The 144,179-nt window shown below is 42.1% G+C and overlaps 2 protein-coding genes and 1 long non-coding RNA gene across 3 annotated transcripts; all 3 read right to left on the reverse strand.

Moving 5' to 3' along the window:
• Nucleotides 1-11,160: 11,160 nt before the first annotated feature.
• Nucleotides 11,161-120,594, reverse strand: LOC309485404. Its single transcript, XR_014201177.1, has 3 exons — nucleotides 120,474-120,594; nucleotides 11,412-11,575; nucleotides 11,161-11,244 (listed from the first exon to the last, which is right to left on the reverse strand). It is a non-coding gene; the product is annotated as an uncharacterized lncRNA (long non-coding RNA).
• Nucleotides 30,156-38,923, reverse strand: cntd1 (cyclin N-terminal domain containing 1). Its single transcript, XM_082152177.1, has 7 exons — nucleotides 38,533-38,923; nucleotides 37,814-37,889; nucleotides 37,558-37,738; nucleotides 37,322-37,484; nucleotides 37,089-37,233; nucleotides 31,604-31,700; nucleotides 30,156-31,474 (listed from the first exon to the last, which is right to left on the reverse strand). The coding sequence occupies exons 1-7, from the start codon at nucleotides 38,756-38,758 to the stop codon at nucleotides 31,373-31,375; spliced, it is 990 nt and encodes a 329-aa protein (XP_082008303.1). The 5' UTR covers nucleotides 38,759-38,923; the 3' UTR covers nucleotides 30,156-31,372.
• A 13,128-nt stretch (nucleotides 120,595-133,722) lies between the features above and the next one.
• Nucleotides 133,723-136,685, reverse strand: LOC309485315 (uncharacterized protein). Its single transcript, XM_082152128.1, has 2 exons — nucleotides 135,247-136,685; nucleotides 133,723-134,893 (listed from the first exon to the last, which is right to left on the reverse strand). The coding sequence occupies exons 1-2, from the start codon at nucleotides 136,645-136,647 to the stop codon at nucleotides 134,369-134,371; spliced, it is 1,926 nt and encodes a 641-aa protein (XP_082008254.1). The 5' UTR covers nucleotides 136,648-136,685; the 3' UTR covers nucleotides 133,723-134,368.
• Nucleotides 136,686-144,179: the final 7,494 nt, after the last annotated feature.

The following is a 144,179-nucleotide window of genomic DNA, read 5'->3' on the forward strand; positions in this document are numbered from 1 at the left end:
GGAGAGCAACGCTCTCGTCACGGCCGTAAAAGAGAGAAGTTACATTGAAATGGAGAAACCCACCCAAATTAACTTCGGTTAAACAGGCGTATGATAATTTGGGTAAATGTGTAAGCTAGATGTATGCTTTTATAATAAATTGTCTATCTATCTATCTATCCATCCATCCATCCATCCATCCATCCATCTATCGTAATAATGTATGATTTGCAAAAATGAAAACTGCTGCTTCTGTGTAGATGAGAGAATCAAAGTGCGCGTTGTGCACACGCTACATTGATTATGGCCAAGCATGCGCCCTTAAAATAGCATATGAATAACATGCGCAACGCACCACTGACTTTAAACTATTTTTTCCTGGTTAGTGGCGCAATTGTTTTCTAAACCTGCAAAATAGCATGAAGGAACGTTTGCGCCGGAACACGCCTCCTCTTTGCGCTGAACCGCCCCCGGGAGCGCAAGTGTATTTCCTAACTTACCGACGTGCTTCTGTGGAGGGAAAAGTCCGCTTTGCGCGGGTGCAAAATAGGAATGATACATGCGTCGGTGTACAAAGTCACTTGCGCTGGGTGCAAGATAGGGCCCTAAACTTTTTTTTCCTGGTTAGTGGCGCAATTGTTTTCTAAACCATCAAAATAGCATGAAGGAACGTTTGCGCCGGAACACGCCTCCTTTTTTGCGCTGAACCGCCCCGGGAGCGCAAGTTCATTCCCTAGTTTAGTGACGTGCTTCTGCGGAGGGAAAAGTGCGCTTTGCGCGGGTGCAAAATAGGAATGATACATGCGTCGGTGTACAAAGTCAATTGCGCTGGGTGCAAGATAGGGCCCTATATGTTTTAATTAGAAAGAAAGAAAGAACCAATATTAACATTGGGTTAACGATATTAATCAGCATGAACTAACAATGAAAAAAATGCATTACTAAAATGAAACGTTGTATCTGTAATTAATAGACCCGAGCTTACATGAACTAACAATGAACAGCTGTATTTGTATTAACTGATGTTACTAAAGATTAATAAACTATGTAACAAATGTACAGCTACTTGTTAATTAATGATAGTAAACGTACTAATATTAATTAATGAGACCTTTTTGTACGCTTTTTGTTCCTTTGCCGCTTAAACATACATAATCGATTTAAATAAATAAAAACACTTTTTAGTAATTTTGTTTCTTGTCCATAATTAAAGTAAATAATATGCCTAAATTCATCAGTACATTCCAATCAGTGTTATTTTAGTATTAATTATATACCATTAGTTATATTTTCATATATTTTTAATTTCAGTTTAAGTTGAAGTCCTTTTGATATGGGCTTTTTTCATTTCTATTAGTTTTTATTCATCTGCAATTTATATTTATTTCAGTTTTTAGTTCATTTTAGTACCTCAACTTAATTTTTTTATTCCATAACATTTCTAATTTTCTTTCGAGTTCAATAAAATCTACACATTTTTTTTTTTCAGCTTTATTTTAGTTAACAATTTTTTTTTATAGTTTCATTTAACAATAACAACACTAATTCCCCAATTCTTTTAAAGTTTCATATTTTGTCAAAACATCAAAAATCCATCTCTTTTTTTATAATGGATCAAATCCATGTAGTTGCACACACAACATGTTTTAATAAACTATACAAAAACAAACCAAAATATGACATTCCCTCTGCACTCCAACACACAGCAGCGTTTCACTACATTCACACATGATGCACACACTCAAACACATCTCTGTTTTACATATCCACTCTAATTTTGTTTATGCCATGTGTACAAACACAGTCGATCCTGTAATTGCACCATCACATGGACAAGCACTGTAATTTCACCATCAAAAGATGACGAGCACCTTTAAATCGGTGTCATATAACTAGATAGCAAATGTGGCGACAGCCAGTCAGCCAGTGATGATAATGACTATATTCACACATAAACTATGTATGAATCAGTCCTGCTAGCTAAGGGAGGCCTGGCTGTGCTCCACGTGTACGGTAGAGACCCCTGCGTTAGGGATGTCCCGATACCACTTTTTGCAGAACGAGTCCGATACCGATACTGTAATTTTTGGTACTCGCCGATACCGATACCGTAACCGATACCTGAATTTTCACTGCATTTGTAATTTTTAAATGTATTAGTAGATAAACCAAAAGATTATAAATCATATTAGTTGGCTTAATTTGTTCATCAAATATATATATTTCTTTCAGTTATTTTCATGCTTAATTAAGCCTGCTAAAATGCATTGTATGAGCTTCTGTAAGCCTACTGTCACTGTTCATTCTATTGCTCTATCATATTTTATCTTTCATTTAATAGCACAGCACATATTTAGAGCTGCTTCAGCAGGGCTCAGTGCTGAGGACTGGGTCAGCGGTTCAAATGTTTGTCAAAACCAGTGAAATATCAATTATTTAATCCAATTTTGATACTACAACAAAAACTAGCAGCCTAATTAATGTGAATTTAAAACAAGTAAGCAGTCACTAACAAAATAAAAACAAACAATCGAATTACAAATAGGACAAATATATACAATATAGAACAAAGAAAGGCTACAAATGAAATAAACAGTGTTTTTAGAGTTTTTCGGGTATCTAACAGTACAGAAATTTGAATAAAGTAATCAAATGTGAAAAAAGCATATTCATTACTGTATGAATTATATATAGATGGATATTTTCTAAAGTTGAAAAGGGTAGCCTATTTAGTCAAGAGCAGTGAGTATTTATTTCTCCTTTGTTTGATTAGCATTAAAACACAGAAGCAGGTTTATCAAACTGCTGCCCCTTTAAGACCGAGCGCACAGACCGCACTTGAACATGCTACGTTCATTTGAGATATAACCGACTTTGTTTACTATAGGATACTCACCAAGACGGGCGTTATTACATTGTGTGTGAATTCGTCCGTACAAGCGCAAGACGTGAAAGACAATTTAATTCAGTATTCGCGCTGAGACGCTGGTTTGTGGGGCGCGCGCTTCGGATGTTTGCGTTCATGAAACTTCTTAACCTGCACACGTCCTGTAATAACGTAGGGAACCACTCGTTATACTTCAGTCAGGTAACAGTTCATGTTTTACTTTACTTAGGCTACATATACGATTTAGTTTTCATCCAAATAACATGTGCTGAGTGAACGATCAGCAATCAAGAGCATTCAACAGAAGTGCGCTCGCTCTCTCGCTCTCTCTCTGTCTCTCTCTCTCGTCAGTTAACGTTAATAATAAGCTAAAGCTACATGCCTCGTTTAATTTCGTTGCCATTGACATCCGACTGAACAAACTTTCCACTGATGTCTCGTCTGTTTAAACTAAGGCATGTGCTCGACCAGCTCGCGCGTCTATGCCTCAGTTCACCTCGACAAAGCACTCGCGGCGGCCAGTTTCGTTTCGCAAAATGGACGTGGTATCGGTGCGTGGTATCGGCGAATTTTTATGAGTACGAGTACGAGTATTTGAGGACAGTATCGGCCCGATCCCCGATGCCAGTATCGGTATCGGGCCATCCCTACCCTGCGTATTCATTACCTCCATAAACGACATTACAGGGAGTAATTGCTGTGATGACACATATCACGGTCGCCACCGAAGAAACAGAAACCAGAGCAATCAAGGACAAAGACGGAAATCACACATATTGTACAAATAATATCAAACTGCTTGGTATTCATCATACATTTCCATTCCTTCCCACTGGCCTCAAAAGAAGATTTCGTCCATCAAGGTTGATCTATGAAAAATGGATTACTCTGTCAGATTTTATCAGCCAGTTATTAATTTTTTGTTTCGATGATTATTGTAACCTTTTATGTAAATAGTCTGTTATACAGTTATAAAGTTCTCATTGATTTACATTACAAGCTGTCAGAATTCCATCTTTCTTCTTGGTCATATAAATATCAGCATCCGCACACAATTGCATTTTTTTGCTCAGTTTGAGCCTCTGAATAAAATGTATTTTTCCTCCAAGTTTGAGCTCCATATTCTCATGTCATGAGTCATAAAAGCGTGATGTGTCAAATATGATACTCATCATAAAACACATGGGCCTACTTTGTGTTTAGGTGTTTTTTTTAGTTTTTTTTTTAAGTTCATTAAAATATGGAAGCTTGTTTCTGCCACTGACTGAATAAAAAATAAAAAAGGTAATTGTGACTTTTATATCACAATTCTGACTTCTTCTGACCAATTCTGATGGGCATTTTTGTGATTTTTTTCCTTTCCAATACCGGATAGCTCAGTAAAACGATTAATTGATTAATTGACCCTTCGCAGGGAGTTTGATTGACAGGCGATCTGACCAATCATAATCCACCATTCGCCGAATCCACCATTTTTGTCCGACAAAGCAGTCAGGAGAGTTAGTAGATTAACGTTGGAAGATTTGACTTCTTGTTCATTCATGTTTATTTGATGCTATAAATTAACTAGAAGGAAGAGATGATCGGTTCACGAGCAGCTTTAACTGAGGCTCTACAGCGATCTGTCAGACACATTAAAGAGCCACAAAACGGTATTTATTGTTTAAATTTCTTTACAAAATGACCAAATTTGAAAGGTGAGACTATTTCATATCAAAAGTAACCTGGTCAGTCCTGTCTGTCATCATTGTCAGTGTCCTCTCTGCTCCGCAATGTGTTTTCACTGCTTGAGAACATGGTGTGGCTTGTCGGACATAGCAACAGTAACTAAAGGGGGCGGGTCTTTGTGAACGGTCGATCGGGGTCCTACATATCATTTAGATGATTGAGTGATTGAGTAAATTATGACAAAATTTTCATTTTAAGTAAACTATCCCTTTAACATTAAACTATATTGTACATTACATAACTGTAATAGGCTGTATACATGGCATGGCGTGTATTCTCCACAAACGTATGTAATAGTGCACTGAATCCATTCAGAGGGTCTAAATATACACTCTTCAGCACGGACTCAAAGGGAAGCATAAGGAACATATGGAACTCTGGCAAAACTGACAAATGTTTTGCTTCTTTCTCCTTCCCACCGAATCATTTCAGTAAAAAAGTGTTTCCATTTGCACTGTGTGCCCTGAATGTCTCTTTTGCACAGTCTGCACTAGGTGTTTCTACATGCCTGTAAATCAGAGTATATGCATATGTTTAGTTAGCGTACCCTTTTCATATACAGTAGGCTGTGTATTTATTGGTAACACCATGCATGGTCCTGTGAGGCACGACATTTCGGTCCTTTATATGTCTCTACAAATAGCGGAACAACACAAAGACTTTTTTTTAAAATCCCTATGGAAGAAATAAATGGAAAACCAAGGAACCAAGGCAGGCACTTCTACAATCAATTGCCATTCATGACTATGTATTTTACTGACAATAATGGAAATTCATTCTTCCTTAGTATAAATCAATGTGAAAACATCCCTTGATTATGTTCAATAGACCTTTAAAACAACATTTCTAATATACTTGGCATTAATGGCTGTTTATTTTAAATGAACTGGGGGAAAAACAAAACATTTTGAGGCATTTCAGAGCAAATACATAAATAGTTATTTATCAATGCTGAAATAAATGGCCTTTCCTGGATGTGATCACAAACTGATGAAAAATGATTATAATAATACAGAGATGAAAAAGCAAGAGTAAACAGTTTGAGATAATCAGCAAAACTTGCTGTGAATTAATAACTGGCCAATAATAAAATCTGACAGATAGAGTAAATTAAAACTCTCAACAAATGCCACTATGAAAGTGAATTTTGATGGGAGGTTTCGGCTCCCTCAACCTTACATCAAGGGAAATATCACACTGGTTAGAATACAAATCTGACTAATGCAATGCATGAGAAAAGTAAGACTTATCATTGAAATATCAAACAACCAACCTGACCATAGAAATGATTTCGACACGCACAGGGAATTCAATTATGTGGATTTGCTATTGCAGAACAATCTCCAGTGGACAATATTACAGGATGTATTCATAATGCACAGAAAGATGAAGTATGTGCTTGAGTGTTTTTTTATGAAGAGCAGGTGTGTGTATTTTTAGACCTCCAAAGGCACTCAGGTGAAAGAGGGGCGCTGTGTCCTTGAGAACGGCAACAACCTGCCATTTATATCCACTTACATCTCATTATAAACTCTTAAAGGGATACTCCACTTTAAAATGAAAATTCTGTCATCATATACTTACCCTCATGTGGTTTCAAACCTGTATGAATTTCTTTCTTCTGCTGAACAGAAAGGAAGATATTTAGAAGAATATCAGTAACCAGACAGTTTCTGGTCCCATTGACTTCCATAGTATATTTTTTTCCTACTATGGAAGTCAATAGCCCCGTTTACATGTAGCATTGTATTCCGATTTAAACCAGTTTAAAAGTCCAATCAGAATGAAAATGCTCCATGTCAACACCTCAATCGGAATAAAAATGCTCAAACCGATTGAAATTTCAGTCGGATTGAAGGGGGTGGAATAAACCTTTTCATGAACCGATCAAACGAAAGATTACACCATGTAAACGAGCTGATCCGATTACTTTGATTGTACGTCTTTCTGCGCATGCCTGGTTTTGCGCCAGATAATTCTGTCAGCTAACATAATGTTTTGTTTGTGATCCGATGTGGATTCTGATCACCGTATAAGGTAGGAATATTTATACTCGATGCAAAAAACTATGCACGCTAACCATTACCATAGTAAACATGGTAAATATGAACGCTTGAAGAATTCAGACAAATCATATAAGTTATCATAATCCTGTTTTTATTTTATCTGTCAGTAGCCTATGTCTCGGACTATCCTCTTTTTCTTTGACTGAAAATCTGTATCCTTCTGGGAGAGAGTGCTAAAGCTCCTCAGGTCATATTTTTGGTGGCCTATTTGTAGAAATTATCATTCTTTCTAAATGTGATGTAAATATGTCCTGTAACTAGGCTACCAAATAAACAGAAACAGACGCGACTGAATAAGTTGTGTGTCCTCTTTCTTTTTGTGAACGTTCACAAACGTCATAAACTTTTCTGTGTGACTAATGTGCAGTTTTGACACAAATTAATTAATTATGATCAATGTATCGCTTTTTATTGTAAACCTGTGGTAAAACATCTATTCTTGGGTTTTAAATATTCAATTAAACAACAAAAATGCCAGCAAACGGTCGCTCTTGTTTTGCGATCACGCTGTTTCCAGTGATTTCTTTCTGATCAGTTTTCTGATAAAACTTCCATTTTGTTGGTGAAATGATGGGTTAGTGTGACGTTGTTCCAGAGAGGCGTGTTACGGGCGTGTTTTAGTGAAGCGCTGTGGAGCTTCTGGCCCGACAGTGGAAACGCAGCAGATTTTGGGCACGGTGCTAACGTTACTGGCCCGAGGCTATTAGCCTGGCACGGCCCGTTTATGGCTCGCACTGGCCCGACAGTGGAAACGCGGTTAATGCCTACAACTAACGCGACGATTAAGTGATGCACCATCTTGACAGGATTGAAAACAAGGGAAATAATGAGCTTCCAGATCCGGCAGACAAGCTGTGTGCGCATGTCACAAAATGATTTCGATTGAAAGCGTCAGCACATGTAAACACCAGATCGGTTTAGGTAACATCCCATGTAAACAGTCAACCGGAATCCGTCAATCAGAACGATCTCAATCAGAATAGCAAAAAAGTGTGCATGTAAACGGGGCTAATGAGACCAGAAACTGTCTGGTTACTGACATTCTTCTAAATATCTTCCTTTCTGTTCAGCAGAAGAAAGAAATTCATACAGGTTTGAAACCACATGAGGGCGAGTATATGATGACAGAATTTTCATTTTAAAGTGCATTTTATCCCTTTAACAAGGATTTTTTGGAAGAACCGCTAATAACATCCATGGAACCTTTTCATTGCAGAAAAAGGTCTTTATAGTGGAAAAGGGTTCTTTAGATTTTCAAAATGTTCTTCACACTCTGGTTCTTAGTCCCACAGTGGTAGAAATCAAGCTTTTAATGTTGTTTATATGTCTATGCGGTGGGGTTAGGGTTAGGGTTAATATGCTTTAAGACAAACCATGTGTAAATTCATAAGTCGACACCATTGCTGAGTAAGTTCTCCTTAAAACCGCAGTGAACCAAAGACAGTCTCAAAAACACGCTTTGAAATCGCTGGTGTTTCTGACGTCACAAACTACCTTGTAACCAATCAGATCAACGTGTGATCGTCAACGAGTGGATCTCTGAGCTGCTGTGAGTGAGCGGAGGCGGGGCTCATTTGCATTTTCATAGAACCGTGTATACTAAATGAAGCAAGGGTGTAGAGTTACATTCAAGCTATTTTAAGGCATGAAGACATATTTGTCAAGGAAAAAAACGTTTAAATTTGGTGATTAAAGTTGAGTTTTAAGTGATACAATTATTGACTACAGGGGGACTTTAAGAACAGTTCACTGAAAGGTTCTTTGGGGAACCAAAAATGGCTCTTCTATGGCATTGATGTGAAAAATCCCTTTTGGAACCTTTAGTTTTTGGTGTGTATCAGACATTCCTGATTTGAAGGCATTTAAAGTGGTTAACGTCACTTAAACATTCAAAACCATTACGTGTGTCAAAAATGTCAACATCAATTTGTGACCCTGGACCACAAAACCAGTCACATGGGTCATTTTTTTTAAATGGAGATTTTATTTTTTAAAACATTGAGAAAATCGCCTTTAAAGTTGTCCATTTATGTTCGCGATTGTGCTGCATTCACTCACAAAAAATATATTTTTATATATATTTACGGTAGGAAATTTACTAAATATCTTCATGGGACATGATCTTTACTTAATATCCTAATGATTTTTGGCATAAAAGAAAAATCGATCATTTTTACCCATTCAATGTTTTGTTGGCTATTGCCACAAATTTTCCTTGTGCGACATGTGACTGGTTTTGTGATCCAGGCAGGGTCACATTTTACAAAAAGATGAATCACACACATTGAGCTAGTCCATCACAAACACACACACATGAACATATTTACCCTTAATTATCTTCTGGGACAACAACGGCAGCTGGCTAATTGGTTAAGAAGCAGCGATGGTAGAGGTTAAGCACTGCAGGGATTTGCTCAGTACTTACTGAAGACATCCTCACAGAAACACACAAAAGCATAAAACTGAATCTGGGGGGACAAAAGAGCACACAATTCTATTCCGTAGGTCTATTCAGACAGAGCCAGTTTACCCAGAGGAGGTCAGGTACATGTGTGTTTCACAGATGTACTTTTTTGATTTAAATCCTGCCTCAATCAAACACATCTGTGTTTTTCTCACACAAGCTCTGCAAAAATTATGGAGAAAATTACCTTTTATTTTGTCAAATAACTCAGGGGTCCTCTGAGAAATTTAATCCAGTCCGAATGGAAATGTCTGTCATTTTTTTTATCATCATAATGATTCTCCTCATCTATTCTGACCTTCGTCGAACACCGTAACTAAAGTCATTACACTGCCGGGTACACCTTCATTATGGATTCTGCCTATGTTCTGGGTACGATAATGGTGCGTTCAAGAAGTCATGTCGGAAAGATCGTACTTAGCCAACAAGTTGAACACACATGAATGTCACCACAAAGTCATAATTACGAGTGGGAAACTCAGGATTTTCTTTAATCCCAGGGTTTCATAGTTAGGGGTAGTCTATACCTAAAACAATCTATGCATTAAAGTCCCCCTGTAGTCAATCATTTTATCCCTTAAAAGTCATCTTTAATAACCAAAATGACATATTTAAATGTTTTTTTCTTTAAAAAAACCCGTCATGCCTTAAAATAGCTTGAATGTACCTCGACACCCTTGCCTCATTTAGTATACATGGTTCTATGAATATGCAAATGAGCTCCGCCTCCGCTCACTCACAGCAGCTCAGAGATCTACTGGTTGAGGATCACACGTTGATCTGATTGGTTACAAGGTAGTTTGTGACGTCAGAAACACCAGCGATTTCAAACCGTGTTTTTGAAACTGTCTTTGGTTCACTGCAGTTTTAAAGAGAAAATACTCAGCAATGCTGTCGACTTAAGAATTTACACATGGTTTGTCTTAAAGCATATTAAAAACATATAAACAACATTAAAAGCTTGATTTTCACCACAGGGGGACTTTAAACATTATATGCCTAAAACAATCAGTAAAACTGGCAGAAAAGTTGCAGATGCACTGTTAACAAGTAAAATAGGACTTTGAAACTCACTCTCAATGAAGCGGATCAATTGCCGGCAGTAGGACTGGTCGTTACTAACTAGAGTCAGAGCCATAGAGAGAAAGAGTTGCGACACTCCCATAGATAGACCACCGTTGTAAATAATGGCGGCGCTATTAACCGCCTACTTCCAGGATTTGAAGATCGGATTAGTTCCAAACACTGTCATTTGGGCGTTGGACACCATTCACTTACATTGCTGTGCGTCGAGTTGTTCCAGAGGTAAGTTGCTGAAATATCGACCTCTTTTGAATTGTCAACTGTCTATATTGTATCAGAGGCCCTTTGCGATGCTTATACTGGTCTTCATTTGTATATGCACAGCGTAATTATTTATATTTTATCTTGGTTGTTTCAACCAATTTTCTAGCATTGCTAGCGCAACTTCAGCAGCTGTGGAGGTAGCATCTAATTAGTTCGGTAATGAATCGCTACCAACTCTATAGCAACTTTTTACAATATAGACAGTTGACAATTCAAAAGGGGTCGATATTTCAGAAACACGTTACCTCTGGAACAACTCGACACGCAGCATTCACAACTCAGCCAACACGTCACATAATGAAAAGTTAGTATATCCCAAAAATTCAATTAAATAAAGTGTTGCTACCCATGTGAACATGAACACTAAGCTTTTCCCTCCAAAAATATAGCCTAAAACTTAACTATGTAATATACAGTATTTCGTTGTCACCCTGCCTGCCTCTCCAAATGCAAAACTGACATTAACAAAATGCAATTATGCAATAACAGCTGAAAAAGTACTTGGGTGTGTGTTTTATTTTATATTTACCGTTCAATAATGCAGTCGCTGCTGTCTGTCCCATAGAAGAACATGACAGCCAGCGTATGTTTTGGAACTATTGGGGCTTACATGAACCACATGACAGCCATAGCGGCGACATCAAAGAGTGTCGCAACTCTTTCTCTTTATGGCTCTGACTAGAGTCAACTTAAAGGAGCCATATGTAAGATTGTGGGCAAAACTGGTACTGCAATCACTTTCAAATTACTGTAGAGCGGTGTATGCCCTCCCCCTCCCCCTGACTCAATGTTGCCAGATAGGCTGCAGGATCCAGCAGGAACGTTTGTAGCTGCAGCTGTGGTAACTAGAGCTGGCAACCCGGATGCCGAAACACTACTGACTTCGTGATTGGTAGATAGCCGGAGGGTGGAGCATCAGGCCAACACACAAGATGATAACATCAACATCAGTTGAGGGCTGCAACTTCACTTTTTAAATGACAATATCCTGGCCGGACTACTGTTGTCAGTGATATAAGTATTTGAAATGAACATGATTTCTTAATGTCTAGTGACATATCAGGGCCATTTTATGATTAATTGAAATACATTTCTTACATACAGCTCCTTTAAGTAAGCAACACTTAAAGAAATGTCCAGTGAGTGATGCTAAAAGCGTGCTCAGAAACAGATGCAAGGGAAACGTACACTGTATATTCTCTCTCTCTTTCTTACAAATTGAACATTACCACTCTCATGTGAACAATCTCATGCCTGCTGTGAAATCAGGTTTCTCATATCCCAAGGCCATGTATACTTTCCCGGCCTACAATGCTATCCTTCGGGCTTTCTGATTGGCTGTTGACAGAGTTCAATTTTCCTCATCATCCAGAGAAAATGACTCTCAGAGAAGAAGCCCAGCTCTACTTCCAGCACATTAGGACCGTTTTCTGCCCGTATAACAGCAAATGAGCCAGAATCTACGGGGAGTGAGAGCAAGCAGAACCAGGCAGAAAGACCATAATAAAGAGCCGAGCAGACGGCAAGAAAGATGTGTGTGTGAGTGAGGCGGCGTGGTCACTAGGGGTGCGAATCACAATTTGATTTCTATTCAGAGAGTAACAATACGATACCAAAACCCTTCAGCCTATTAGTTCTTGGTTATAAAACACATCTGAAGGCTGTCTGAATGGCCTGGAGACGCACCCTACACACACTGCTTCTTCAGTGTTGCAGAAAAACCTGTTGCACAATCTACCTCATGCCTTCTGTCATCTGATTTAGCATGTACAAAGCCTTTTAGTATATTGTTAAAATGTCCACCTTCAGGTCACAGTACACGTGTCTTTTCAAATCAAATATGATACATCAGGCTTCTGAGGAATGCTTATTTGTACATCTCTCAATCATCACCCTTAAAGCTACAGAGTTTGATCATAAAACATTTAAATATCATCTTGAGACATCATTTAGAGATATAGTGATAACTGAAATGTATATGCATTTTATGCAAGCAGTACTGTTATAATAATCTCATTGATTTACATTAAAAGTCTGATGTATTAAATATGATACAAAACATAAAACAATAAAAAAAACCACAAGAAATCGGACTATTGTTTCATCTGCAAGTCTTTTAAACATATCTGAAGGCTGTTTGAATAGTGCAAACACATTACTGAAGATCTATAAATGTTATGTTTACTGCTGATGTATTTAAGTTAACAGAGTTCCCTTTCGTGGTCACTCCGAGTTACGTCGGATGACGACGATTGGGGTTTCGCCTAGAAGCCTATCACCTTCGAGTATATAAAACGAGCCAATGGCAATGAAATGCCATGGGTCTGCGGAATTTGCATAGCGTAACTCCGCCCGCCGCAGGGGGTATATAAGGAAGTACGCTGGCACAATGCAGATATGTTTTCGCTTCGGAGCCGAGAACTTCTCCACTCCTGCAAGCCAAATATTCTGAGTTAGTCTTCTCTTACCTTCGAGACGAGCGAACTCTCCGGTGTTGGTGTGACGGCGTTTTCAGCGAGTGCTCACTACCCTGCTGATCTTGTCAGTGATCTGACAGATAGTGTGTTTCTCCCTGTTCGCTTCAGCATCCGCGGAGTTTTTCCTCTCACAAAAAGAGCATTGCACGTGGCACGTCTTTTTAAAGATGCCTCGCCCGTGCACTTCTGGTTGCGGTGGCGAGATATTTTTCTCTGATGGGCACGATCGCTGCTTAACGTGTTTGGGCGTTGATCACGCTAAAGCAGCGTTCGTGGATGACTCATGTTCTCACTGCGGGAACATGACCATCTCTATGCTGCGGTCGAGACTCAATGAGCTCACTAGAGCGAGAGTCCCCCTACCCACACCCCGATCTACTGGTCCCGAGAGGGCTAGTACTTCGGCTGGTGGCCGGGGTGACCTGAGGGTGACTGTGTGGGACATACCGCCGACACGTCCACGGTCCACACACCCCTCTCCAGCATCAGCACCCGCGAGTGTCCAAACTGAGACCGCTGGTCCCTCTTCGGAGCCCCAGCGCGTCTCGTTTGGAGCTCCAGAGGAAGATACTATGTCCATCGCTGCATCACAAGGTGGGCGCGAGTCCTCGGGAAGTGAGGATTCGGCTGTGTTGCCGCCCTCGGGCGTGCCAGCATTGCCCGAGTCTGATCCCGAGCTGACCGCCATGCTTTCCCGGGCAGCCGCGGCCATTGGTATTGAGTGGTCCCCGCCACCTGATCCAGTGCGCTCGCGGCTGGATGATTGGTTTTTGGGAGCGGCCGCTGACACCCGTCGCCGCCCAACCCCAATACCATTCTTCCCGGAAGTGCATGAGGAAGTCACGCGGTCCTGGAAGGCTCCCATGTCTTCCCGTGATCGTTCGACGGCTTTCTCCGCCTTTCCTCCCCTCGATAGAGCTGATGCTTGTGGGTACACTGGGATTCCCACGGTTGAACGTTCTGTCGCGATGCAGCTGTGTCCGACAAGCGCTTCATCACGTGGTGATCCTAAGCACCCGTCCAAAGCCTGTAGATTCTCGTCTACCATGGTGGCGAAATCTTACAGAGCGGCGGGACAGGCAGCTGCCTCTTTGCATGCCATGGCCATCTTACAGGTCTACCAGGCCAAGATGCTTCGTGACATGCACGAGGGTAGGACAGACCCAGGGCTCTTTGATGAGCTGCGCGCCGCCACCGACCTCGCTCTCCGGGCGACGAAGGTGACCGCGCGCTCCCTGGGTTTGGTGATGTCCACAGCTGTGGTCCAGGAGAGACATCTCTGGCTGAACCTGGCTGATATGCGTGAGCCCGAGCGGACTCGTCTGCTTGACGCTCCCATATCCCAGGCCGGCCTTTTCGGCGGTGCAGTCGAGGACTTTGCCCAACAGTTCTCGACTGCTCAGAAGCAGACTGAGGCGATTAAGCACATTCTGCCCCGACGCTCTGCTGCTCAGCCGTCGGTGCAGAATCCTCAGTCTGCTCGCCGCCGAGGGCGCCCTCCCGCGGCTCCCGCCCCTCCCGCACGGCCCCAGCAGCAGCCTTCATCTGGGCCGCGTCGTGGAGGAAGCCGTAGGAAGGCGCCACAGCCCTCTCCAGCCCCGCAGCCCGCTAAACGCCAGGCTAAGCGGCGCTCCTGAGACGGGCAGCTCAGGATTGGCTTTCTTTTCGCTACAGGAGGTGGTAGCAGGGCCACTCCTTCCCCCGGTGGAGGGCCGGGGGAGAATCTTTTGTTCTCCACTCCCCGCTGCTCGTCTCACGACGGGCAGCACCCTAATGTGGTTAAAGAAAGAATCGAAATCCCCAATCCTGAGCCTACAGACCCAGAGGGCCGCAGTGCGCGCCACCCTCGGGTCCCGCCACTGCCGCCCTCCTCTGTCCCAGAGGTCTGGGATGACAGCACGCGCCGCCCACGGGCCACGCTCCTCTCATCCCCCTCTGTCGCCAGACCCCTGCCAGAGCACGCCCCCGTGGGACGCGCGCCCTCCCCTGGCCTCCTCTGGCAGGACGCGGTTAATGACCGTGCCCCCGCACAGGGCCGCGATGCCACCCTCGCCGGTGCCGGTCATTCCGCCTCGCTGCCCCACCGACGGTACGTCTGTGGTTCGTATGACCCCGCTGGTGCACTTTCTGGAGGCCTGGCTAGAGCTTCCCAGACTGTCCCGCTGGGTCGCGAGAACCATCAGGCTCGGCTACGCGATTCAGTTCACGCGATCTCCTCCCCGCTTCAGCGGAGTCCGCTTCACTATGGTCGGTGGCAATGCCCCTGTCATGAGAGCGGAGGTCGTCACCCTGCTGGCGAAGGGTGCGATCGAGATTGTCCCTCCAGCCGAAATGAAGTCCGGCTTCTACAGCCCTTACTTCATTGTACCCAAGAAGTCCGGTGGGTTACGGCCAATCCTCGACCTGCGCGTCTTGAACCGCTCCCTTCACAGGCTGCCGTTCAAGATGCTAACGGCCAAACACATCCTCCAGTGTGTGCGGCCGCAGGATTGGTTTGCAGCGATCGACCTGAAGGACGCCTACTTCCATGTCTCCATTTTACCTCGACACAGACCGTTTCTACGGTTTGCTTTCGAGGGGCAGGCATACCAGTACGCGGTTCTCCCTTTCGGGCTAGCCCTGTCTCCTCGCGTCTTTACGAAGGTCGTCGAGGCAGCCCTTGTTCCCCTTCGGGAACACGGGGTTCGCATCCTGAACTATCTCGACGACTGGCTTATCCTAGCTCACTCCCGAGACCAGGTTTGCGAACACAGGGACCTAGTGCTCCGGCACCTAGTCCGTCTGGGCCTTCGGGTCAACTGGGAGAAGAGCAAACTCTGCCCCGTGCAGAGGATCTCTTTTCTCGGTATGGAGATCGACTCGGTCGCCATGTGCGCGCAGCTTACGAGCGAGCGCGCGCAGTCACTGCTGACTTGTCTTCGTCAGTTCGAGGACAAGAGTGCGGTTCCACTGAAACTTTTTCAGAGGCTCCTGGGGCATATGGCATCCGCAGCCGCAGTAACGCCGCTGGGATTGCTTCATATGAGACCGCTTCAGCTTTGGCTTCGCGATCGAGTCCCGAGGTGGGCATGGCAACACGGCACGCTCCGAGTCCCAGTGACTCCAGCCTGCCGTCAGACCTTCACCCCGTGGGCGAACCTCAATTTTCTACGGGCCGGAGTGCCCTTAGAACGAGTTTCCCGGCATGTTGTTGTGTCAACAGATGCCTCCAACACGGGCTGGGGCGCCATGTGCAATGGTCATGCTGCCGCGGGCTTCTGGACAGGACCCCAGCGCCTTTGGCATGTCAATTGCCTCGAGTTGCTGGCTGTACGTCTCGCCCTGCACCGCTTCCATGCGCTGCTCAGGGGCCAGCACGTACTAGTCCGATCAGACAATACCGCAACAGTAGCGTACATCAACCACCAGGGTGGTCTACGCTCCCGCCGTATGTCGCAACTCGCTCGCCACCTCCTCATATGGAGTCAGAAGCATCTGAGGTCGCTTCGAGCCATTTATATCCCGGGACACCTGAACCAGGCGGCCGACGAGCTGTCTCGAGTTCGGCCTCTCGCAGGAGAATGGCGACTCCATCCCCAGACGGCCCAGCTGATTTGGGGTCAGTTCGGCGACGCACAGGTAGACCTGTTTGCCTCCCACGACTCGTCCCATTGCGACCTGTTTTACTCCCTGACCGAGGGCACGCTCGGCACGGATGCACTGGCGCACAGCTGGCCGCGGGGCCTACGCAAGTATGCGTTTCCCCCAGTGAGCCTTCTTGCGCAGACCTTGCGCAAGATCAGGGAGGACGAGGAGCAGGTCATTTTGGTTGCCCCGTATTGGCCCAACCGGACCTGGTTCTCCGAACTAGTACTCCTCGCGACAGCACCTCCCTGGCCAATTCCTCTGAGGAAGGACCTCCTTTCTCAGGGACGGGGCACCTTATGGCACCCTCGTCCCGATCTTTGGAACCTCCACGTGTGGCTCCTGGACGGGACGAGGCAGGTTTGAGTACCCTACCACCTGCGGTGGTGGCTACCATCACTTCCGCTAGAGCATCGTCCACGAGACATGCCTATGCGTTGAAGTGGAACCTCTTCGTCAACTGGTGTTCTTCTAAACATCAAGAACCCACGAAATGCCCGATCAGTGTCGTGCTTTCCTTCCTGCAAGAAGGGTTGGAGCGAAGGCTGTCTCCCTCCACCCTGAAAGTGTATGTTGCCGCCATTGCCGCACATCACGAAGCAGTTGATGGTAAGTCTCTGGGAAGGCACGACCTGATCGTCAGGTTCCTGAGGGGAGCGAGGAGACTAAATCCTCCTCGTCCTCCCTTCGTACCCTCTTGGGACCTCTCAGTGGTTCTAACTGCCCTGCAGAGTGCTCCATTTGAGCCTTTACAGTCAGTGGAGCTTAAGTTTCTGTCTATGAAGACAGCGCTCCTGGTTGCATTGGCCTCCATCAAGAGGGTAGGGGACCTGCAGGCATTTTCGGTTGACGAAGCGTGCCTGGAATTCGGGCCGGCTAACTCTCACGTGATCCTGAGACCCCGGCTTGGATACGTGCCCAAGGTTCCTACCACACCCTTTCGAGACCAGGTAGTGAACCTGCAAGCGCTGCCCTTGGAGGAGGCAGACCCAGCCTTGGCACTGCTCTGTCCAGTACGCGCCCTCCGTGCTTACGTGGACAGAACGCGGTGTTTCAGGACCTCAGACCAGCTCTTTGTCTGTCATGGTGGGAAGCTGAAGGGAAAGGCTCTCTCAAAGCAAAGGTTATCCCACTGGATAGTGGATACCATTGCTTTGGCATACCAGCAGCAAGGTCGTCCGTGCCCCCTTGGTGTGAAAGCCCACTCCACACGTAGTGTGGCTTCCTCTTGGGCTCTAGCGCATGGCGCCTCGCTAACAGACATTTGTAGAGCTGCAGGCTGGGCGACACCCAACACATTCGCGAGATTCTATAATCTCCGAGTAGAGCCAGTTTCTTCTCATGTACTCGCTTCAACCAGCCGGTGCTAGATTCTGCTCAGGTGTCTTCGCTTGCTCGCCATTCCTCTCCACGGACGGGATACGTGCGATATTTCTCTCAGGTGAGTCTGATAAGCTCTGAGTTTCCTCCAGCACTGGTTACGTCAACGCCTGAGTTATGCCAATCTGCCATAACGCAGCTTTTGCGCTTGACTAGGTGCCTCCATGTGCATGGTTCCCCCTCTGGGCGACCCCCACATGTGTATTCCACTGTAAGTCTCCTTGTGAGCGTGTGTCTTTCCCTTGGCAAGCCACCTTGCCACCCCTGGGGTTTAAAATTCCACCTGCGGCTGGACACCCCAGTGATTTTCCATATGCAGCCCTCTGGGTCATATGTGTATTCTAAGTCCCCCCCATCAATGGCTGGGCATAACTGCATATTTCTCTCTGGAGATATGCTTCCCAGTGTACCTTGGTATCCCTGTGTTAAGTAGGACTCCTTCGTTCGTGCTAGTCTCACAACAGGGAGCTCAGACTTACGCAGGGCACTGGAAGACAGCCGAGGTGGCGTGATTAGACTGGAACCCCAATCGTCGTCATCCGACGTAACTCGGAGTGACCACGAAAGGGAACGTCTCGGTTACGGATGTAACCCTCGTTCCCTGAGTGGGAACGGAGACGTTACGTCTTCCTGCCACTTCCGCTGTACCGCTGAAAAACGCCTGGGGCTAGTCTCGGCTCCTCAGCGAAGACATATCTGCATTGTGCCAGCGTACTTCCTTATATACCCCCTGCGGCGGGCGGAGTTACGCTATGCAAATTCCGCAGACCCATGGCATTTCATTGCCATTGGCTCGTTTTATATACTCGAAGGTGATAGGCTTCTAGGCGAAACCCCAATCGTCGTCATCCGACGTAACGTCTCCGTTCCCACTCAGGGAACGAGGGTTACATCCGTAACCGAGACGTTCTTAATAATTCATGTAAAATTTCAATAAAGTTACTTTGTGGATCAATCCAGCATCGTCTGAGGTGGAATTGTGATGCATTAAACTAGTTTTACTGGTCAGGCATGATGACAGAATGAAACTGGTCCTTAAGCATCACTTTAAAATGACATCTTCTTCCATATTGTGACGTACAACCGAGTGCAATGGATTATAAAAAAAAAAAATATATATATATATATATATATATACATGGATAATATTCATTATAAATATTAATTACTTTAGGATAGGCTACATAACATGCATTTAGAAAATAGATTTCATGTAGTCATTAATATAATCATAAATAAGTTACATCTGTATCAACCATTACCAAAAAATAAGAGATAGATCGTCTCAAAAACTTATTTGAAGTGTTTTCTGCTGGAAGATGACTGTCTTGTTGAACACTTGCAGCTGTATTTAGTATGTTGCACTATTTTCACACTATAACACACAACCACATGCGACTAAAATTACTCGACAGGCATTTGATTATCTATACAACAACCACTTGGAGCAAGTGAAGATATTATGTTTTGAGCCGATGCTGATTTAGTAAGATGCAATTGCGCAAACTATTGTGTATGATATTACAAAATATCAGAAAAAAAATACCAACAGTTAACGAGTGCCGGTCCTTCCTATATGTAAAGTACCCCTTGTTCTCAATGGTTTAGGGCTTTGTTATAGTTTTGTTTTTTGATCTTGGCTTCCAACGATTATAAAAACATGATGCCGCTTTCCATTTCTTTCCTTTAAAGCGGTGCGCTGTCACCATATGTAACATCCAAATCAGTCGAATCATGTAACGTTACATGTAAAAGTGTATTGAGCTGCGAAAGAGAAGCTGTTCAGCAGTCGGCTTTCGGCCCACTCGATCCGAGATGGAGGGTAACATACCGCGACAAGTACAGACTACTTTGGGCTTCGGGCGTGCGCTTAAACGGTCAAATACACGCAAAAATGTGTCAAAAAAAATAATGTAAACGCATTCAGTTGTGTCTTCAGTGAACATAAACAGCTGGGAAAGTAATCGAATACTTTTGTATTAGGTCTGTGCATTTGGTCTTAAAGTGACAGCAGCCTAATAAACCTGATGCTGTCTGTCATTTAGGGCCAATCCCAATTCACCCCTTGGCCCTACCCCTCCGTTTTGCGTGTGCACGTGAAGGGCTGTCTCAATTCTCTTTTGGTTGGAGGGGTAGGGGTAAGGGGAAGGGCCAGATAGCCCTTGAAACGAAGATTTTTCGGGACCACACTTCAAACGAAGGGGTATGAGAAATGTACCTGCATACACCGGCTACAGAGGCAACATGACTGCCAATAATCATTTTCTTTGGCACATTCAATCTTGTGTTCATAATTACGGTCATGTTCTTCAAAGAAACGGTTGCAAAAAAATCGTTAAAGTTCGTTAACACTATGACGCGTGTAAAAAGCAAAAGTTTGAAGCGAAGTGGACGCGCGAATGAGGCGAATTCGCGTCCACCGCGCCGCACTAAACGCTTCATTCGTGCCGCAAGACCTCCAGACGCATGTAAACGCATTGAAATCACTCGCGCCAGACGCTCTATTCGCGTTTGGTGTGAACGCAGCTTTTAGGCGTTGAAGATATCGTCATCTCCGTTTTTTTTCTGCAAACTTCAGAAGAAAAATACAAAAAATAGCTGTAACTGACGCAAGACTACAGCTGACGACGGCATCTTGGAAGTTTGTGATAAACATTGGCGCATCTCCTTGGGATTATGTCAATGAAACAACAAAAGAAAATGAGAGAATCATTCACTGCACCTCACTGAATAATTTTAACTTCATTATTATAACTTTAATAAGAATCAATGTATATTTCATACATACAATGAAGACTGTGCAATTCTTTTTTTTTTTTTTTTACATTTGATTACTTTATTAATTGTCTGTACAGAAGGCTTCTAGTAGTAGGCTAAATTGTTCATTTCATGCATATCTTTTTTTTCCTGTTGTATTTGTCCTATTGTTTTATTTTTTCATTGCATTACTGAACTTTTCAACTCACTGTTGTTGATTGACAGTGGGGGTCATTGGGGTTTTGATGAACGCCTGGACAAAGTTTTGCTTAGGGCCCCAGAAGTCTAAAACCGGCACTAACCGCCCATACCGTTGGTAATTGGTATTCGCGATATTATCATAAAACATTTGTGGAAAAACCGTGTGAAATGGATCCATGTTGATCTATTGTTGCAGGCTAAAACTAACAACGACTGTAGAAACTGTGGTATTTGCATAAACTGGTTATAGCCTGGTCATTTTTTGTAAAAGCTGACAAGCAAAGGATTCGTATCAAATATCAGTCGTCACTGAGGAAATCAGTGCATGAAAGGTTTTATCCTGGATTACCGTTACCTCCTGGCAACACACGGTGATTAATGACACACACACACACACACACACACACACACACACACACACACTCCAGGCGAAGACGCAGCCTACCTTGCTTATCTTTTACTTTCCGTCCCACCTTCCTCCGCTCGCGTCCGCACTCCTCACCGGTGTATCCTGAGTGATGTCTTTCCTTCGCGTGCTTTTTCTCATGACAGCTTTCCACCAGCCACAAAATACGTTCTCCTTTCCCTTCCGCGGATACTTGTGCTGAACATTGGCTGGTTTCTCCGTTCTACAGAGCAATAACGCCAGTGAGTGTGTGCAATGGAAACGAAGCGCAGAGGACTGGTCGAGAATCAGAAGAAAGCGATGCACCACTGCAGTGTGTGTGTGTGTGTGTGTGTGTGTGTGAGAGTGAATGAATGCGATGCCAGCCTGAATGAGACACGCCACGCTGCACAGACAGACAGCAGCACAACCTCTGCCTTGACCAACTGTAATGTCATGTATTATTCATAACCATGGGAGGGACTATCGTCACAACTGCTCGTTATCATGCAAGAGGTGCTGCAAGGTCGACGTTAATCAAAAGATCGTTTCTGACCCTGAGAGGAGCTGTAGCCGAATGAGAGTCCAGTTTCAAGCCATCAAGTAGACTATATCCACAACTAAAATATAACAATGTAAATAAACTAAATAGTATGTTTTTTTTGTTTTTGAAAGAAGTCCAGACTTACCAAGGCTTCAAAATATAGTAAAAACAGTAATATTGTGACATATTATTCATATTTAAAATAACTGTTTACTGTTTGAATATATTTTAAAATGCAATTTATTCCTGTGATCAAAGCTGAATTTTCAGCATCATTACTCCAGTCTTCAGTGTCACATGATCCTTCAGAAATCATTGTATTATTCTGATTTGCTCAAGAAACATTTCTTATTATTATTAATGGTGAATACATTTGTGCTGCTTCATATTTTTTTGGGGAAACTGTGATACAATGTTTTTTAGGATTCATTGATGAATAAAAAGTTCAAAAGAACATTTTGAACTGTTTAAAACATTTTTTTTATTATTATTATTATTATTATTATTATCATTTTAAATGTCTGTCACTCTTGATCAATTGAATGCATCCTTGCTGAATGAAAGTATTTAAAAGTAGTCTAGTTGTGACTCAGGCAACAAATTTGCTCCACTGCTTGTCCTTCAAAGAAATAATAAAATATTATGCTATAAAATATGTATGCCAATGCCAACATTTGTTATTGTAACCTTTCTCTTTTTTTACATCACTAAAAATGTTCAAGATTACCTATAGAAATTGAGACTGTTCATTATAGCAAAGGAGTTTTCAAAACATATTTTATGAATTGCATTTTTATTGTAATCACATCACTGACTCTCATACATTTTTCTTCAATCTTTAGAAGAAAGTCTGCAGAGTTTGCCTTCACTGTTCTCTCTCTCTGGTCCTGATGCTTCACATTCTTTCAGAGTTCAGGAGGATAGCGCTTTAAATGGCATCAGCTGTCACAGAAATCCATTGTTGAATGAATATTATGAAATGCATTAATCATTCAGTCCATCTGTTCTCTCCGTCCCCCTTGTGGCCCAAATCATTACAACTCTCTCATTAAATACTAGTTTAATTTTCGCTCTTGTTGTCCAGGGATTCCAAATTAAATCCTCACATTGGTGGGAGCAAATAAGGTAATGAGCTAACTGTCAAAGAATAAAGCTATCAGAAAGGCTACAGAACACGATGCTAGACAGATTTTCTGGCATAATTATCATTTAATCATGTAATAAGTGTTTTCAACCAGAAACACTTTTAATAATAACATTTGATTGTGATCTGTTAGAGGTTTTCTCACAACTGACCAGTGTTGGGGACTGGGCACTTTTAAAAGTAATGCGTTACAATATTGCATCACTCCCTAAAAAATAACTAATTGCGTTATTTAGCTGTTTTTTATGGAAAGTAATGCAATTGTTAATGTTATGGTAATTTTGTGTCACTTTTTTCTCACCTGGGCTGGGCTTCCTTGTTTTTATTTAATAACAAAACAAAATTCAAATGTAAAGGCCCTTTCACACCAAAGGTGAAATGAATAACCCCCAGACTGAAAGAAATGCATATTTACGCGTGTACAATAGAGGGCGAAGCTAAAACTAACCTTCAGTTGTGCTGATATTCTGGATCGCAGGAGAATAAGACGCGGGAGAAGAAAGTTCACCAATAAAAACTCAAAAATGAAACACAAAAGTGATGTTTATCTAAAATTATTATTGTGTATTACTATGGTTGAATTGGTCAGCAGCAAAGACATCATAAAGTGAGATTACATAAAGATACATATTTGTGTTTTTGAACATATTTAATTATTGCAGGTTTGCATTTCATTTACATTTATTCATTTAGCTGACGCCTTACCAAAGGCGTCTTACAATTTATCCAAAGCGACTTACAATTGCTATATATGTCAGAGGTCGCACGCCTCTGGAGCAACTAGGGGTTAAGTGTCTTGCTCAGGGACACATTGGTGTCTCACAGTGGATTCGAACCCAGGTCTCTCACACCAAAGGCATGTGTCTTATCCATTGCGCCACCACCACCCATTTCACTGTTTTATTAGTTTTGAGGAATACTGAAAATGTTTTTGTTCAAGTGAGATGCATAGGTAAACTTCACATTTCGTGTAGAATTACAATTATCATCGCCTCTGCACTAACTCCTGTTCTCTCTCAACACGAGGATGGAGAGCTGTCAGTCGATACATGAGAAAACAAAGTAACTTGCATCACTTTTTTGAAAAAGTAAATCAGATGTTTTGTTGTTTATTTTAAGTACTTGAAAAAAGTAATCTGATTACATATCTTGCATTACTTGTAATGCGTTAAAAATGGACGAATATAAGATATTTATGACAGTGACTAAGTTTTTAATATTTTGGCGTAGGGTCTGTAGATTTAATAAGAACAGCAAATCGTTCTAAGATCAGAATAAAATGCTTTATTACTTCTATCAGGTTTTCAGGAGGTGAAATGAACAGCGCAACCTTCATCTTCAGATGCTAATGTCATCTGGCCTTAAAAAGAAGCACTTTTCCAAAACATATACAGAATTTTCATCCCCAGAGGAAAGACCAAATAATCTACTCTGCACAGAACCAATTGTCATGTGTTTATTAAAATTACTCCTCCTGGAAGCATAACGTGACTGAAACAAAGTAGAAACACAAAATCCTAACATTTGCACACATTTTAGCCTTTAGTATTTAATTTAGCAGTGCATACAAAAGAGTTTTGGGAAGTTGACTGGTCTGAGGGGCCGTCATGCACCACTGAAAAAAAAATAAAAAATTACTTAATTTGTCTTTTGCACGTTTTTTTTAAAGTAAAGTTAAGGAAAATGAACAAAGAAAATTAAGTCAATTTAACTTGGCCAATTAAAGTTTGAGTAATTTAACATTAATTTAACATGGTCATTTAAGCCAAGCTTTTAAAGTGTATGCTTTACTTAACATCTACAGTAGATATTGTGTAACATATATCTACCCGAACACAGAGATCTCAATACTTGGTACAATACACAATAGCAATAACATTCTTTGGAACATTTTCCGCCACTCAAAAAAAAAAAGTAATTGTGACTTTTTTATCTCACAATTGAGATGTTTTTTCTCTCAGAATTGTGAGAAATAAACTCACAATTGCGAGAGAAAAAGTCATAATTGCAAGAAAAAAGTCATAATTGTGAGATATAAACTCGCAATTGTGAAAAAAATGTCAGAAGAAAAAAAACTATCACAATTGTGAGTTTATATCACGCAATTCTGAGAAAGAGTCAAAATTGTGAGATAAAAAGTTGCAATTATTTTTTTGCTATTCAGTGGCGGAAATAAGCTTCCATGCTTATATATTTATATACAATTATTATTATTAATTTTTTAAAGGTCCATGGCGGAGTTGTTTTCATTAACTAAAACTAAAATCATAAAAAAATTGGTACTTAAATGAAATAAACATTAAAACTTATTTTATTTCAACTAGTTTCAACGTTTCTTTCTAAATAAAAACTATACACATTTTTTAAAAAGCTAAATGAAAAGTTAACAAAAATCAAACAAAATAACTAAAATATGAACTACATAAAAAAAAAAAAAATATATATATATATATATATATATATATATATATATATATATATATATATATATATATATATATATATCAAAATATATGAACAAAAACTACATCAATGACCCTAAAATAACACGGGTCATTTTACAGCTCATGTTTCAGCTCTGGGATATTCAGCTCTTTTGGATTATACAGAGTGTGTATAAATGATAGTGATCTTTGCCAAGAAGGTTCAGAGAGACACCTGCCTTCTTAATAAACCCAAACACTGCCTCTCAAACCCTTTCATAAAACATCACACCATCTTTAATCTTCTAAAGAGCATCTCAGAGAAAAGATCAATTTACAAAACAGTCATCTCGCAGAACAGAAGATCCCTCAGAGTTTATCAGACACACACACACAAGACTCCAGCATCACTGTTGTTCCGCCACGTCACACACGTCTCTTTACATAGTGCTGTGCTTTGCAGAACTGTCATTATTTTGACTTATTCCCTCTCCCAAGGACGTGGAAATGACTTTGACAGCGGCTCATAGATGTGAATGGTGGAATCATGTAAATCAGCGTATCACGGCACAGCTGACTGTCAGTGCAAGCCCACACAACTCCACTTTTATTTACGTCTCTATAAAAACCTCAGCTTGAATATAAGCGTTATCAAGAGAAGTTCTCCCTGACGATCAAACCATTTCTGAGTTATTTTGGGGGTGGGTGAGGAGAGACATCACAGAGAGAGTTACAGGGGGCCTGAATTCCCATAAATCCCACCACACACGCATGGCAACAGTAGCCGCATAGCAACTGGTTGCTAAAGAGACGCGAAAGGCAAGCCGCCGAAGGGTTGACTTGCTTACTTGGCAAGTGAGCCGTGCAAAAACGGAATTCCCGAGTGACTGGTAAAAGGCTCCGGTTGCTATGGTGACCTCACAGAGGGATGGAGCTCTGGCATGTGCTTCCTCCCCATGATACACTATTGCAATACACACATTTGCACTGACATGAATAAACCGGGCCAGCGAGACTCTTGAAACACTGTAACTAATTGATTAATTGATTGGCCAATAATCTGGTAGAGGATATGAGAGATGATTCCATGCACACATATATAGATACTTTTCTTTATTTTAAGGACAAGTTGGTGATCTTACTGTAAATCCTTCAATTTTCGACCATTTTGGTAGAATTTGTTTTTAATTAAATTATTAAACAAATACATAAAAGTACTTCTTAATTCTTATTTTAAAAATAAGAATTGTTTATATTCTGAAATACTTAGTAGAAAATAAATACACATATGTGACCCTGGATCACTTTATGCCAAAAATCATTAGGTTATTAAGTAAAGGTCATGTTCCATGAAGATACTTAGTAAATTTCCTACCGTAAATATATAAAAAAAATATTTTAGTGAGTGAATGCAGCACAACCGTGAACATAAATGGACAACTTTAAAGGAGATTTTCTCAATGTTTCGATTGTTTTTCACCCTCAGATTCCAGATTTTAAAATAGTTGTATCTTGGAGAAATATTGTCCCATCATAACAAACCTTTCACAAGATGTATAAGTGACTGGTTTTGTGGTCTAGGGTCACATATTTGCTATTTTAATAAATTTAAGAATTTTTATATTCTGGATTAATTCATATAAAATAAATATAAGATATTCTTAATTTCTGTTTGTTTTTTAAATAAGAATTGTTTATATTCTGGATTAAATAATACAAAAAAATAAGCACTTCTTAATTCAAAAACACTTTGCATTGTTTATATTTTATATTCCGGATTAATTCATCGAAAAATAAAAGTAAATATTTATTCTTACTTAAAAAAATAAATGAGAATAGTTTATATTCATTAATAAAAAAAATAAGAGCACTTATTAATTCCTATTTTAATAAATAAATAAGAATTGTTTATATTCTGGATAAATTAATAGAAAATAAATACATATTGTAAATAGTGTTTCACTGTAACATTTCATGTGAAGTGTGTAAGTCTCAAAAAGACTCTCCTGTGGCCAATTAGTCTTAAAGGGATACTCCACCGATTTTTCATATTAAACTATGTTATTCCCTTAACTAAGATGAGTTGATAATTACCTCTCTCGTCTCAGTGCGTGCACTCAATCGCTCTGTCTTGCGGCGAAACTTTGTTAGCACTTAGCTTAGCCCAGTTCATTCAATATGGGCCAAGCAGAGAAGCTACCAAACACCTCCACGTTTTCCCTATTTAAATACAGTTACTCGCGTAGTGTAACTCGACCTAGGACGGTGACACAAAACAAAGCGCAGTAATATCTTCACTCATGAAAAATCCTCTCACCGGCCCCCGCTCCCTCTAGTGAAGATATTACTGCGCCGAAGTCGAAGTGCTTCCAAGCACTTGCTATGGTATTCCGCCATACAATATAGTTATCCATTTTACACGCTTAGAAAAGCGCAACGTTTTGTTTTGTGTCACCGTCCTAGGTCGAGTTACACTACGCGAGTAACTGTATTTATATAGGGAAAACGTGGAGGTGTTTGGTAGCTTCTATGCTTGGCCCATATTGAATGAACTGGGCTAAGCTAAGTGCTAACAAAGTTTCGCCGCAAGACAGAGCGATTTAGTGCACGCACTGAGACGAGAGAGGTATGTATCAACTCATCTTAGTTAAGGGAATAACATAGTTTAATATGAAAAATCGGTGGAGTATCCCTTTAAAGGTTAGTCATCTTATTTACTTTTCTTTTGCTTCAAGACTTGTCATAACTTTTTAAAGTCAGTTACATAAAAAAGTAGATTGGTCTAATTAATAAAGACTGATTAGCCCTAACTAATTGCCAGTTGGTGAGACTAATGCTTATACAGTCTTAACTTCCCATTATGTTTATACAACCGGCAGTGGCGATTCTACATTGAATTACACCCTGGGCGAGAAGGGTGCAATAGCAAAAAGATACATTAATTAATATTGCCCCTTCATTCATGACATGGATACCGTAATCATACAGAGAAAACATAGTTGCATACCTTTATCTTTCACTCGTTTCTAAATTGGGCACCTGATGGCTTTGACCTTTCTTGTCCATCTCGTATTTGACACTCGACATCGACAATCAACAGATTGTATGATTTTGTAAGCCTGAGAATATGAGGGAAAATGGGTATGTTACCCTGAAGCAACACTATGCAATAGAGGGTTAAGGTACAAATCTCACATAGTGTGCTTTTAATGTATGAGACTTTCGTCATTCATTGTCCATAATAAAACTTCTTCTTGGATGACTGAAAGCTTCAATCTGAGATGTATGCACGTGTAGACCTTATGCTTTAACAAAGCATTCACGATAACAAGATAATAGCGGCATCCATGGAGAAATGCATACATGAAACAAAATAAACAGCTTTTAATGTCACCTTAGGCCCTATTGCCCAAAAGTGATGTGATATCATGGAGTCTTTAAAGCACAGCCTGGTCTCTCTAATTGATCTGGCTTATGTTGAGTATTAAAAATGTATCAAGCATATGGACTCGTGTTCTTGTTCTAATCAATATTCTCTTTGGTTACAACTGTAGTCTGTCGGAAGACCCGAACATGAAGAAAGGGGATATTTGTGGCATCTTCCCCAGCAAAGCCCTCTGTTCCCCCGCCAGACTGAAACACATCCACCAGGACTGGATCCAGACCAAAACACAGACAGCTCTGTGGAAAAGCATTTAGAAGAACTTTTTCCTTAGACATTTATCTCATTTCTAAACACCCAGGCCTGAATTATTATGTTAAATCCTCCAATAATAAAACTGCTTTAGAGCAGTCCAAAGCCTATACCCAGGAGAGTTGCAGTCATATAGAAAATATGTAAATGCAGGTCCATTATTTAGAAAATGTACAAGTTGGGAACAAAGTTTTAGTTAACATAATTAAAGTTGTGGGCAGATTTCAGCAAGAGAGTTGCTATCTTTTCTCATTAGCTTGAAACGTTACACAAGAGTAAAGTGGTGTCTCTCCAGCACCAAAGAAAGCTAAATGATAGGAGTGTTTTTTAGAGACATGATGACTCTAATACCTGCTCAAGCATGATAATTGCCACTGTTGTCTCTCTAGGTCATATTTTAAGGCGAAGTGTGGAGACACCAAACAGAAATGCAAATGATGACTGTTTTCAGACAAGTTTCAAGCACTCTTCCCCTCTGCCATTGCTCACCACAGTCAACAGTAAGTGCGTTTACATGACCTTTACAAGATGAATTTCAGACTAAAGAAATGATTTATCTTACTTCTGCATGCATACATGTGCACTATCCTATGCCGTTTTGTAGTTTAGTGTGAGTAATGCGTTCACACTGAAAATTCAAGATAGAAAAAGTACGCTTTAGTAAATAGCCAGATGATGTACTTAAGTAACCGAAAGAAAGAACTCTGCATCCGAAATCAAATACTTCCCTACTATATAGTATGCAAAAAGCAGCACGTCAAAAGAGTAGTCTGAATGCATGGTATTCGAAAAACAGGTGAAAAGTCCTCGGATGACCTTCTACTTCCCCTGAGATTCTGAAATGGCCATTCGATGGACACTTCACTATCCCATGAGGTCAACATCCAATCAAAAAACGATAGATAGAACCAAGTCCCTGTCCTACATTCTTTTCCAATAAACTGTTTCACTCGGATGTACAGTACTGTGCAAAAGTCTTATGTTAATACCCCCCCTCAGTCAGTTATTTATATATTTTGCTGTAGTGTCAGTAGGAAATATAATTTTACATTTTTAAACATTCTTTTTGCCATTAATTGTAATAATCCAGTGAGATTTGTGTATGCACAAGGAGTCTGACAACAGCCGGTATGATCTGATCTCACCATCATCGAGTCCGTCTGTGATTACATGAAGAAACTGAGACCGACTAAATCCAGAAGAACTGCGGGAACGTATCCGAGATGCTTGAAGAAACCTTCCTGCAAAGCTACAGGACTGGGAAAAGCACTGGCACTCGTGTTAAAATGCTGTAAAGTGAGAATGCTTTCAAAAATAAAATCACAAATTGAATTTATTTATGATTTAACTTCTATTAACTAATTCAAATCAATATATGGTGTAACGACCCTTTGCGTTTAAAATGGCTTTTGTCCAGGTACACTTGCGCATAGTTTTACAGGAAGCTTTGCAGGAAGGTTTCTTCAAGCATCTCGGAGACGTTCCCGCAGTTCTTCTGGATTTAGTCTGTCTCTTTTGCACAGTACTGTACTTCACAATACTTTTTATCAATACTTTCCAGTACTGAATACATTATAGTTATAATCAACATTTCTTTCGCTTCATCTTCCATCTATATTTTTTATTTTCACTGAGTTTGTATGATAAATGCTTTAAAGGATTTCCGTCTCCTTTAGGGTGATATTCAATGCTTGGCCAAATCTAGGTTTCTTTTGGGCCTCTACATCAGTTGTGTGCCTATGCTGCCTCGATGGAGTACCTCAGCTAAAATATAACATGACATTAAACCATAGTTAGTTTTAAGTCTTAAGACTTAAGCAGGAAAAAGTATGTCTCTGCCAATCTCACAATCCACACAATTTGTTTGTTTTGTTCATGGCTTATTTTACTAGATAGAAAAATATAGCTATAATAAAATAAAAATGTAATTTAGTTATAATAAAATAAAATGTTGAAAATATTATTAAATTATGATTGCTATCCATTTAAGTGTCACACTGTTAGCATCATCTGATATACAAGCCTCCTCACACATTCTTTTCTTTTAGAAATCGTTGCATAATAAAATGTGAATAACAAGTTCTTTTATTGCAATGTTCTATCTTTGCATTGTTCATTCACAACAGTTGATTCTCTTTTTTGTTGAGAGAGAGAGAAATCAAAACAGAAAGTACTATTGTTCATGTTGTGTACAGTTACCATCACTAGTCTTCTTATATCTGTACTCTTGCTCTAATCTGTTCCTCACACTTCATATTTCTGACTGCCAGTGTCACATGGATTTGGTCTTGGTGATGTGTGTCAGGGTGACATACGCGAAGTCCATGATACTCTGGCCTGAAATCCCTGTTATCCCTGTCAGCTCCTCCACTACCTGCAGTGCACATGAACCAAACACACTAGAATCCTTTAAGATTGTCAAGTTTGAAGCAAGTAACATATTTAAAAACACTTCACAGCTGACTGACTGAATCATGATGTAGATTCAGAAGCTGTTCTGTACCTTTTCCCATGTTGAGATATGATGGATGAAGGCGGCCACAGCAATGACTCCAACTCCCAGAAGCATGAAATCCTCCGTCACCGACACAAACTTGGCTCTGTTACAAACACAAAATATCCTTCATATTTCCCCAGGCCATGGCAGGTTCCACCACAAAGCGGTGCGACGTTTACCTCAGAATGAGTAATGGCCTTATTGAAGGAGAAGTGTGTAATTCATGCACCACCAAACAGCAAATATATTAACTAGATTTACATTTCACGAATGAAATGCGAGAGCAAAACACACCGGCATGAGTTGTGGGCAGTTGGCAGGGCAATGGTGTTCTTAGAGGTTTTTAGCATGTTGTTATACGGTTGCTTGGGCATTAATAGGTATATGCATTACGTTGGCTGAACCAAAAGTTGGACAGCTGAGAAATATATTGAAAGCACCAGTGTCAATAACCTGTTAAACAAAGCCAGCTGAACAAACTCTGAGTTTGAGAATAGGAGACAAAACCCTACAAATCCAACCTGGTTTAGATCACGTTCAGCTGGTTCAAAGCGCTCACTAAATTCTCACTCTTTAAAGGGTTAGTTCACCCAAAAATGAAGATTCTGTCAGTAATTACTCTCCCTCATGTTGTTCCAACCCTGGCCTGTAAGACTTTCGTTCATCTTCAGAACACAAATTAAGATATTTTTGATTAAATCTGAGAGCTGTCTCACTCCTTCATAGGCCTAATTGAAACTTGCCGGCCCAGAAAGTTAGTAAAGACAATGTTTAAAATAGTCCAAGTGACTACAGTGGCTCAACCTCCCCCTATATAGGGGGAAATCGCCCCCTATACCCTCAATCACTATTCCCTACATTACTCCACTAATATAGTCCACTTGAAGGAGTGAATGAAAACAAGTGAGTGAATTCGGACACTGAGTGCGCCGGAAGGGTTTCTGCTTTTGCATAGTTTGTGCTTGCAGTTTAATAATTAATTGAAACGTAGCAAACTGGCAGCTCCAGTAGTAATAAAAAGATTTATCTTGATCTCTGTCATGAAAACCAGCATTTAAAAAAATATATCATAATCAATTATTTATACCTGATATTACTGTTGCCACACTGGACCAGCGGTTTTTAAAATGGATGGATGGATGATTCAGATGCGGGCGCCATCATCTGGCATGGGAATTAATTTGGCGTGACCCTCACAGTGCATTATGGGTATTCTCTAGGCGTTGAGCGTACATCAGTTGTACACTCGTTATTGCGGATTATTATATTATTATTAGATATTATTATGGAATTGAATGAGTGCCCTTGATAATGTCCACTATGGTTTCGGACAGCACTACAAATGGCTGTCCCCTCATATAGTGCCCTATGACACAGTCAGGGTTTGAATCAGAGTTCAATTAAGCACATGCACCTGAAAGTGTGACATGTGCAGTGAACAGCCAATCACACGAAACATGAAGAGTGTCAGTTTGACTAACTTTTCATGAGAGAGTCGGCGCAATTCATTTCTTTGGTGAAAGAGATATTGATATGAATAACATCATGAATCTAATTTAACACATTTACAAGGCAAGAAAAAACACAACTGCTGCCACAAAAGTTTAAGGAAGATAAAATGAAGTATATAATTAAATGAATGCAAAAATCACTTCACAATAAAGTAGCAATAACATCTTGAACAGATTGAATTTAACCTTTTATTCACATTTAAAAAATCATCAATGCCCTCATTAGTTGTGGTAAATGGAAGCTCAAGGATGTTTGCTTGACGTGCGAGAACCAATGAGGTTCATTCTCGTGTTACGCAGAGCGTTTGAGCTTCAGCAAGAACCAATGAGGTTCATTCTCATGTTACGCAGAGCGTTTGAGCTTCAGCAAGAACCAATGAGGTTCATTCTCATGTTACGCAGAGCGTTTGAGCTTCTGCGAGAACCAATGAGGTTCATTCTCATGTTCCGCAGAGTGTTTGAGCTTCAGCAAGAACCAATGAGGTTCATTCTCGTGTTACGCAGAGCGTTTGAGCTTCAGCAAGAACCAATGAGGTTCATTCTCATGTTCCGCAGAGCGTTTGAGCTTCAGCAAGAACCAATGAGGTTCATTCTCATGTTCCGCAGAGTGTTTGAGCTTCAGCAAGAACCAATGAGGTTCATTCTCATGTTCCGCAGAGTGTTTGAGCTTCAGCAAGAACCAATGAGGTTCATTCTCGTGTTACGCAGAGCGTTTGAGCTTCAGCAAGAACCAATGAGGTTCATTCTCGTGTTACGCAGAGCGTTTGAGCTTCAGCAAGAACCAATGAGGTTCATTCTCGTGTTACGCAGAGCGTTTGAGCTTCAGCAAGAACCAATGAGGTTCATTCTCATGTTCCGCAGAGTGTTTGAGCTTCAGCAAGAACCAATGAGGTTCATTCTCATGTTCCGCAGAGTGTTTGAGCTTCAGCAAGAACCAATGAGGTTCATTCTCGTGTTACGCAGAGTGTTTGAGCTTCTGGGAGAACCAGTCAGGTTCATTCTCATGTTACGCAGAGCGTTTGAGCTTCAGCAAGAACCAATGAGGTTCATTCTCATGTTCCGCAGAGTGTTTGAGCTTCAGCAAGAACCAATGAGGTTCATTCTCATGTTCCGCAGAGTGTTTGAGCTTCAGCAAGAACCAATGAGGTTCATTCTCGTGTTACGCAGAGCGTTTGAGCTTCTGCGAGAACCAATGAGGTTCATTCTCATGTTCCGCAGAGTGTTTGAGCTTCAGCAAGAACCAATGAGGTTCATTCTCGTGTTACGCAGAGCGTTTGAGCTTCAGCAAGAACCAATGAGGTTCATTCTCATGTTCCGCAGAGCGTTTGAGCTTCAGCAAGAACCAATGAGGTTCATTCTCATGTTCCGCAGAGTGTTTGAGCTTCAGCAAGAACCAATGAGGTTCATTCTCATGTTCCGCAGAGTGTTTGAGCTTCAGCAAGAACCAATGAGGTTCATTCTCGTGTTACGCAGAGCGTTTGAGCTTCAGCAAGAACCAATGAGGTTCATTCTCATGTTACGCAGAGCGTTTGAGCTTCAGCAAGAACCAATGAGGTTCATTCTCGTGTTACGCAGAGCGTTTGAGCTTCAGCAAGAACCAATGAGGTTCATTCTCATGTTCCGCAGAGTGTTTGAGCTTCAGCAAGAACCAATGAGGTTCATTCTCATGTTCCGCAGAGTGTTTGAGCTTCAGCAAGAACCAATGAGGTTCATTCTCGTGTTACGCAGAGCGTTTGAGCTTCTGCGAGAACCAATGAGGTTCATTCTCATGTTCCGCAGAGTGTTTGAGCTTCAGCAAGAACCAATGAGGTTCATTCTCGTGTTACGCAGAGCGTTTGAGCTTCAGCAAGAACCAATGAGGTTCATTCTCATGTTCCGCAGAGCGTTTGAGCTTCAGCAAGAACCAATGAGGTTCATTCTCATGTTACGCAGAGCGTTTGAGCTTCTGCGAGAACCAATGAGGTTCATTCTCATGTTCCGCAGAGTGTTTGAGCTTCAGCAAGAACCAATGAGGTTCATTCTCGTGTTACGCAGAGCGTTTGAGCTTCAGCAAGAACCAATGAGGTTCATTCTCATGTTCCGCAGAGCGTTTGAGCTTCAGCAAGAACCAATGAGGTTCATTCTCATGTTCCGCAGAGTGTTTGAGCTTCAGCAAGAACCAATGAGGTTCATTCTCATGTTCCGCAGAGTGTTTGAGCTTCAGCAAGAACCAATGAGGTTCATTCTCGTGTTACGCAGAGCGTTTGAGCTTCAGCAAGAACCAATGAGGTTCATTCTCATGTTACGCAGAGCGTTTGAGCTTCAGCAAGAACCAATGAGGTTCATTCTCGTGTTACGCAGAGCGTTTGAGCTTCAGCAAGAACCAATGAGGTTCATTCTCATGTTCCGCAGAGCGTTTGAGCTTCAGCAAGAACCAATGAGGTTCATTCTCATGTTCCGCAGAGTGTTTGAGCTTCTGGGAGAACCAGTCAGGTTCATTCTCATGTTACGCAGAGTGTTTGAGCTTCAGCAAGAACCAATGAGGTTTATTCTCATGTTACGCAGAGCGTTTGAGCTTCAGCAAGAACCAATGAGGTTCATTCTCATGTTCCGCAGAGTGTTTGAGCTTCAGCAAGAACCAATGAGGTTCATTCTCATGTTACGCAGAGCGTTTGAGCTTCTGGGAGAACCAGTGAGGTTCATTCTCATGTTACGCAGAGCGTTTGAGCTTCTGCGAGAACCAATGAGGTTCATTCTCATGTTCCGCAGAGCGTTTGAGCTTCAGCAAGAACCAATGAGGTTCATTCTCGTGTTACGCAGAGTGTTTGAGCTTCAGCAAGAACCAATGAGGTTCATTCTCATGTTACACAGAGCGTTTGAGCTTCAGCAAGAACCAATGAGGTTCATTCTCGTGTTACGCAGAGCGTTTGGGCTTCAGCAAGAACCAATGAGGTTCATTCTCATGTTACGCAGAGCGTTTGAGCTTCTGCGAGAACCAATGAGGTTCATTCTCGTGTTACGCAGAGTGTTTGAGCTTCTACGAGAACCAGTGAGGTTCATTCTCATGTTACGCAGAGCGTTTGAGCTTCTGCGAGAACCAATGAGGTTCATTCTCGTGTTACGCAGAGCGTTTGAGCTTCAGCAAGAACCAATGAGGTTCATTCTCGTGTTACGCAGAGCGTTTGAGCTTCAGCAAGAACCAATGAGGTTCATTCTCATGTTCCGCAGAGTGTTTGAGCTTCAGCAAGAACCAATGAGGTTCATTCTCATGTTACGCAGAGCGTTTGAGCTTCTGCGAGAACCAGTCAGGTTCATGTGAATAAAAAACTAAATTCAATCTGTTCATCATATAAAGCAATTGAGTCTCTTCAGAATAATTGCACAAAACCGCTAAATTCATATCGATTCGTTTTATGATCTCATGTCCCCCTGAGACGAGAGATTTCTGTATTGTGTGTCTGGAAAAAAAACTCTGATGACGCAAAAATCTTTCAGCCATTTTCCGTCATCGGAGGCTTTTTTGGCCAGAGACTACAGGCTTTTCTCAGTCTAGAAGGCAACTTCTAAAATAATTTCACAATTCTACTACATAAATGACCCAATTTAAATACACATTCATCCTTCCAGCGGTGAAATATCCCTTTAATTTTGAAGAAAAACAAGATACAAGCGTGGCTTTAATTCCTCAGATTAGTGTCACTTTAGTCAAAGCTGATTGATCCAGTTTTCTTCGCGATCTCTAACCCAGAATAAAACCTGCACATGACCAGCCGCATATAGAGTAAGTTACCATAACACTGCTAAAAAATAATTAAACTGCTCAAAATAAAACTCAAACTTATATAGTCCCTGAAACTGGCTTCATGAAAAATGCTATAAAAATGGCAAATGTATAGTTTTCTCTACAAAAATCCCAACCTTTACCTTTAAGAGCATCCTTTATGAGTAGAGAGAGTCAATAGGGTGGGGAAACAGCAGAAAATTCAGGAGATAGCCTGTACCTTTGCTCATCAGAAGGACTGGGGCATCCGGTAGCAGATATGAGCAATGAGGTGTAGATTGTCTCCCTCTGCAGGTAAATGAACTGCAGTACATGCACACACAGACGATGCAGCTGTGCCACAGGGACTGATGCATCATTATGGCCTGTGTGAGAGCACAAAACACAGCGTTTTAGACTATCTGAGTTCCATTTATAGCTGCTACCTGAGAAAAACACTGGAAATAATCTTACCCAGCACTTCCAAAAGGGTCTCCACGTACGTTACAGGATTTGGGACATTCAAATTAAAGTCGAGAGTTTTTAAAATGAGAATCTCCGAGTCCAAGAGTTGCTTTTTGGAGGAAGGGTAATTGACTGCCTGCAGAAATCTCATTCCCATGTCATTATTAACTACCTAGATAAATGCAAATAGAGCAAATCACTACATAACACATGGAATATTTGTTTTGTTTATGAGCAGAACATACATTCGAGTACAGGTCCAGTTTGCTGGCTATCTGAACGCTTGAGAGGATGAAGAGAAAGAGCTTCTTCTTGAGTGTTTGGAAGATGAGATCCTCGTAGTTCTCTGGGTCCTCAGATGAAGCACCTTGCATCGGCTGACCTTTCTGGCTGTGGATTAGATCTTCAATATATTTGGCCGTGAACCTAGAGTATGACAAAGTGAAGGCGTTTTAAACATATTTATTATGAAAAATGTTCAATCGAGATTCTTTAAATTACCTCTCCAGTATTTCGATGGCCTGATATCCAACCACAGGGTTCAGTCCAAGCTCCTCACAAAGACGAAATACACACTCTGTGGACCGAATAGATGAGGGTGAACAAAAAAGTATCAATGTAATAGTACAATGTTTGGGATATGGCGTTATATTGCAATACTATAGGAACATGGCTATTAATATCTATGCTTTTATGTAAGCTCAAGTGTATTTCTTCGATTTTTCTCATAATTACTTGCAAATTAATTTATTTCTGTTAAAAACAAGGGAATAAAATAATTATTAATTTAATATTTTGCGATTTTAGACAGTCTTTAGAAATTTAGAATTTTGTAAATGTCAAAATCATTGCAGTAAATACTTTTAATTGATATCTTAAATCTGACATCTACTTTGTAAATTATTTAACTATAGCCTACTTAGAAAAACCTGCTCATATTTTTATTTATACAGAATCAATAACCCTCTTAATAAAATAGGAGTGTGTTGCTAAATGAACGCATATCTATAAAATTCCGTAACTTTGATGAGTTTCTAAGCGGCAGCAAAATAAAAGTCCCTCTTCCGCCAATAATTTGACAAGAACACTTATCAGACAATTAAAAGATAAAGGCAGATATATCGGTAGACTACTGAATCACGTTAAGAACATTGTTTATAAATATGTTAATAATTCACTAACATATTACCAGTGTGCTAGTTTGAGGCCAACACACTCACCCACTATTCTCCTTTCTTTGAGACATCCACAGAGATCTGGCACATTCTCCAAGTTGGATTTGTTTCTCTTGTTGAGGTTGGACAGAATGTCGGTTAAAATGTCTAACGACACCAATCCAAATCTCAGGTTTCTCTGCTCCTTTGTGGGCGAGGAAAACATAGGACTTGGCGCCATTTGTTCGTAATGATTTCTCTTTTTAGACACACAACACACAATAAAAAACATCGATTTCCACCAGGTGGCGCGCTTTAACTCAGAGAGCCAAATTTGTCATAATTGATATATTCATATATCCAAATATAATTATTCAAACCTATAATTCTGAGACTTTATAACAGACACAAGAATATAAATATTAGAAAGGGATTTCAATAAAATCATTGTTTGTTTGTTTGTTTTTTCGGAATTCCTTAATCAATTACCATAACGACTGTGTGATTTGTCCGTTCATAATAGCGTTGAGAAAAGTATCATGATCCACGTGACAAAGCCATCACCGTGTTGTTTTAAAAGTGGCCTGGTCAACGTTTTCTTCTGAATAAATTTCTTCCAGGGCTGTGGTTCTATAAAGGCCCAAATACAATATGCAAGAATACAATAAATGTAACAAAACTAAATTCACTAAAGTAATTAATAGGTATTATGCATCTACACCTATGATACACACGTTGCTTGTTCATGGACCATGTGGTTTACAAAAAACGGGGCTCATGGGGCTTCATGAATGAAAAAAATATTGAAATAATTGTAATTATTTACTGAAGTTATAGTAAAATACAGTGACTAAATAATAAAAATGCAACAACAAAAAAAGAAGAAGCTTAAAAAACACTGATCTACATCAAAATATGTAAACTGAACTTGCATCAAATTGTCACACAACTTTATGCAATCAAACCTGTCAGTCGAGATTTCAAAATTATTTATTTCAAACATCCAAACTTGTAGAATTTTAAACATGAGTAAACAATGTAATCTAATTTAATATTTGAATGGCCTATTGTGAAATTAAAACTAAATGTTTTTATTTGTTTTATGTTTTTTTTTCTGACCATTATTTTAAGCATTTCGTTTTAGTTAGTTCAAAAATAAAGCACAAGCAAACATCTATTTAACAATATTTATGCAATTGCATGCCTCTGAGTTGCATTAAACAAGTGAAGCTTGAAAGAAGTCAGTGGAAATACACCTGAATGCCGCCTCATGTGCAGCTTCTGTGCCTCCTCTGTAATGAGCTGCAGTTGTTCAATAAAATGTCATAAATGATTTGTGTTATTCTAAAATTCTCCTACCACTCGTCCCATCAGTCCTCACTTCATACTCTTATCCACAGACGCCTTGTTTTGGGTGCGGGACGGGGCGTTTTGACTGTTTGATAAATATGAACAGCATAACGGTTCATGTGCTTGTTATCTCCTAATCAGGACCCGAAATAGATAAATATTAAGTCTGCTCGTTAAAACAAAGAAAAGGAATATAGGAGAGTAGTATGCACAAACAAGGGGAAATTTATCCGTGCAGTATGTGCATGTCAAAAAATCTATTCTGATTTGAGGCTTGTGACATAAACACGCACATCAACCTGAGAAATATAAAATACGAAAACGCTCTCCCTCCTTTAGAGGACTTAAATATCCTAAGTACTACCAGAAGCCTTGAGTTTTGATGGACTGTAGGGCGATAGAAGATCGGTTAAATACACAGGACTAAACCTTTTAGGGCCTTGTCAGTAGCATTTTATAAATTATACAGAACTTAACAGGTAACCAGTGTAGAGACGATAAATTGGTGTTAGGCTATATGATCATATTTTCTTGACCTGGCAAGAACTCTAGCAGCTGCATTTTGGACTAATTGTAGCTTCTTTATTGAGGATGCAGGACAATCAGCTAGTAAATAATTACATCAATCTAATCTAGAGGTCATGAATGCATGAGCTAACTTTTCTGCATCTGAAACAACAATGTTTGGGCAGAGGTGTAACCAGCAGACCGTAATCCCACGGTGGAGCCAGGGTGACGTCTGACCAAGGTGGAGACGGTGGAACAAGGGAGCCGGTGGAGCTGGTGGATGACGGGCCAAGGTGGAGTCTTGCGTCCTTGTGTTCTCGTATACGTCATCATCAACCGTCAAGTACAGAGGGCGCATGAAAGTGCCTGGATGTTTTCTAGATATCGAGGATGCATCGAATGCAGACTTGAGAGAATCGAACCGTTAAAAATCCCAGAAAAGGCTGCGGGCGGTCGATGTATGGAAGCCTGTAAGCTTTAAACTTATAGTTTAAAACGCTCAAACGCTCGAATACGTGACAGCTCGTGAAAGTAAACAGTTGTCCGTCTCTTTTGCTTAATTTTAATAAACTTATAAAGACCTTCAGAAAGCGGCAGTATTTTTACTGCCATATTAAAAAGAATCTTAACATTGACAAAGCATAGGTAACACATAGGCTACTCATTTTCACAAATACACACAGTAAAATAAAAGAGATATAAACTTATATGAAAACAATGTCTATAATAATATGAAAGAAATGTTTAAAAGGTTGTGACATTTGTTTGTGATGTTATGTTGTGTTTATTGTGTGTTAATCGTTATTTGCTGAGATGGTCAATATCTCAATTCTCAAAAAAGATGAATTGTCTTTTGGTCAGTGTTTAACACTATTGTTCAGAAAAAGAAAAGCATATTATTAAAGAATATTAAATGTGGTACAAATTCTAGATGTTTTTATTGCTTTCTTATTTACAGACGTTGAAATTGTATTTAAGTACAACTTCACTTCTTGTTTGAAGATGTCAAAGTGGGGTTTACTCTTTGTATATTTAAATTTATGGATATAAAACTTTCCGATTAATAAAAGGAAGTTAATACAAAAAAACTACTCAATATCTCAATTCTCAAAAAAGATGAATTGTCTTTTGGTCAGTGTTTAACACTATTGTTCAGAAGTTTTAAACAATTTGTTTATTTGTGAAAAAAATACTATAATAGGATAGAATTACAGAATATAGGATCAATTATCCTATAATCTCCTTGTTTTGTGTATTAGTATTATAAGGCTTTAGAATTAGAATGTTTTATCCTTTTATGTATGTAATATTATGTTAAGTTTGTCAGACGCAAATTTTCTGAAAAGTTACAACCAGGCGCACTGGATACTGCAATATAAAACATGTAAATGCCAAGGTTAGTGGTTGAAGTAAAAGAAAGTTATATTCATATGTGGTAAAAGCAGGACTTGTTCCCTCTCATTTCCCCTTCTTTTCTGTCCAGGAACTCCAGATAATTGACCATATATTTCCTCAGTCCGCCGGCTGTTTCTGCATTTTCTGGATATTTGTATTATATTTACATACATATATTTGCAACTGTGTAACATCAATGAAGCCATTAAAAATAAATTAACTTTTGATATGATCAGTGGAAATCACTTAGCATGCATCCAATTTCCTAAAACTGTTAGTGAAAAGTTCTAAAAAAAATAATAATAAAAAACACACACACACACACACACACACACACATAAGAAAGAGAGGAATACAAAAACTGGAATTTACAGTCATCATGGGCAATGTAAATAAAGGCATTTATCATTAAAGATACCAATCTTTTTTCTCTTTTCATTTGTTCAGTCCTGTCAAATATTGAACGCACAATGACACAAAGGCCCTTTAAGCTTTTGTGAACTATATTTAATATAGAAGTACTGGTATTAAATGAAATATTATGTTCACTGGCAAAAGGAGATATTTTAAGTCACTTTGGAAAAAAGCACTTGCTAAATTAATACATTTAACTGATGAAAATATACATAATTAGCCATTATGACACTGTATGTTATTTCCAGTGTATCATTTAGGGATGTTTGCAAAATTGTATGTGATGTAGAAAGTCTTTACTATTAAATACTCTTCAATTTATCATGATTAGATTAGATTAGCTTTTTCTGTCAGTGCAGAGGGTGGTAAACGTGTAGCCTATATGCATGGTATGAAAGAGTGCAGTACATTTCATTTTTAAAATTGTATTTAATTTAAAAGCATTCTCCCACAAAAGAAAGTGGGTTTCTGAGGAATAGTCAGTAGATTTGCAGAAGCTTAAGGCTCATCAGTGCTTTAAAAAGCATTCAAGAGTTTTTTTAGGGCAGATATTTGAAAAGAAACACAAAATTCTCACAAATGTAAATTCCACTTTATTATCCTTTATATTGTTGAAAACTTTCTGGACATTTCTGAACAGACAAATAGAAAATCTGACCACAAAAATTACTCAGCTTTCCTCTTGTTTCTTTAGAGTTGTCTGTAACCTTTCACTGTCAAAAATTGCTGTAAAAATACAACCAATTTCCTACATTGCAGTAAAAAAGAAGAAGATCTCCCTCTCTTTGGTTCTAACCATAGACTGTAAAATAAACAGCCAGGGTAGCGCCATCGTGGACGTCAATCTGCACTGTTAGAAAAAACTGTAGAAATTACAGTATTACTGGCAGCTACTTGCCAGTAACTTACTGTAGATTTAAATTGATGTTATTTACTGGCAACAATTTGTTCAAAATTAAATGAACATTAAACATTAACAAGTCTTTATCTTTACATAATAAAACTAAAATAACAGCCTCATGCAAAGCATTCTGGGAACCAAAACCTGAAGGAAAAAAACAGAAAAAGGTTGATGAAGATTTCTGGTTCCCAGAATGCTTTGCATTAGATTGTTATTTTATAATTTTATTCTGTAAAGACAAAGACTTGTTAATGTTTAATGTTCATTTAACTTTGAACAAACTGTTGCCAGTAAATAACATAAATTTAAATCTACAGTAAGTTACTGGCAAGCAGCTGCATAACTACAGCAAATTTTTTACAGTGTGACTATTATAAAATGTGCCAACTCAATGCCAAATCCGCTTGTGTAACTGTTGTGTTTCTGCATAGTCATATGTCTTTTGTTTTCCCGCCACTCATCCGTTGCCATATCTACTATCATTAGTTCATTATCATCACATGTGTCTTGTCTATCACCTTCATCTGTGTCACCTGGTTTATGTTCATCAGTGTCTGTATTTAGTTCCCTCTGTTCAGTCAGTCTTGGTCTGTTCTTGTCTATGTAATGTCTCAACTGTGTGTGTATCCTGCCATTTTGTATCGCTTGAGTAATATTTGTACAGTAAGTAAACACTTTGTATTGGAGCCTTCTGCCTTCCTCGTCTTCTTCTGCCTGCACACACCCTGACAGCTGGCTTATAAAATGTGTAAAGAAGTCAAAACAGTGGCAGGAATTCCTCCATCACACAGAAACAAAGATCTGTGAGGAGACGCGGTTCTGATGCCTGTCCCAGACTGTGATGGGCAACATCACGACTATAATGAGAAAAAACAGGTATGCTTGAGCATTTTGTCCTTTAGAGTCACATCTTGTGACACCATGTCCTGTTTTTGGTTCGTTTACATGTCTTTGGTATGTTTCATTCGAACTGTTTTATTTAATTTGAACCGCACCAGAGTTCGTTTGGTTGCAGACTGAGACTCATCTTTTCAGCGGCCTCGGTCCGCTTGTTTGGTGGCACCAGGGTTCTGATGGCAGTGTTCATACTTATTCAAATGAACTGATTTAACAGAGCAGTCACACCAGGGTTTGTTTTAATTGAACCAAACATGGCAAGTGTGAACACACCCGTCTCACATGTTTCCCCCAAGGGAAAATTTTTAGCGGCCGCCTCTCCACCCCTATTAATGTCCCAATACTCTCGAGATATCTCTCCTCTGATACCCCTTTTGTCGATCATTTAATCACTGGCCTTTCTCAAGGGTTACGGGTGGGCATCTTTCTCCTCGGTCTACTTCTCATAGCTAAGAATCTGCAGTCAGCTTTAGCTGAACCTGAGGTGGTATCTGTCCTTCTACCAAAATAAGTAAATTAAGGATACATCATCTGCCCTTTCTGTTCTCCACCTTTTTGAGTTAATTTCCATTGCTTAGCCACATGCAAATATTCAGAGAAAAAGTTGATTTTTGACATGTCCTTTCCCCATTCTAATAGCAAGCATCAACATATGTTTTCCTTTAGTCCACTTTTCCTACGCTTCTGTCAAACGCTATTTAGTTAATCAAGTTGGCCGATGAAGGTGCTTGGCTAGCTAAAGTTGAAATCATCAACACTTTCAAAATGATACCCATCCATCCATCAGAATGGACTCTCTTCACCAGGACCTCCTCACCACCAATGCAGAGCTTGCTCAATATGTGTGCACCAGTCCTCTCTCACTGCTACTCACTCAATCCTACATTTCCCAGCATCCCACCTGGTTCTCAGCTGCCAGTACTTTACTGTTAAATTACAGCCCAGCTGTAAACTGTAAAATGTTGTCGAACCCTTAAAACTATGGTAAATGCCTGGAGCCTCTGCTGCAATTTATATGTAAATGTATTTTTGCTGTGCGTGACTGGTCCACAGAAAGATATGACTGTCCTTTTCATGACTTCCTGTATGTTTTCATACCTTTTTTTCTTTGCCTTTCAAATTGTGGTCAAGTACTCACCATAAATGACACTCTCTCTGTACTTAGATATTAATTACAATCAATGTAAAGATTGGAGAGCAGAAGAGTCCTAGCATGCGTCCTGTGCTGTGCTAACAGTGAAGTTTTCTGAGACCATCCATGTGTAGGGTTGCTTTTCATCTAAGGGAGTGGGCTCTCTCGCAGTTCTGCCCCAAAACACTGCCATGAATAAAGAATGGTATAAAACGTTCTGCAAGAGAAACTTCTCCCAATGACCCAAGAGCAATTTGGTGATGATCCATGGATTTTCCAGCATGATGGAGCACTATGTCACAAGGAAAGAGTGGTAATGAAGTGGCTTGGGGATCATTACATAACATTTTTGGATCTGTGGCCAGGCAACTCCACAGATCTTAATCCTATATGGTCAATCCTCAAAAGGCGAGTAGACAAGCAGAAGTCCATAAAATTGTCCAACTTAGAGCACCAATAAGGCAATAATGGATTACAATCAGTCAGGGTTTGGCTCAGAATCTGATATACAGCATGCAAGAGCAAACTGCAGAGATTATGAAGAAGAGTCGACACTGAAATTATTGACTCTTTGCATATTGAATGTTATTGCCAATAAAAGCCTTTAAATATCATATAAATATCTTTATTATTGTTTTGCATTATACCATAAACATGTGAAAAAATAATCTACAAATACTGAAGCAGCAAACTTTGCGAATCAACATTTGGTAACTTTTTTTAATTAATTTTTTTATAGTGTTTCAACCTTTATTTTTGACAGTATTTTGACTGTTATAAGTAACTTTCTACTTCATGTCAACTAACTCTCATAGACTGTCTGTTTAATATCTGCTAACTCCTTATTGTGATGCTCTCCTAACAGACATTCTACTGACTATAAGTAACTTTGCAAGTACATGCATGTCAACTTATTCTAACCCTCACCCTACCAGTCTACTAATACTCTACTAACACTCTAATGAGAGTTAGTAGATACAGGATGAAGGTGCAACGTTACTTACAGTTATATGTTAAAGGAACCATCAACAGGTATGACTACTATAAATGGGTAATATTTTGAATTGGTTTGGTTTTCTTTTTTAGGAACTCTTAAACTCTTATTTGTTGCAAATTTTAACAAACGTAAGATACAAAAACAGACAAACTTTCAGACAATAAACAAGTTATTTCAATAGTTAACAAGAAAAATAATATAAAGAAGCCTGATTTATCTATTGAAAATTATTTGCCAAGAGAGAAAAAGAAAAAAAAAGTAGGGGCACAAAAAAAGAAAAGCATATTATTAAAGAATATTAAATGTGGTACAAATTCTAGATGTTTTTATTGCTTTCTTATTTACAGACGTTGAAATTGTATTTAAGTACAACTTCACTTCTTGTTTGAAGATGTCAAAGTGGGGTTTACTCTTTGTATATTTAAATTTATGGATATAAAACTTTCCGATTAATAAAAGGAAGTTAATACAAAAAAACTACTTTGATCAGATTTTTGTCATTAATATAAAAACCAAAAAGAATGTGTCTATAAGATAAGGAAAAATCACAGAAGACATTTTGGACATTACTCCAGAAAGACTGAGCAAAAGGCCTCTCCACTCCACTCCACTCCAAAAACAAATGGCCTACAGTTTCAGGAGAAACTTCACAAAAAGTGCAGGATGTATTGATGTTACTTCTAAATTTCTGCAAAAAAAATAAATAAATAAATAAATAAACCTTCACAGGATCAAATCTGTAAATAATTCATAAGATATTTCTTTAATTTTATTTGTTAAGAAAAAATGGACTTGGACTCAACAGAGAAACAAATAGAACCAATCACAGTGGATTCTGGTGAACAGACAGAAATCATTGAGCCACTATTGTTGTTTCTGAAAAGCACACAAATGTCCAAATAGTCCTTGGGCCAAGACCCAAAATTTCACGTATTGGTACCATCTGGGTGGGCAAATTCTAGTTGCGATTTTTTTACATCATATGCATTCCTAGATAATGTTTTGACATGATAACCCTTGCCAACTGGCAGCTTAGTAGTGGTTATGACCGCTTGAAGTGACTGACCCCTGTAAGCGGAAAAAAGGTACCTTCCATGGAAATAATCTGGTTCATCCAGTTGATAATTCATCAAGTGGTTCATTCATCACAAATAAAGTAGGTTCCAAATTAGTGAAATAATGAGATAAAGGCAATAATTCCAAAATAAATTGCTAAAAATTGCTAAATTTGGGAGTTTTAGCATGTCAAACCGTAATACCCCAATATCATGAAATAATCTAGTAGCCAACTAGGTGAACCCGGAAATGTTGAGTACACCAAAGTTTTATTGCAGAAATGTGAAGTATGGATCCCCAGCATACAGAAACTGCCGGATGCTAATTTGCATATGTTGAGCAATTTGCATGATTAGCATAATTAGCATTATTAGCTTAATTGTCCATTTTCACCAGATATTTTGCACTGTATGGTCAATTTCTACAATATGTGAGTGGTTTTAGAGGATGCTGATTTCATTTCTGGCATTTTAAGATTTCAAAGAGCTAATTTTATGACATTTTTATTTATTTAGGCAAATTATGATTACTTTCAGGCATAATTTTAGGTTATTTTTTATGTTAAACAAAATAATTTTACATTTCACAAAAATGAGTGCTCTTGTGAATGTTGATGCATTGTTTTCAGGGTGTAGTGAGGCTGAATCCCATCCTGACACTTTTAAAAATTCAAAATTGCTTTTTGTATAAACGATGAATCTTTGTTAGGCTGAATGTTATGCATTTCTGGAGGAAAAATCAATGCGGGTATTTAACATAACTTGGATCCTGCCACTGTACGATTCATATTAATGGGGTAGGTCTTTAAGACACCCATTGAGATGACATCACCGTCCTAAACCCATCACCAGAATGCAGAATTTCAACGGCATCAACATTGATTCCATGTGATAGTATTAGATCTAGAGTATGATTACGACAATGAGTAGGTCCTGACACGTGTTGCCTAACTCCAATAGAGTTAAGAATATCTTTAAATGCCAATCCCAATGCATCTTTTTCGTTATCTACATGTATATTAAAATCACCAACAATTAGGATTTTATCTGCAGCCAGTACTAACTCTGATAGAAAGTCAGCAAATTCTTTGATAAAGTCTGTATGGTGCCCTGGTGGCCTGTATACATTAGCCAGCACAAATTCAAACATGATTTATCATTTACACTCAATGTTGTTACATTAAGCACCAACACTTCAAAAGAATTATATTTGAAACTAGACTTCTTAGTAATTTTGAAAGTATTACTATAAATTACAGCAACTCCTCCCCCTTTGCGTTTCAGACGAGGTTCATGTTTATAACAGTAATCTTGCGGGGTGGACTCATTTAAAGTAATGTAATTGTTTGATTTTAGCCAGGTTTCTGTCAAACACAGCACATCTAGGTTATAGTCTGTAATCGTATCATTAACAATAAGTGCTTTTGAAGTAAGGGATCGAATATTCAGCAAACCGAGCTTTATCGTTTGCTCAATTGTATTATATCTGTTTTTTATTTGTTGAACATCAATTAAATTTTTACCCTTAGATGGGTTTGGGAGTTTTTTGTATTTCCTAATTCGGGGAACAGACACAGTCTCTATATGATGATTTCTAGGTGAAAGAGCCTTTATGTGATGGGATTTATCTGACCTTGGTGACGTGAGACAGCTGGCAGACGGTTGGTTTAGCCGGTCTGTCTGCTTCCTGACCTGAGACCCAGATTGTCATGTTTGAGGTCTAAGACTATGTGCCATATAACTAGAGAGAAGAGCAGCACCATCCCAGGAGGGATGCATACCATCTCTTTTCAACAGGTCAGGCTTGCCCCAAAAACTTTTCCAATTGTCTATGAACTCTATATTATTTTGCGGACACCATTTAGACAACCACCCATTGAGTGAGGACAATCTACTAACTATCTCATCACTCCTGCGAACAGGAGGGGGGCCAGAGCAAATTACAGTACCTGACATCGTACTTGCGAGTTCACACACCTCTTTAATGTTAATTTTGGTGATCTCCGACTGGCGGAGTCGTACATCATTAGTGCCGACGTGAATAATTATCTTAGATAATTTACGATTAGCATTAGGCAGCACTTTTAAATTTGCTTTGATGTCAGGCGCTCTGGCTCCAGGCAAACATGTGACTATGGTGGCTGGTGTCTCTATTTTCACGTTCCGTGTAATAGATGTCCTTGTACACAAAGACAACATCTACGCTGGCTCTTCCCCCCTTCGTGCAGCTCCTTGTCCAGAGCTGAGACAGCCAACTGCGCAAAGGAACTGTCTTGGCCCTTCAGTTTCTGTAACAGGCTCATTCCATCAATGGCGGTTGTTGATGGCTCTGGGATTTCCTCAGCTGGGGACACGCTCTTCTCCAACTCTCTGGCCAAAGCTGCCTTGTTTGTCTTGCGTAGAGACCCATCCTTGTTAGCTAGGGCCAAAGGCAGAGGTCCCAGAGGATGAGCCAAGACGTCACTCATGTGTAGTTGTCGGCTCTGTGCCACCAAGATCATGTGACCAAAGAGGTTTCTTTCGGCCTACAATACTACCTGCTTGGCTTGCTCCTGGCTGTGTTGCTTCTTCTTGATCTCTGAGAATGTTTTTAAGTTTTTTCTTGGTCATCGTGTAGAAAAGTATCACTCTTGTTTCCAGATATTCTGTCTTGAAATTTTGGTAAACCTCTTCTCCAATCTTCTTGACCTCAAGTAGTTAATTTGCCACATCAGGTGGGGCTACAGTTACAATTGACAGACTGACAAACTCTTCTTGTTCTGGACTGAACGGATTCTGCCAGCAATTTTCCAGGAGATCAAAGAGGGACTGGACAATCTGCCTCATCTCTTCTGAACCTGGGCGGCTGTAGTTCTGGATGATTCAGCTGAGAATCACCCCAACCGACCATCTCTCTCAGCTTTCTTAGGTATGCGCTGCGGTCCTCTGCTGTCAGGTAGTACTTCGGGAAGCCCTTTGTTCCTCCTGCTGTCTGTGTGTTCTTGTTGATGGTCTCCTCAATGGTCTGGTTGACTGCATCCACAGGAAGAAACAACTTAACGTAGCATCACAAAATATGCAAGTGTAGGTGAAGGCCTGTCGGTGTGCAAGTTTGTGCACAAAGCTAAAATATCACAATGGATCCAATGTCCGCGACTCTTTGCCGAATGACTGCGAGCTGTCCGGTAGTTAATCTTTTAGATTGACATCGGAGCTGTTTATTTTGTGGTTAGAAAACGGCATAATATAATAGCAATGAAGGTTGTGACGAAGATAAACACCGATTTTGGAATAAAATGGGGTTTCTGGGCATATGTGTTAATATCTTCCTGAAATTCAACGTTTCTTATTTTCTTGTGTTACAAAGCTGTTACCTAATACATTCCACATGAACCTGAAAACAAAACTTATTGAAATATATTATACAAAAATTAAGAACAAATCGTATGTCCATTTTATGACTTTCCAATGGTAGACAGTAGAGTCGACAATACATGTGTTATTTTTCTTTTCTTTTATATTTTTTACAACTCAAAACAACAAAATATCAGTGTGAATTCAAATATATCGACTTTATTATGCCTGTTAATATTTACAAATATTTTAGTTTGCTTGGTATTAATATTAGATCACTGTTATTATGGTATTGGACGTTTGTGTATTTTTCTCAAATAATTTTAATACATAAAAGTAGGAAAAATACCAATTCTAAAAAAAAGTATAAAAAGCTGGGACTGTGGAAAGGTTATCATATTAAAATGAACTTATATTAACCCCATAAACAATTTAGTACAGGTAAGGTTTTGCCCACCCAGATGGTACCAATATCTGGTCTGGCCCATGGACTAAAAGAGATGGCCTTGAAAACTAGATTAAATTATTTCCTAGATACTGGAAATTGGTATCTAAAAAATAAAATCACAATAATTAAATAAATTACCATCATTGTCAAACATCTGGTTCTTCTTACAAACTTTGTGGACACACATGCAGTGCCATCTGTGCATGTGTTTCCAGTAGCATGTGCACACACACACACACACACACACACACACACACACACACACACACACACACACACACACACACACACACACACACACACACACACACACACACACACACACACACACACACACACACACACACACACACACACACACACACACACACACACACACACACACACACACACACACACACACACACACACACACACACACACACACACACACACACACACACACACACACACACACACACACACACACACACACACACACACACTCCTTTCTGGCTAACTGGAAAACACACAAACCATAACAAACATACACCAAACTAATGTACTCATAAGGTTCTAATAATGTTCATCAACTAACGTGTTCATTTTCGGTCTCATTTTAAAAGTGTTTGCAGAGATCTTTTGTCATATATCTGGTGATCCTGTATAGACACTAACAATGTTTTCCTCTCAGACCTTGGCCTGAGCCTGAGCCTTTTCATCAGACTTTTTGCCAGATCTATCTAAAGTTATTGTGTTTTTTTTGTTGTTGTTGTTTTTTTGTCCTTTTCTAATTGGACTTTGCAATGTTTTTTCCTCATAAAAAGTAAAAAATATATTATAGTTTAAAAAATAAAGATTCTCATTGTTTACATATAAAATTATGATAAATGGCTGGAACCACTGCTGAATTTTATATGTAAATGTATAGGTAAATTTTTTACAGTGCGTGACTGGACCACAGAAAGATATGACTGTCCTTTTCATGACTTCCTGTATGTTTTTATACCTTTTTTGCCTTTCAAATTGTGGTTACATACTCAGCATATACACTCTCTCTGAACTCATGTTACTCATCACTATAAGATAGTGATGATTAATATAATAGTGAAGATAATTATCACTATTACAATCCATGGAAAGATGACAAGATAAGAATTTACATTTATAATAGCCAATTTTGCTCAAATTAAAGATTGCAAAAATGAATACACCCTTAATTAAATTCAACAAACATGTAATATCCTAGTAGGCCTATGTCCTCCATAAGTGTAACCTACTGCTCTGACCCTTCTTGGCAGTGAGTGTACAAGTTCATGCTAAATTGTCACATAAACATTCTGTTTGACTCCAGTCCAGAAAGATGAAGTCCTTAAAGGTATACATTGTGTAATATTTAGGAGGATCTGTTGACAGAAATACAATATCATATACATACAGTATATGTTTTCAGTGGTGTATGAAGACATACACACAAGACATACAAGTCCCCTTTTGTTACTATGTTGTTGTTCTTCTTCGTGCAAGGAAGCTAGCTAAAGTCAGCGAATAAAAGACTGACACAATGATGAACAAGTAACAATAATATTCGCAATAACATATCGTTTTACTGAATAATAAAGTAAACCTAATTTCTTTATTTATCTTTGTAAAGAAACCTCATTGGTTAAACGGCTACTCTCTACCATAGATATCCATATAAGGCTAGATGTCTTAAGGCGGAGTCTCGAAAGGCATCACACCGGCAGCCATCTTGCCACAGGGAAGCTTTCTGGCGAGCTCTGTGGTATCTGAAGTAAGGTGAGTGATCAGCACGAACACAAATCCTCTTATCTCGCTGAAATCTTGACGGATTTACAAACGGTTTGGTTTCTTACAAACAACGTGGCTATAATTCTGAACGGTGGAACATGTTGAAATTGCAGATTTTCTTAATTATTCATATGTATGCAGTGTCATAACTACATCTCTGACGTTTATAACAAACCAAACCGTTTGAAAATCGGTAGAAAATGTAGCAAGTTATGGTTATTTAAAAGTACATGCACCATTAAAACACAATGTTACGAGTGAGCGAGCTTCCTGTGGCAAGATGGCCGCCGTGTGCGGACGTCGACCTCCATTGGCCAGCAGCGCGGACGAGACATCTAGCCTTTTTATATGATATCTATGCTCTCTACTGTCTCAGACAACGACATCTTTTCCTGTCGGACACCGTAACTTTTGTTGGTTGCATTTCGCAACCTCACCACAAGATGACGCTAAAAAAGTGAAAGTGAAAGTGAAAGTGAAATGTAGTAAGTGAAACGTAGCTTTATTAACAGAAACACGGAACCAGATGGAGATATGGTGAGTATGCAAGCAGATGATAATCAGACGGGAACTTAACTGAAGATTAATCAGAGTCTCTGTTTCAGATGGCGGCTGGAAGATCTCAGGAAGAGGGCTGAAGACTGAAGGCAGACGGAGCTTCGGATGTAGACGGAAGGCGGATGAATCTCAGGGGAGTAGCGGGTATGTAGCGTAAGAGAGTCTGTGTGTCTTGTAGAGACCAGACCAGACAATGAGTGTGAGAAGAGGAGCTGAATATAAAGGGTGGTGGAATGATGAGATGCAGGTGATGATGATTAGTACTCCAGAGATGATGAGCGAGTACTAGTACTGAGTACTAGTAGGCCTACTGATATATCAGCAGCATGTATGTAAAAGTTTGTAGTTTTGAGATAATGACATTTATGCGTGGTTTGTGAAAATACAAAAAAAAATTCTCACTGAAATAAGGCCATGAAACCCATACTGATTATTTCTTAACAAGACTTTTGAAAATTGTATGACGTAGCCTAGAATATTTGCTCCAAAACTATGTGAAAATCACCCTGACTGCTCATTCAGATAAGACAATATATTGATTTAAAATTTTTACGACGTGTTTTGTGTGAGAAAGCTTTATGCGGGAGCTCATTAATATGTAAGCTTTTCACACCTGAGAAAGACAAAGACACTCCCCTAACTGCCCTATTAGGAGCGATCAGGCCCTGTCATTCAGAGCAACCTTGCACAAAGAATGAGGAGATTTAAAAAAGAATGGCTTTTAGATTGTTTGGATTTATTTACAACACAACATAATCCAAAAATACACAACAAATGACAAAAGAGCACATTGAAAACAATGATCCAAAGACAGAGACCTTTGTGCCATTCCTAAAAACATACCTTTCATTTCCAATGTGTTTGATTTTCACTTTACCATGTTCATGTACAGAGACTCATGTGAATGTTGAAGTCAGCAGGACTCAGTTGCATCTGGTCCCTGAAAGAAAAGAAAAAAAGTGAACATACTGGTATCAAGAGAAACTAGGCCTACATGATTTTGGGAATACATTTTAGATTTTTCTGGTTAAAATTGCTTTTTAAAATTCACAGAATACACACACACACACACACACACACACAAATGTTTCCAACAATATATAATATAATGAACACCATGTTTGTTGTGCCTTGTAGGCATAAGCTATGTGCAGTACTGCATAAAATAATTATAACAATAACCTATAACAGCCTATAAATCTTCCAAAAGATTTCAGTAACAATGCTAGAGAAAAATATATTGATTATCTTATGTTACTTCAAATGTTTCCATTCGTTATGATGATATGAAATGAGATAATAGTAAAAACATAAAGCCTAATGTTTGGTGCATTTTTCCTTTCAAACGCAATCGCGCTCCAAAATATGATACATTCAAACGCACAGCGCGCTCCAAAATATGATACATTCAAACGCACAGCGCGCTCCAAAATATGATACATTCAAACCCACAGCACGCTCCAAAATATGATACATTCAAACGCCATCGCGCTCCAAAATATTAAACATTATGGTTATACATATCTATGTTTGAGCAGATATCCACAAACAGTATTTAACAGTAAACACGGGTCTAAATAGTATAATATTCACCATATATCTAGCAACAGTTCAACTGCAATGTGAAGTTTATGCAACAATAACATAAACTAATAATTAAGAATTTCTTACCTTACATCTTTCTTGTCTTCAAATCGCGTTCTTCTTCTTCTGATGTAAATCCAATGTAAGCTCACAGCGCGTCTTCCAAACTCTACGAAAAGCAGAGACTTGTGAAGTGTTTTGGTGTTTTGTGTTTGAGGTAACGAGGGCGTTCGCGTTCCATGTGGAGATTTGCATGTGAATCACTTTTGCGCGAGTGGGCGTGGTTGAATTAAAAGTAATTAGCAAGCGTTTGAGATACTGGACATCCTGTTGGTTTTATACAAATTACTTAAAGAATATTTGTTTTCAGTTTGAATCCGATCATTTAAAAGTACACACTTAAATGTGTATAAAGGTATATGGCTCATAAATGTGTGACAAGTATTCGCTGAGTTTTGTTTCAGTTTATAGACGTGCTCAAGAAAAAAAAGTTCTTTATTTTACAAAAGCACAATGTTTTGATTTGATTGTAAGTGGACACATACAAAAGTAGAAATATCACAGATTCTTTTTTTATATTTCTTTTTTCTGTATAACCATAAATGAAGGAGTAATTTAAGTTTATTGTACTACAATGTGAAGAAAATCCAGCAAAACGCGGGGGCGCGTTTGCCGACCTCAAGGGTTAACAGGGAAACATGGAAAGAAGGTGAGATCTTGTACTGCGGAGGAAGGTTTAGCCTGTAGGTGACTTCATTCAGCTGCCTCTGCACGGTGAAAGGTCCCATATATCGAGGACTCAGCTTACGGCAGGGCAGGGCAGGCGGAGGCGAATGTCCCGGGTCGAAAGCCACACCTTTTGACCAGGCTGGTACTGAGGAGGATCGGATCGACGATCGGCCTGGTTCTTGTGCCTCCGCACTGCCTGTTGGATTTGCACGTGAGCCGAGTCCCATACCCTCTCGCTCTGATGGAACCAGTAGTCGACAGCTGGAACCTCCAAGGGCTCACCCGACCAGGGGAAGAGTGGAGGTTGATAACCCAGGATGCACTGAAAGGTGGTGAGCCCTGTGGTGGACTGCCGAAGGAGTTCTGGGCGTATTCTGCCCAGGGGAGGAAGCGGCTCCAGCTGTCCTGGTGGCAATAGGTCCTCAGATAACGTCCGATCTCCTGGATCTTCTGCTCAGTCTGGCCGTTTGTCTGAGGGTGTTATCCAGAAGATAGGCTAACAGTAACCCAGAGGAGTCTGAAGAATGCTTGCCAAACCCTTGAAATGAACTGTGGTCCTCTATCCGACACTATGTCTTCGGGGATGTCGAAGTTTCGGAACACATGGTTGAAGAGGGCCTCTGCGGCCTCGAAAGCGGTTGGAAGTCCAGGCAGAGGTATCAGCTTGCAAGCCTTAGAAAACCGATCCACAACGATGAGGATACAGGTGTGGTTATTGGATCTGGGAAGGTCAGTCATGAAATCAGTTCCAATGTGGGACCACGGTCGTTGTGGGATGGGAAGTGGCATGAGCTTGCCCTCCGGGAGTCTTCTGGGGGTGTTGGTTATGGCGCAGACTGAGCATCCCCTGACGTACTGGGAAACATCTTGCGAGATGAACGGCCACCAGTACCGATGACTGAGGAGCGAGAGGGTACACCTGCTACCTGGATGTCCAGAGCCCGGAGCGGCATAAGCGGAGTCCAGAAGGGCGGCACGAAGATGACAAGGTACGAAGATCTCCTGGGAAATCTGCTCGTCAATGTCCCAGATGATCGGGCTGACGATCATGGCTGAAGGGAGAATGGTTTCTGGTAGAGGATCCTCGGACGATGAATGATGAAGACGGGAGAGAGCATCCGCTTTACAATTCTACCAAAAAGACTCAGGAGGATTCTCAAATGAAATAGAATTTATTTTGTGAAAGGATTTTACAGACGAAATAAAAGTAGATGCTCGATCAGCTCCATCTCAGAGTTCTTTGGCGTAGGCCCCGTCCTCCGTCCGGGTCTGAAAGTTAGCTTGTAGGTCCTGCCTGATGATAGAGGCAGGGATGGAGCCTACCCCCTGACGAGTGGACGGGAGCCATTCTGGTGGTGGTGGGGAGGATGGGGGAAAACTTTGCTATGACACCTGCGGGCAACAAAATGGGACGGTAAGATCAGTCTTTTATATTTGATGTCAAGCTGTGATTGGTAGCGTGGAATTATGAATTAATGACGTGGTAGTGCAGTCTTTCTGGTAGAACTTTCGCTTACGCTTTCATTTCTTGCTACCAGGTCGGTATGATACAATGAAATCAAAGCGGGTTAAGGCGAGACACGGCAGGCAAAAACATCGTTTTTTTTTTTACTGGTCAATTTTGAGATTTTTGGCTATTTGTCTTCAATAGCATGTCTTCTTTCAGACTGTGGTGAAAAAAAGTCAGAAATACACATTTAGGTCTTTATTTTACTACACTTTGTCTGTTTGCGTCAGTAGATTTCTCATAAATTCAACAAAAGTAGTCGTTGTAAATCATCCCGCCGATTCGCGATCTCTGTCTGCTCTCTGTCATCACAGGCACGGCTGGATAGCTCTCTCTCTCCTGTACAATGCTGTCGGATCCAAATATGGTCATTTCCTTTTTATCAGCAACCAATCGTGAAAGTAAAAAGGCTGAATGCGCAATCTCATTGGCTGATGATAAATCTTTAACCCTCTGGAGTCTGAGCGTTTTTTTGGGCCCTGGGGGTGTTCTGACATGCCCTGACATTTGTGCTTTTTTCAGTTGCTTATAAACATATTAATGGCAAAGGTGTAAATTCACTCTATATAGCACAAACAGGACTACAATAATATGTGAGCCACATGTATGTACATGTTTTCATTTTTGAGAGAATAATGTTTATGCGTGGTTATCGAAAAAACTACAAATTAAAATTTTTGAAATAAGACCACAAAACACATACTAAATATGTGGCAATAAGACTTTTGACTTATGGATGTCGTCGCCTATAGTTTTTTCTTCAAAATTATGTGAAAATAGTCTTGCTTTATCGTTCACATAAAACCATACATTGATTTAAATTGATGTAAAACAGGTTTTGCTTGGAAAGCCAATATGCGAGGGGGGCGTGAACAAGGAGTGGTTTACACCTTAGAATACACCCACTCTGCATAATGATGAGCCATTCACTCAGGTGTGACACTGACTGAGCCACAATGAAAGGACAAAAGATATATTTAGAAGAAGACTTATATTGACCATTTAAGATTTTGCTTACATCTATCTTGTAAATATGTTTTGCTATTTTATTAAAATGGTTACAATTACAACAATAATTACAATTTCAACAATATTTCAAGTGTACTCTTTCTTTGTAAAAAAAAATGATTATAGGCCCTACATTTTATCTATGTATTCATTAGTTTGAATATAACCAACATTGGAACAGCTAACATCTTAGTTGATGACTTTATTTTTGACAAAAATCGTATTTTATATATAGAAATGGCTAAACAAAAGCTTATTTGATGTGGCAGTATATTCTACAGTAAAAACTGTACCCAAATCTACTAAACAAAATGTTGTCTTTCATATTTCGTCTGACTGTAACGTTGTTTTCATGAAATATTAGGGCATATTGTTAATTTGCAGTTTAATACGTTGCTTATACAAATAGCCTACATTTTATTTCAACATTCAGTCGATGTTTACTTATCTCAGTATAGCAATACAGTTTGCTAAAACATCATCATTCATTCACACACGCGATTTAAATTTAAACTGTCTTTGCCAGCTGTGGTAAACAGCGCGCATTCATGCCGTTTATTCATTCATAAACAGAAACCCACGTGAAGAAATTCACGTGAGAAGGAAAAAACTTACTTGTATTCCTCAGCTCGCTCCTCGATATACCCGCACTTCTGAGGGACATTTTCGATTAGTATTATTCCTCACAGCGCTGCAAGACTGTGTAAACAATGATCTAAATAAACGTGTGTGTTTTCTCGAGCTGATGGGGGCGTTCACAGGATTGCCCCAGCCATTTGCGTTTGAATAGCGCGCGCTCTCCGTGGGCGGGGCCGATTATAACGTAATGAGATGAGATGAGCTCGACTGGAATCGCTCTCTTTTAATACAGATTTCACAAGATGAGAATAATTGTTTTTTTATATAAATGACTTCATTTAAAAGAAGAGAATTCAAGCTTCATGCCTGTCTGTCTGTATGTCTGTTTGACTGAGTATTCGCTGAGTTATTGTTCATTTTCGGACGCGTTTCAGAATGGACTTCACTGGCAGAGAGAAGGCAGAACTCGCTTCGTGTTTATTTTTCTTTATTTGGCAAAAAGCACAACACTTTGTTTTTATTGTGAGTATACACAAAAATAATACACATTTAACAGAATCGATTGATGTATGAAACTCCTATGGAAAATCAAAGTCAACAGAGTATTTATGAGTTTCTTTTACACTAATAAAAAAAAAGCGAGCTGGTATCGCCGGCGATACCGTAGACCTCAGGGGGTTAAAGCCCGTTTTCTCAAAATGACTTTTCTCTCACACTCCAAGTTCGAAATCTCCAGTTCAGTAGCACCTATATACACCAAACTTTCCAGTCTTGTACCTAGTTATATTATGAAGACATTTACAGAGGGATTTGTAAATATATTATTCCTAGCCTGATATACATAACATTTTATTCCAAAAAACATGGCGAAAATAATTTTAAGGCTATTGACAGTATATTCTGATTTACAGGATAACAAAAGTAGATATCCATAAATCCCTCTGTATTTTTTTCCCCATCTAATATGTGAACACAATGAAAAAATAATTTTTAACCTGGCTTTATCCAATACTCAGATTTCGTTTTTTAAAATATATACAAATTAGTGCATATTTAATTAGATATAGCCTAATTTGCATATTTAAACATTAAATTACAGAAAACTTGTAATACATTTTTTTCTCATCTTAACACCCTGAGGTCGGAGGTAGAAACACATCAAGTTTCAGATCATTGCACTTGTCTACACTGTCTCGCAGCGCTGTGAGGAATAATAATAATGGAAAACTTACCTCAGAAGTGCTGGTATTTCGAGGAGCAACGGATGGAATAATGTAGTAAGTTTTTTTTTTCATTCTCAAGTAAATCGCGTTTCTGTGTGAATGAATGAACGGCAGAGATGCGCTGTTTACCACAACTCGCAAAAAGACGGTTTAAATTTGAATTGCGTTTCTGTGTGTGAATGAATGATCTGCTTTTAGCAAACTATTTTGCTATACTGAGTAAAATCGATTGAATATGTTGAAATAAAATGTATTTGTATAAGCAACGTATTAAACTGCAAATTAACATTTATATTCCTTATAATAAAAACGAAAGACCTATTTTACAGACAAATGAAAGACAACATTTCGTTGATTAGTTTTGGATAGATTACACATTTTTACTGTAAAATATCTGCCACCTCAAATAAGTTTTTGTTTGCCAATTTTTGCTAATATGTTAAATATAGTATGTTTTGTCAATGTAGGCTATATTCGAAGTTTGAAATATGTATGATAAAATGTATACTTTAGTTTTTACAAAGAAAGATTACACTTCAATTGTTGTTGTAATTGTAACCTTTTTAATAAAAAAATATATATTTACAAGGTAGATGTAAACAAATTTTAAAAGGTAAATATAAGCATTTTCTTTAAATAATTTTTATTGTGTTTTATTATTGACAAATTTGGGGAGAGGATACATATTCCAAAACTGAAAATACAGTATGAGAATTAACTGCACAATTAATAGACATGTTTTCCTTGGATATTATACAATTTGCAAGCAAAATTTGTGAAAAAAAAAAAAATTGACATGCTTCCAACTGTGAACCAATTTGGTAGAATATATATATATATATATATATATATATACTGTATATATATTGCTCTTGCATTGTTTCTTGTGGCTATAGGTGACACACCTGAATGAATGGCTCATTAAGTATGCGGGCCCCATTGTCTCCTGAGGTGTGAACCACTACATATGCATGATGCTGTTGAATGGTTGACGCCCCTTGCGCATATTGCCTTTACAAACAAAAAGTGTTTTACAAGATTTAAATCAATGTATTGTGTTATGTGAATGATAAGGGCAGGATGATTTTCACATCATTTTGAAGAAAAAACTCTAGGCAAAGACATCAATTAGTCAAAAGTCTTATTGACACGTATTTAGTATGTGTTTTGTGGCCTTATTTCAGAAACTTTAGTTTTTAGTTTTTTCAATAACCATGCATAAACATTATTCTCTCAAAAATACAAACATGTACATGCATGTTGCTCACATATTATGGTAGCCCTGTTTGTGCTAAATAGAGTGTAATTATACCTTTGCCATTAATATGTTTATAAGCAACTGAAAAAAGCACAAATGTCAGGGCATGTCAGAACATCTCAAGGACCCCAAAAACCCCTCAGACCTCAGAGGGTTAATGTAGGTAATCAACTGGGAAAGTTTCATGGTGATATCTGCTAGATAAAATTTTTACCCTATTCACCTGTAGTGTCTCGCCTTAAGAAGAGGGCCCATCGTGCCTGACGAGGATTTAACCTTTTCGCCTCTCTGAGGTATTCCAGGTTGCGATGATCGGTTATGACCTCAAACTGGTGATTGGCTCCCTCCAGCCAATGCCTCCATTCCTCTAATGCGAGCTTGATGGCGAGCAGTTCCCGATTCCCGATATCATAGTTCCGCTCTGCAGGGGGTAGCTTCTTAGAGAAGGCGCATGGATGGAGTTTGGGAGGATCATCCTGCCGCTGGGAGAGGACCGCTCCAACCCCTGTTGAGGACGCGACAACCTCGACAACAAAAGGCAGATCAGGGTTAGGATGGACCAAGATTGGAGCGGTCAGGAAGGCTTCTTTGAGACGTTGAAAGGCTAAGATGGCTTCAGGAGATAAGGACAGAGACTTGGGCCGGCCCTTTAGAGATGAGGTCAGAGGAGCACTGATGAGACTGTAGTTATTAATGAATCTTCTATAAAAGTTGGCGAACCCGAGGAATCGCTGAAGATCCTTCACAGTTGAGGGCAGGGGCCAGTTCTGGATAGTTTCCACCTTCCTCTGGTCCATCTGGACTCCATGTTGGTCTATGATGTAGCCCAGGAATTGCACAGTGATGGTGTGAAACTCACATTTCTCCAGTTTCAGGTACAACTTATGAGCTCTCAGTTTCTCCAGAACTAGAGTGACGTGGCGCTTATGCTCTGAGAGAGAGGAGTAGATGAGAATGTCGTCTATATAGACAACCACGAATCTGTTGAGATACTCCCGGAAGACTTCATTCATGTAACCCTGGAAGACTGCTGGAGCGTTGGATAATCCGAAGGGCATGACCCTATACTCATAGTGACCTGAGGGCATGACGAATGCCGTCTTCCATTCATCACCCCGACGAATACGTACTGCGTAGATCCAACTTGGAAAAGATGAGGGCCCCACACAGCTGCTCCAGAGCTGCTGGGACCAGAGGAAGGGGATAACTAAACATCACAGTTTGAGATTATGAGGGATAACATTAGCCTATTTATACTTATTGACTTCACATATTGTGTGGAGTACACTAGTTGTTTGAAGTGATGTTTTTCCACTTGGAGATCTCTTATTTTGCCTTGTACTTGTATGACGTAACCTCTGACATCAGACATGACTTTAACTTTTGCCTCTAGTGGCCAAAAAATATTGTTGCAAGTGCCAGAGTGGCACACCTGAAACCAATGCAATTATAAGTACTGCTTGTGTTTGTCTGTTTGTTACCAACACCCTGATGAAGGCCAGTGGGCCGATACGCGTTGGTGTTTTTATCTTCAATGTTTTAGCCCTCTACTAATTAATAAAGGCTTTTTTACTTTTTCGTAACCTACTGAGTGCCTGGACTTGGATTTTTTCCAATTTTTTTTGAACATTTAACCCTTCCAAGAGCACCAGAGGATACAAGGGATACCAGCAGCGCTCCAGTTCCCCTTTGTCTAATCACAGTTTGAGAGTTGAGATGTCGATAGTCTATGCACGGCCTCAAGCCTCCGTCCTTCTTAGCCACGAAAAAGAAGCTGGAAGCGGCAGGGGACGTAGATGGACGAATTAACTGCTGCTGAAGAGCTTCCTCCACATACTCCTCCATGGCCTTCTGCTCCGGGATGGACAGAGGATAAATGCGGCCTTTGGGTAGAGTGGCTTCAGTTAGCAGGTCGATAGCGCAGTCCCATGGCCGGTGAGGTGGTAGCTTGGTCGCCAACTGCTTGCTAAACACATCCTGGAACACCCTGTACTCTACAGGAATCTCCACCTGGTGCTGGACTTCTGGACTCTCAATGGAAGTGGAGCAAACGGGAATCTTGGGTCTTCCCACTGAAGACGAAGAAGGAGAAGAAGAGGGAATTCTTTGGATCTTCTTAACCGGAGCTAGACAGGCATGAGAACAGTTCTCCCCCCAGCGATGGACCTCCCCGGATTTCCAGTCGGTGGTGGGTTGATGTTGTACCATCCAAGGGCGTCCCAGGATGAGCTCAGCAGTGGACTCCTCCAGCACCATGAAAGCGATGTTCTCTGAGTGTAAGCAGCCTATGCGGAGCGTCAGTGTGGGGGTGAAATGGCGAATTCGACCTCGGCCCAGCGGTTTTCCCTGGATGGTTTGGACTCTGAGATCTTGATGACTCCGGCGCTTACGGACGTAAAATTTTTGAAGGAGCTGAGTTGAAATGAAGTTCCCTGCTGAGCCGGAGTCGAGGAGAGCTTGCGCTGAGACACAGACACGAGAGGTTAACAAATGAACAGTAGTGCGATTCAAGGTTTCAATCTTAGGAGGAATTTGAATGGAGCTTACCGCCGGGCGCTGTGGTCGAACTGGTCAGTTGCTGATGAGATGTTTATCACCCCCACAATAAAGACAGAGGTTGAGTTGAATTCGGCGCTGACGCTCCGTAGGAGAAAGATGAGTGGAGTCGATATGCATAGGCTTGGGTGCTGGAAGAGCGACAGATGGAGCCGAGGGCGAAGGACTAACAGCGGTTGCAAGGATATCACAGGCAGACAAGCGTTGAGATACTCGAATGGTTTTCTGAATGAGGCTCTCGATTCCCATGGAATCGTCATATACGACCACCAGCTGACGGATATTAGGATTGAGACCATGTCGAAAAGCAGTAATCAGGGCAGTAAACAGATGCCCGAGCCACCTCAGCTGACCCCTCTCGATGTGGAGGAGCAGCGGCTCTACTCTGAGCTCCTCCCGAGTGACCGAGCTTCTCACCCTATCTCTAAGGGATCGCCCAGCCACCCTGCGGAGAAAGCTCATTTCGGCCACCTGTATCCGGGATCTTGTCCTTTCGGTCATGACCGAAAGCTCATGACCATAGGTGAGAGTAGGAACGTAGATTGACCATTAAATCGAGAGCTTCGCCTTGCGGCTCAGCTCTTTCTTCACCACGACAGACCGGTGCATCGACCGCATTACTGCAGAAGCTGCACCGATCCATCTGTCAATCTCCCGTTCCATCCTTCCCTCACTCGTGAACAAAACCCCAAGATACTTAAACTCCTCCACTTGAGGCAGGAACTCTCCACCAACCTGAAGTGGGCAAGCCACCCTTTTCCGACTGAGGACCATGGCCTCGGATTTGGAGGTGCTGATTCTCATCCCAGCCGCTTCACACTCGGCTGCAAACCGTCCCAGTGCATGCTGAAGGTCCTGGTTTGATGAGGCCAACACGACAACATCATCCGCAAAGAGCAGAGACGAAATCGTGTTGTCACCAAACCTGACACTCTCCGGCCCCTGGCTGCGCCTAGAAATTCTGTCCATAAAAATTATGAACAGAACCGGCGACAAAGGGCAGCCCTGCCGGAGTCCAACATGCACCGGGAACAAGTCTGACTTACTGCCAGCAATGCGAACCAAGCTCCTGCTTCGGTCATACAGGGACTGGACAGCCCTTAGCAAAGGACCCCGGACCCCATACTCCCGGAGCACCCTCCACAGGCCGCCGCGAGGGACATAGTCGAATGCCTTCTCCAAATCCACAAAGCACATGTGGATTGGTTGAGCAAACTCCCATGAACCCTCCAGCACCCTGTAGAGGGTATAGAGCTGGTCCAGTGTTCCACGGCCTGGACGAAAACCACACTGTTCCTCCTGAATCCGAGGTTCTACTATCGGCCGTATTCTCCTCTCCAGTACCCTGGCATAGACTTTCCCAGGGAGGCTGAGAAGTGTGATCCCCCTGTAGTTGGAACACACCCTCCGGTCCCCCTTCTTAAAAAGAGGGACCACCACCCCGGTCTGCCATCCCAGAGGCACTGTCCCCGACCGTCACGCGATGCTGCAGAGGCGTGTCAGCCAAGACAGCCCCACAGCATCCAGAGACTTGAGGTACTCAGCGCGGATCTCATCCACCCCCGGTGCCTTGCCACCGAGGAGTTTTTTGACTACCTCGGTGACTTCAGCTTGGGTGATGGACGAGTCCACCTCTGAGCTCTCAGCCTCTGCTTCCTCAATGGAAGACGTGACGGCGGGATTGAGGAGATCCTCGAAGTATTCCTTCCACCGTCCAACGACATCCCCAGTTGAGATCAACAGCTCCCCACCTCTACTGTAGACAGCGTTGGTAGGGCACTGCTTCCCTCTCCTGAGGCGCCGGACGGTTTGCCAGAATCTCTTCGAGGCCAGCCGATAGTCCTTCTCCATGGCCTCACCGAACTCCTCCCAGGCCCGAGTTTTTGCCTCCACAACCACCCGGGCTGCAGTTCGCTTGGCCTGCCGGTACCTGTCAGCTGCCTCAGGAGTCCCACAAGCCAACCAGGCCCGATAGGACTCCTTCTTCAGCTTGACGGCATCCCTTACTTCCGGTGTCCACCACCGGGTTCGGGGATTGCCGCCTCGACAGGCACCGGAGACCTTACGGCCACAGCTCCGAGCGGCCGCTTCGACAATGGAGGTGGAGAACATGGTCCACTCGGACTCAATATCTCCAACCTCCCTCGGGATCCGGTCGAAGCTCCGCCGAAGGTGGGAGTTGAAGATCTCTCTGACAGGAGACTCTGCCAAACGTTCCTTATGGACAAACTGTAACTAGCACAGAAGTCCAATAACTGAACACCGCTCGGGTTCAGATCAGGGGGGCCGTTCCTCCCAATCACGCCCCTCCAGGTGTCACTGTCGCTGCCCACGTGGGCATTGAAGTCCCCCAGTAGAACGACGGAGTCCCCAGTCGGAGCACTTTCCAGCACCCCTCCCTGAGACTCCAAGAAGGCCGGGTACTCTGCACTGCCGTTTGGCCCGTAGGCACACACGACAGTGAGAGACCTATCCCCGACCCGTAGGCGCAGGGAAACGACCCTCTCGTTCACCGGGGTAAACTCCAACACATGGTGGCTGAGCTGGGGGGCTATAAGCAAAGCCACACCAGCCCGCCGCCTCTCACCATGGGCAACTCCAGAGTGGTGAAGAGTCCATCCTCTCTCAAGGAGTGTGGTTCCAGAGCCCAAGCCGTGCGTAGAGGTGATCCCAACTATCTCTAGTCGGAACCTCTCAACCTCACGCACAATCTCAGGCTCCTTCCCCGCCAGCGAGGTGACGGTCCACGTCCCTAGAGCTAGTTTCTGTGTCCAGGGATCGGGTCGTCGAGGCCTCTGCCTTCGACTGCCGCCCGATCCTCTCAGCACCGGCCCCTTACGGTCCCTCCTGCAGGTGGTGAGCCCACGGGAAGGCGGCCCCACGTCGCTCCTTCGGGCTGAGCCCGGCCGGACCCCGTGGGGAAAGGCCCGGCCACCAGGCGCTCGCATACGAGCCCCAACCCCGGGCCTGGCTCCAGGGTGGGGCCCCGGCTGCGCCATACCGGGCGACGTCACGGTCCTCGATTTAATGTCACTCATAAGGTTTTTTTGAACCACTCTTAGTCTGACCCATCGCCTAGGACCTGTTTGCCTTGGGAGACCCTACCAGGGGCATATAGCCCCGGACAACATAGCTCCTAGGGTCATTCGGGTACTCAAACCCCTCCACAATGTTAAGGTGGCAGTTCAAGGAGGGGGTAAAAAAGATGACTGTGAAAAATAGTAGAATTAAATTAAATACATTTATGGTGAGATTATTATATTTTCATGTAAATCAGTGTTCATTTTGACCACGAACCATGCGTTGTCACTTTAATTCAGCGCGTGCAGCACAGAAAAAATAGACTCTGTGCGGAAACGATCTCTGCACTGCTGTATACGCACTTCTCCTGGAACGGATCGCCGGACTGCATCCGCGTGCAGTGTGAAAGCTCTAACTTGTTAACATGGGTACGGGAAAAAATACACACCGCATACGCACTGCAAACGGAGTATGTGTGAAACGGGCATCAGGCAGATCTATGCTTACAGGCTGGCCCTCACCAGGGCCGCCATAGTAGCTGACCTAGGCTATACAAGGGATACTGGAGGCGTTCTGCTAAAGCATTTCTGCCTCTGGCCCTTCACTATGTGAATGTAGGCTTTTTAAGCATCCAACCTCTGGGGCCTCCATTGAGGCAGAGTGGCGTATGTTGTACTCCCCTTGCTTAAAGGGTGTTGCTTTGTTGCTGAGTACACTGCCTTTTGTAATGTGATTAGGTGCCAGGATGCTGTTGGCGCTGTATAAACAGCTTATCTGCCAACGAAGGCTGCGCGGTTAGGTGGCAGGCCTCAGCAGGCCTCCTTGACCAGGCAGCCCCCAAGAGGGCTCTTGAGGCCTTACTTCTAGTGGTTGGCCTTAGTAGTTCGGGCAGTAGACTCACTGATGGGTAGTAGGCATTAACAGGCATCCTCGGAGGTGAGTCCCAACATTGTGGGACATACATTATTGCCGTGACCAGGTAGCTAGCCGTATTAGGCCTCCTGTGGGTGGGCCCAATAGTTATGTTGGTGTAGTATGGTTCCCAACAGTGTATGTTGTAGCAGAATAGACTTGCTATCAGCTAGTAGGCCTGACCAGGCCTCCCTGATAGGCGATTCCCCAGCAGTGTGAAGATGGCTGACAGCACTGACTTTCTTCAGGCCTAGTAGGCCTCTTTAATCCAATAAAAGTGAGTCTTGAGTGACGGGTATACAAACAGCAGTGTTGATGGTTAGGCTCTGACCTTAGCAGGCCTTCCTGACCCTGAGCCTCATCATGGGGTGCTCGACTGTTATTTCACTGGCCAATTAGACAATTGGCCTCAGTGGGCCTCTCTGGAGGCGATTACGATCAGCCAAATAGGTTTGACCACTGTCAGGCGGTTGGCCTTATCAGGCCACCATGTAGCTTAGTCCCCAACCTCTCTGGTTCGTGGCAGTTAGTTTCTTACATAAGAAGACTTTCTGGAGGCCGGCTTTAAAAGGCTGCTCCAAGACTAAACCCCAGAACTGGCTGGCCTTAGCAGGCCGCCCTGGGACTGACACCCGGATTCAGGGTTCATAGCAACCAGCTGTTTAGCTAGCTATCAGGTAGTAGACATCTTCAGGCCTCCCTGAAGGCGAGTTTCCACATAGGGTGGTTATCAGGTAGTAGGCCTCACCAGGCCTCCCTGAAGGTGAGTTCCCACATATGGTGGTTATCAGGTAGTAGGCCTCACTAGGCCTCCCTGAAGGCGAATTCCCACATATGGTGGTTATCAGGTAGTAGGGCTCACTACGCCTCCCTGAGGGCTAAGTCCCGAGGACTGCAACTGGACAGCTAGCCTGACTAGCTATAAGGTAGTAGGCCTCACCAGGCCTCCCGGAAGTTGAGTTTCCACATGTGGTGGTTACCAGGTAGTAGGCCTCACCAGGCCTCCCTGTAAGTGGTTTCCCAGCGATGCTGGGCTCGGGCAGCTAGTGGCCCCTTGTAGGGCTGGGCGATATGGACCAAAAGTCATATCCCGATATATTTAGGCTGAATATCGATATACGATATATATCCCAATATTTTTTTCCGCAAAGTGAGAGCAAATTTTCAGTCAAAGCCAAATATGACATGTCACAAGTAGTTTTATTGAAACCGGCTATTTCAGTGAACAGTTGCAAAATCAAATGAATAAATAATAAACAGGTTTCTTCACCTTAGGGCTGCACGATTACGACAAAAATCATAATTGCCGATTATTCCCTTCGAATTGTAATTGCGATTTATTAATTATGATTATCAAAGTTTACATTGAATATATATAAACAAATTTTGTGTAAACATGTTATAATATGCCTATATATACATATATATATATATATATATATATATATATATGCAAATTATAACACGTTAACTCAAAATTTGTTAACAAACACACAAGTACTTTTCCCCTTTACTTAACAGAAATTGTAAAAATTTGACTAATAGTGAAGACTAGTACTAATAAATAAACATTAGGCCTATGCTAAAGCTATTAAATAGCAGTCCCAAACTAGTTTTTGTTAATACAATGTTGGTATGAGCCACTACAGTCATTTAAAAATATAAAAAATAACAAAGAAAAATAAAGTGGCATTTTGGGGTTAATATGGAAACGACAGTTACCATGGTGAATACACATTACTAACAAGAACTGTTAATGAAACATGGAAACTGCTCCTGGTGAATAGAATGAAAATCATACCTGCATTACTTTAATTTCGTGTAATTTACAGCGTGCGCCGCCGCATTTGCGCGTGCAATTGAAGAGTGTGCGCTACGAGCACAGTATAACGGCTGACAGGACAAGAAAGTCCGTTTTTCTGAGGTGAAAGACTTTATTTCAGCGTACACTTATGTCACTGCCTGGTAGTTCCTATTGTGCTGGGTTTTCTGAAGTAGTCATGATTCGCCTATCATAACATAACATGCTCTAAACACGCACGCAGAGTGGAAAAGGAGGAGCAGGGGCATGGGGAGCATTGCAGAGAGCTTCGGGTCAGCAGCTTGCTTGGAGCAAGGATCACAGCGCAAATTTGAACTATATCGATATATGCGATATATTTTTTATATCGAAATATCGCCCAGCCCTAGCCCCTTGCTATCAGTTCAGCTGGCCTTAGCAGACAGCTTCTGAAGGCGAGCTTGCGCCCTGGCTTGACTAAAGTATTCATTCTCTGCTACTGGTTCCCTCCCAGAACCTCTTTTTATCCTGCCTACAGCTTGGTTTGCCTACCAGGCGGACCATGTGCTCCCCTCACTGAGGGTCACTATGAGTATGCGGACTCCTGAGTCTGGTGAGACGGTTGTAGGCCTCTCGTGAGGCCTCCCAGTTAGGTCAGCCCTTAGGCCTTCTCAGGCCTCCTCAGTGTTTTGAAACACAAACGCTGGGTAGATCTGTGGATCGAGCAGAGAAACTCCCCTCGCTGGCAAGGGTTATAAGCGCTGTGCTGAGTCATGCTCTCCGGGATACCCCGTCTCTGAGATCTGGGCAGAGCTTTGCAGTCCCTCGGGTTGGATGCTTTATCTAAAGGTAAGTGTCCAGAGGCTCTGTCTTCGGACAGACGGGAAGTTAGCCAGGCTGAAGTATCCAAAGTAAGTGATGCCAGGTCAGGCCTTCCTGGTGGCATTTTGGGTGAGTATGTTGCCCTGAATAGTGATTGGCTGGGGCTCCTTCGGGTTACCTAGCCACATTCCCTAGAAGGGACCCCTTCTAATTTGAAGCTGTGGTTCCAGGCCCTTGAGCAGGCCCAGGTAGGCCTTTCGGTAAACAATGTTTATGGAGGGTTTTCCTGTGAAGCTTATAGCTTGGGCTATGACCGTAGGGAATGTTTGCAAGGCGCCCCTTTTATACTTCCGGGTCGCACGATGATGACATCATGGGCTAGGATGGCTGTGATTCGATAGCAGTTTCAGACACCTGTCACGCCTGAGGCGTTCCCCAATGCGTTTCGACACAGTGTCTCGCTCCCTGTTCTCATGGAACAGAGGTTACAGTCGTAACCTAGACGTTTTAAGGGACTTTGGAAAAGTCCCAGAGAGAAGTGAGGAGTTTACCACTTCTAGGAGATCTTCTTCTAAGCAGTTTAACACACTTTTGAAAAAGGAGGTGGGGAGTGTGTCAAGAGCACAGGTTGATGTTTTAAGGTGCTGTACTTTTTCTTCCAAAACTTTACCATTCATTTACCGGACAGAGGTCCGGACCTCGGTGACCTCATAGCTGGCTACGGCCATGTATCACCGGCTGTTCGACATAGCGACGTACCACTGCTCGGTTCCCACGCCGTATCGACTCAAATGCATAAGCAATGGGACACACAGGTCTTTCAAGTTCGTCTTCCTCCATTTTAAATCAATTACGTATTCAGTCCGGTCCAGTAACGCTTCACTCTCTTCACTCACCAGCGGAACCAACCAACCCCGTTACGTAGGCTGTGACGTCACTTCAAAATGGCGACTCGCTAGCTAGAGAGATAGCTAGAAATTGCTAAAATAATTTTGTCATATCTGTGGTTTTAACAACTTTAAAAAAAAAAATTTTGGCAAGGTGATTTTTCTAATATATGTAGCTACTACCAGTGCCAAAACATGGACGTTTCATTTCCCCTTTAAGTTGGCTTGAGAGAGCCGGACCAGAGAGTTTGAAGAAGTTTAAAGTAGTTTAAAGTTTAAAGTTTGATTGATAGATTAGTTAGAAAGAAAGAATAGTTGGAAAGAAAGAAAGATTAGTTAGAAAGAAAAATTTGTTAGAAAGAAAGAAAGAAAGAAAGAAAGAAAGAAAGAAAGATTAGTTAAAAAGAAAGAAAGATAGATATATAGATAGATTTTTGGATTTGTTAGAAAGAAAGAATGAAACATTTCTTAGAAAGATAGATTAGTTAGAAAGAAAGATTAGTTAGAAAGAAAGAAAGATGGATTAGTTAGAAAGAAAGAAAGAAAGAAAGAAAGAAAGATGGATTAGCTGGAAAGAAAGAAAGATGGATTGAAAGAAAGAAAGAAAGAAAGAAAGAAAGAAAGAAAGAAAGAAAGAAAGAAAGATAGATTAGTTAGAAATAAATAAAGATGGATTAGTTAGAAAGAAAGAAAGATTCGTTAGAAAGAAAGAAAGATTCGTTAGAAAGAAAGAAAGATCAGTTAGAAAGAAAGAAAGAAAGATAGATTAGTTAAAAAGAAAGATTAGTTAGAAAGAAAGATCAGCTAGAAAGAAAGAAAGATAGATTAGTTAAAAAGAAAGATTAGTTAGAAAGAAAGATCAGCTAGAAAGAAAGAAAGATAGATTAGTTAAAAAGAAAGAAAGATTAGTTAGAAAGAAAGACAGATTAGTTAGAAAGAGATAGATAGATAAATAGATAGAAAAAGTTTGAAGATAGATAGATAAAAATAGTTTGAAGATAGATAGATCGAAAGAAAGAAAGATGGATTAGTTAGAAAGAAAGAAATATAGATTCGTTAGAAAGAAAGGAAGATGGATTCGTTAGAAAGAAAGAAAGATGGATTAGTTAGAAAGAAAGAAAGAAAGATGGATTAGTTAGAAAGAAAGAAATATGGATTAGTTAGAAAGAAAGAAAGAAAGAAAGAAAAATGGATTAGTTAGAAAGAAAGAAAGAACGAAAGAAAGAAAAATGGATTAGTTAGAAAGAAAGAAAGAACGAAAGAAAGAAAGATGGATTAGTTAGAAAGAAAGATAGATTAGTTAGAAAGAGATAGATAGATAGATAGATAGATAGATAGATAGATAGATAGATAGATAGATAGATAGATGGATAGATAAAGTTTGAAGATAGATTGATAGATATAAATAGTTTGAAGATAGATAGATAGAAGAGGTTTGAAGATAGATAAAAATAGTTTGAAGATAGATAGATAGATAGATAGATAGATAGATAGATAGATAGATAGATAGATAGATAGATAGATAGATAGATAGATAGATAGATGGATAGATGTGTAGCAACAATGACAATGACATCCGGTCAGCTGCTTTTCAAATTAGTGAATCCTGATCTTGCAAACACATCCTTCGTTGTCTGAGAAGACAAGAGGTCTGTTCACATCCTGCTCTGACGCCCCTAAGTCTGCTTGGACTGTCAAAACTGCAACTTTGTGGCTCTCTAGAGAGACATTTGAGTCACACATTGCCTTAAACAGAAGGAACCCTGTTGTTTAACCCTCTGGGGTCTAAGGTGTTTTTGGGGTCCTTGAGATGTTCTGACATGCCCTGACATTTGTGCTTTTTTCAGTTGCTTATAAACATATTAATGGCAAAAAAAAATTACACACTATTTAGCACAAACAGGGCTACCATAATATGTGAGCAACAAGAATGTACATGTCTGCATTTTTGAGAGAATAATGTTTATGCGTGGTTATTGAAAAAACTAAAAACTAAAGTTTCTGAAATAAGGCCATAAAACACATACTAAATATGTGCCAATAAGACTTTTGTCTAATAGATGTCATTGCCTAGTGTTTTTTCTTCAAAATGATGTGAAAATCATCCTGCCCTTATCATTCACATAACACAATACATTGATTTGAATTTTGCAAAGCACTTTCTGTTTGGAAAGGCAATATGCGGAGTGGGCGTCAACGATCATGCATATTTAGTGGTTCACACCTTAGGAGACAATGGGGCCTGCATACTTAATGACCCTTTCATTCAGGTGAGTCACTGAGCCACAAGAATGCAAGAGCAACAGTTGGAAGCATCTCAATTATTTTTTATTTTTCCACATATTGTGCTTGCAATTTGGCCTATAATATCCAAGGAAAACATGTCTGGTAATTGTGCAGTTAATTCTCATACTGTATTTTCAGTTTTGGAATATTTATCCTCTCCCCAAATTTGTCACTAATAAAACACAATAAAAATTATTTAAAGAAAAGGGTTATTACCTTATTACCTTTTAATAGTTTGTTTACATCTACCTTGTAAATATATTTTTTTATTAAAAAGGTTACAATTACAACAACAATTCAAGTGTAATCTTTCTTTGTAAAAACTAAAGTATACATTTTATCATACATATTTCAAAGTTAAGGATTTGATTGATTATTTGATTACTTTATTTTTGACAAAACATACTATATTTAACATGAGCAAATATTGGCAAACAAATATTGGCTTATTTGAGTTGGCAGATATTTTACAGTAAAAATGTATAATCTATTCAAAACTAATCAACGAAATGTTGTCTTTCATATGTCTGTAACATAGCTCTTTCATTTTTATTATAAGAAATATAAATGTTAATTTGCAGTTTAATACGTTGCTTATACAAATACATTTTATTTCAACATTTCAGTCGATTTTTACTCAGTATAGCAATACAGTTTGCTAAAACCGAAACATTCATTCACAAACAGAAACGCCTGACTGTAACGTTGTTTTTATGAAATATTAGGGCATATAAATGTTAATTTTCAGTTTAATACGTTGCTTATACAAATAGCCTACATTTTATTTCAACATATTTCTGTCGATTTTTACTCATCTCAGTATAGCAATACAGTTTGCTAAAACATCATCATTCATTCACACAGAGACGCAATTTAAATTTAAACTGTCTTTTTGCGAGCTGTGATAAACAGCGCGCATCTCTGCGGCTGCCGTTCATTCATTCACAGAAACGCGATTAACTTGAGAAGGAAAAAAAACTTACTACATATTCGGATCCTCTCTCCTGCAATACCCGCACTCTGAGGTAGATTTTCCGTTATTATTATTCCTCACAGCGCTGCCAGATGGTGTAAACACGTAGGCTACAATGATATGATTAAACTTGTGTTTTCTCGAGCTGATATGGGGGCGTTCACAGGTTTGCCTCAGTAATTTGCATTTGAATAGCACGCGCTCTCCGTGGGCGGAGTCACATTACCTTTGAATGAGCTCTAATTAGCTCGACTGGAATCGCTCTTTTAATACAGATTTCACAAGATGAGAATATTTGTTTTTTATATAAATTACCTCATTTTAAAGAAGAGAATTCAAGCTTCATGCCTGTGTGTCTGTATGCCTGTTTGACTCAGTATTCGCTGAGTTATTGTTCATTTTCGGACGCATTGCAGAATGGTCTTCACTGACAGAGAGAAGGCAGAACGTCTCGGTTACGGATGTAACCCTCGTTCCCTGAGTGGGAACGGAGACGTTACGTCGGATGACGACGATTGGGGTTTCGCTTAGAAGCCTATCACCTTCGAGTATATAAAACGAGCCAATGGCAATGAAATGCCATGGGTCTGCGGAATTTGCATAGCGTAACTCCGCCCGCCGCAGGGGGTATATAAGGAAGTACGCTGGCACAATGCAGATATGTCTTCGCTGAGGAGCCGAGACTAGCCCCAGGCGTTTTTCAGCGGTACAGCGGAAGTGGCAGGAAGACGTAACGTCTCCGTTCCCACTCAGGGAACGAGGGTTACATCCGTAACCGAGACGTTCCCTTTCGTGGTCACTCCGAGTTACGTCGGATGACGACGATTGGGGTTCCAGTCTAATCACGCCACCTCGGCTGTCTTCCAGTGCCCTGCGTAAGTCTGAGCTCCCTGTTGTGAGACTAGCACGAACGAAGGAGTCCTACTTAACACAGGGATACCAAGGTACACTGGGAAGCATATCTCCAGAGAGAAATATGCAATTATGCCCAGCCATTGATGGGGGGGACTTAGAATACACATATGACCCAGAGGGCTGCATATGGAAAATCACTGGGGTGTCCAGCCGCAGGTGGAATTTTAAACCCCAGGGGTGGCAAGGTGGCTTGCCAAGGGAAAGACACACGCTCACAAGGAGACTTACAGTGGAATACACATGTGGGGGTCGCCCAGAGGGGGAACCATGCACATGGAGGCACTTAGTCAAGCGCAAAAGCTGCGTTATGGCAGATTGGCATAACTCAGGCGTTGACGTAACCAGTGCTGGAGGAAACTCAGAGCTTATCAGACTCACCTGAGAGAAATATCGCACGTATCCCGTCCGTGGAGAGGAATGGCGAGCAAGCGAAGACACCTGAGCAGAATCTAGCACCGGCTGGTTGAAGCGAGTACATGAGAAGAAACTGGCTCTACTCGGAGATTATAGAATCTCGCGAATGTGTTGGGTGTCGCCCAGCCTGCAGCTCTACAAATGTCTGTTAGCGAGGCGCCATGCGCTAGAGCCCAAGAGGAAGCCACACTACGTGTGGAGTGGGCTTTCACACCAAGGGGGCACGGACGACCTTGCTGCTGGTATGCCAAAGCAATGGTATCCACTATCCAGTGGGATAACCTTTGCTTTGAGAGAGCCTTTCCCTTCAGCTTCCCACCATGACAGACAAAGAGCTGGTCTGAGGTCCTGAAACACCGCGTTCTGTCTATGTAAGCACGGAGGGCGCGTACTGGACAGAGCAGTGCCAAGGCTGGGTCTGCCTCCTCCAAGGGCAGCGCTTGCAGGTTCACTACCTGGTCTCGAAAGGGTGTGGTAGGAACCTTGGGCACGTATCCAAGCCGGGGTCTCAGGATCACGTGAGAGTTAGCCGGCCCGAATTCCAGGCACGCTTCGTCAACCGAAAATGCCTGCAGGTCCCCTACCCTCTTGATGGAGGCCAATGCAACCAGGAGCGCTGTCTTCATTGACAGGAACTTAAGCTCCACTGACTGTAAAGGCTCAAATGGAGCACTCTGCAGGGCAGTTAGAACCACTGAGAGGTCCCAAGAGGGTACGAAGGGAGGACGAGGAGGATCTAGTCTCCTCGCTCCCCTCAGGAACCTGACGATCAGGTCGTGCCTTCCCAGAGACTTACCATCAACTGCTTCGTGATGTGCGGCAATGGCGGCAACATACACTTTCAGGGTGGAGGGAGACAGCCTTCGCTCCAACCCTTCTTGCAGGAAGGAAAGCACGACACTGATCGGGCATTTCGTGGGTTCTTGATGTTTAGAAGAACACCAGTTGACGAAGAGGTTCCACTTCAACGCATAGGCATGTCTCGTGGACGATGCTCTAGCGGAAGTGATGGTAGCCACCACCGCAGGTGGTAGGGTACTCAAACCTGCCTCGTCCCGTCCAGGGGCCACACGTGGAGGTTCCAAAGATCGGGACGAGGGTGCCATAAGGTGCCCCGTCCCTGAGAAAGGAGGTCCTTCCTCAGAGGAATTGGCCAGGGAGGTGCTGTCGCGAGGAGTACTAGTTCGGAGAACCAGGTCCGGTTGGGCCAATACGGGGCAACCAAAATGACCTGCTCCTCGTCCTCCCTGATCTTGCGCAAGGTCTGCGCAAGAAGGCTCACTGGGGGAAACGCATACTTGCGTAGGCCCCACGGCCAGCTGTGCGCCAGTGCATCCGTGCCGAGCGTGCCCTCGGTCAGGGAGTAAAACAGGTCGCAATGGGACGAGTCGTGGGAGGCAAACAGGTCTACCTGTGCGTCGCCGAACTGATCCCAAATCAGCTGGGCCGTCTGGGGATGGAGTCGCCATTCTCCAGCGAGAGGCCGAACTCGAGACAGCTCGTCGGCCGCCTGGTTCAGGTGTCCCGGGATATAAATGGCTCGAAGCGACCTCAGATGCTTCTGACTCCATATGAGGAGGTGGCGAGCGAGTTGCGACATACGGCGGGAGCGTAGACCACCCTGGTGGTTGATGTACGCTACTGTTGCGGTATTGTCTGAACGGACTAGTACGTGCTGGCCCCTGAGCAGCGCATGGAAGCGGTGCAGGGCGAGACGTACAGCCAGCAACTCGAGGCAATTGACATGCCAAAGGCGCTGGGGTCCTGTCCAGGAGCCCGCGGCAGCATGACCATTGCACATGGCGCCCCAGCCCGTGTTGGAGGCATCTGTTGACACAACAACATGCCGGGAAACTCGTTCTAAGGGCACTCCGGCCCGTAGAAAATTGAGGTTCGCCCACGGGGTGAAGGTCTGACGGCAGGCTGGAGTCACTGGGACTCGGAGCGTGCCGTGTTGCCATGCCCACCTCGGGACTCGATCGCGAAGCCAAAGCTGAAGCGGTCTCATATGAAGCAATCCCAGCGGCGTTACTGCGGCTGCGGATGCCATATGCCCCAGGAGCCTCTGAAAAAGTTTCAGTGGAACCGCACTCTTGCCCTCGAACTGACGAAGACAAGTCAGCAGTGACTGCGCGCGCTCGCTCGTAAGCTGCGCGCACATGGCGACCGAGTCGATCTCCATACCGAGAAAAGAGATCCTCTGCACGGGGCAGAGTTTGCTCTTCTCCCAGTTGACCCGAAGGCCCAGACGAACTAGGTGCCGGAGCACTAGGTCCCTGTGTTCGCAAACCTGGTCTCGAGAGTGAGCTAGGATCAGCCAGTCGTCGAGATAGTTCAGGATGCGAACCCCGTGTTCCCGGAGGGGAACAAGGGCTGCCTCGACGACCTTCGTAAAGACGCGAGGAGACAGGGCTAGCCCGAAAGGGAGAACCGCGTACTGGTATGCCCGTCCCTCGAAAGCAAACCGTAGAAACGGTCTGTGTCGAGGTAAAATGGAGACATGGAAGTAGGCGTCCTTCAGGTCGATCGCTGCAAACCAATCCTGCGGCCGCACACACTGGAGGATGTGTTTGGCCGTTAGCATCTTGAACGGCAGCCTGTGAAGGGAGCGGTTCAAGACGCGCAGGTCGAGGATTGGGCGTAACCCACCGGACTTCTTGGGTACAATGAAGTAAGGGCTGTAGAAGCCGGACTTCATTTCGGCTGGAGGGACAATCTCGATCGCACCCTTCGCCAGTAGGGTGGCGACCTCCGCTCTCATGACAGGGGCATTGCCACCGACCATAGTGAAGCGGACTCCCCTGAAGCGGGGAGGAGATCTCGCGAACTGAATCGCGTAGCCGAGCCTGATGGTTCTCGCGACCCAGCGGGACAGTCTGGGAAGCTCTAGCCAGGCCTCCAGAAAGTGCACCAGCGGGGTCATACGAACCACAGACGTACCGTCGGTGGGGCAGCGAGGCGGAATGACCGGCACCGGCGAGGGTGGCATAGCGGCCCTGTGCGGGGGCACGGTCATTAACCGCGTCCTGCCAGAGGAGGCCAGGGGAGGGCGCGCGTCCCACGGGGGCGTGCTCTGGCAGGGGTCTGGCGACAGAGGGGGATGAGAGGAGCGTGGCCCGTGGGCGGCGCGTGCTGTCATCCCGCACCTCTGGGACAGAGGAGGGCGGCAGTGGCGGGACCCGAGGGTGGCGCGCACTGCGGCCCTCGGACTCTGTCGGCTCAGGATTGGGGAATTCAATTCTGTCTTCAACCACATCAGAGTACTGCTCGTCGTTGGACGAGCAGCGGGGAGTGGAGAACAAAAGATTCTCCCCCGGCCCTCCACCGGGGGAAGGAGTGGCCCTGCTACCAGCTCCTGGGACAGAATTGAAGCCAACCCTGAGCAGCCCGTCTCAGGAGCGCCGCTTGGCCTGGCGTTTAGCGGGCGGCGGGGCTGGAGAGGGCTGTGGCGCCTGCCTGCGGCTCCCTCCACAACGCGGCCCGGGTGAAGGTTGCTGCTGGGGCCGTGCGGGAGGGGCAGCCGCGGGAGGGTGCCCTCGGCGGCGAGCAGGCTGAGGATTCTGTGCCGACGGCTGAGCAGCGGAGCGTCGGGGCAGAATGTGCTTGATAGCCTCAGTCTGCTTCTGGGCGGTCGAGAACTGTTGGGCAAAATCCTCGACCGCACCGCCGAAAAGGCCGGCCTGGGATATGGGAGCGTCAAGCAGACGAGTCCGCTCGGGCTCACACATATCAACCAAGTTCAGCCAGAGATGTCTCTCCTGGACCACAGCTGTGGACATCACCAAACCCAGGGAGCGCGCGGTCACCTTCGTCGCTCGGAGAGCGAGGTCGGTGGCGGCGCGCAGCTCATCAACGAGCCCTGGGTCCGTCCTGCCCTCGTGCATGTCACGAAGCATCTGGGCCTGGTAGACCTGCAGGATGGCCATGGCATGCAAAGAGGCAGCTGCCTGTCCCGCCGCACTGTAAGACTTCGCCACGAGAGTGGACGAGAATCCACAGGCTTTGGACGGGTGCTTAGGATCACCACGTGATGAAGCGCCTGCCGGACACAGCTGCATCGCGACAGAACGTTCAACCGTGGGAATCCCAGTGTACCCACAAGCATCAGCTCTATCGAGGGGAGGAAAGGCGGAGAAAGCCGACGAACGATCGCGGGAAGACATGGGAGCCTTCCAGGACCGCGTGACTTCCTCATGCACTTCCGGGAAGAATGGTATTGGGGTTGGGCGGCGACGAATGTCAGCGGCCGCTCCCAAAAACCAATCATCCAGCCGCGAGCGCACTGGATCGGGCGGCGAGGACCACTCGAGCCCAATGGCCGCGGCTGCCCGGGAAAGCATGGCAGTCAGCTCGGGATCAGACTCGGGCAATGCTGGCACACCCGAGGGCGGCAACACAGCCGAATCCTCACTTCCCGAGGACTCATGCCCACCTTGTGATGCAGTGATCGACATTGCATCCTCCTGTGGAACTCCAAACGAAACGCGCGGGGCCTCCGTAGAGGGACCAGCGGTTTCGGTTTGCACGCTCGCGGGTACCAATGCTGAAGAGGGGTGTGTGGACCGTGGACGTGTCGGCGGTTTGTCCCACACAGATACCCTCAGGTCACCCTGGCCACCAGCCGAAGTACAGCCTCTCGGGGAGACCGTAGATCGGGGTGTGGATGAGGGGACTCTCGCTCTGATGAGCTCATTGAGTCTCGACCGCAGCATGGAGATGGTCATGTTCCCGCAATGAGAACATGAATCATCCACAAACGCTGCTTCAGCGTGATCAACGCCCAAACACGCTAAGCAGAGATTGTGCCCATCAGGAGAAAATACATCGCGACCACAACCAGAAGTGCACGGGCGAGACATCTTTAAAAAGACGTGCCACATGCAAAGCTCTTTTTGTGAGAGGAAAACTCCGCGGATGTTGAAGCGAACAGGGAGAAATCACACTAACTGTCAGATCACTGACAAGATCAGCAGGGAAGTGTGCACTCGCTGAAATCGCCGTCACACCAACACCGGAGAGCTCGCTCGTCTCGAAGGAATGAGAAGAAATAACTCAGAATTTTGGCTTACAAGGAGTGGAGAAGTTCTCGGCTCCGAAGCGAAAACATATCTGCATTGTGCCAGCGTACTTCCTTATATACCCCCTGCGGCGGGCGGAGTTACGCTATGCAAATTCCGCAGACCCATGGCATTTCATTGCCATTGGCTCGTTTTATATACTCGAAGGTGATAGGCTTCTAAGCGAAACCCCAATCGTCGTCATCCGACGTAACTCGGAGTGACCACGAAAGGGAACTCGCATTACGTTTATTTTTCTTTATTTGGCAAAAGCACAACACTTTGTTTTTATTGTGAGTATACACAAAAATAATACACATTTAACAGAATCGATTGATGTATGAAACTTGCTTGTAATATCAAAGTCAACAGAGCAAAATTAATTTCTTTTGAACTGAACTGAAAAAAATCCAGCAAAACGCGCGGGCGCGTTTGTCGACCTCAGAGGGTTAAAATTCCCCCTCTCTCTAAAACCCACATGCCTTTGAATCACGTGACAAGCCTCTAAGACATTCCAGATATTCCACACACACGCACAAGAACACTCGTGGACTTTGAAACAGAAATTTCCACATATGATCCAATAGCAATGCTTTTGATATGTATTTTTATGTGTGTATCATTTCCATGGCAGATTGAGATGTCTATGTTCTATCATAGAAATCAATTGACACCTAAAATGCTCAGAATTCTACATTTGAAATGCATATCCGTATTCCCATATTCTGTACTCACCATTTCTGGTATCATTCTAATCGTAGTGATCTCATGGAATTGCATATATGTATGAGATTACAATGAAATGTATTCTTATGGGTATTATCTTTCTGAAAGAGAAAATACGAATTCTATCTCTCACATGACATAGTCAAAGTAGGCGTTTCTTCACAAACAAAGGAACTTTTTCCCGCTTCAGATCAGAAGATACGATTGGCTGTTGTCCCAAAAAGAGGGGGGAAGCAGATTCCCTTTAAAGGTGCAGACCCTCGCACCCCCTCGCTCTCTCGCAACTCTCCTTCTTGCTCTTACCTTCTTCCTCTTCTCCAAGGAACATCTGAAAAGGCTCCGGCCTTCTCCCTCGGACAAACACATGTTCGAGTCGTAGCTGCCGTTCTTTGCAACTAAGATATATATATATTTGCCTCTTCCTTCACGGGAGATTAATCTTATTTTCCGGTAAACGTTACATTCAGTGAGCCTTTTAAGCTTCCTGCGACACCGGAAGACGCAGCACAAACAGGACACCGTCCGCGCTTCCTGCCTCTCAGCATCACCCGAACAGAGAACAAACTTGAAAGTATTGATCTCTCTAAAAGCTGATTCCAGTTGCCTCTTGAAATTAGGTTTCTGTCTGTAATAATTATCAGCTACTTCCTCTCTCTCTCCTTATTTTCTCTCTTTCATTTCATTCACTCTGATCACGTTATTTCTTATGTTCTTGTTTGTTTAAATGTTTGTTTGTGTTATTGTTTGCATTTTTACGTACGTTTATAGTTGAAGCTCATGTAATCTCTAGTTTGACATTTATTAAAACCCATTCATACTTTGACTGTCTCTGTGTTTGAAAACCCACCTTTATGAAGTCAATGAAATGCAAAAGATCTAATTAAGCTACACTCTCGATATTATAGACTACTTTGAGTAGTTTTAATTCATAAACCCAAAAGTTTTATGTTCACGGCCAGAAGATAAACTTTCTTGGAGTTTGTAAACAGGGATACCCCTTCTTAACTGTGATAATCTTACATTCATTCGCTGGACGAATGACTGATGACTAGACCAGTTGCAGAACAAGGTAATCTCGATAATTGATAAAGTAAATGTATATGCGATTTATGAATTATGACCATGAGTTATGATTATTAATATTTCCAAAATTCCCTATATCCTTGAGCTAATTCGCATTGACCCAGAGTCAGATTACGTTACACCTGCGAGGACAGTAAAAGTCCAGGAGGGGTAAGACCTTTTGTCTAAACCAGCTTGATCTAGTCATACGGAAAGTTACAGGAGAAGGAACCTTGAATAGAGGGGGGTTAGAAGAACTTTATTTTGTCTTAACCAGCCCAATCTGGTTTACTGGGGGAGCGGAAAATTACAGGAGAAGAGACTATAGTTATAAAAGACTGTCTGTTTTCTGTGTGGTTAGGTTTTTGCTCCTATCACTGGGTAGCTGCGGTGATTTGTGTGACCAAGCCTCTTAAAGAGAATAAAACCTCTTCTCTTTAATACAAATTGACTTTGAATGTTTCTTATGCCTGATACTGTTTTGTTAGTTATTGTTTTTGCCACAACAATTGGTGTCAGAAGTGGGATATCATGAGGTTTCTTCTGGTCCTGAAAAAGCGGATTGACAGACTGATCACCCTAAAGCACAAAAGGCTTTAGTCTTACCTCGCCGAATTGAGAGAGAAGAGCAAAAAACTGCTATCAGGACCAGGAGGAACCCACTGGAATCGGAAAGAACTCGGTGGCAGTAAAAGCATCTCGGGTAAGAGACAGTAAAATTATTTTAATTTGTGTGGTGTAATTTGATATGACTGTGAGTGAACCATAGTGGCTGGAACTATCTCTTTGGTACGGGCAGAGAAGGTTTTCGAGGGGGAGATTGTAACAAGCAGGGCTCTAGAGTGCGAGTATTTCACTCGCATTTGCGCCTAAAAATAGTTATGTGCGAACTTGAAAAATAATTTACGAGCACTGCAGTGCGTGAGTGACGGGCTGTTCTCAATACACTGAACAACAGCGCGATGAAGCGAAGCATACCAAAAAGTTCATAAAAAGATCATAAAACTAATCAGTTTAATCAACTTTTTTTTCACTGTGCTCCTAATTTCTTTGTGTGCTCCTACATTTTTTTTTTCATTTAGGAGTACATGTACTCCTTGGGAAAAAAGTTAGCATAGAGCCCTGTCAAGTCAATTTTATGCCGAAAACTAGCCCGTAAAAGTGGACGGAAGAGCCACAAGTGGACGGAAGAGCCACACCTGATTAATTAGGTTTACTCAAAATTTCTGTAACCTGAGGAAGTCTCGTAAAAGTGGACGAAAGAACCACAAGTGGACGGAAGAGCCACACCAGATTAATTAGGTGAACCAGAATTAATCGAGCGCTAGAAAGTGCTCACGGAAAGATTTTGAGTAAACCGTAATTACAGGAAGCATATTTGCTAAACCTTGCCTATTTGAGGTGACAAAATCGGATCTGTTGAAGACGTTTAACAGATTATTAGACGCGCGTCGAAGGAAAATCCAGGAGAGATAGAAATCAACCAATATGGGGTCATCTCAAAGCAAGCTTGAACAAAATTTTATACACCAGTTTTTCTGTAAAATGGGGAAAAAATACAGCCAGAAATGCATGCAAGAAATTGGGAAACTGTAAAACTGTGAACAGACAGTAGTTTGTTGAACTGAAGAAGAAGATAGAAGAAAACAAAAATAAATGCAGAAAGAATTAGCATTTAGGGAAAGATAGTAGGAAGATAGAATATTTTTATTGATAGAATTTACAAACAGTAAATTGTTAGATTGCAGAAAAAAGAGAACAGATGCAGAAGGAACTTGAATGTAGGGAAAGATAGAATTCATGGAACTATTTATGAACGCCTGTTACGGCAAATTAAGTTGAAATGGTATGAAAAGTTTGATCAAGCAGAATGGGGAAAATTGTATATTTTAGTGGTAAAATAATGATTGAAATTATGTTTAGTTTTAGGTTGATAACCATTGTGTTTTGAACATAAAGACTCCAGCTGCTGGGAGTACAGCAACAGTGCTGGCTTATTAAGCCGGCTTCCGGATATTAATACCTGTTTTGTAATCAGTGGTGTTGATGATAACACAATTAGATAGATGTAAAGACAGCTATGTCCAAAGATTTAGGAAATCAATAATGTACAAAGTCAGATATTTTGTTGAAATTAAGTCATTGAAAGACAAGGACATTGTCTGTTTTATAAAGGAAATTATGGGTCGGGGATAATTCCCCTGGACAAGCGTGACTAAAGTTAAACAGAAACTTTGTGAAAACAACTTAGAAACAATTGATGCATTTTCCGTGTAGCTTATGAGAATTAATGTGCTGCCAATAATAATGATGAAGATTATGATTCGGCTATTGTAATTGAATTTGCAGCTGGGACAGTGGGGGAAAATGCAGAGAACTGCTTATCAGTGGCTCTGTTTGCATTTCCTGAATAGGACACACTGCTTCAGGGGTGTGAAGTAAGCTGGAGCTGTATGAAAGATCACAGTGATAAGACTAGGCAGGATAACAGAGAGTGTTTTATTGCGGTCAGTGGGGTCATTTTGCAGTAACTGTAAATGCCCACTCGGTAGGTGTATTGATGTGGGTTTGAAAGTGGAACAGTGTTTGGATGACGATATTGAAGTTTTCGTCTGAGAAAGAACTAAGAATGTGAATGCAGTGCTAAGGAAAGTGAAAAGAAAGTGCGAGTAAATGAGGAAGAAAAGAAAGTTGATAGATGGAACCTTTGAAAGTTGTAAGAAGATTGAAAGATTTAAGTGTAAGGAATTCCTTTTGAAAGGAAAGAACTATAAAAAGTACCGGTTGATGTAAAATTACAGATAAGACTAAACGAGTTGCAAAATATTTTAAAAGTACCGGTCACTAAAAGGATGATTGTGTTTTGAATGAAACGCTTTGATAAGGTTTTAGATGATATAGAGAGACAAATCTAACAAATGATTTATAATGATAATCAAAAAATGTATCACAAGCAGAGAGCGCAGCCTCAAAAGTTAGTATGAATCATAGAAGCAGATTGATAAACTCCTAGAGAAAACATTGAAGTCGGGTATTAAATTATGGTAATTGAAAAGATGACAACAAAAATTGAAATGAAATTTGAAACGTTATTAAGACCTAGAATAATTATTATTATTTCTTTAAGATAAAATAAACAGAAGCAGTGTAACAGGATTAACAGTTGCTAAATGTAAAATGTGTTAAAAAGGCATTTGATTAAACAAAAGCTTGTTAATGTTGATTTTAAAAGATAAGCTTGTGATTTGCTGAAACAATTTGCTTATCTAAATCTGGTATGTGCTGTGACTGAAACTGCCACAGTTTCAGTGCAACAGAGACTCATTCTGAGTGGAAATTTGTAATGTCTAAATTACAATACATGTAATTTATGGAAAAGATGCCTTAAGATTGGCTAGAGTTAAAAAAAGATGGTAGATAAAGTCTGAAGTTAAAAGTTTATGAGAATGCAGTGTACCAGTCCTGAATGCCTCAAGAGTCTCTCTCTCATTCAATGTCAGCTGAAAGCTGTTGTCTGAGCCTGTGTAAAGCACAGTGTTTCAGTTGAAAATCATAGATATGGAAATGCTAAAACAAATCATGCTACAGGCAGATTTGATCAATTTAGAGGACAATTTGTAAATGTTTTAGAAATAAAACTGGATGATTTTAAAGAAGTCTTTAAAATAATAATGCACACCTTAAATGATAGAAGTGACATTTTTGACTAGTTTATTTTAGGACCACTTCTTTGTCTGATATTAGCCTCCACCATGAAACAGGGCCGATGGCTCCGGCTACAGAAGTAACAGTACACTGAATGCACGGTTGTGATCTAAATTCACTGACTATAATCTAAGCAGCTAGGTTGCTACCTTTAAGATGATTAATGAATTTAAGTGATTAAATACTGCTGTTATTAACCTGTCTCCCTGTGTGAACACTGCAGTCCGAATGGCTCTGACTCTTGAATGTGCCTTTCCTAAGCTCCAGAAAACAACTGATTCTGTTGAGGAAAACTGATTTTGTGATGGGAAAAAGCGGTTACCAGTGTGCATGAGGTGTCAACCCAGAGACGGGTAAGATTCTCCGATGGCCAGAGGGGGACAACCTAAGCCAGGGCTTCGCCGCCACTGGGCACCTGCCCAATAGAGAAGGGAGGTGTTTTATGTGAGAAAGGTATTAGAGTTGAGCGGTGACTGTGAGGCCAGCAGCATCAGCAAATCATTGAGAGGGGAGATGAGCTGTGAGAAGTTACGGCAGTTTGACCCAGAAATGTAAGTTCCTCTAGACCACTCGCCAGAAAACCGCTTTTAATTGTATGGCTTGTCTTCCATTGTGACAAGTGTCTGCAACTATGCCAGGGGACAACACCCTGATGGAGCTTACAGATAAAGAGCTAATGGAAATGAGCTTTCAAGAGCCAGCTGAGACCGTGAGGTGATTTTCATTATTTGTTATGGAGACAGTAACAAAACGTATTAATTTAAACACGGAACATGATGCTGGTTTGCCTTATGGGCAAGGAAAAATGTTTGATATTGAACTAGTTTTAACTCCTGAAGGTCGTTAGACATGGCGGTGGCTAAAGATGAGAACAGCTTGTGATGAGTCAAGAGAATTTTCTGGAAAACAAAGGTTAGGTTAATTGAGTATTTAAACTAAAGATAACCTTAGAAAAGATCATAGCATAATGTATTTTAGATTGTTGTAATGGTTCTAATTTGAGTTAAACATTTGTATTTTGACATTTGTGAACTATTAAGGGTTGACTATGACTATGATTATTTTAGTTACAGTCCTAGGAGGCTGTTGAAAAGATTATTTGCTTATAGTGAGAGAGAAAGAGACTGCTTGAGTGGAGGAAGGGATGGTACTCTGTCTGTCCTTCTGTTATCAGTCAGCCAAAGAAAGATGAAGCAAAGTCAAGTCAAGTCAAGTATATTTGTATAGCGCTTTTCACAATCCAGATTGTATCAAAGCAGCTTCACAGTATTAAATTAAAATAATACAACAAAGTTTGTTTCAAGAGGAATTTATTGATTGATAAAATAAAATTAAATACCCCCAAAATATCCCCAACTGAGCAAGCCAAAGGCAACAGTGGCAAGGAACCGAAAAACTCCATCAAGTGACCTAATGTTGTCCTAAAACTCCATCAGGTGACCTAATGGAGAAAAAAAAAACCTTTGGAGAACCCAGGCTCAGTCGGGGGCCAGTTCTCCTCTGGCATTTATGAGCTAGAGGCCGGATTGTAGTTTGAACTGTAAGATTATATGAATGCCTGGCTGAAGAGATGCGACTTTACAAAGTAATGATAATGAACCAAAACAACACAGCTGACTTTTCTAAAATCAAATGAATAATGAACAGACATGTTTGAAACTGGTAAAGAGACTAGGTAAAAGCTACAGGGAAATGTGAAGTTTAAAACCTTATTTAAAATTGTATATTTGAGTCAACATCCAAAGATATGAATATGAGAATACGAACGGTTCATAGTCAGAGATGGGTGTGAGTGTTAATTCATGTTTGGTGCAGTATGTGTTAGTTCAGGGCAGCTATTCTGTCTGAATAGTGTGTATAAATGTGTCATTAACCTCTGGAAAGAGTGTTTTAGCATTATAGATGGGTTAAGGCAAATGACAAATTCGAAAGTAAGCTGAGGATTGTGAGTCAATCTGATGAGAAGGCAACACAGAACATAGGACAAGCTTTAAGTTGATTGATCATCGAGCTCTGTCTGTTAATTATTATTTTGGTCATTTATGATGTGCAGTAGATTTGAATTACTTTCTGGACAGGTTTAAGTATTGATGTGTAAATTAGAATTGTGAAGTCGTAGATAGCCGTCAGTCATGTGTTGAGAAAATGCTATAGATTTGACAGCAACCAACACGTAGGCTAAGTTAATATCAAATTATCCAGAGAGCCCCTCACCATTTATGATTATTGTGAACAAAGGAGGGGAATGTTGTTTGACTGACATTGACACACCACGACCTGACCTGATAGAAACAATTGATGACTTTAAAAAAATGTTGTAGATAACTGAATTGCGAGACCAACAACAGGCCTGAAAAGCAGGATACGCTGTGAGACTCGGGGCCGTTGCCCTAAAACAATTTGATAAGAAGATGAAATTGTGGCTTTAAGTAATATTTTTGTTGCAGAGGCAGAGAAAGATGTCTAAAGGAAATTTGGCTGAAGGACAACGTTTGGGTTAGCAAACTTTATCCAAACAAATGTTACCAAATAAATATTAACAAATATTGCAGCTCTCCTGTAGCTCAAACAGTAGAGCGTTGGCGCTTGTAACGTCAAGGTCATGGGTTCGATTTCCGAGGGAAAGCAAGAACTGGTAAGAATGTAAATGTGTACCTTGAAATGTAAGTCGCTTTGGATAAAAGCGTCTGATAAATGTAAGAGAATCTTATTATGTTAAATTGATGCACGAGATGGGTCGTGCATCAAGAGGAGGATGATAACAGTTGCCAAATATGGTTTACTAAGGGGTTCACATTTGTTGAAAGCAATTGCACAGGTGGGAAGATAAATGTTGGGAGGACATTGGGTTTAAGTGGGTAAAAGCCCTGCAAGAAGCCATTCTTCTCCCTAACAAAATTGCTGTCTGTAAGTGTGCTAATAACAAGAACAGTTTCAATAGGAAACGCCAGGGCAGAAGCAGCAGCAAAGGCCGTGGCATGACAGCCGACAAAATCAGGGCAAAATGTGCCCAATGAAATTGTGGCTATGGATGAATTTGGCTAGTTATCCTGGCCTGGGTTATTATTGTGGCAGAAAGGTGCTACACCTGCACAGCGCATAACTTGAATTTTTTATTTTTTTCAGGATGTCAGAACGGATTGCATCAAACAGAACTGATTCTGTTCCAAATGTATAAATATTGTTTTGTTAACATGAGCAACGTGGGTTGAGAGTTTTTCAGGGGAAAAGGACCCTGAGTGCTATTCAATGAGCAAGAAATTATCCGGTAATATGTTTCAGGTTGAAAATTCCACAGGTCACACCAAAAGGGACGACAAGACAAGCGGTCACTAACAAAATCACTTAAAGGGATAGTTCACCCAAAAATGAAAATTCTGTCATCATTTACTCACCCTCAAGTTGTTTCAAACCTGTATGAATTTCTTTTTTCTGCTGAACACAAAAGAAGATATTTTGAAAAATGTCTGTAACCAAACAGTTGATGGACCCCATTGACTTCCATAGTATTTGTTTTTTCCTTCTATGGAAGTCATTGGGGTCCATCAACTGTTTGGTTACCGACATTTTTCAAAATATCTACTTTTGTGTTCAGCAGAAAAAAGAAATTCATACAGGTTTGAAACAACTTGAGGGTGAGTAAATGATGACAGAATTTTCATTTTTGGGTGAACTATCCCTTTAAGGTCTCCATTCGCAGGTGACAGCAGACAGTAAATGACTCATTCCAGTGGGGGTGCGATCGTGATCTAAGTGAAAATCTTGTAAGGATCGGAAAATGATCGGAGAGTGTGAGACCTGGGTCCACGCCTCTCATCTTAAACTACACCAACCAACCTCAGCAACCCCACGCGCCGACGCGGAGGGCAGTGAGGGATCAAGGGACGTGCTGGTAACATACCTCCCTTGCCTACGAGGGAAAGACCATTGCAACGGCGCGCAAAGTGTCAAAATAGTGAAGATGGAACGTCCATGGGGCAAACGAGATGATAAACACATCTGGAGAAAGATGTGGACCAACTGATGGTTTAAGTTTAGCAGAAGAATACATTTTTGTGATGATTTTGATGATTTTATTTGATTGAATCAAACTAGGTATTGATTTGTTTGGTGCAAATGTAAAACATCTATTAACCGATGTGTAATAAGCTATGAAAGACAGTCCGTAATGGAAGTATTAGAGTTAATTTTGAACAACTACATTGGTTTGAAGGATGAAGGGTTTGAAATGAGGAATTTTCATTTTATTTTATTTATTATTTTTTTTATTCTTTGTGTCTTTTTATTCTTTATTCCTACTATACTTTAAGCCAGAGGTCTTCAATCCTGCTCCTGGAGGGCCACTGTCCTGCAGAGCTTAGTTCCAACCTGCTTCAGCACACCTGCCTTTGAATATTCAAGCGATTCTGAAGAGCTTGATGAGCTGATTCAGGTGTGTTTGATTAGGGTTGGAACTAAACTTTGCAGGACAGTGGCCCTCCAGGAGCAGGATTGAAGACCTCTGCTTTAAGCTATGTCTGAGATGACTGAGGGTCTGGTTCTCAACCAGGAAAAAGCGATAACAATGTTTATTCATTTTTAGCCCGGTTTCAGACAAAATACTTATTTATTTGCTACAAACTTTTTACTTTTAAAATCTTCTTTCCAGAGTAGAGTGATTAGATATACGAAAATCAGACATGAAGAGTATAACTGTGATGTAAAGACTTGAAATAATTGTAACCATTTATGAGTTTTGATGTTGAGTGACAATCATGTATGAGTTTTTCTTAGAATTAGAAACAAGTGTGTTTTAAGTTGCCATAATCAAAACTAATGTTAATGAAACCAAATCGTTTATCAGAGAATGATAAAGAGGAGGAATTGTTATGGAAAAATGTAATCATGTGTTATCTCTCCTGGAATGTGTGTACACATGGCAGGAATAAAGGCACATGGTTAGAAGGGCCACTGTCTTCACAAAAGGCAGGGGGGGTATCTCATAAATAAAGACCTTTTGACCTCACACCTGCGAGGACAGTAAAAGTCCAGGAGGGGTAAGAAAGACCTTTTGTCTAAACCAGCTTGATCTAGTCATACGGAAAGTTACAGGAGAAGGAACCTTGAATAGAGGGGGGTAAGAAGAACTTTATTTTGTCTTAACCAGCCCAATCTGGTTTACTGGGGGAGCTGAAAATTACAGGAGAAGAGACTATAGGTATAAAAGACTGTCTGTTTTCTGTGTGGTTAGGTTTTTGCTCCTATCACTGGGTAGCTGCGGTGATTTGTGTGACTAAGCCTCTTAAAGAGAATAAAACCTCTTCTCTTTAATACAAATTGACTTTGAATGTTTCTTATGCCTGATGCTGTTTTGTTAGTTATTGTTTTTGCCACAACAATAGATAGATAGATAGATAGATAGATAGATAGATAGATATGTTTATTAGTACATAGAATGATAGTTTAATTGAGTCTAGGGCTTCAGTCAGTTTAGATTTGAGTTTTTGGCTTGTACACTAATCCGTAGCCTTGGCTCAATTTGAGCATTCTGCAATGAAAGTCTATGGGATTTTTATGGTTTTTAATATTAATTTTTAAGAAAACTGAAAGTCAAATCAGTCTGAAAAGATATAGCAACTCGAGTCAGAACAGTCTGAAGGTCTGACCCGAGTTTGGAGTATGTAGAGTTAAAGCTCTAGGAGGAGTTAGAGTCAGAAAATTTTGGGTAAGAATAATAATAATAAGTTTAAGTACAATATCAGTAAGTTGGCTTTCCCAAGCCAACTTAATAATGTGTGACTTACAGGAATGTGCAGTTGTTATTCTCAGAGCTAACACACTGAGAGTCTTTTCTTCCACATTCAGATCCCCAGCCAGATACTGGACTGTTTACCTGGGCAGACAAAGCCAAAACACTTCAGTCTCTAACCCAAACGAGATGAGTCGAGGAGTCCAATCCAATGACTATGTCCCTTCACAGTTGACCAATGACATCGCCTTGCTGAGATTGAGTGAGCCAGTGAACTTTACCTAGCCTGACTACGTCAGACTTCGTACTTCCGCTCAATTTCATTTCGCTTCTGTACTCAGTCTGAGACAGCGTCATAGCTTTCCGTTTTCCTCCGGCCTGAAAACAGCCGGGCCAATCAACGAACAGAGGGCGGGCTGAGAGCCGTGACGTAGACGCTGATTGTACCGTGGATGCATAGATTTACTTCACATAATCTGCAAAAGTCGTTCACAGCCATGTTCTCTCCGGTGTTTCGCTCGATGGTTTTTGTTTTCGCATCATACGTGTGTTTACAGTGGAAGTTAGATGCGGCTGAGCATGCGCATAACACACGCCATAACCAAACGTTATGTGATTGGCTTACGGGTAACCAATGATTTTAAACTTCAGACAAGCGAAGCAAATACAAACAAATCAGGTACAATGTAAAAGTCTTTCTACGAACTAACAGTGCACACCCTAGAAAATAAAAAATAAAATAAAAAGAACAGAAGAACATGGAGCATGTTATAATGGCATTTACATATTCAAAAGAAAATGAATTAAAAGGGCAATTATTCAATAAGATTGTTTAAAAAAGAAGCCAGTTTCTCGGCATTCTTGTTATTAATTATTAATGCTGGTTAAAACAACTGATCTTTCCAACACTGAACTCACGAGACGTCTGAATCGATGTATAACTAATCGGTAACACTTTACAATAAGGTTCCATTTATTACATAAATTACATAAAAAGTACAGTTTTTTGCCGAAAAAGCATATGAATACTTTTTCCACACAGTGCTATCAGGAATCGATAAGAGAATAGTAAAAAAAATGTAAACAATGGAGCGCATGGACATCTTCGTAGCTGATTTGTGGTCGTAGCACTCTCTATCTAACCACTCGTTCAGGTGCTTTCTCGAGTGCAACCAACTACCGCACACGTCGTTCCCGAACCACTTTTCTTCATGTTGTAATTGTTATATCCTCTTTGTCACTGCGATATCAGTGCTTTGTCGGCACAACGGAGCTAGCTAGCAAAACAAACCAAGCCCGCCAGAACGGAAGTGAATTGCATCGATGGGAGGAGTTTAGGATGTAGAGCGGAAACGGCTCAAAAACCTGTGTATTGAGTAACAGAAAATGAAGAAATTTAACACACCAGGTCTGGGAAGAGGGAGAGGTGTGTATCAGACAGATGTAACATTTTCTGTAGGTAGGGGGATTTCCGGCTACCCACTGACTTCCACACCACGGGTAGCCTATGAAAATTGTGGGGAAACGCGTCAAATTGATCAGCCTGAGGTTACTGGGACAGATGTGAATGAGTTGAGGACTTCATCTGTAGAGGGTAGTATTCCGATGGATATGTTGGCCAATGTGGTAAAACAAATAGGTCAATCCATCAGTGAGAATATTGTATCCTGTCTGGAATCCAGAGTAACTGGGTGTGGGGAGGGATCTAGATCAGGACACGCTGGCAGCAGTACACCCTCTGACATGCAAAATTTGAAGCTGGTATTACAGTCTGATGTTAAAGAGCCAGTTTACTATCGTGGGGATGGTTCTGATAAATGTACGATTTATGAATGGGTGGAATTGATGTCGGTATACTTGCGTAAACGTGAGTATAGTCAAGAATGTCAGGCTGAAGAAGTTCTGAGCCGATTAATGGGAAGGGCTCGAGATGTCGTTAAAATAGCCCTACGCAACTATGAAAATACTGACTTGAGTACTGGCCCTGGACCTGTTTTTGACATCCTGAAGCAACATTTCGGTGACGCAGTGTACTCTGCCATGCCCTTGGCTGATTTTTATGCCACCTTGCCGCTTAAAGGGGAGAGCTCGTTTGACTATTGGATAAGGCTCAATAGGGCAATTGATGTAGCAGATGACTGTTTGAAAAGACAGGGAAAAAAGCTTGATAATCCATCTCAGGAGGTGACTGTCATGTTCATTAGACATTGCCCAGTTGCAGCTGATTTTCAGATGTAAACCTCAGCAACACTGGACAGCTGCTGACGTGCAAGAAAGGTTGAATGAATTTCAGAGGGAAACCAGATATACACAAAATCAGTTGTCATGCTTAGCTCAGAAACAGGAAACCACAATGCAAACCTTACCTTCTGTTCACGACGTGGCTAGCGATTATGAGGTGGCAGCAATTAAATGTAACGCTCCTCAAGTTCAGCAGTCTTTTGCTTGCAGTTCTGTTGAAACCTTAGAGCGCCTAATTACACGACTGGAACATGTGTTGGAAAAAGTTCCGAGTGGTCCAACAAAACCTGCTGAAAACTCTGTGCGACCAAGGGCCAGATATAGAGGGGATGGACGGGGTGCGTGTAGAGTTTGTGGGGACCTTAACCATTCCACCTCTAACCATTGTCGGGCAAAAGGGCTCTGTTTTGAATGCTATGCCCCAAATCACACACGTTTTGAGTGCCCAAATGCTGTTACTGAGGGTGGTGTTGGGGCTGCGTCTGCAGCATGCCCCCCTGGCCAGCAGGGAAACTGAAAGGCCCGCATGCGGTGGGGGGGAATGATGGGCCTTATGAAACTCCCCAAATATATGATGTCGATCTCGAATCATTGTACTCTACTGTATGTGAGGAAATCGACCAAAACGTGACTGTCATAGTGCAAAACACACAAAAACTGTCGATGCATGAGGGTTCCCTTTCAAGGGAACTTCGAGCTGCGTCGAGACGCGGTGGGAACGCCCTGCGTGATTGCGTCGTGAAGCACATGTATAATCAGTCCAATGGAAAGACGAGACGTCATAGGTGGGTGACGTCATCGACCAGGAAACTATAAGGCAGCCCAGCTGACACAGATCGCGTTAGCTTCTGTGCCTTCAGCAAGCGATCTGTGTATTCTGTCCTTGTCATATTTATTGTTGTTTGTCAAGTTGCAATATATATATATATATATATATATATATATTATGGAAAAAGAGAGCAAGCAAGCGTTGTGTTGTTCCCTACCCACGTCATATCACGGGTGGGGACACACACTTCAGCTTTGTGTTGCTTGTTTGGGAGTGGAGCATGCCAACAGTCAGTTCTCGAGGGGGCTGACTGTGAGCATTGCGAGAAGCTGTCCGTGAGGACGCTCCGCTCCCGCCGGCCGTTCTTCGAGGAGGACGGTTCGGTGCGCGCGCCCCGAGGCGCGGGTCCCGCTGCTGCCGAGGCACGGCGTCGACGCGCATCTCGGGGATCGCAAATGGTTCTAACAAACACCTGTTACATTCAGTGCTTTATCTCGGGGAGAAGCACGCTCTGCGGTTTCTCCTCCCCGGGATGAGGCACTCATGCTGCGATTTCCAGTTCCGAGGAATTGGTATCATTAGTGTTTTTGTTTAAATAAATAAATAAATAAAAAATCAAAATAAGGCAGATGTTTATGAGTTTTCAATAAATAAATAAGTCAGCTCATAACTCTGTTGAATAAAGAGGAGCTTCTAAAAGGAGGTTTTATCTAGTGCTGTTGCTAAGTTAAATATTACTGGCCAGCCGAACATATATGAGAGTGAAAATATAAGGAAAACTCTATATCTCAGCCTCCTCGTCGGGGAGTGCCGTTTTTTCCCTATCTCCACACTGAGGTATCGAGATCGTGGAATAAACCGGTTTCTATTTATGTGTTTTATTCCTAAACTTCTACTATAGTAATGTTATGGGTATTAAGAATCATGGTATGACAGTGCCTCAGGTTAAAGAGACGCTTGCGAGCTATCTCTCTCCCGTGTTGGTGTCATCATAACCCCAACGTTACCCACCAGCCATCATAAATAATAGATAAATATTATTAGGCAGCACTGGTAGGTAAAGTATATAAGGACATGGATGAGTGTGAGGATGTAACAGCACTGACGCTATTCGAGAATTGCGTCGCGCAACAGATAAACTATACCAGGGAGGGACGGTTTCGAGAAATCATTTCTCCTCGGCGTCCTCTGGGTGGAGACTCTCTGAGGAGGGTCGCAGCGCTGCCAGTTCGGTTGTTTCCTGCTGGTGGCCACGGAGTGATATATTTATATATATATATATATATATATATATATATATATATATATATATATATATATATATATATGTTTTTTCTGATGTAAAGAAAAATTAAGATAAAATATGTCTGTTCTTCTGGACGCTCCGCTTTCAAAAAACGAAGAAATAAACTCTTCAGCGGTGTTCCAGAGGTTTCTTCCTCACCGATCTAATGTTCCTGAGACTGCTGGGCGGGAGCAGTCTCAGCATACTTAAGCTCCTCGCAGCATAGAGTGCGGCAAAACAGAGTTTCGCCATTCGGGCTCATCCACAATCGAGGGTGACCTGGGTGGCGGTCGCAGTCTAGCCAGTTAGAGATTTGCAAGATCTGAGGACTGTTTTATCTCTAAAATAGCTTGGAAGAAGAAGCCCTGACGCTGAGGCTACAGGCTTCTGAGGGTGGTCCCCTCTGGGGTAGGGACGGTTTTGAGAAATCGTTTCTCCTCGGCGCCCTCTGGGGTGCGACTCTCTGAGGAGGGTCGCAATGCTGCCAGTTCGGTTTTCCTGCCGGTTCGCCGTTTCAGGACACCGAGGTGTCAGCGTCCCCAAACGATCCTCTGAGGAGGGACGTAGAGCAGTCAGTTCGGTTTCCCTGCCGGTTCGCCGTTTCAGGGCGCTGAGGTGCCTGCTTTTTCCAACGATCCTCCGGGGAGGGTCGTAGGAACAAAGCTAGTTAGAGGTAGGCAAGATCTGAGGACTGTCGTTATCTCTAATAAAACTTAGACAAGAAGTCCTGACGCTGAGGCTATCAGGCTTCTGAAGGTTCCTCCGGGGTAGGGACGGTTTTGGGAAATCGTTTCTCCTCGGCACCCTCTGGGGTGCGACTCTCTGAGGAGGGTCGCAGCGCTGCCAGTTCAGTTGTTCCCTGCCGGTTCTCCGTTCAGGGCACCGAGGTGTCAGCGTCCCCATACGATCCTCCGAGGAGGGCCGTAGAACGGTCAGTTTGGTTGTTCCCTGCCGGTTCGCCGTTTCAGGGCACCAAAGTGACTGTTCAACCAAATCCAGAGGCCATTCTCGAGAGACTGGTTCCCCTAGTAGAATTTCTGGCAGCGTGGAAACTACTGCCACATATTTCTCAGTGGGTCCTGCACACTATAGAAAAGGGTTTCAGAATTCAGTTCGGTTCTCATCCGCCCAGATTTCTAGGGGTCCTCCCCACAGTGGTGGACCCCGAGCAGGCTCTGGTTATGGAGCAGGAAGTACTGACACTTCTGCAAAAGGAGCTATAGAAGGGGTTCCTCCTCCCAGCAGACAGCCAGGTTTTACAGCCATTACTTCATTGTTCCGAAAGAGGATCAGGGGTTGCGTCCTATTCTAGACCTGCGTCAATTAATCAGCAGGTTTCAGAATCTCAAGTTCAAAGTATGCTTACACTAAATATGATTGTGTCATAGACTCAGTCCGAGGACTGGTTTGTCACAATAGACTTGAAGGACGTGTACTTCCATGTATCTATCCATCCTCATCACAGGAGGTTCCTGGGGTTTGCTTTCGGGGGCGAAGCATATAGTATCAGGTTCTTCCCTTCGGCCTAGGTTTATCACCCCGCACCTTTACAAAATGTGTGGATGCAGCTCTGGCTCCTCTGAGACTCCAGGGCATTCGCGTATTGAATTATCTCGACGATTGGTTGATTTAGCTCAGTCCGAGCAGATGGCAGTTCGGCATCGAGATGTCGTTCTGTCTCACATAAAGAGGTTGGGGTTGCGGCTCAACTCCAAAAAGAGTGTGCTCCTTCCAGCTCAGAGGACCACTTTTCTGGGTGTGTTATGGGATTCGACAATATGCAAGCACGTCTGTCTCCTGCACGTATTTCTGCGATTCTCACAGCCGTAAATGGGGTAAAGCTAGGCCAGTCACTCACTGTGAAACAGTTTCAGAGAGTGTTGGGGCTCATGGCAGCTGCGTCCAACGTAATCACTTTTGGCCTTCTGCACATGAGACCTCTGCAGTGGTGGCTCAGGACCAAGGGGTTTTCTCCGAGGGGAAATCCGTTTCGCATGATCAAGGTCACGCGGCGATGCCTTCGTACCTTGGTCATGTGGAAGAAACCTTGGTTCCTCGCCCAGGGCCCAGTGCTGGGGGCTTCTTGTCGACGCGTAATGCTTTCGACAGATGCTTCCCTCACGGGATGGGGGGCGGTCATGAGTGGCCGCTCGGCGATAGGTCTTTGGGACCATCAATGTTCTTGGCACATAAATCGGCTAGAAATGATGGCGGTATTTCAAGCTCTCAAATACTTCCTGCCAGACCTGAGAGGTCACCATGTGCTTGTCCTTCTGGACAACACTCTGATGGTCTCGAATATCAGAGCAGATATCCTGTTGAGGCAGGGGCTGAGGCCCGGGGAATGGAGACTTCACCCCGAGGTGGTGGTGCTCCTTTGGGAGAACTTCGGTCAAAACTCAAGTCTACCTTTCTCATCGTTTTATACAACGCATTGCTCTATGTGGTTCTCCCTGACGCATCCAGCTCTGCTTGAACTGGATGCAACGTATTAGGTGTGGTTGAGGCTACACCTTGTAACGACAATGACTATGATATGCGGTCACATGCTGTTCAAATTAGTAAATCCTGATCTCCAAACACATCCTTCGTTGTCTCCTTAGACAACGAGTTTGTTCATGGCGCCTCCAAGTCTGCTTGAACGGTCAAAATTGCATCTTTGTGGCTCCCCCAAGGGACATTTGAGTCACATAAGGAAACCCTGTTTTGGAGAATCCCCTCTAAAACCCCCATTTCAGCATGGACTCCCCGTGACTTTTATAGACTCGTGACATTCCAGATACACACACACACACACACACACATACACACACACACACACACCAACATCCTTTTGTGTTTAACTTAACATCCTTTAATGTATGTAACTCAGGCTTGTATCTGAACTTCCTGTATGCATGTGTGATTAATGTTGTTTTGATCATATAGTTATGATCTTCGAGTGTTTGGCTCTGAAATGTATTTTTAAAGAAGGTTCCTCAATAGTGTCTTGTAACCCGACCTCGACCTGGTCATAAACTTTGACTCCAAAGCTGCAGCTCCTCCAGTTCTTCTGCAAGCCAACATTCCAGACATTTCCACACATGTGATCCAACAGCAATGTTTGTGATATGTATTTTTATGTGTGTATAATTAGCCAGATAATGTCTGAGGTATCTATGCAACGTTATTATGTTAATCAAAATCACTAGGCTAAGTGATTATGAGGAAATTATGTAACCCTGTATTTCTTTCATGCAAAAACGTAATTCGAGGTGTCAATGTAATGGGAAAAACACGTCGGAGTCGAATCTTGACTGCAAAGTACAATAATATGCATTTATTCCAGGAAATACCATATTTCTAAATATGAATGTTATTTTCGACCTCTCACATGACAGTCAAAGGGGGGGGGGGGTTTCTTCACAAACAAAGAAACCTCTCCCCGCTTCAGATCAGAAGATCCGATTCGTCCTCCACGCAAAAGAAGGCGTACACGAGACACTGTTAAAAGTCCGAACCTTCAGTTTAGACGCTCTCTCAACTCTCAACTCTCAACTCATCCTCTCTTCGGACCTGAAGGAGGCCCTGGACTTCTCTATCGACGAACACATGTTCGAGTCGTAGCTGCGTCCTTTGCAACCAAGATTTGCAACCTCTCCCGTCCCGGGAGATGAATCTGAACTTTCTCGGTAACGTTAAATTCAAGTGAGCCTTTACATCGTCTTGCGAAACGACCCAAAAGACGAAGCTAGACGCAAACCAGCCGGACACGCGCATGCGCGCCCCCTTTTCAGCACCACACTGAAAGAAAACAGAATCTTGCAAGTAACGTAACTCTCTCGAAACGCTGATTTCAGGTGTCCAATTCTTAGGTCTGTGAATTAAGTTACCCTCTATCTCTTCTCTCTATATCTTTCTTTCTTTCATTTCATTTCATTTCATTTCATTTCATTTCATTTCATTTCATTTCATTTATTCTGACCACGCGATGTTTTCTGTTTTGTTTGGTTAAATGTTTGTTTGTTTGTTTGTTTGCATTTTTACGTACGTTTATATCTTTAGTTTATATAACCTCTAGTGTGTGCCATTTTATTAATAAACCCATTTATATTTTTAATTGTCTCTGTGTTTGAAAACCCACTTTATAAAGTCAATGAAACTAAAAGATCTAAGCTACAAAGCTCGATATTGTAAACTACAGTTAGTAGTTCTTAATTCATAAACTCAGAAAGTTTGATATTCGTGGCCAGAAGATAAAACTTTCTTGGAGTTTGTAAAGGGATACCCCCTTCTTAACTGTGATAATCTTACATTTATTCGCTGGACGAATAACTGATGACCCAAACCAGTTACAGAACAAGGTAATCTCGACAATTGATAAAATAAATGTACATGTGATTTCTGAATTATTATGACCATGAGTTATAATTATTAATATTTCCAAAATTCCCTATATCCTTGAGCTAATTCACATTTACCCAGAGTCGTTTACGTTACAACCTGTACGCATTTCCCGATATCTTTGCTCCCGGGAGTTACTCTCATCCGGAATTATGGATACTGTGGGCTCGGCCTCTGAGGGGGCCCAGCTCATAGATTCAGGTCTCTCGACTGAGGTCGTGGAGACCATACTCCAGTCTAGAGCTCCCTCCACGAGAAGACTGAATATGCATTGAAGTGGAAACTGTTCTCTGCTTGGTGCAGAGAACGCCTTCTGAATCTTGCTATCTGCCCTATGGTACAGTACTTGATTTCTGCAATGAATGTTTCTTTGCTGGGTTATCTCTGAGGAGAGATCCTTATTTCATCTTCTCCGTGGTACATGAGGCTGAGGCCTGCACGCACTTGGATTTGCACCTGGTATGGTGATAGTCTTTCCTCACCCCTTGCCGGGTTGTATTCCTAGGTCCCTACTAAATTTGTGGGTCATTTGTGCTGCAGGCCTTCTGTCCTCCACCTCCAGATCAGGAAAACTTAGTCTGTTATGCCCTGTCCGGGCTTTGGATGCTTATGTCCACAGAGCTGCCCTGTGGCGTATATATATAAGAGAAATTTTTTGTCTGCTTCGGGTTACCTAAGATAGGTTGCCCTGCATCTAAACAGATAATGAGCAAGTGAATAGTTGAGGCTATCTCACTTGCTTATGAAGCGGCCGGACAGCCTTCACCTTTGGCTGTCCCGGCCCATTCTACCAGGAGTATGGCTGCCTCTAAGGCTTTACTATCAGGAGTTTCACTCTATGACATCTGTAATGCGGCAGGCAGGTCATCACCGCTTCCATTTGTTAGATTTTATGACTTGACCTAGGCTCCACTCCAGGGCCTAGGGTGCTTGTTTCCTAGTGTGCACATGGTCTTCATACAGAACAGGCATTTGTCATATGGCGTCGTGGGTATAGGGTTCCCGCCGCGTCTCGACGCAGCTCGAAGTTCCCTTGAAAGGGAACGTCTCAGGTTACGTATGTAACCCTGGTTCCCTGAGAGGGAACGAGACGCTGCGTCGCCTTGCAATACTCCCTGCATGCCTGTGATCGACTTGCTTCAGGCTTTTTCAGAAGCTAACGCGATCTGTGTCAGCTGGGCTGCCTTATAGTTTCCTGGTCGATGACGTCACCCGCCTATGACGTCTCGTCTTTCCATTGGACTGATTATACATGTGCTTCACGACTCAATCACGCAGGGCGTTCCCACCGCGTCTCGACGCAGCGTCTCGTTCCCTCTCAGGGAACCAGGGTTACATACGTAACCTGAGACGATTGTTTTATACTGACGTTTTGCTGAAGAACACAGTGACTGTTAAAGGTATGATCGATTGTGGTTCTATGGCTTGCACTTTGAGTTCTGTGGCTGTGTCTAAATTGAAGGGTGCTGGTATAGCCTTGAATGGTTCGGTGTCGCCATCTGATGTAGTACTGGTCGGCTGTGGTGGGTCAAAAACAAAACCGATCGGTATGTGTGACTTAAAGGGTTAGTTCACCCAAAAATTAAAATTATGTCAGTAATTACTCACCCTCATGTTGTTCCAACCGCGTAAGACCTTCGTTCATCTTCGGAACACAAATTAAGATATTTTTAATGAAATCTGAGAGCTGATACCTTCTCCATAGGCTGCTAGGTGGCCCAAACTTGCTGGCCCAGAAAAGTTATTAAAGATATCGTTAATATAGTCCAAGTGACTACAGTGGCTCAATCTTAAGTATATCAAGCGACGAGAATACTTTTTGTGCGCAAAAACAAACAAAAATAATGACTTTATTCCACTATTCATTTCCTTCTCTCTGGGCCTCGTAGTGTTTTTGCGCAGCGCGTCTGTGTTCCACGTCACCACGTAGGCTCACTATTGGCCAACGCTGGTCATGTGTGTGACGCGCAGCGCAAAAACACTACGTGAACCAACTCGAGGCCCAGAGAGAAGGAAATGAATAGTGGAATAAAGTCGTTATTTTTGTTTGTTTTTGCGCACAAAAAGTATTCTCGTCGCTTGATATACTTAAGATTGAGCCACTGTAGTCACTTGGACTATATTAACGATCTCTTTAATAACTTTTCTGGGCCAGCAAGTTTGGGCCACCTAGCAGCCTATGGAGAAGTTATCAGCTCTCAGATTTCATCAAAAATATCTTAATTTGTGTTCCGAAGATGAACGAAGGTCTTACGCGGTTGGAACAACATGAGGGTGAGTAATTACTGACAGAATTTTCATTTTTGGGTGAACTAACCCTTTAAACATGACTGTTTATGGGTGTACTGTTCAGGTTCCTACCTTAGTTGTAGACGGCCAGGTTGATGACCTCATTGTGGGCAGTAACGTGATAAAACACCTAATCAAAGAGTTGAAAAAGCATGGAGGATTAATGGAGAAAATGAGGTCCAATGTCGATACGAATTCTGAGGATAGCAATCTTATTCAGTTGCTGGCTAACGTTGAGAGGTGGAATGGAACAGTTGTCCCTGAGAAGGTTGGAACGGTTAAACTGAAGAATTCAGTCACACTTGAACCTTTACAGGAGCATTTAGTCTGGGCAAAACTCTCTAATCTAAACAATTTGTCAGCTGGCAGTGCCATCATTGCAGAGCCGTGCAGTGCTCGCTCAAGGCCCAGAAATATCCTTATCGGTCGCACAGTGGCGAGGTTGTGGGGCGATGGATGGGTGCTTGTTAAAGTAATTAACCCTTCACCGGTGTCCGTTACTCTCAGACGTAATGCAAAATTGGCTGACATTTATCCGTGTTTGGCATTGGAGGATTTTGATCCTGATGCGAGTGTCACAAACATAGGGTTGCCGTACACAATCAAACAACATACAAACAATGTAGAGTTTCCTGACAATTCAAGTGCTGACAGTTTGTCGGATATCAGTGCACCCAAGGAAGGCTGTGAGTTCAGTGATAGGTTAATGAACCTGGGACTTGCAGATGTTGATTTGAGTTCTTGTCAGTTGTCTTCAGAATGGAAGGAAAAACTTGTTGATCTACTTGCAAAGTACGAATGTATCTTCTCTAGACACAGACTTGATTGTGGCAAGGCTGAGGGTTATGTACATCGGATAAGGCTCAGTGATGAACATCCATTTAGACTGCCGTACAGACGACTTCCGCCTAATCAGTATGATAAGCTCAGGCAAGCTTTGGATGAAATGGAGGAGAGGGAAATTATCAGAAGATCCAGTAGTGAGTATGCTTCCCCTCTGGTGATTGTTTGGAAGAGAAATGGAGATTTGAGACTCTGTACTGATTTTAGGTGGCTCAATGCTCGAACAATAAAGGATGCCCATCCACTGCCTCATCAAGCCGACGCTTTAGCTGCGCTGGGTGGAAATGTTTTCTTTTCTACTATGGATCTGACATCTGGTTACTACAACGTTGCAGTACATAAGGAAGACCGCAAATACACTGCTTTCACATCTCCTTTTGGGCTATATGAGTATAATCGCCTTCCTCAGGGCCTTTGTAACAGTCCGGCGACTTTTATGAGAATGATGCTCGGAATTTTTGGAGATCAGAATTTCCTGAGTCTTCTCTGTTACTTGGATGATGTGGTTGTTTTTGCCCCAAATGAAGAGTTGGGATTGAAGAGATTGGAGTTGGTTTTTGAGCGCCTGAAATCTCATAATTTGAAATTAGCTCCAAAGAAATGTCATTTTTTGCAACGGTCAGTTAAGTTCCTTGGTCATGTGGTCAGCGAGGCAGGGGTGGCTTCAGACCCTGATAAAATCAAGGTGATTATTGAAATGACTGAGTCAGACCTTATGGATGGAAAAACTGGTGTCCCATCTCAACAGAAGATACGTTCTTTTCTTGGGATTGTTGTATATTACCAGCAGTTTATAGAACAGTGTTCAGTAATTGCAAGGCCACTTTTTCAGTTGATTGCGGGTCCTAAGGCTCAGAGAAGAAAAAAGGGTAGGCAGACCACGTTGAAAAGAACACTCACTGCAGAGGATTGGACTGACGATTGTAGGCAGGCATTTAGTCGTCTTAAACAGGCCCTGATTGACAGTGTTTTATTGGCTCATCCGGATTTCAACAGGCCATTTTTTGTTTCGGTGGATGCTTCCAGTAGTGGCCTGGGTGCTGTACTTTCACAAGTGCCAGAGGAGGGGGGTACAGCAAAGCCAGTTTATTTCGCCAGTAAGTCACTTTCGTTCTCCCAGTCGAAATATCCAGCACATCGGCTAGAATTTTTTGCATTGAAGTGGGCGGTATGTGACAAATTCAGTCACTGGTTAAGAGGTCGGCCCTTCACAGTATGGACTGATAACAACCCACTGACATATATTTTGACAAAGCCGAAACTGGATGCTTGCGAGCATAGGTGGGTTGCCAAGTTGGCTCCATATCAGTTCGATATTAGGTACATACCTGGTTCAAGGAATGTTGTGGCGGATGCTCTTAGCAGAGAGCCATTTGTGAAGCAGAGCGCCTTGCATCGTCTTACTAGGGTACCCTTATAACTCACTGTTGAAGGAAGCATCAGCAGTCCAAGGAGAGCAGGTTCAATAAGTTTTCAGATGGTCCGCACACCCTTTTGAACCTGGCACGGAGTCTGGCATTGAGCCAAGTCATGGCATGTTGGCAGTTAATTCTCAAACAGCTGTAAATGGGTCATCTAGTTCTTGGTCCGCAATGGAAGTGTCTGCAGTCATGGAGGCAAAGAGGTCTCATTTGGTTACACCACATTGTGACCTTTTGTTACCACAGTTGATTCATCATGTTGTTCCCACAGATCAACCAAAACTGAAGGGCCTGTCTTACGAAGAGTTGGCTGAGAAGCAGCAGACTGACAACATATTGGCTAGAGTGATTTTCTATGTTGAGATGGGTAAGAAACCGTCTAATCGTGAGTGTAAACGGGAGCTAGTGGAAGTGGTGAGGCTGCTTAGATCCTGGAGTAAGTTTGAGATGAGAGCAGGGATTCTTTACAGAGTTTCAAGGGATGTAGTGTCAAAGAAAAATACTTTCCAATATGTCGTTCCGAAACTGTTGGTGGGGACAGTTTTGAGGGGGGTTCATGATGATGCTGGTCATCAGGGCCAACAAAGGACATTGTATCTGGTGAGACAAAGGTTTTTTTGGTATAAACTTGAGCAGGGTGTGAGAGATTATGTTAAATGCTGTAAGAGATGCGTCTTTGGCAAGTCCCCTGAGCCAGAGGCTAGAGCTCCTCTTGAAAACATTGTCACATCTGATCCCTTGGAGCTTGTGTGTGTTGATTTTTGGTCAGCTGAGGACAGTAGGAATAAGTCAGTAGATGTTCTTGTTGTCACTGATCATTTTACGAAGTTGGCACATGCTTTTCACTGCCCAAATCAGTCAGCCAAAGCTGTTGCCAAACAGTTATGGGACAATTTTTTTTGTATATATGGTTTCCCCAAACGAATTCACTCCGATCAAGGAGCAAATTTTGAAAGCGCTTTAATTTCTGAGCTGTTGTCTGTTGCAGGTGTGGAAAAGTCACACACCACCCCGTATCACCCAATGGGCAATGGAGGGGTAGAAAGATTTAATAGGACTCTCGGTAACATGATTCGAGCTCTCCCCCCTACAGCGAAGCAAAGGTGGTCTAGAAAGTTGAAGTCACTGACATTTGCGTACAATTGTACAATTCATGAAACGACTGGATATGCGCCTTTTCAACTGATGTTTGGCAGGACTCCAAGACTACCTGTTGATGTGGTTTTTGGGTCAGTTTTGCGTGACAATGACATAGTTGACTATGATGAGTATATTAGGGATTTGTTAAAAGATCTCAAACAAGCGGTGACAGTTGCGGGAATGACTGCAGGAAAACAGCTGAAACGACATGCTGCTCTGTATAACAGAAAGGTTAAGGGTGCTCCCGTAGATGTCGGGGATAGGGTCCTGTTGGCGAACAAGGGAGAGCGTGGGAAACGAAAAAACAACCAGTTGTAAGGCTTATTGAAACAATGCAAGTACAAAGAATAGATAACCAGGTTAATGCGCCTATGTGGATCTAATCTATTTTCTTCTGTTTGGTTTCTTTTTCTTTTGTGTTTGAGTCGCGACTATATTTAGTCGGTATACCGAGATGTCATTGAAAGGAATGCATATATGTTGAGTGAGTGTACTAAACATGTAACAGGCATGTTGACCTATGAGTTTGGAGGGGCGTAGCTAACCTTTCCTTCCTCTAATTCTTCGTAAGAATAGTCTATGAACTGGAATACTCATCTACATTTTCTTTTCTGCGAGATGTATTTGCATTGCATTCCATGTTTTTTTTTTTTTGTTATTTTACAAGTGTATAAGTATATACAGATCTGTTATGATTACTGATGTTCTTTGTACCCGAGTGTTACCTGATTAGTCGTGGGTGATGTATTATGCCATGATATTTTATTTTTGTTTATTTGCAAGTGGAATTCAGAAGGGGAGAATGTAACGGAGTTGTATATAAATGTGTGTGTGTCTCCACTTGCGGGTAATGTTCTGTTAAATTATCACACTTGGGGATGATTGGATAGAATATATGAGTGACATGGTTTCCTATTGGCTGGCTGGTTCTCTTTGCTGCGTGCGTCCTGTGTCGTAACTACCAGTTCACATGTGTAAAGCCAGCGGTAAGTCGTGTGATTGAGAGCTCTGAATTCTGTCTGTAAATTATCTGTCAATTATATGTGTGATATATCATGAGCAATAGCCTACTTATTTTGAGACCAAGAAAAGTGTTATATATTAGTGAAGAGTGAAAAATGTGTCTTATTATAGCGCCAGAGTGGTGTGACGACGCAGGCTGAATTATTTTGACTCACTCACCCTGGTTACACGATGTTTTTCAGGTAAATTGTTATATTTTTGATATGAGAGAATGAATTCATTTGAAACATGGTTTATTTTGTGAATTTGTTAAACTGTGTCGTAACTACCAGTTCACATGTGTAAAGCCAGCGCGCCAGAGTGGTGTGACGCAGGCTGAATTATTTTGACTCACTCACCCTGGTTACACAATGTTTTTCAGGAGAATAAAATTGATTGGACCTGATTATTGAAGCACGAGTTTTATTAACAACACAACACAACGCAGAGGGACAATAAAGACCAGTTACACTTAGAAACCCAAAATGCTGTGAATTCAACAAATTTTGACAAATTTCATAGAATGAATTAAATGCATTCAAACTACAGTTGAACATTTCATACACAAAAGAAAAAAATATATTTTGGGAACTAAATCCACTTGCAGTTTTTTTCAATTGTTTAAGCACAATTTTGAAAACAGGGCCCAATTTGTCAAAACACTACACACAATTAGCACAACCCTACACTAAAGTAGCACAACACTTCAGATCATTTGCAAAATGGAACACTTTTGTCAAAACTATACACGACTTCATAAAAACAATATTTTGTTACCATACGAAACACACATTTCATATGACTTCAATCTTTTTGAACCAGTTACACACTGCTATTGCTAACCTAAAAAACTTTTAGCAAGTCTAATTCTCAGTGATTAAAGTAAATGAAGTACACAGAGAAAGTGCAACTATACAATAGTTCACCAAACACTACACAAGACCAATGCTGCAGACTGAGGAAAATATCATTTATTTCTCTCCATATACCCAAATCAGTCAACATGGAGAATCACAACAAAACATGTCCCAGTTTTCATGCTACTACAGTAGTGTGCATAACACTGTTGGCTCAGAAAACAACAGACAAACGTAAAAACCAGTACAGGTTACAATTACAGTAAATAACAACAACAACCATAAAAAATTATCTGAAAAAAACTGACAATATTGTACAGAAAATACTACAGTAAACATACTATACATTATTTCTTCGCCTAGCTGGATCTGGCCAGAGAATTTAATTAACATCACAAGCAATATCCTCATTAGCAAGACAACACGGGAAGAACCGTCTAGAATGTCGAATCCATCCTTGCACAGCTGTGGTGTCGACTTGGCCTCCATGGCCTGAATGAGGGGTACCTGAGCCTGGGGCTGGAGATCGTAAACCTTCCACCGCCATGCAGAGAAAAACTCTTCGACAGGGTTTAGAAACGCGAGAATGTGAGGTGTGTTGTAAGGGCCCATTTTGGCATGGCAGCGCAAAGGGTGATGTTACCCCCACGTTGCCCTGGGACATTGATTATAGCCCTGTGGCCAATGATATTTCTGCCTCCCCTTCTTGCTTTTGTGAGGTTGAACCCTGCCTCATCAATTATATATGAATTCATGCAGGATTTCCTCAGCATCCATCTGCAAAACTCTCTGAAATACAGTGAAAGACAAGATTGTGTAGTTCAGGATAGGTCTAGTATACAGTCAATGTAAAAAAGTCATGTGTGCAGTATGCAACATCACAGTGCTAAAGTGATCAATACAAACCTCCACATACTCATGCCGCAGCCGTTTGACCCTTTCTGAATTCCGCTCAAAAGGCACTCGATAAAGTTGTTTCATTTGAACCTGATGTCTTTTCAGGATGCGTGCCAGTGTTGACTGAGACCTGATGGACATTATTGAAAATGGCATGGTCACCGATAATGTTTGCTCGTAGTTCTCTGAGCCTGATAGCATTATTGGCCAAAACCATGTTTATTATCTCTCTCTCTTGTTCTTGCGTGAATATGGGCCCCCTTCCTCCTTGTCGTTCCCGACCCTCAATCCTATGTAGAGAATAATACATGTAACTTACTGTACAATGTCACAGGACGGGGTATCACAAGTGCTGATATGGTGCATACAATAAGCGGCTGATCACTGTAACTGTAGACAGATCTCCTTTTACCTGTTTTCCTGTCGAAAAGTCCTTATGACAGATGCCACTGTATATCTGCTAAGATTTGGCTCAACTCTCAGTCCAGCCTCCCTCATCGTCAATCCGTGGTTCACAACATGGTCCACTAGTGTTGCACGAATTTAATTTGATAAGTTTGGTCCTCTTCTTCTTTGTGCATGTTCTCCTCCTGCTTCAGGTCTTCCTCGACCTCGGGCTCGGCCTCTGCCTCTTCCTCTACCTCCTTCTCCTCTTCTGTCTACTCCTCCTCTCACCCTCACTCTTCTTCTGACTCCTTCCATTTTGGTTGAAGGCAGGTGAACCTACCTGCTGCATTTTCATAGTGCTTAAACCTGATTGGTGTGTCTTGTAGCAAACTGCTACAAGTTAAGTAAAAAGGAACAGATATTTAATTAATAATCATAATAAATAATGCAATTAAATAAATCTACACAATTTCACTATAGTCTTTGTACAAACAGAAAGTAAAAAAAAATGGTAACCGAAAGAGGAAAAGAGGTGTGGTTTTGGGTGACAGAGAACGAAAAGAGGAAGAGGAAGTAGAAAGGAGGAAGTAGAAAAGAGGAAGTAGAGAGGTGGAAGGAGAGTCTGGTCGGGAAGTTGAATCCGCGTCTGGAAAAGTCTGAGGGAAAACGAGGCCGTTGTTGCAGCGTGTCGAGAAGTGCTCTGTGTTGGATTATTATTCATGTTGTCAAAGTCTGAACATCTGCATTGTGGAATACTGGCATATGGACGCGCATGCGATGATTGAGCGACTGATCGAGCTGGAACCTGGACGCCGCGGGTGTAAAACCGACGCCTAAAGGATAAACCTGAGAAACTGCAGAATCGCAAGTTTTACCCTGTGAGTGTTAGTCCCTTCCTTGACACTTTCCCGACGTTTGATCCTCGAAAGGTAAAAGGAGAATTAAGTCTTCCCCGCGCTTTCAAAAGTTCCTAATTCTAAATAGCCTACTCTTCTCTCTTCCTGCAAAACATCAACGACCCACTCTTTCATCAGAAACGATTATTGTCCCCTCTGTCTGTTACTAAAAATATTATTTGATTTACTTTCGTTTTTATTATAAATTTACTTATATTTTGAACTGTTTTGGGATTGTCTTTTTGTTGTAGTTTTATTTGGTCTAATTGTTAATTTTCTCAGTGGGTGTGCAACCGCGCCGGTATTTCAGTTGCAACGAACTGATTTATTTATTTATTTGCTAATTTCTGAGAGCTTACTGCTGAATACTGAGTTTTTTTTTTGTTGGTGAACATTTATATGAATGGACTTAATGAAATCAGCAAGACTCTTTTGTGGTTTTCTATGTTTTCCATAACAGAGAATAAAATTGTTTGTCAGTTTATTTAAACTGTCTGGCGCCCAACATGAACATTTAAAAATTGAGTATCTCACCGTTACAGTCTACAATTTAGCAATCATGTGTTTGTGCACCTGATGGCTGTGTTTAACAGATTGGCTCATAGGTGTGGTAATTTGACAGTCAGTGCTTTGGAATTGCAAGGAAGTGACATCATGATATACTTCTGTGTCTGATGTAGCTATACAAGTGTGTTTAGTGTTTTGCAAATCACTGTGTGTAATGTTTTGCAAATAGTGTGAAGCTGACAATGTGCTTACAGTTGTGCAAATCTAGCCTTGTGTTTTGTTCCTTGAGTGTAAGGTTTTGCTAATTGTGGGAGAAGTTACATTTTAGTGTGTAAAAATCGTAAAAAACAAGTTTTGTGCGAAATTAGCATTTTTTACATTCTGAGTGCATTTTTCACAGAAGGTGTTTTCTGTTCCCTTTCAAAAGCTACACTCAATGCTGCGCTTTGCACTATGGGAAAAGCTTTGCGTGACCAGCTGTGAAGTATGTGTATAACACGTCAATAATTGTCAAAAACTGACATTGAACTTGACAGCCTCAGACGGTGATGTCATTGTAATGGGTGCTAGTCGGAAGTGTAAGACTTGAGAAATTAGATAAATGCCAGGAAGTCTACTTGAGGAACGACCACTTCCTGAGAAGACAAAGGACCTTTCTGGAAATTAACATCTGAACTCTCTCTTGGGAAACTAGCACCATCAATCGACACGCAAGTCTCACCTAAGCAATCCTAATCCACATCTTTTTCCCATGACCCCCCATTCCCCTGTTCCCTCTTTCGATCATGCTGAGATCACCTGAAATTTACCCAAAAATCTATATGGTTTAATGTGAATAATTATCATACAGTATTACACGTTTAGTATCATTTGAAATGTCTCAGTGCGACTGGTACAAAGGTCTCATTCCCAAATAAGTAAAACAAAAGGTAATAAGGTTTTTAAGAGTTTAGAGATAACTGGCACACAGAGGAGGGTGGGTTTTCCAGGCAAATGACTTCCTGCTCCCTAAAAGGTGTAAACTCTGAATGTAAATTCCCATTGTTAGCAGATGTTTCCATGTGAAAGAAGTTTCTGTCTATATAATGAAATGCAACAAGAGGATCAGCGCGATTCAATAACCCAGATCAGCCTGTGATGTGTAGTGTAAGCAAAACACTTTGCATCATGTATTTTATAATGTCAAGGTATTGAATCTTCTCTCTTTATTTCAGAGCATTTGATGTTTTGTATCTATTATCTTTGAACTGATTATGAAATTGACCTGATACATTTACCTGACATAATAAATTGTAAACTTTTGATTTTATTCTAATCAACTGTTGCGTAAATGCCTCTGGGTTAATGCGAATTAGCTCAAGAATATAGGGAATTTTAGGAATATGAATATTTATAACTCATGGTCATAATTCATAAATCGCATATGCATTTACTTTATCAATTATAGGAAATGCCTCGTTCTGTACTGTCTGATCATTACAGTTAAGAAGAAGTATTCCTGTTTACAAAACTCCAAGAAGAGAGAGTTTATCTTCTGGCCACGAAGACAAAGCCTCTTTGGGTTTATAAATTAAAACTACTCAAAGTAGTTTTATAATATATAGAGCCTGTAGCTTTATAGATCTTTTGTTTCATTGACTTTATAAAAAGTGGGTTTTCAAACACAGAGCCAGTTAAAAGTATAAATGGGTTTATTAATAAAATGGCACACACTAGAGATTATATAAACTACAAACATAAACGTACGTAAAAATGCAAACAAACGAATAAACATTTAACCGAACAAAAACATAAAACATAGCATGACGTGATCGGAATGAATGACATGAAAGAAAGAAAGATATAGAGGGAAGATAGAGGGTAACTTAAATCACAGACCTAAGACCTAGACACCTGGAACAGCTTTTATAGGAAACAATATACTTGCGAGTTGTGGTACTCTTTCAGTGTGATGCTGAAAAGGGGACGCGCGCGTGCGCGTGTCCGGCTGGTTTGCGTCTAGCTTTGTCTTCTGGGTCGTTTCGCAAAACGATGTAAAGGCTCACTTGAATTTAACGTTACCGAGAAAGTTCAGATTCGTCTCCCGGGATGGGAGAGGCTGGAAATCTTAGTTGCAAAGACCGGCTGTTACGACTCGAACATGGGTTCGTTCGATGGAGAAGGCCAGGGCCTCCTTCAGATGTTCCTTGGAGAAGCGCTGCGCCGGGGAGGAGGGTCCAGAGAAGTTGGATGAGTTGAGAGTGGGAAGAGAGAAGAGCGAAGAGAAGAGAGAATCTTCCTTTTAACAGACATCTGTTTACGCCCTGTTTTGGGGACAGAGCGAATCAAAACTTCTGATTTGTAGCGGGAAGAAGTCTTCTTTGTGTGAAGAAAAACACGCCCCCTTTTACCATATGTCTTATGAGGGAAAGGATTCATACTTAGAAATATGATATTTCCTGGAACAAATGCATATTATTGTACTTTGCAGTCAAGATTCGTCTCCGTGAGATGGAGAGGATTACAGAGATATCAATTATGACAGGTAAAGATTGGGGAAACATAACGTTACACTTATATGCATAATTACACACAAATAAAGTTTGATTAAACACACAATAAAGTTGTCAGTGTTTCCGTTATGGCAAGTGACGACACTTTGAGAAACATAGGAATACATATCAACATTCAGTGGCTTGTTATGTGGAAGAATATCTGTTTCCAAAGTTCCAGAGTGTGTGTGTGTGTGTGTGTGTGTGTGTGTGTGTGTGTGTGTGTGTGTGTGTGTGTGTGTGTGTGTGTGTGTGTGTGTGTGTGTGTGTGTGTGTGTGTTCTGGAATGCCTTTGAGGCTTGGGTCGTAAAGTTTTATGGTCTGAGTTAGGGTTACAACACTATGGAGTGAATATTCTTTCAATGAATCTTCAGAATTAAAGATTTTACTCTAGCAAAACACACCTCTATTATAAGGCAAAGCTAATCACACACATACATATCGGAAGGTATACATTCAAGAGCCATATTTCTACATGACGTTGCACTTTAGTGGCTTTCGTGTGTGTGTGTGTGTGGAATGTCACGAGTCCATGCTGAAATGGGGGTTTTAGAGGGGATTCTAAGAAAACAGGGTTTCCTTATGTGACTCAAATGTCCCTCGGGGGAGCCACAAAGATGCAATTTTGACCGTTCAAGCAGACTTGGAGATCAGGATTTACTAATTTGAACAGCATGTGACCGCATGTCATAGTCATTGTCGTTACACAACTCTGACATTATTTTCAGTAAAGAGTTCAAAAGAATAGTCAAACATTCGCTCACATTTAATGATGCACAGATATCATTAAAACCTTTTCATTTATGGAGTCAGATGAAATAACGAGAAAATACATATGAGAAAATGTATTTCATTTAATCAAATTACTTTGCCACGAGGAAAGACAGTAACACGCAAAGACCTTCACCCGCTGACCGGATCCCTCCATTGGGCCGATCTAGTCGGGCTTACAGAAGCAATAATAAGATGTGCCACAGGTGCATCCTCAGGTTTCTTTGTCTTCAGAGCCATACTGTGTGTGTGTGTGTGTGTGTGTGTGTGTGTGTGACAAGCTCTTTCTTTCTCCTCTCACTCTAATTTAAGGAAAGAGAATAAGAAGAATGAGCGACAAAGGTAAGAGGTGTGTGTCTCCGTGTTCAAGGCCCATGCCTGAATATGACACACAGACCCAATTTTGCTTTGTGTGTTTGGGTGAAGAGCATTCTGCCCTTGTGTTTGAGCATGGTGAGTGTGAGCATTATGAAACGTTCAGTTAAAGTACTTCACGTTCACTTTGCTTATTTCAAAGGGGTAGCACCCACAATGCGATTGTGGGGCAGGTGCGATCCGGCCAAGGGGCGAGAGACGGGAATTCAAATTTAAAATTGGTACCCCTTTATAGAGACCTTGGCAGCGTGAAAGCTACTGTTGGGTATCTCTCCTTGGGTCCTAAAAACTGTAGAAAAAGTAATACACTGCCTTCCTTGTTTCAATGGTGTGGTCTCCACTGCTGTCATAAGAAAATCTCTTCTGGGCAAAGGGGCCATAAAATGCTTTTTAGAAGTATTGTTTGTTGTTAGTGTATGTTACTTAATTTATTTAGCTAATGTTAGCCTAACATATAGAAACTTATTGTAAAGCGCTTAATAGATTGTTTCAAAGCAAGTCAATTTCAGATGTAAAGCAGCTCTATAAAAAATATAGTGTCATTATTCAGCTCAATTCAGTTCAGTATCTGAAATGTTGAAAAGTAAAAAAAAATAAGCAAATCTTATCACTCTCGAAAGCAAGCTAAACATGGTTGGCTATGATAAAGATAATATCTGAAAAGAAGATTTCATGAGAAGCATAGTTTTAGCATTGTGCACAGCACAACCACAATTTGAATGGAGTTCTCTCACAATTTGAGTCATGAAAAGGACAGTCATAACAGTCTGTGGTCTGGTCACGTGTCACAGAAGCTAAACTGTGCAGTCAGTATTACTGACCTTACAAAACAAAACAGTGCACATGCCAATTCATTGAGATTACAGCCTCCATTAAAGGTTGTACAGACAATTCTTAAGAAACAAGAGGAAATCTGATTTTGTGGAAGTTTTTATGGATATAAAGGAGTGAAATATACATTTGTGAGAATATTTTTAAAGCACTGATTCCACAAACCTTGCAAACTTTTTTGCAAATCAAGCATCTACCACATAAAATGTCTGAATGGAATAAATGGAAGTGCATCTATACCTTGTACTTCTACAAATGATAATCTGAATTAATTGTTTTGTTTTGTAAGGTCACCAGTAATACTGACTGAACCGTTTAGCTTCTGTGACACGTGACCAGACCACCGACTGTTATGACTGTACTTTTCATGACTGACCTGCACCTTTTTTGCATTTCAAATTGTGGTTGTGCTGTGCACAATGCCGTTGTGTTTTTTTAATCTTAAAAGGGAGAGAAGACGAGGGAAACAAGGGGGTTTCCTAAAGGATTAAATAAATGAACAAGATTGCACAATTCACACTCCGACTACGCCACCCTGGGAATTTCACCCAAAGAATTAACATTAGCCCCTACAGAAGGCATACACAGGTTCGTATCACCAATATGAGTCAGAGATATGGAGGTATTTTTGGTGCAAAACTACTGAACGCCTGTGACAGTGGAATTTGAAGTTGTAGAGAATAGCCACACATGTGTATCAGTAAATTTGAAGTCACAGAGAGAAATGTTTTAAGAGTTGCAAACTTGTAGACTTTTTTTTATCTTCCACAAACACAACACAACAGTTACACCTTCTCAAATTCTTCATTGCAGGTGCACAAATCCTATTCTACAAATCACAAATAAAGAAACTCATACGCTCACATTTTTGCTACAGTTGCTGCAGTGAATATGGTGCAAAACGCATTTACACACCCGCATCAAGAAATGTGAAGTCACGGAGAAATTTTGCTCATCTGCAAATCAGTATGTGAATTCATCCAATGAGAGTTGCACACTTGTAGAATATTTTCTCACAAATGTCTTGTATATTTTTCTAGCACAAACACAAGTACATAACTACAGCTGCTTGAATCTGCTGCGACGAATCTCAAACACTGTTTTTCGCTTTCAAGTGACAAGTTTCGCGCGCTCTCCCTTTTGCACCAAGTGCACCGTGAAATGTGGGGCAAAAGTGAGTTGTGCATCTGTAGAGGCAGTGGGCGGAGCCTACATGAATATTCATGAGTTTCCCGGGCATGCGCGTGGAACTGCTCATTCTAGTTCACGCTCCTCGTTTCTCAGCAGGTTTAATGGATTATTTCAAAAAAGGTAAATATAGTTTCAGCGCGAACTTAAACTACAATTGTGTATCGTTTTGTTAAATTCATAATGTTTTTATTAATTCGTCACTGACTGAATTGCTGGCATTCACTTCGTGTAGGCCTATATATAGTAGCTACAGCAAAGTTCAACTGGTCGTATAAATTGCACCTTGCGAAGCTTTAAAACTGTGGCTTTTACTAATTGTCATCATTTGTTGATTGCAATAAATTAAATAAATCCTCATAAATGTATCTGTGGGCTATATATATATATAATATATCCTGGTGTGATTGTTCTTAAATTCTTGTTCGTTTAAATAAGCCAAATCATTTAAGACCAAACTCAAGCATGAATGTGTTGCTTTAATATAAACAAAATTGTATGGACAAAAGTGGATAAATTAGCCTACATTTGATACAACTAGGTTAATGTAAATGAGAAACAAAAAACACTTAACATTATTTTACGGAATAAGAGCATGCGCGTGGAACTGCTCATTCTAGTTCACGCTCCTCGTTTCTCAGCAGGTTTAATGGATTATTTCAAAAAAGGTAAATATAGTTTCAGCGCGAACTTAAACTACAATTGTGTATCATTTCATAAAGTTCATAATGTTTTTATTAGTTTGCACGTTTTGTGCATTCGTTAATGACTAAATGATTGCTGGCATTCACTTCGTGTAGGCCTATATAAAGCACAGCAAACTTCAACTCGTTCATTTCGTTGTGCTTTTCCTCTGTACATTGCAATGCTTTAAACTTGTCTTTTGTTATCATTTGTTGAATGTCACTGCAATAAAAAAATAAAAAATAAATAACGTTCCATTTTTACCGTAAACCCCAAAATTCCAGAACACCTGAATGATTACAGCAACACTTATTTCCAACAGAAGAGCAGAATATTCCTAAATACATGAACCATTACCATTTAATTTATTTATTGCTAAGCTCTCCTGATACCATACCTTACCTTATGAAGCTTTACAACTGTGTCATCTCTGGCAATAATCTCTGGGAAATAACTCCACAACCATATCCATGTCCAAATAAACATTTTGCACCCTATACTGATGTTTCTCTTTGTCATGTTCTTCTTTGATCTTATGTGTTGCTCTGTGTGCCTGGATGATACACAATGATGACCATTGATACAAATGCATGATCTACTTCTGACTTGAACTCTTGAAAATGAAACCTTTAAACTTTGTTGGATCAATGTTAAAACATGACATTCTGGCATTTAAGATTTGCATGACAAAAGTTTGGAATCAATATGATTTAAGAAATGTTATACTTTTATAGCAGGCAAGGTCAATTTCCACACTTCATTAAGCAGCACAACCATTTGTGATAATAATCAGAAATGTTTCTTGAGCAGCAAATCAGTATTAGAATGATTTCTGAAGGGTCATGTGACACTGAAATCTAGAGTAAAATTAGCTCTGCCATCACAATATATTTTTTTAAACATTAAAATAGAAAACAGTTGATAAAAATATTTCACAATATTACTGTTTTTCAGATAAATGTAGTCTTGGTACCTTAGAGGTACCTTACCTTAGAACCTTTCTAATACCATACTTTTGAACCGTGTATATATTATTAAATCAAAACCAGCACAAGCACACCTTGCAATCAAAACATTAAAAATAATATTGTTACATTATTTTGCCAGTATGTTTGTAAATATTTTTTTTTAGAACATCAAATTGGTGGCTTATTATATTCCGTAAAATAATGTTAAGTGTTTTTTGTTTCTCATTTACAGTGACCTATAGTTGTATCAAATGTAATTTATCCACTTTTGTCCATACAATTTTGTTTAATCCAAATTGTACGTATGTATTAAAAGCAACACATTCATGCTTGAGTTTGGTCTTAAATGATTTGGCTTATTTAAACGAACAAGAATTTAAGAACAATCACACCAGGATATATTATATATATTTTAAAAAGTGTTAGCCCAGAGATACATTTATGAGGGTTTATTTAATTTATTGCAATCAACAAATGATAATAATTAGTAAAAGCCACAGTTTTAAAGCTTCGCAAGGTGCAATTTATACGGCGAGTTGAACTTTGCTGTAGCTACTATATATAGGCCTACACGAAGTGAATGCCAGCAATCATTCAGTCAGTGACGAATTAATAAAAACATTATGAATTTAACAAAACGATACACAATTGTAGTTTAAGTTCGCGCTGAAACTATATTTACCTTTTTTGAAATAATCCATTAAACCTGCTGAGAAACGAGGAGCGTGAACTAGAATGAGCAGTTCCACGCGCATGCCCGGGAAACTCATGAATATTCATGTAGGCTCCGCCCACTGCCTCTACAGATGCACAACTCACTTTTGCCCCACATTTCACGGTGCACTTGGTGCAAAAGGGAGAGCGCGCGAAACTTGTCACTTGAAAGCGAAAAACAGTGTTTGAGATTCGTGGCAGCAGATTCAAGCAGCTGTAGTTATGTACTTGTGTTTGTGCTAGAAAAATATACAAGACATTTGTGAGAAAATATTCTACAAGTGTGCAACTCTCATTGGATGAATTCACATACTGATTTGCAGATGAGCAAAATTTCTCCGTGACTTCACATTTCTTGATGCGGGTGTGTAAATGCGTTTTGCACCATATTCACTGCAGCAACTGTAGCAAAAATGTGAGCGTATGAGTTTCTTTATTTGTGATTTGTAGAATAGGATTTGTGCACCTGCAATGAAGAATTTGAGAAGGTGTAACTGTTGTGTTGTGTTTGTGGAAGATAAAAAAAAGTCTACAAGTTTGCAGCTCTTAAAACATTTCTCTCTGTGACTTCAAATTTACTGATACACATGTGTGGCTATTCTCTACAACTTCAAATTCCACTGTCACAGGCGTTCAGTAGTTTTGCACCAAAAATACCTCCATACAGAGACATGGGTCAACATACAAAAATATACTTTATTGACAATTCTTAAGAGAACAATAGTAAAAATGGTTATGGAACACTTGTTCCAATTCAACAGGCTACTAGGGGTTTAAGACAACATCATGGCCAGGAACGAGGCTTACCAAGAGGCAGAAAGTTAAAGGACAAGTTCGGTATTTTACACTTAAAGCCCTGTTTTCAGATAGTTTCTGATGAAATACAATGGTTAAGATTGAAATTTGGACAAATGCTGCTGTCCCGAGAATTTTAGGTTTTTGTGGTAGCACCCCCCACCTATACAATGGTTGCATAGGTGCACTGGAAAAATCGTTCGTTTACAAAGACGTGAAACTCACCGAGTGGTCAGGGGTGTTCACTGATATGCTCACACAAAAATCGCTGCAAAAGATGCTTTCAAACAGGTGTTTTACCATTCGTTGTAAAACTGTGGACCTATTTTTCCAAACGCCTCACACCCGTACATTCTTCCGTTGAGAGCTTGAATAATAGACTCTCCAGCCCAGTTGGTGGTGATAATGCACCTTTGCCAATTGCAAGCAAACCACTGGCATTTCATTGAATACACAGAAGAAGCAGAAGAAGAAGCGGCGGAGTAATACCGTAAAGGTGCTGCGGTCTCACAGCACGTCCTATACAAGTCAATGGAGTTGGACAAAAACTACGATAAAACCTGTTGGAAAGCATCTTTTGCAGCGATTTTTGTGTGAGCATATCAGTGAACACCCCGACCACTCTGTGAGTTTCACGTCTTTGTAAACTAAAGTTTAATGCGTTTTAGGAAGGATTATTCCAGTGCAGCTATGCAGCCATTGTTAAGGTGGGGGTGTGCTAACACAAAAACCTAAAATTCTCGGGACAGCAGCATTTGTCCAAAGTTCAATCTTAACCATTGTATTTCATCAGAAACGATCTGAAAACAGGGCTTTAAGTGTAAAATACCGAACTTGTCCTTTAAGCCACGCCACCCACGAATTAAGATCACTGCACTTCAAGGTACACACACACACACACACACACACACACACACACACACACACACACACACACACACACACACACACACACACACACACACACACACACACACACACACACGTGTTAATACCAATCACAGCACATTGTGAGGTGGTCGGACACACACACACACACACACACACACACACACACACACACACACACACACACACACACACACACACACACACACACACACACACACACACACACACACACGTGTTAATACCAATCACAGCACATTGTGAGGTGGTCGGACACACACACACACACACACACACACACACACACACACACACACACACACACACACACACACACACACACACACACACACACACACACACAGGTGTTAATACCAATCACAGCACATGGTGAGGTGGTCACAAAACACGGTGAGGAAGAAACCACCACCTAAATAAGCCAGTCCTCTGCCCCCGGTGCTCAAGTCCTGCCAACACAGAAAGATGTACATCAAAATACAATCACTTTAAGGCCGGGCGGGTTGCATAAACTCAATCCACTTAGTCAAGACAAAATAAAGGAAAATAAATGTTGCCACTAATAAGTAAGAAAATAAAGGAAATAACCAAGTACTTAAAGCAAAGACAGATAGCAAGAAAATACAAACAATTATATTTCAAAAAGAAATCAATAAAGAAAACACCACAACTTATACAAAATTACATATCAAATAAACAAATCTAATGCAATGGAAAAGAGCAAGTAAAATAAACTAAAGAAAACCACAAAGAAAAATGATTAGAATTAAAGAAAAAGCAATAGACAATTCAGATACTTAGGAACGATCCTAAAAGTCAAAGTTCACTACAAATAAAAAAAAAACATAAGTTGGAAACAAAAAGACAAACAATAAACTAAAAACCCAAATTATTTTGGAAACAGAACAGCACTGCAGCCGTGAATGAACGCGAAGCACCCTGACTGGAATGCAGGTATGGGCCTTCACAAACCTATAAGCAAAATGAGATTGTTACTCTGCTAGATTAATTCTCAACCTAATGCATGTACACATAAAACTAATACCTACCGATCGTCGAGAAAATTAGTCAGTGCTTTATCAAGAGACAGTGAAACCGTAGCTTTCTCTGGCAAGGAACAGAGCAGAGAAACAACAGCAATCCAACTACTGCATCAGGTTCTCACGGCTGAGAGAGGAAATAGATTAGACCACACTCTCAAATACAAACCAGCGCTTCGAGAACGCGCACTTCATACCATTTAGAACGATTAGCGAGAGATCAACAACTTCTCCCTACCGACTCCAGGGTCCACGTCCAGTGCGTGCAAACAGTGATAACACGGTATCAGTCTTGTACAGCGGAGGACAGAGGCACGTTCTCTTACGAGAGTACTCTCGTGTTGCGTAAGTTTAGCTTACGCTACGGGAAAACTCCTTTTCTCGAGAATACTTTTAATTTAAGAACTAATTAATTTTTAGAATGTAAAACGCATTTGCTGCAGCAGGCAGACATAGGCGAGACAACTGCTGCAACCTATCAGTGCGTCTTGGCATGACTCCAGCGCCAATGGGAAGCCTTCCCGCGCTGTCGTCATGGCCCGCCAAAAGGGGTGTGGCTTCAGCCTATAAAAACCCCTCGCCCAGGTTGCACAAGTGATTTCGTCTCCTTTCAGCTAAGGACTTCGCTGGATCTACGAGAGAGAAGCAACGCTGTTGAACAGCATCTCAGCGGGACGAGCTCGAGTCAAGGACACCGGCTGGATATTCGCTACCTTCGCTCGCCGTACCTGCTGCGCTATCCGGCGCTCATATCCTTTCACTGCTCCGTGTGTGTTCGCCGCTGCGACACACACGTTCTCTCACTAAAAGAGCAAAGGCATTTTTCAATGCCCATCATGTCCTGCGGCTCGTGCCGAGCCGTTCTCAGCGACGGGGACCGTCACGAGTTGTGCGCTTACTGCCTGGGAAAAGAACACGCGGACCACGTGCTCGCCGACGGCTCGCCGATTGCGAATCTTTGCCTCTCTTGATCCTGCGGGCTCGACAGGCTTTGTTCGCCATCAAGTCTGCTGTATCCACGCCTCCTGCTGGGCCGCTCCGTAAAAAGCGCTGCTCACAAAGGCCACCAGAAGTCTCTGTGAAAGAGCACTCGCCAGCGGTATCTCCACGAGCCTCTTTCTCTGAGTCCCCCGTCTCATTCCTCGACCGCCAAAAACGCCCCGCTGCCGCGGCGGCCGAAGAGATGGAGCGGGATGTCGCGGAGGATGATCCTGGTGTCCGGGAGCGAGGACGTGACAGACTTGAGAAGCACGACGGACCTAGCTCTCAGAGCTACCAAGACCGCGCCCAGGCTATCGGCCGCAACATCAGCAGAGGTGACTCGAAGAGTGTATTTAGCAGCCAACGAGTCAGTTCCTCAACTCGCTCACCTGCACACAAACGCCGTTTTCACGGCGACCCACATATATCTCAAAAAGAGCATTATGTCTGGTCATATTCCGGCTCAGGCCGAAGGTGTTTTAAATGTAGGACAGGTGCCCACTGCCCAGTACCCACCCCTGCACAAAAACACTACTCTTTCTGTGTGTCACACTCATCCAGGGTCGAAAACAATAAAGCTGGCTCAGGCCGCTCGACCGCTAAGTGTAGGAAAAGTGCCCACTTCCCAGTGTTCACCCCTACACACAAGCACTACCCATGCAGTGTCTCACACCACCACAGGGTCCATATCAGTCAAACCCGCCCATGCCGCTCATATTTTAAGTGTAGGAAATGTGCCCGCTGTACAGCGCCCACCCCTGCCTGTGAATATGACTGTATCTGCGCTACACACACACATAACGCCTCAGCGTATGAACCCAGCTCGCGCTGGCAGTGTCTCGAGTGCAGATCACATGTCTGCCTCTCATCGCACACACTTTGTGGAAAGTTCGCTGTGCCTCGCGCCGCGAGCGCACAGAGCTGTGCCTGTAATAAAGCATCTCCCCGTTCATACAGCCGGGGTGCCAGTTACAGAACCACTGCACGAAGTGCTGTCTGCCCCATTCGAAATGAGCATTTCGGGTCACCGTACCTGAGCGACCGGAGCCCAGATTTCATTCTACCCCTGACCATTCACGCGAAAGCGTGGGAAAGCATCCCAGGGGCTTCAAAATGGGTGTTAAAGATAGTGAAACAGGGCTACTCGCTACAATTCGCTCGCAGACCACCGCGCTTCACAGCCCGGGTCGAAACTTTGGTGAATCAGGAAGTAGCACACCTACTTCGCACCGAAATAGCGAATTTGCTGAGAAAAGGGGCTGTGGAAACCGTCCCCTTTGCAGAAAGCGAGTCGGGGTTTTACAGCCGTTACTTCTTAGTACCAAAGAAGGATGGCGGGCTCCACCCTATACTAGATCTCAGACGCTTGAACAAAGCGCTGATGACGCGTTCGTTCAAAATGATCACAACCAGACAAATCCTCGCTCGAATTCGACCGGGGGACTGGTTTATATCAGTGGATCTGAAAGACGCCTATTTTCAGATCCAAATAGCAGCCCGTCACATGTGTCATATGGAGAGACTATGGTCTATTTTATTATGTGTGTTTTTGTGTGTATTTGGCACCGTTGTTTTCCTTTTTTCCTTTTTGGTGTTCTTTTGTGATTTTGTTTATTGATGCACGTTTTATTTTTGTGACTGTTGACCATGATTTAGAATGTGTGGTAACGCCCCCGTATTTTCCGGGGAGTCCGGATCACAGCTGATTAGCAGATGGACAGCTGTTGGTAATTGCCATGTCAAATCACAGACGGTTCAAAAAGGCGAGGGAACTGAAAACAGGTGTCTGTGATCCCGTGAACTCTGTTGTGTAGCTCTGTTCTCCACACGTTTTATTACTGGACGGTATAGTCGCGATTGTTTTTATTTCACTGCTCCGACTGTTGTATGGATTATTGTCTGCTCGTGTTCAAGCTGAATTTCGGTTGAGTGACGGTCTTGCTAATAATCCGGTGGCTGCTGGTATCTTCGTCTTTTCTCTGCTGCACTGGGATTTGCCGCCGTTCTCTGCTGCGCTGGGATTGCTGCCGTTCGCTGCTGCACTGAGATTGCTGCCGTTCGCTGCTGCACTGGGATTGTTGCCGTTCTCTGCTGCGCTGGGATTGCTGCCGTTCGCTGCTGCACTGGGATTGCTGCCGTTCTCTGCTGCGCTGGGATTGCTGCCGTTCTCATCTGCGCTGGACTGCTGCCGCCTCTGCTGCGCTACAGATTGCTGTTGTCTTCCGCTGTGCTGCCCGGAGCTCGGCTTCGTCTGTCTTGGGCTGGTGGCGTTGTGGAGCACTGTCTAACAATACTGGGAATTTGATTCGTCTGTTCCCAGTTTATTGGTGAGTGACGCCCTGTGTTAAGCTGTGTGCCTTGCCTCGTCAGAAGTTAAGATCTGTCTCACCTAAATTGAGGAGTTCCAGTCTGTCTACTGTAGTCATATCACTCTCATTTTCTATCTATTCACGAATTGCAGTGATCTAATTGAGTATTGCACGATTGATAGCTTTCCTAGTGTTGTGTTTATGCTGATTATCTACTGTGGAGATACTGGCGGCTCTTTCTTTTCTGTTTGTGTGAGTGTTGTGTTGATGTGAATGAGTGATTGACAGGTGGCCTGCTGTGTAGACGCCGCTGCTTGGTGCGAGACGGACTTGCGTTAGAGGAAACGCTTATGGACTGTGGGTGCCTAACTACGGACTTCCAGTGGATTTGTGAATGTTTTTTCCGATGTTCAGTCTTTAATTTTGAGTGAGAGAGTGCGTGAGTGCACGGCACGCCTTTCCTTTTATCCTTGTAATCAGAGATTGTAATAAATATATTTTTATATTGAAACTGTTGTTTGGGTAATTCTGTTGTGTTGCTCCCACCAGACTAAAAGAACTTGCAAGTAAAAGATAAGGTTACATTAATAGAGTCCCAGCTCTTTAATTGGGTGGCGTAGTCGGGGCTACATTGCTTGTATCACATTTGGCAGTAGTCGGCAGGGTTTGGTTTGGAGCTTCACATACAGGTTATCTGAATTACATAGTTGTTTATAATTTTTATTTATATAATTTTTTTTATTATTATTATTTTGTTTTGAACATGATGATGATGCCGATTTATGCGGGTGCACCTTGGATCCCTAAATTTAAAGGAGCGGGGGGTGATTTAAAACTTAGTGAATGGAAAGAACAAATTCAGAGTTTATTGCAAGCACGGGAGTTTAATGAACAACAAAAAGTCAGTATAGTGTTGGGGGCATTAACAGATGAAGCTAAACGGGAGGTTTGTGTTTTGGGGGATACAGACCGTGATACTGTAGCAAAAATGTTGAGATATTTAGACACCTTGTATGGAGATCAGGTCCCTGTGGCAAATTTGAGATTACAATTTTTAGCTGCACACAAACTGCCAGTGAGAGTTTAAGAACTTACGTTCTCAGGTTGCGGGAATTGTTTTGTAGACTAAGGAAGCGAGACCCAGATGGCCCTCTTGACGAAAGTCACCTGCTAGACCAGCTCTTGATGGGACTCCGTAACGCAGAACTGAGGAGTACCATCAGAACCTATGCACGCCGTAATCCAGATGCCACTTTCAACACTGTATTGGAAGAGATCTTGTTGCTGGAAAGTGAACAGCGGCCTGGGGCTGGGCATGAAACTGTAGCGCAAGCTGTGGGTGAGTCCTCTGTTCTTAAATCAGTAACAGGGAAGGATGACTGGGCTGAGACTTTTCGGCGGGAGCTCCTCCAGGAGGTGAGGGGGCAGATGAATGTATTAAGACAAGAAATGACCCGGCAGTTACAACCCGCTGTAGGTGAGTCTATACGATACCCACAATACCCTAATCAGCCGCCACTCAGGAGGAGGTTCCAGTCTTACACACCTAACACCTGGGCTGCAGACGGTAAGCCTATTTGCCGCCAGTGTGGCCTCACTGGACATATTGCCAGGTTCTGTAGACCCCCATCCGAGTCCAATGCTGATTTAAACTAGTTTGTCCTGCTACTGAGGCCCAAGTAGCAGGGAATTTGGGAGAAGCAGGACAAAGGGCTGTATTTGTAGGTGACTGCCCCAAGGTTGAGGTTAAAGTAAATGGTGTGCCCCTAATTGGAGTAATTGACACCGGTTCACAAGTGACGTTAATGCGACAGAGTGTATTCGACCAACACTACCCAGCAGATGCCCTATCATATGGTGTGGCCCCCAACAAATTGACACTCAGGGCGGCTAATGGGTTATCCATCCCTTATCAAGGCTATGTGGTGATGGATTTTGAAATAGGAGGTGCTAATATTTCAGGGAGGGGGGTTGTTATTGTAGCCGATCATTGTCTAACTGCTCCATTACTGATTGGTATGAATGTTATTACAACCTGCTGGCATGACTTACTTAATCGACCAGATGGCCTAAAGACTGTGTTTCAGGATCAAGGGACAAGGAAAGCCTGGACGGGTGCATTTGCTGTGTGCCAACGGACAGCTGTCGTTGGGGGGGAAGATGGATACATGGGGTTTGTACGTCCAGCAAGCCGCAGGGGCCTAACTGTTCCAGCCAGAAGCGAGGTGGTGGTCTGGGGGCGTGCGCGGATGGGCCCGAGGGGGCAGGACTATTGTGGCCTGATTGAAGCGTTGCCTGAGCTAGAGGCTTTTTCTGTGGCAAAGACTGTTGCATTCGTCAAACATGGCCGACTTCCTATTCGTATCCAGAATGTGACCTCTTATCCTGTCTTTATAGGCCGCTACCAGAAGCTGGCGAAAGTGTTTCATGTTGACCGCGCTGATGTTCATGGCCAGACAGATCTAAGCCTGACTGTGCAAGATGATGGAACTGTCGCAGTGGATATTGTGGAGGCTGGAGATGGAGGACCAGTGGAACCACCTGTCGAGGTATTAGGAGATTTGCAAGGCAGAGATGACTTGACTGAACAACAGAAGCAAGACTTTAAAGCGCTCCTACAAAGGTGGATCAGGGTGTTTGCCCTCCATGAGGAGGACTTTGGGCATACTGATGCGGTGCAGCACCAAATCCACACTAGCGGTGCGCCCCCAGTAAGAGAAAAATATCGCCCTCTACCACCTATGATGTACCAAGAAATACGTGCCCTGTTAGCCGATATGTTAGAGAAGGTTATCCAGCCAAGCTCCAGCCCTTGGGCTGCACCCATCGTGATGGTCCGCAAGAAAGACGGCAGTTGGCGCTTTTGCGTTGACTATCGTAAATTGAACGCCCTGACTCATAAAGATGCCTTTCCGCTCCCTCGTATAGAGGAGACTTTAACCTCCCTGACTCAAGCCTCCTGGTTCACTACACTTGACTTAGCCAGTGGTTATTGGCAGGTCGGAGTCGACCCCCAAGACAGACCCAAGACTGCCTTCACCACCCCACTAGGTCTATATGAGTTTCAGAGGATGCCATTTGGCCTCTGCAATGCTCCAGCGACGTTCCAGTGGCTTATGCAGCAATGCTTGAGTGGCCAAATCACTGACTCTGTACTCGTTTATTTGGATGATATCATTGTCTATTCCCCAGATTTTTCCTCCCATTTACGCCACCTGGAGGCTGTCTTTGAGCGATTGCAACACCATGGGCTCAAGCTGAAGGTAGAGAAGTGCCAGCTGCTACGGAGGGAAGTAAGATTCCTGGGCCATGTGGTCACTGGAGAGGGAGTGAAACCAGACCCTACCAAGGTTACTGCTGTGACTGAATGGCCGGCCCCAACGACAATCAAAGAGGTACGTGCTTTCTTGGGCCTAGCAGGCTATTATCGCCGTTTTATTGCCAACTTTGCAAAGATAGCACGCCCCTTGAATGCCCTCTTAATTGGAGCCCCTGCAGATAAGAGAACAGGATCTCGTCAGGTCTCTTGGTCCGGTGAGAGTCAACAAGCCTTTGACCGTCTAAAAACTGCTTTAACCGAGGCCCCTATCTTAGCCTATGCTAACTATGCAGAACCTTTTGTGTTATACACTGACGCGAGCCATGCTGGTCTGGGGGCTGTTTTAGCCCAGCTACAGGATGGGCGCGAGCGAGTTGTGGCCTATGCCAGCAGGAGCCTGCATCCTAGTGAGAAGAACGATGCCAACTACAGCTCCTTCAAATTGGAATTGCTAGCTTTAAAGTGGGCCATAGTAGAAAAATTTAAAGATTACCTGATGGGGGCCAAAGTGATTGTTTACACCGATAATAATCCTGTAGCCCACTTGCAGACTGCCCGCCTGGGGGCCATGGAACAAAGGTGGGTAGCCCAACTAGCTGCCTTTGACTACCATGTGAAGTATCGTTCGGGTAGGGAAAATGCTAATGCAGATGCCCTTTCCAGAGTACCTGTTGAAGCCCCTCTAGGTACTGATGTGACTAACGTGGCAGCTATGGCAGGTGTACAATCAACAGAAGGGCTGTCGATGGATGACTGGCGAGCCAAACAGTTTGAGGACAAGGACTTGGACCAAGTGCGGAGGTATGTGGAAAGTGGGAAGTTTCCAATGGGGCAAGAGTGGCGAGCTGCTCCGCTTGGGGTGAAACAGCTGCTGCAACAGAGGGTAAGGCTGGTGATGTGGGATGGGGTTCTGTGTCGTCGAGTCACTGACTATAACACTCATGAAGTTCGCCTCCAGATTGTCTGCCCTACTCAACAACGCAAAGAGGTGTGGGAGAAACATCATAATGCTGTTGGACACTTGGGCGTGGAGAGAACTATAGGCTGCCTACGTCGACACTTCTTTTGGCCAGGTATGCAGACTCAGGTCCAACAATACCACTCCCTGTGTCTCCGTTGCCAGATGAAAAAAATTGATGCTGTGCCTAAAGCACCCCTAAAGCCCATTACTGTGTCTTTCCCCCTTGAGGTCATTGAGTTAGACTTCCTTTCTTTAAGGAGGCCCCATGACCAATATCAAAACATTTTAGTAATGACAGATATGTTCAGCCGCTATGCCTGGGCTATCCCTACAAGAGATCAGACGGCGAGGACTACCGCTAGGGTCCTGTGGCAAGCGGTTATACAGACCTTTGGGTGCCCGATGAGATTCCATTCGGACCAAGGCCCAAATTTTGAATCCCAGCTGGTGGCCGAACTATGTAGCCTGTATGGCATCTCTAAGAGCAGGACAACCCCGTACCATCCCCAGGGAAATGGCATGTGTGAGCGACTTAACCAGACCCTCCTGAGCATGTTGCGGACTTTAGAGGATGAAAAGCAAGGTCGCTGGCCTGAACATCTCCCTGCCCTTGTTCAAGCTTATAATGCTACCTTACACAGCTCCACAGGGTATGCACCTTCGTATTTGATGTTTGGGCGCCATGTCAGATTGCCTGTGGATGTAGCCCTGGGTGTAGAGAACCAGCACGCTCGATATAGCTGGGAAAGTTGGGTGGGTGAACACCACCAACACCTGTTGTATGCCTATTCACTAGCAGCTAAGTCTATGGGTCAGGCTGCAGAGCAGTATAAGAAGCAATATGATCGCAAGGCCAAGTCACTTCCTTTAGCTCCTGGGGAACGTGTGTGGTGGAGGAATAGGCGAGATGGGGGAAGGGGTAAGCTTTGTGGCAAGTGGGATCCAGAGCCGTATGTAGTGGTAGAACAGCTGAATGAAGAGGGTTTAACCTATCGTGTTAAATCGGAGCGCACAGGGAAAGAGAGGGTTCTGCATAGAAATTCTCTTAAACCTTGTATCAATCCACCCCAAGGTGCCCTCGCATTGCATCCTGAGCTGCCAGTACCTCCTGTTTGTGAACCCCAACCTCTGATGTATGTACCATGGGTAGACCCCCCTGTTCTAGATGACCCAGGTAATGATGTGGCCCCTAGGAGGTCTGTTCGTTTTAATATGGGACAGCCCCCAGCGAGATATAGAGACACTTAGACACTTTGATACCTATGGTTGTCAAGGACTACTGAGGGGAGGGGGTGTAGCATATTTTGGGTTGTCAGGGACTGCCAACGTTAAAGAGTGGGGGGATGTCATATGGAGAGACTATGGTCTATTTTATTATGTGTGTTTTTGTGTGTATTTGGCACCGTTGTTTTCCTTTTTTCCTTTTTGGTGTTCTTTTGTGATTTTGTTTATTGATGCACGTTTTATTTTTGTGACTGTTGACCATGGTTTAGAATGTGGGGTAACGCCCCCGTATTTTCCGGGGAGTCCGGATCACAGCTGATTAGCAGATGGACAGCTGTTGGTAATTGCCATGTCAAATCACAGACGGTTCAAAAAGGCGAGGGAACTGAAAACAGGTGTCTGTGATCCCGTGAACTCTGTTGTGTAGCTCTGTTCTCCACACGTTTTATTACTGGACGGTATAGTCGCGATTGTTTTTATTTCACTGCTCCGACTGTTGTATGGATTATTGTCTGCTCGTGTTCAAGCTGAATTTCGGTTGAGTGACGGTCCTGCTAATAATCCGGTGGCTGCTGGTATCTTCGTCTTTTCTCTGCTGCACTGGGATTTGCCGCCGTTCTCTGCTGCGCTGGGATTGCTGCCGTTCGCTGCTGCACTGAGATTGCTGCCGTTCGCTGCTGCACTGGGATTTGCCGCCGTTCTCTGCTGCGCTGGGATTGCTGCCGTTCGCTGCTGCACTGGGATTGCTGCCGTTCTCTGCTGCGCTGGGATTGCTGCCGTTCTCTGCTGCGCTGGGATTGCTGCCGTTCGCTGCTGCACTGGGATTGCTGCCGTTCTCTGCTGCGCTGGGATTGCTGCCGTTCTCATCTGCGCTGGACTGCTGCCGCCTCTGCTGCGCTACAGATTGCTGTTGTCTTCCGCTGTGCTGCCCGGAGCTCGGCTTCGTCTGTCTTGGGCTGGTGGCGTTGTGGAGCACTGTCTAACAATACTGGGAATTTGATTCGTCTGTTCCCAGTTTATTGGTGAGTGACGCCCTGTGTTAAGCTGTGTGCCTTGCCTCGTCAGAAGTTAAGATCTGTCTCACCTAAATTGAGGAGTTCCAGTCTGTCTACTGTAGTCATATCACTCTCATTTTCTATCTATTCACGAATTGCAGTGATCTAATTGAGTATTGCACGATTGATAGCTTTCCTAGTGTTGTGTTTATGCTGATTATCTACTGTGGAGATACTGGCGGCTCTTTCTTTTCTGTTTGTGTGAGTGTTGTGTTGATGCGAACGAGTGATTGACAGGTGGCCTGCTGTGTAGACGCCGCTGCTTGGTGCGAGACGGACTTGCGTTAGAGGAAACGCTTATGGACTGTGGGTGCCTAACTACGGACTTCCAGTGGATTTGTGAATGTTTTTTCCGATGTTCAGTCTTTAATTTTGAGTGAGAGAGTGCGTGAGTGCACGGCACGCCTTTCCTTTTATCCTTGTAATCAGAGATTGTAATTAATATATTTTTATATTGAAACTGTTGTTTGGGTAATTCTGTTGTGTTGCTCCCACCAAACTAAAAGAACTTGCAAGTAAAAGATAAGGTTACATTAATAGAGTCCCAGCTCTTTAATTGGGTGGCGTAGTCGGGGCTACATTGCTTGTATCACACAGGCCATTCTTGAGATTCGCCTTCGAGGGCCAGGCTTATCAGTACACAGTCCTTCCCTTCGGCCTGTCTTTAGCACCTCATACATTTACGAAATGCATGGACACGGCGCTCGCGCCCCTCAGACGAAGGGGCGTGAGAGTCCTGAACTATCTGGACGACTGGCTAATTATAGCACAGTCAAAAGAGGAATTGGTGCTACACAAAGCATTACTGCTGACCCAAATAGAGCAGTTGGGTCTCAGAATCAACTGGACCAAGAGTATTCTATCCCCGGGTGGGCGATCTGCACCAGGGTTATTATAGTTTAGCATTTTTCATTAGTTTTTATTTATTTCGTTTTGACTTTTTGTTTTCAAATTCAGTTTAGTTTTAATTCGTTTTTAGAGTGGGTTTGCTAGTTTAGTTTAGTAATTTTTTTTTTGAAAATGCTTAGTTTTAGTTTAGTTTTTATTAGTTTTAGTGTTAGTTTTAGTCTTTTCTTGTAATTTGGGTTATTTGTCAGGGGCAAGATTCAAAAAGGTCAGAAAAAGTATTGTGTAATAATAACTAAAAAACCATACTATTTTAGAAAAAAATTCACCTTCACAAAATCCACACGCCGTACCAAAAATCTACACATCTCTATACAGAATTCACGCCCTATACAATACCACAGCTGTACAATGTTCACACCCTATACTAAATTTACCCTATACAGTCAATAGCCTACTCATCTGGATTGAAGAAGCAAACATTCAGTGTAAAAGTAAAAAAATGACATAACATTATTTAATATTTGAATCACAGCTTATAGTGTTTTGACATCGAAAAGTGCATTTTACCTCAAACTTGTGACTAGTTAACTTTCTAAAGAAGGCGCAATCGCTTCTCGGGTCGACATTAACACACTGACAAAATTATATTCAGAACTTAAAATATTTTTATACCACTTTTTAATGTGTGATTGTGTAAAGGTGTTCACGAGATAGAGATACCAACCTTTCGCGAACTTGCTTTCAACGGCGAACAAACACTCGTTCTCATGGAGACGCAGTGTGCACGGAGGGGAGGGGCTGTGTGTGTGTGTGTGTGTGTGTGTGTGTGTGTGTGTGTGTGTGTGTGTGCACGCGCGCGCGCGCATGTGAGAGACGCATGAGTGACAGAGGGAGAGCAGGGAAAGGAAATGCAGCTGAACGAATACGCTGCGTGTTTTAAACAGTGTTGGGCAAGTTACTTTTAAAAAGTAATTAGTTACAGTTACTAGTTACTTCTTCCAAAAAGTAACTAAATTAGTTACTCAGTTACAAATTTTAAAAGTAACTAGTTACTTAAGAAAGTAACTATTGCGTTACTTTCAAGTAAAATTAAATTTTAAATGCTCAAATGTGACCCCACCTCTACCCCTCTTTAACGGAACTTAAAATACATGTGCATGTTCAATTATTTATGATAAATCTGAATATTATAATGAAATGGACACTTAATACAATACATTATTAACAGAAACATGAAACATTGTACACACATCAAAAAAAAAAAAAAATGTTGCTGTGGGACAAAGTGAGACTAGCCTCCAATCAAATGCCATGTATGTAGATATGTTTATATAGTGGATCAATGCAAATAACACAATAGATGTTTTGGAACTTTTGATATTTATTGCCCCTCAACAGGCCACAACTGGGCAAAATTAAATTAAGTTTGTTAAGCAATATACCAAAAAGAAATAACAAATATATACACTCTTTGTAGTGCAAAAAAAAAAAAAAAAAATTACTGAAAAAATACTGTACTTCAAGTAGAACAGTGTAACAATATTAGGTGCTTTCAATGTAACTGGAAAGTGCAATGTATAGCAAAACGAAGGATATAAACAGGTAGGTAATACATAAAAAAAAAATTAAAAAATACATCTCCATAAAAATAAATCTCATACTCTGGCCATTGACAATCTTACTTCAAGAGGCTGCAGCCAGCCAACAAATAAATCTAAATTAAATTATGCTCTTTAAGCAATGTACCAAAAATTTATAAAACAAAAAAAAAATACACTCTTTTTAGTGCAAACCTGCAAATGTAAAAAGATGCAACACAACTTTAGACATACTGTATCCAACTTTAGCTCCTGAACATTCCTTCATTCATCTATACATCCATGCATTCATTATTCTATCCATTCATCTATCTATCCATCATTCTATTCTCCCCATCCATCATTTTATTCTCCCCATTCATCCAAGCTACCCTATCTAGATATCCATCCACCCATTCTTGTCATTGAACCAGTGGTTGTATCTCAAAACCAAAAGCTTCTCAAACTTCTGGTCAGAGAGCCTGTTCCTCAGTGGAGTCAAGACTAGCTTCCCCAGGCTAAAAAGTCTCTCTACTGGGGCACTGGATGGAGTGGCTGCATTATAACAGAGTGCAATTTTCTTTATCAGTGCAAAACCATTAAGAGAGTCTATCCCTTGTTCTCCTGATTTTAAATAGTCAGCAACTTGACTTTCAGCAGTAGCAGAGGTGTCATCCTCATCCTCAAAGGAAAAGAACTCATCCTCTATGGCAGAGTCTGTGCTGAGGTGGCGTGTTGGTGGGTTGGTACCTGCTTGCTGGTCTTCTTGGACAATTTTCCGACACTCTTCCAGCAGACTTGCCTTGGCCTTGTCCTTCCTGTCCTGTGTCCGCAGCCAACGCAGTTTGAACTTGGGCAAAGTCACAGCAGCCAAGACAGCACACTCGCTCTCCAGCACCTCTGCAAATCTTGTCTTGATTGCCTGAAATGATACATAAGAATGCAATTATATTATATTATTATAATTATTATAATAATATTATATTATCAGAGAGAGAGAGAGAGAGAGAGAGAGAGAGAGAGAACGAGCATTATAGACCATTATGAACATATTTATAGATGTTTAATTTTACATTAGCCTATATTTATTTCCCTATATGCCTATACATTCATTACTTTACAACAAGGCTTTAAAGGTCCATCATCTGTAGTCATAATGTATCATAACTGTAAAGGCTAGGCTAGAATAGAATAGAGTTTCTTTTCCCATTCATATAATAAAATGAATTTATTGGGTAATGTGTTGAAGATCTTAAAATAAATGAAAGTTCTTACTGTGACAATTGCCTCTGGAAGGTCAATTAGGATGTGCAGGCCACTCTTCAGTTGCAGGGTCTTGAATATCAATGTCTCCAGCGTGGGTAGGAGTGTGCCATGGAAACAATGATCTTCTCCCTGAAGAATGTCTAAAGCAACTGTAAGTGGCTTCATGACCGTACAGTATTCCCTTATGAACTGGTGTTCTCGTTCTGTGATGGCTGTCAATCCAAACTTGGATGAGATGGTGTACAGATCAACTATAGGAATCCCAGATATACGAGCCAGGGCATCATAAAATGAGTTCCATCTTGTGGTGCAAGGGACTAACAGCTTCTTAGAAATGGCATCATGCACAGTCTCTGCAGCCACCGTTGACCTACTAGCCTTATTCCACAACCCTGTGCATTTTGTGGTGGCACTTCTGTAAACAGGTTTTGTTCCAGGTGTTGACAGTAACCACTTGTCAATATCAGTGCATGATACCAGGTTTAGGGTGTGTGACGCACATCTCTGATGTGGCGGCAACGTGATCACAGTATCATCTTCATCATCACCACCATCATCATCAAAAACAACACGGGTCTGCAAGGCCTCACTGATGTCAGTAAACGTCACTTCATCATCCTCATCATCATCCTCATCATCCCGCTCCATCTGATACATTTTGAAGGCCTTTACAAAATTTGAGCCACTATCTGTGACTGTTGTGGTGATTTTGAATGATATCCCATATGAGGAGTAGATTTGATCAAGCGCCGTTGCAATTTTGTCGTATGTATGGCGTCCCTTGAACCTCCTGCATGCCAGGGCTGCCTTACCTCGCTCCATGCTTTGCGGATTTATCCAATGCGCCGTTACGCCTAGATAGCTCTTGTTACATGCAGTCCATATGTCTGCTGTGGTAGACACATATTCTAACTTCTCAAACGTTTGTTTGAGCTCCGCATTCATTTGAGAATATTGGGCGTCTATATAGTTTGAAAACGTCTTTCTACACGGTAGGGATACCCCTCCTCTGACCGGTATTTTGGCAACTAGTGCCCTGAATGAGTCCGACTCAACCGTAGATAATGGCAGCATATCCTCCACTACATACCTGGCTACCAGTTTGTTCAGTTCGGTCTGAGACAAAATGTTTGGTGGGGCCTTAAAATCAAGCTTCAGTTGCTTAGGTTTTGTGGCACTGTCTTCTTCTCCTTCGGTGGTCATGGCCACTAATTTCGTGGAAGCATGCAACGTTGAAAGATGTTTGAGTAAGTTTGAATTACTTGACACTGACGTGGATAGGCACTTTTGCCCAGGGCATAATGTGCATTTCACGATTACATTCGTTCCTTTAATTTCTTGAAGGAAAAAGTAATGTCTATACTTCCATTTAGAGAAGGCTACTTTTGGATTATTTGGGCTCGTCGCCATACCTGTCTCTCGTTGTGTTGTTCCTTGTGTGTCCTGTCCTGTCCTGTCCTGTCCTGTCCTGTCCGACTATGCGTTATGATGGGTCGTTCGCAATTCATGAGCGTTAAGCCGCCTTTCCACTGGAAATGACAAACGACAGCCGTCGGACCGGAAGTCATTCATTTCCAATGGAGAGTCGTACGGGAGCTGCGGGGAGTTCCGATCATATGCGTATGCGGAAATTTCGGATCCGATTTGAGCTTCGGATGCGTTCAAATATCTGAACTTCTGCGGCTAGACCGTATGCGACCGGTCGACCGAATGTGATGTATTCTAATCAAAACTATGAGCGCAAAGCTAGAATTACCAATATTTTAATACTTTAATGTAAATGCTATTCCTGCAAAATGACGGTTATTAATAATTATGGCTGAAAAAATATTTGTATCATTATTAAATCAATATTTATATTGATTATCTCTATAAAATCGACAGTTTTTTATATTAGATGTATTGAGGGTCATTCGTTTTGTGTGTATATATTCATGCATGCATTACATTCATTAGAATCATTCATTTTACCATTGTGAATAGCCGAGGGTAACGGTTGCTTAACGACCAATTTCAAAGTTCTGTGCGACTGACACCAGGGGGTGAAATGCGACAATCGAATGCGAATGTCGTGTGCAGTGGAAAGGCGGCTTTAGTGATGATGGGTCGTTCGCGAATGAGCGCGTTAGTGATGATGGATCGACTCGTTCGCGAATGAGCTTTTGATGGGTCGTTCGCGATTCGCGAATGAGCCGACTCTAAGAGCCGGCTCTTTTAGGTGAACGTCGGGAGCTGGCTCGCATATCTGAAGAGCCGACTCTATTTTTTACAAATTTAGCCTATATAAATTAAATAATTATGTAATTAAAATTGAAATATTATAGTCAAAGTCATTTAAAGAGCCGTTTGTGAGCCAAAAGACTAGCCGGCTCTTTTCAGTGAGCTGAGTCAAAAGAGCCGAATGCCCATCACTACTATGCGTGCTTTCGAACACCCGCCCAACTCTACCTCTGATTGGCTTACAATGAAATTTTACTCTACCTCAGCCAATCGTCAGCATTTATGCGCTTGTCTCGTGCTCTGCCCACTAACCAAGGAAGAACAGAAAAAAAAAGTATTTGCCTCTCGCTCAGAGATCTAGTTGGTCTGATGAAAAAAAAATAAGCTTCATCAGTTATAGTAACGCGCCGCATTACAGTAACGGTAACGGCGTTATTAAAATGAGAAGAGTAATCAATTAGATTACTCGTTACTGGAAAAAGTAATGCCGTTAGTAACGGCGTTATTTATAACGCCGTTATTCCCATCACTGGTTTTAAATAGCGTTAAAAAATTAAAGACCTTGACAAAGACGAAAACTAAGGACATTTACTCTATAATTTTATTTTATTTTAGTTAGTTTTGCCAAACACACATTACAGTTTTAGTTAGTTATCGTTTTTTTGTAATGCCTCGTTTTAATTTTTATTTCAGTTAAGACAATGTTTTTTCCCACCTACTTTTCATTTTTTCGTTCGTTTTCGTTAACAATTATAACCTTGATCTGCACGCGCTCTCGGTGAGCGCTACGTGCCTGGAATTTGGACCTAATGAATCTAAGGTCATCCTCAAACCAAGGCATGGTTATGTCCCAAAAGTGCTTGCAACTCCCTTAGAGCGCAAGTTATTTCCCTTTCGGCCCTCCCTGCGTCTGACAGTGAGGCTGGGGCTAACTTCCTCTGCCCAGTAAGGGCTTTAAGGATTTATGTGGAGCGCTCTGCTGCCTTTAGGCAAACGGAGCAGCTTTTCGTTTCGTTTGGTGGAAGCGTCAAAGGGCTAGCCATCTTGAAACAGACCCTATCCAGATGGATATTGGACGCTATTGCGTCAGCTTATGCGTCCAAGGGCCTGGATTGCCCTTTGGGGGTTAGGGCCCACTCGACTAGAGGTATGGCCTCGTCGTGGGCATGGACAAGTGGGGTCTCACTCCATGACATTTGTATGGCAGCAGGCTGGGCCTCGCTGTCTACATTTGTAAGGTTTTATAACCTGGAAGTACCCGCCTTACAGGCTAGACTGCTCTCAGACTGATTATGCTATATTAACATTGTCTACCGAACTCAGTTTGATTAGACTGTTGATATGCTGCAATGTCCTGTGGGCTTATGCAGTTTAAGGTGGTCATACTGCCTTAACTGTATATATATATGTGTATGCACCTATCTCATAACACCGGGTCGTCCCGCCCTGTTCCGCTGTTGCGATCACTTCACTTATCCATGAGCCCCGGGCTACTGCCCTTGGGACATAAGTGTTGGAAATTCAGCACGCACGGCGCTTTACATAGGGTTCCCGTAGCGTAAGCTAAACTTACGCAACACGAGAGTACTCTCGTAAGAGAACGACACTCGGTTACTAACGTAACCTCGGTTCTCTCTAGAGAGGGAACGAGTGTTGCGTAGCCTGCCGTGCTTGTGCTGCACTTTGGTTTCGCTTCCAGTCGACTGAAATCACTTGTGCAACTTGGGCGAGGGGTTTTTATAGGCTGAAGCCACACCCCTTTTGGCGGGCCATGACAACAGCGAGGGAAGGCTTCCCATTGGCGCTGGAGTCATGCCAAGACGCACTGATAGGTTGCAGCAGTTGCCGAAGAGCAGCCAATAGGCGCGTGAGCTGTCTCGCCTATGTCTGCCTGCTGCAGCAAATGCGTTTTACATTCTAAAAATTAAGGATAATTTTTTGCTTCAGTATTCTCGAGAAAAGGAGTTTTCCCTTAGCGTAAGCTAAACTAACGCAACACTCGTTCCCTCTCTAGAGAGAACCGAGGTTACGTTAGTAACCGGGTGTCGTTCTCCAAAACAGATCAGCGTCTCTAAAATGTACATTTAGACAGAACGCACTTCTCTGTAACGAATACTCTTCAAAACCTACAAACAACTAACAGTATATTCTCCTTACCGGCTCGGGTGATCGCATACGGTTCCCAGGAAGTGATGGCGGGAAAAGTTCACAAAAAGTGACGCATAACAGGCAGAACATGCGCTACTTCCTTTATAGCCCAGAGGGCGCAGATAATAGGCTGGAAAACAAATAATGACGAAAGCAAAACAAATCACCCATCCCGCCACATATGACAAGACTGAAGAAATGAATAATTAAAATGATTTCCACTCATTTATTTGCATTGCTTAGTGTTTCTTTATGGCATAAGGTCTCATTTGTTAACATTAGTTATTATTTTAGCTAACATGAACTAACAATGAGCAAAATATTTGTTATAGTATTTATTCATCTTTGTTAATGTTAGTTAATAGAAATACTGCTGTTCATTGTTCATGTAAGTTCACAGTGCATTAACTAATGTTAACAAATACAACTTTTGATTTTAATAACGTATTAGTAAACACTGAAATTAGCATTAACTAAGATTAATAAATGCTGTAGAAGTATTGTTCATTCTTAGTTCATGTTATCTAAAGTAGTTAGCTAATGTAAACTAACGAAACCTTATAAAATGTTACAGACACAGTTGCAAATATATGTAAATTAAATACAAATATCCAGATTTTTTTTTTAAATGCTGTAAAATTACAGCCAATTTCCAACAGTAAAATACTGTTATTTCAATAAACAGCTAAATTGTGTAAATTTACAGCTAATGGTCGTTAAATTAAACACTTGCAGTAAATGTACAGCATTTAACAGTAAACCGGTTTATTTCTGTGAAAAACGCTGTAAAAAAGCAGCACATGGGGGTGGAGCTACTTCAACACGAACTCTCTCTCGCCTCCTCTCCTGCAGAAAGCGGTCAACGGCATCTTTTCAAAACTCTTACCTCTGCGTCACCTAAAGAAGGCAATTGTTCAAGGCAAGTTTTTAAGTCTTTGTTGTTATTTTACTATGTTGCACTCAACTTCACCTTTTTCGACTGTACCAACGTTAAGTTATTTGGCGTGAATCTCGTGTTTGTAGCCAGATAGATCATTCTTAGGTGAGGCATTCCACTAGTCAGTGTTCTCCATCAGATTATAACTCTAGGTTTGGGAATAATTGACGAAGGGCTGCTGAATTATTTGAAAAATAATGCACATCCGAGGTTGTAATGCAGGCAACCACGACTCGAAGTGAAATTCAATGGCTCGTCATCAGTTAGGCTAATCCTCCTCGGTGACCACACCTCAAGGTATTTCTTATAATCAGATACCAATGGTGCGTTCAAGTCATCTCGTATAGATCGTAATTACGAGTTGAACGCACTTGAACACCACCACAATGTCGTAAATACCAGTGGGGAGCTCTGGATTTTCTTTAAGCCCCGATCTGTACGAGTTGGGGGCGTGTCAGTGAGAAACATATTCATATTCATTCTTTATTGTCCTCAATAGAGGAAATTTGTTTCCACAGTCTGTACCAGGAGCGACATTCAACACTCATAACATACAAATACCACACAGAATTTTGTACACATAAATAAATTAAACTTTCTGCGAATTCAACGCTCTTATAGCCGAGATTACAAAGCTTTTCCCAAGTCGTGATTTTTTTATGGGGTAGCTGTCTGTATCTGCGACCTGAGGGAAGAAGGGTGAAACATGAGTTAAGAGGGTGGCTCGGATTTTGTACGATGGTGTTTGCTCTGCGAATGGTAGCATCATCAATGAGAGCCGGCAAGTTGGGTGTTGGAAGACCAATTATTTTTGAGGAAGTGTTAGTGATTTTAAAAAGCTTGTTCCTATTAGTGAGAGTAAGCATAGTGAAATAGCAGGTGGCACAGTACAGAAGAATGGGTTCAATGATACTGCGGTACAAAAGGAGAAGAAGATGTGGTTTGACTGAGAAAGTTCTGAGTTTACGTATGACAGATAGTCTCTGTTGGCAGCGCCTTTGAATGTCTGTGGTGTGATGGTGAAAACTCAATTTATTGTCCAAAATAATGCCAAGGTACCTAAAGCTGTCCACAATGTCTACTGACTGACCACTGATGGAAATATGGCAGTGAGCGGTGGAAGATTTTTGGCGTGTGTCCAGGATAAGTTCCTTTGTTTTAGTAGTGTTAAGGAGGAGATGACTCTCTGTACACAATTGGGTGAAATTGGCAACAGATTGGTGATATGCTGTGACTGATTCCGTGCCGGTGAGGAGGGCGAGTATGGCTGTGTCATCCGAGTATTTGAAATACTTTGTGATGTTGGAGGGGCTACGGCAGTTGTTAGTATATAGTGTGTAGAGGAAGGGACTAAGGACGCAGCCTTGAGGGACTCCAGTGTTGACAGTAATGGTGGAGGATGTTACACTACCCACCCTTACTGCCTGTGGTCTATCACTGAGAAAATTATAGATCCAGTGGATGAAAAGAGGAGGCACATGACGTTGTTGGAGTTTAGTTATCATGAGATGGCGTTGTATTGTATTGAAGGCGGAGCTGAAGTCTATAAAGAGAATCCTGGCATAATGGCCAGGAGAAGCAGATGTTGGAGGAGAGTATGAAGGAGGCATGCAACAGCATCCTCTGTTCTTCTTTTGGCCTTGTAGGCAAACTGGTAAGGATCCAGCTGTGGGCCAACAACTGGAAGGAAGGAGTTTAATACCAGTTTCTCAAGACATTTTGCTATTACAGAAGTAAGTGCTACTGGTCTGTAATGATTCAGTTCACAGGGGCGAGGTCTTTTGGGTACAGGAATGATAGTGGCAGTTTTCCAGAGGGCGGGGACAGTTGCTGTCTGTAGTGACTCTTTAAAAAGTGAATGAAGAACAGGAGATAGCTCCAGGGCACAATTCTTGAGCAGCCTCCCGGTGATTCCATCTGGGCCGGGGGCCTTGCCAGTGTGGCACCTCCTGAGCTGCTGATGGACATTTCCCACCGTTAATGTGACAAAATGTGGCTCTTCAGGAGTGGGTAGGCTCCTGAGCAGTCTTTCACATTCAGTGGTGCAGTTCAGGGTGTCAAACCTGGCATAAAATTTGTTCAGGTCTTTGGTGAACGAGCTGGGATCAGTAGATGTAGGAATGCTGGCATTCGAAGTGGTTCCAGTGAGTGTTTTCACCTTCTGAAAGGCCTGCCTGGTGTTCATACTACTGAAATCCTTTTCTAATTTGTCCTTATATGCAAGTTTTGCCTAAACATGGCGGAATCAATGGATGCAACGTCTGTAGTTGATGGTAAATTTTAATTGAGAGAAAAGTGATAGTAAAATATATATCACAATACTTGCAGGTATTTAGCAGTGACATTGTAAGGCTTTTTCATTTATAACAAAGTAAGCTTTCTGCACAAAATATGATATCATTGTAATATAACAATTATATAATAAGTATATAATGATACAGTTTACATTGGCTTCATAAGTTAATTAAAAACATAAAAAGAAAAACACACCTGATGCGCATTCTTTGTTCCTCATTTTCTATAAGCAGGAGTTAACAAACCTTGCTGTATTTTCGTGTAATCCATTAAAAGAAGGTACACCGCCATCTTGCTCCGACGAAACTGACTTGAACGCACCTCACGTCGTAAACACGACTTCCCACCTCGTACGTACGAACTTCCCAGGAGGACTTGAACGCACCCCCTCAGTTGCTAATTCAAAACGTCACTAGAGCTAACAGAGAAGTGCTTCAAGAATAGCACTTCTAAACACGTCCCCAACTGTCCTCGTCAACGCCTACAATGATGTACTCTCATCCTGTCTCAATACCATCGCCCCCCTTAAAACCAAATCCGTCTCCTTCACACACTCCGCACCTTGGTACACTAACCAACTCCGCCTCCTCAAAGCCAAATGCCGACAACTGGAACGACTCACCAAAAAAACCGGTCTTACTGTCCACCTGGAAGCCTACAAACTTCACAGACAACAATACAAAGACGCCCTCAACTCTGCCCGCTCCTCCTACTACTCCTCTGTCATCCAATCCGGCTCCAACAGTCCCAAGACCCTCTTCTCTACAATCAACAAACTTCTGAAACCCATGAACACAATCTCCAACTCCTTCACCACCACTAAGTGTGAGTTGTTCCTCTCCTTCTTCAAAACCAAGATCGACATCATCCATAATCAACTAGCTCATAGCACCCCCTACCCAACCCCTGGACCTCCACCACCCTCCCCTCCATCCCATTCTCTCTCTTCATTCTCTCCAATCACTGAAACTGAAGTATCAACCATAATCTCCAGCATGAAGTCCTCAACCTCTCCGCTTGATCCTATTCCCACATTTCTTACCAAGGTTTGCCTCCCCTCACTTTCCCCCCTCATCACCAACTTAATCAACTCCTCTCTGGCCTCCGGTATTGTCCCCTCACCGCTCAAGCTTGCTGCCATCACCCCCATATTGAAAAAACCTGGTTTGGACCCAGACATTCCCGACAGTTACCGTCCCATCTCAAGCCTCCCATTTCTGTCCAAAATCCTGGAGCGCGCTGTTGCAACTCAACTTCAAATATACCTCAACTCCAATAATCTATATGAACCATTCCAATCTGGCTTCCGATCTAAACACAGCACCGAAACTGCCCTCCTCAA

This window comes from Leuciscus leuciscus (genome assembly GCF_965113295.1).
Source record: "Leuciscus leuciscus genome assembly, chromosome: 21".
Taxonomy (NCBI): domain Eukaryota; kingdom Metazoa; phylum Chordata; class Actinopteri; order Cypriniformes; family Leuciscidae; genus Leuciscus; species Leuciscus leuciscus.

Coding starts and splice junctions, on each gene's coding strand:
- cntd1 (XM_082152177.1), bottom strand. CDS start 38,758: ATGTTTTTTATTGTGTGTTGTGTGTCTAAAAAGAGAAATCATTACGAA. Junction 37,234..37,321: donor GACCCTTTTGGAAGTGCTGG/GTAAGATTATTT, acceptor GCTCTCACACAG/GCCATAATGATGCATCAGTC. Junction 31,701..37,088: donor AGTCCTTCTGATGAGCAAAG/GTACAGGCTATC, acceptor TGTTTGTAACAG/AGCCAAGTTTGTGTCGGTGA.
- LOC309485315 (XM_082152128.1), bottom strand. CDS start 136,647: ATGGCGACGAGCCCAAATAATCCAAAAGTAGCCTTCTCTAAATGGAAG. Junction 134,894..135,246: donor TTCCAGAGGCAATTGTCACA/GTAAGAACTTTC, acceptor GTATCATTTCAG/GCAATCAAGACAAGATTTGC.